At 46.8% G+C, this 144,179-nt stretch overlaps 2 protein-coding genes across 5 annotated transcripts in view; one reads left to right on the top strand and one right to left on the bottom strand.

The window, feature by feature from the left end:
- Window positions 1–2,492: 2,492 nt before the first annotated feature.
- Window positions 2,493–72,608, bottom strand: LOC119393571 (proteoglycan 4). Of its 2 annotated transcripts, none has more exons than XM_049416282.1 (11): window positions 72,298–72,608; window positions 17,685–20,163; window positions 16,780–16,916; window positions 15,938–16,065; window positions 14,311–14,566; window positions 13,320–13,469; window positions 11,965–12,031; window positions 11,309–11,434; window positions 9,510–9,678; window positions 7,118–7,261; window positions 2,493–4,559 (listed from the first exon to the last, which is right to left on the bottom strand). In XM_049416282.1, exons 1-11 carry the CDS (start codon window positions 72,404–72,406, stop codon window positions 4,461–4,463), a joined length of 3,864 nt encoding a protein of 1,287 aa, XP_049272239.1. In that variant the 5' UTR covers window positions 72,407–72,608; the 3' UTR covers window positions 2,493–4,460. The 2 variants fall into 2 exon arrangements, with proteins under 2 accessions (XP_049272239.1, XP_037516604.1); XM_037660676.2 differs by having other exon boundaries at window positions 2,494–4,559; window positions 17,685–20,169.
- Window positions 72,609–114,300: 41,692 nt separating this feature from the next.
- Window positions 114,301–144,179, top strand: part of LOC119393572 (limbic system-associated membrane protein) — a 207,134-nt gene continuing 177,255 nt past the window's right edge. For all 3 annotated transcript variants that reach the window (XM_037660677.2, XM_037660679.2, XM_037660678.2), the window contains exon 1: window positions 114,301–114,793. In XM_037660677.2, coding sequence (XP_037516605.1) covers window positions 114,706–114,793 — 88 coding nt within the window. In that variant the 5' untranslated portion in view covers window positions 114,301–114,705. The remainder of the gene's footprint in view (window positions 114,794–144,179) is intronic.

A 144,179-nucleotide genomic window follows, 5' to 3' on the forward strand; every position in this document is an offset into this window, starting at 1 on the left:
AGGTGAGCCTCTTCTTCAAGTGCGAGATGTGAGCACTCCACGAAAGATCTCTGTCGATAATGACGCCCAAGAATCGGTGACGTCTCGCATACGAAAGCCTCACGTTGTCGATGGAAACGGGATACCAGATCATGGGCTTGCGGGTAAAAGGAACTAAGACGCACTTCTCGGTGGAAATTCTGAGGCCTCGAGCATGGAGGTACATCGACGTTATTCTCGCTGCTTTTTGGAGCCGTGCGCGTACCTGGGGTCGTGTCACTGCTGAAGCCCAGATCAGCATATACAGAGAGGTTAACTGATCGAGGTAGAATTTGGATAAGGCCAATGATCGTGAGGTTAAACAACGTAGGACTGAGAACCTCGCCTTGTGGAACGCCACGAGTGGTGTAATGGTCAACGGTGCGGCCTTCCGCAGTATGCACGAAGAAGATCTCCTCAGTAGGTAGCTCCGAATCCATCGAAACATTTCTCCACCGATTCCAACGTTCGCCAAGGCATCGAGGATGGCATCGTGCGTTACGTTGTCGTATGCACCTTTCACATCGAGGAACATTGCGACCGAGATGCGCTTGAGGTATTTCTGTTGTTGCACAGAGGTTACAAGGTCGATGACATTATCAATAGAAGAGCGGCCTCTTCGAAAACCAGCCATAGCCTCTGGATATATATTGTAGCGCTCTAGGTACCACTCGAGACGTGTCAGAACCATTCTTTCCATTACTTTCCCCACGCAGCTGGACAGCGCAATGGGTCGATATGATGCCAGATCAAGCGGCGACTTTCCAGGTTTGAGGAGCGGTACCAAACGGCTGGACTTCCACCTTTCGGGAACGACGCCATCGTTCCATGACTGGTTGTAGCATTTCAGTAGTTGGTCTCGGCCGCGTCTTCCAAGATGGCATAAAGCAGCGTATGTAATGCCGTCCGGCCCAGGTGACGATGAACGCCTGCAGGTGGCTAGAGCCGCATCTAGTTCCTCGAGTGAGAAGAGCACATTCAGTTCAGAGACGCGCGCTACAGGAGCATCACTAAGAACTTCGTCACTCATGGCGACCACATTTCCCGCAATCTTCACGCAGAAATCTTCCGCAACGTCAACCTGCAGACGGCCTTGATGGAGAGCCAATGTGCTGAATGGATGTTGTTGTTGTGGAGTCGAGCCAAGGCCACGCACCGTCCTCCATATAAGCGACATAGGCTTGCGAGGATCGAGTGATCCACAAAATTTCTTCCGCCGTTGGTCCTCCACCTTGTCCATTCGACGTTGGATTTTCTTTTGTAGACGTCGAGCGTCTCTGAGGTCATGAATCGAATTAGTGCGCCTGTATCTCCTCTCAGCCCGCCTACGAATCGTTCGTAATCGCTCAAGTTCCACATCGAAATCTGTACGTTTTGATACGTACGTAAAGGCGCACTTAACCGCTTCCATCACATTTATAATTACCTCCTCGAGGCCGCACGCGATATCATCGCACGCCTCTTCCACCTTTGTCTGGTGCATTGTCCAATTAACTCTTCTGTAAGTTGATGAGGAGGAAGTTGTAAAACCTGTGACCTTCAAATACGTTGGAATATGGTCACTGCCGTGAGTCTCAATATCAGTGAACCATCGCACTTGTTGAGTGAATCGCCGTGACACCAATGCAAGATCCAATCAACTGCTATATTTCGAACCACGTAAATACGTTGGACTGCCGTCATTCATAACGTTAAGTTCGTGGCGTGAGGCGAATTCAGCAAGTTTCCGGCCTCTGGAATCAATTTTGGTGCTACCCCAAAGCAAGTGATGAGCATTGAAATCACCAATAACAATCCAGGGTCCAGGTGTCGCCATCAAGATGTCATGCAGTCTTTCACCGTCGAACCGACCCGATGGTGAGATGTAGGCGCCGATAAGCGTGAAGGCTACCTTCTTCTGCGCAACGCGGAGGCACACGTACTGATTTCCGTTATGGGGTTGCACCAAATGTTGAATGTAGGTTAAGTCTGTGCGGATATACACAATTACTTTGCTGGGCTCACCACAGGTCGATGAAGTGAAGGCTTCGTAGCCAGAGAGCTTTATCGCTTTTGACAAATTTGGTTCACATATTACTAATACAGGAAACCTGTTGCGGAAAACGTACTGGCGAAAACATGAGATCCGTGATTTAAGTCCTCTGGCATTCCACTGGAAAACTGTCGCGCTACTAAAGTTATAATACCAGTCCTGCCCTTCTAGTAGTGAAATATGATTGAAGACGAACAGTCCAGTTTCATTTTGTTCTGGATACGAGGACGTGCGCTGTGCATCAGCATTAGAAACTGGCGCTTAGATGGCGGGCAGCGTGAATGCCACATAAAATACTGAAAAATTTTTTAGAGTACCGCAAATGTAGGCTGCGATGCGGGCAACATTGGGCGGCAGCAGCCATTTCCCTTCCGGGCCGTCCAGCGCGTTGCTGGCGTGCGTTGTAAAAAAAAGAAACGTCACGCAGTCTTTCAGAGAATCACTTTTATTATCTTATGGGCGTTCGATGACTTCTATCAAACAAATGAAATCAGGACCATGAACTGACACAATTAATACCAAAATATAAAAAAAATACACGAAGCTACCAAACACTGCGGTCTTCGCTGGTGGCGTCAGAGTCCGGTGAGCACTCTTTTAGGAATCCATTCTGTCCTCCGGAGCAGCCTCATACAGGTCGACACAGCGATGAACAAGCATAATCCACTTGGATCCCCTATAAGGCTTTCTTCATTAAGATAGCACAGTATCTGCAAGAACACTTGTAGAATACGTCATTCGCATGCCGGCTCGACAAGTCTGCACAGCACCGTGCTGGCGAGCCTCTCATAAATTACGCGATAGTTAGGACTCATGTTGCTAACCCTAGATGCGTGCCCTAGATCACGGGCTACAGCTAGCGCGTGCGGTTAAATAACCTAAGAAGATATCAATCACGCCCGTATCTCGCATTCCGGAAAAAAAAATAATAGGCTGAGAACCGCACTCACGTACAAGCATGCACGCATATCATCACACTCACACACATAGACCAGCTTTTCTGCATGATCCACGAAAAATGACGCTTGTTGGAAGCCACAATACCGGTCTATAAAAGTCATCTAGAACTGTGCAATGCGTCCGAACGCGCACATATACTCTTACACAGCTGCATTGCAATGCGCACTGTAGCCTGCGCTGCTCAAGTGGCGTGCTCAGGGAAATTTACTATTGAGTTTAACCTCGCACATCTCTCTGTCTCTCTCTTACTGATAAACTCATAATCAGTGTTATTAAGTTTTCTGCTAAGCTTTCAGTTGCGTGACACTCAATACAGCAAAAATCAATCGAACAAAGTGGCACAGTGCACGTAGTGCCAACTTCAGCTTTGGTCTAATGGCAGACCCGCGCAGGGACGAAATGCTAATCACCGGTTTTATTAGCTAAGATTCACTGTCATGCTTGTGAAATCGCTAGTTATTCCACTGCACTAGCCCGCATGAAAAGCTGTTTTATATTTGCAGCTCACTATTGCTGTAACGCCTACGCCAACTGCTACACCCTGCATAGTGCTTTTCCCTAACGCCGAAATAGAGGAACGAAAACGTTACGAGGCGTTGCACATCACACATTGTAAAGTGTTGTTCGTTTATAGATCTGCGCTGCAGCGAACAAGATTGCAGTTGCATCTTGAACTGATAAAAACAGATCACGATGGCAGTGAAAAATAGCCCCACATGTTCAGCCCGACCGGCCATCCCATAACGTCCGCCTCAATTTAAGACTGCGTGTCCAAACCGCAGGGAAATAAATGCACTTCTTGACAATTGCGACTCTTACACCTTTTTGTTCCCGATCTCTGCGCAGCGTTCACTAGCTTTGTCGCTTCACTAGGACTTTATTAAAACCATATGATACTGTTTATGGTACTGCAGGAAGACTCACAATCCGCAGTTTCTTTCACAGTGCCGCGGCGCATGCGCCCTTCCCCTAACGGGAAAGTTGCGCAACACTGTGGTAGCGTCTCCGCACGTCTTTCTATCTCGGAGGCTTTTGTTCTAGTGATACCGATTGTCCCGGATCACCCCTCAGACCTCCGCCCCGCTACCAAAACGGCAGAGGGCAGTACAGGAAGATGAACAAGGCTGATTCCAGCAAAACAACGGGATTCTTGCAGCCACATGTCCCACATATGTGCTCTTCTCGCTGTGCTCATGGACTATGAATACTCAGCAGCACCGATATGTCTGTAGCGATGGCACTGCGTCTCGTCAGTAGGCGAAGCACTTAGGCAATCCCAGGATGTTGCACTGAGTCCCAGCACATTCGTCCAAGGGAGGGCGACGCACATGCACGCACTGTTCTCGTATAGTACATGCTGTCGCTTCACGCGCACATTTGGCTCATGTCGATCCGATGCAGTCCTTCCTTTTCTGCGAGACGCGGTGCACTCGTAAGGGCAGTACTGCGCTCAGGAATACATGGTGTGGTGAGACGCCGTCTTGTAGTATGGCGTGACCTGGCCGTACATCTCTCTCTTCTGGGTCTCGTATTCGTATGGGTTGTGACTCTGCGAAGGTGTGGAAACGTGAGTTAAGAGACAAGACCCACGAGAAGGCTTGAATAAGTAACGACTAGAAAGAAGACGAGAAACACAACTCTGTATACTAATTAAAGGTAAACATTCGGCAGAAGTCTGCCTGGTTGGGCGAAAGAGTAAAGGCAAAAAGAAAAATCTCCAACCAGAAGGTTTATTTTAAAAACCCGACGTTTCGAAGCCTGACCGGCTTCTTCTTCAGGGGTGAGATGGCCCGAGGTGCACGGCGCTTATATGCGCTTTCTTGCCGACAGTTGCCGCAAGCCTTGACAATAGAGGGGGGGGGGGGGGGGGGGCAAGGTCCCCGTGGTGCGGTTGATGTTTTCCGCTGTATTCTGTATGTGCCACGACTCGAGGAGAAGCCGCCGGCGCCAACAGCTTTCCTGTTCCAGGATCACCGCATCGTCAGGACTAATGCGGTGGTCACATTTTTCGCAGTGTTCCGCTACTGCACTCCTTTCGCTGTTCAGCTGACGCAGATCGTTCTTATGCTGCCGCATCCTTTCGCGGAAAGGATACGGCAGCATCCTTTCCGCCCAAGTTGTTTGTTCGCTACGTAGATGATTGCTTCTGCGTGGTGAAATCCGGCGAGGCCAGCAACCTGCTCGCCCGTTTGAACTCCGTGGATCCCCACATTCAGTTCACAGCGGAAATGCAGATCCATTCAACCCTCCCGTTCCTGGATGTGTTGGTGAGAAGACAACGTCAGAACCTCTCTTTCTCTGTCTTCAGGAAGCCAACACACACAGGACGCTACCTCCACTTCAGCTCAAATCACCCCGCCTGCCACAAGTTCTCCGTTGTACAAAGCCTCGTGAAAAGGGCCGAAAGAATCTGCTCGTCTCCACGACGGCAGAAGGAAGAAAAAGGAAAAATAATCCGGGATCTCGGCGACAACGGCTATACAAGGGCGTTCATTCGCAAGGCCTTGCGCAGGAATAAGGGCGGTGGGGGTAGAGAGCCAGCGGCGCCGCCTCAGCGACGACGTGTGCCGATTCCCTACATCGCGGGAACCAGCGAAACATTAGCGCGCATTCTGGGAAAGGCGGGGGTCGGCGTGGCACACAAGCCAACCACCACCATCGGCCGTTTTTTCCCCCTTCCCAAAGACCGCGCGCCGGCGGAAAAAGTTCAGACTGCCCCGCCGCGTACGTCGGGGAAACAAAGAACTTCCGCGAAAGGATGCGGCAGCATAAGAACGATCTGCGTCAGCTGAACAGCGAAAGGAGTGCAGTAGCGGAACACTGCGAAAAATGTGACCACCGCATTAGTCCTGACGATGCGGTGATCCTGGAACAGGAAAGCTGTTGGCGCCGGCGGCTTCTCCTCGAGTCGTGGCACATACAGAATACAGCGGAAAACATCAACCGCACCACGGGGACCTTGCCCCCACTCTATTGTCAAGGCTTGCGGCAACTGTCGGCAAGAAAGCGCATATAAGCGCCGTGCACCTCGGGCCATCTCACCCCTGAAGAAGAAGCCGGTCAGGCTTCGAAACGTCGGGTTTTTAAAATAAACCTTCTGGTTGGAGATTTCTCTTTTTGCCTTAACTCTGTATACTGTCCAAGACCAATACTCCAACAACGTGTACGGCTCTGAACTTCAGTAACACATTCATTATGATTCAAAATTTTCATTGAACTCTGTCCACGCGCGGAGCAACAGCACTTGGAACAAGCGACGGCCATAATCGGCCCTAACAAACTTTCTGCGTGTGCACATAATGAAATTTGCCCCATTGCTCGACTCCTTTCTTCCTGGTCCTGCTTGCATCGGACGGAGGTCTATGCTTCTCACCCAAACTTTCAGTCCTGTTTGTAAGTCTCACTGTTGAAATTTTGCAGTAATGTAATTTTTCATTTGCTTCAGCGTACGGCCGTGAAAAACAGAAAACGTGCACAGAAGAGTAAACACTGAGACAAAATCAATATAAAAAAAATAACACTTCCCCAGTCTCCACACTGTTCGATGAAGGTTTCTTACTGCCATAACTAAGTTGACAGCTAATTTTTTGTTGCTGCATTTTCATGGCTATGTTCACAATAGTGCAGAAAAGCACAGAAATGAATTAAAAGGGTGGGATGCACGTAACCTGGGTGACCTTGTATTTGACTCGGGCCCAGCGACGGTTCATAGTCAGACATGCCGTTGTGGCATGTGCCCACTACATATAGTTATCAGCGCAGATGACGTTCACGCTAGCTTGGACTGTGTTTTGCGTTGGCTGCTGCCAGTACGCGGACAACAGTCTTTAGAACAAGCGACAGCTACAATCGGTTCTAACAGACTTTCCGGGTGTGCCGCCCTTAGCAAAATTTACTCTATTACTCAACTTCTTTCTTCCTGGCTTTGAGTGCATCGGCAGTAGGTGCTCTTCTGGACATCGTCAAATTCCGTCATTTATCAACACTGATTGGCCCAGAGGGGTGCTACGGCCTCTCTGATTGGCTTAAAATGCCGCCGTTATAAAATTCGACAATATGGCGGAATTTGACAGCGTCCAGAATATCACCCAATATCGCATGGCTTACCGGTGGCGGGCCGTACATGGCACCCCTGGAGCGCGGCCTCTGGATGTGGCTGTAGTGGTTTTCCTCTGGCGGGCTCGGACTGCGCACTCGACTGGGAGTGGCGAACACCGGAGGCGTCTTCGGCGGTGCCGAGGCCTCGGGTTGCTGCAAAAGTACAATCACACACTGCATGTAAACAGGCGCATACCAGCGATTTTGCCTACTTACTGTTATAAGGTCTGCTCAGCTCATGCACTTGTCCTCCCATTAATTATCAATGGACTACGTGTCACTCTACGTTAAAGGGGACCGGCAACATGTTTCTGAGCTATCATGGAATGGCTTTACTATCGGACTGTGTTGCCTCACTCATACAATATATATATATATATATATATATATATATATATATATATATATATATATATATATATATATATATATATATATACATATACATATATATATATATATTGTATGAGTGATTGATAAGCGTAGCTATCGCTCAAACCCAGCTCTTCTCTCCTTCAGTCGCCACGAGAGTGCTTGAAGATACATGGAAATTTGTAGGGGGGGGGGGGAGGGGGGAGGCTAGAAAGCCTTCTAGCCTTTTCAGCCCAATAGTTACATCACCACGCATAATAGCCTCACCCGTATCCTCTTCTACTCCTGGTTCAGACGTGCGTGGTGTCGGCAGGTGGCCTAAAAGTCCGCTGAACTGCGGTTCATGAAATTAGTCAATACCTGTCGCGCCCGCTTGCTGCCGCTTGTTGTGTAGTTGATAACGACACTGACGAACAGATACCAAACGGTTTTCAGCTGTTTTTGACACTAAGTTCTACTCTAGCTCCCTGCTGCACGGAGGGCAATAATATTTGGTTCATACGTTACCGTGACCCTTTTCTGTGTTGAAAAGAGCTGCATGGTTTCTTTATTTGGCAGCTAGCTGCTTCCCAGCGGTTAAATGACAGATAATTCAACGTTTAGGTAAGAGCTAGGTAAAAATTAGCGTCGGTGACTGCTACTATGGGAAAAGAGTAGCAAGACGCTTCTAATGCTTTCTGAATCAATTCAGGTAACTGCTGCTGGCACAGCGTTATTATACAATATAGGTTATTTATAATCCTGCTATAACTTTGCGCGTTATCGATACCTCCTGTTTCCTGGATGCAGAAATTTATTTCGCACTCGAAATATCAAGAGCATGCTTCGCGGCACACGTAGCGAGGTCTAAGGAAGGAAGGAAATAACTTTATTCTGAGTCCTGCGAGTTGGTGACGACCAGGAGCCCATGAACACTGGTGGCTTCCTCGGGCAAAATATTTTTGTTATTTTTTTATTGCGATAGCAATCATATGGACAGTCTCGGCTGGATTTTGCCGTCGCCGCCGTCATGCACCGTATATGTATAAGTATGTACATGTATCTAAAAGACCCAAAGAAAAATCATTCAGAAAAATGCTTCCTAAGCGCGGAATCGAACCAGGGACCTCTTGCTCCGCAGCGAGTGGCGCTATCCACTACGCCACGAAACGCAGATCCTCCTAACGGCGAGCGTTATATACGCACCCGTTACCGCTGGACGGACTCAGAGACGGCTGCACTTATAAACGTTTCTTCATTACCAGCGAGATGGCGTTAGGAGCGCGACGGGCGCATTTAAAAGTCGTCGGCGAGCTCGCTCGCTTCTTCTTATACTTGCGCAGGGAGAACCTTGCCCTTCCGCTGTCTGCTCGCGCGGTTTTCTCGTGCTGAGGGGAAGAGGGATGTTTCACGCTTTCACCGTGATGTCCGCGCTCATGTTACGGAGCGTACGAAAGCCACTCGCGCTCAAGGGACGCCGCTAAACGAACAAACAGAAGATGAGCGCGAACTATCAAGTGTCGCAGCTCGACACTCGAAGCACGCTAGTTTCCTTTGCTGCTTGGGCCGCCTTTGCAACAGGAGCGCTGTTCAAACTGAGAGTATCCATTGGCGAGCCTCACTTCGTATAGCATTAATTTCTTGCTATCGCATTCATTGCTTCGCCCTTGCGGCGAAACTGTGACTTTTTTACTGTCAGTGATAAAACAGGAGAAGGTATTTCATTTTATATTTCTCAGACCTCTACGTAACCGTCAGACGCGTAAACGCGTCAAAGGTGCGTAGACGCGTACAATATGTGTTCTAGAACACGATACAATATTTACAAAATTTATCTCATTAATACAAGGGCAGAAAACGTCAATTATAGCGGTTCAACAGCCAACAGCGAAATTGTGCTGTAAGCGAGGAGTCCTGGTAGATCTTTTCATCATTGATCTGTCTGAAGTAGCCGGGCGATAAGGCAAGGCAAAGTAAGCTATTCGAACAACTACCTTTAAAAGAGCCCGCCACATCGATAAGTGAGGAGAACCAAGTGGAAGGTCGTTACCACGTATATGTTGCCCATGGCGTCGGCGATGTGTTGCCAGCGCAGTCTGTCTTCGACGCTGACTCGATAGGCTGGTCCCAGCGTAGATGCCTTGCTGAGATAGCCGAGACTGCCGACCGAGTGAGCCGACATCACTTCCGCCTTGTGTTGCTCGCGCTTCCAGCGACGGCTGCGTATACGACGAGAGACGATAATAAGCATTTACGCGTCGCCCGCGGCATTTCATATCTACCGCTCCCATCGATATACGTTTCGCAATCGCGCTGTTTGAGCTGTGGAACGCTCTTTTCGCGAAAAAAATAAAAAGAAACTTGCTGGCCGCGTTGAGCTGGCACTAGGGCGCGATGCAAGGAAGAGTCGTTACAACGATAAGAAAACACACCGATCAGATGAGAACGCTCGCTGTAATGGCATAGCAGCGGTCGCCCGTTTTTCACACATCATGTGTGACCGCTATTTCGTGGCGATGCCTTTTCTCAAAGCTATAGCGTCTTTTCGCTCTTCGTAATAAGCGGCCAAAGCGAGGGCCCGTCCACGCTATCAACGGTATCAGCTGGCCGTGAGGGTTAGATGAAAAGGACGGTATAGAATCGAAGAGAAAGCATCGCTACAGCATGGCAGCCTTGGTCTATAAAATTCGCGATGCCACGTTGAGAACCAACGAACGTTATCATTAGGCTCGCTTTTTATATCAGTGGCGGTGACTCAATGACTGGGCGTTCTGCTGGCTAAGCATGTAGCCACGGCTTCAATCCCTTCCACGGCGGCCGCGTTACGACCGGGACAGACGGAAAAGCGATCGTCTGTAGATGACGGTTAACCCGAAGCCATTAACTAGCGTCTTCAATGCAACCAATGCGTAAAGCTTTCGACCGTATAACGACGCCTTAGTTAGAGTTACTGTATATGCTACATTTAGGAGCCATTAGAGGTGTGCACGGGCTCCGGGTAGCCCGAAAGCCCGAGCCCGACCCGGCCCGCGGGCCGGGCTCGGGCGGGCCGACGTATTTTCGCCTCGGGCCCGGGCCGGGCTCGGGCTACTTGGAGTTTTATCGGGCCGGGCTCGGGCCCTGCGCAAAGCCCGACTCAAGCCTGAAATATAGAGAATGAGCGGGAATTGTTTTCGAGCACGCATACAGCGCCTTTTCCGCGACCGCCCTTTACCGCTTTTCCTTTCCATTCGCTACTTTAAACAAAAGGGGAGCAGGCAAAGCACTGCCTCTGTTGCACTCCGACAAACAGAGAAGTAACACCACGTGACGGCGCCACGCGACTGTTCGCGTTAGATTTGAGGCCAAATCTTATATGAGTGAAAATACACGCGACAGCGACGAGTGACCCGACGTAGATCGCCTTCGTGCAAGCTTGCATGGGCATACCCAAGGAGGTTTAAAAAAAACTTGGGCACCCCATACACGTGACGGCTTTGGCGAGCGAACTCCATCGTTGCTGGCATGAGGCCGTCTACTTGTAATTTGTAATCTGTGTAATAGAGACCGTTCGTCGTGTGTCGTTTGATCATATTTGATATGCTCAATAAAATGCCAAATTACCGGAAAACGATGTTTTGTTTTCGCGGCGAACTTTCAAAAAGCCGGGCCGGGCCCGGGATTGTGTTTTCGTACGTCGGGCCGGGCCGGGCGGGCTCGCAGCCCTTTGCCGTCGGGCTCGGGCGGCCCTTCGACAAAGTCAGCGGGCCCGGGCCGGACTCGGGCTCGGAAATGCGGCCCGTGCACAGCTCTAGGAGCCATGTCCAGTAACTCTAGGTTCAGTTACACACGTGCGCCGAGCTCGCTTACTTCCAGAGGCACAGGCAGACGAGGGTGAGAACGATGATGATAACCGCCGTGATCGAGGCTCCCAGCGCCACGCCCAGCACCTCTCCGTCGATGTCGCACCTAGAACCAATGTACTTTCCACGGCAGCTGCAAAGTGAATGGATGGAAACAACTTTATTGTTGGAAACAACTTTATTGAACTGCAAAGTGAATGGCGGCACCGTTACAGGTCAGTTTTCGCAACGTGACAAGCCCTGCCAATGAGCTGAGATACGACTAAATTCCTAATTGCACCTGACAGAGATGGCTCAGGATATCAAAGTTTCTGGCTTACTCTAAATTATTGCACGTCCGCTGCACGACTGTGGTTATCCCGTTTCTCAATGAAAATTTTGTGCGCGAGTGCTTGATGTGAACATTGAATCAATCGCATTTTTGTGCCTGCGTGAGGTAAATTTGAAGAGAGATGATGCGTCTGTTCGTGTTTCTTTGGTTTCTTGAGACGTGTCGAAACGGAAAGACTCAACTGAGCGTCGTATCCGAAGTAGTTTTAAGGCGTTATTTGGTGCTTTTTACTTCTAATAATAAAAAAGTGCGTTACTGAGCAAGTAACATCTGGTGTACATATTGCTGTTGCTGTTAACATACATAATGAGTGACGCGGCTGGATTTTGTACCTGCATTCGCGTTGTCCATTGGCAATGCGGCAGTCGCCTCTGTTGTTGCAGTAATCAGGTGCGCAGGCTAAAAGGAGAGAAAAAGAAAGGTACAAGTAATTAATCCTCAGTTTGCTAAACACATTTCATCGCAACATGGATGTTCCGGTGCCATTCTCTGCCGTTAAGGCTTGATTGTTCTTCGAATATTCATGGTCTTCATGCCGACAAACATGATTTTGCAAGTAAAAAGAAGCCTTCGGGACCTTGCCGGAACGTAGATACGCGTAACGTCGATGGGTCACTGATTGTCTTTGGCATCAATTCAATAATTCAATAGTTTTATTTAACCATTGGTTGACACGTTAGTTAAATCTCCACAGTTAGCTCAGATGATCGAGCGACTGCCCTGGAGAGATCCTGGTCCCGGGTTCGAACCCCAGGTCAAGACGAAATTTTCGTCAGCTAGGAAGCTTTACTTTCTTTTTAAACTGTATGCGGTTTTCCTTCGTATCTTCGTGCTACAGAAGTGTGGATGAATTTTTTTTCTCTTTTATGTACTGTATATATTCGCACACAAACGTCAGGGGCGTAACCAGGGGGGCGGGGGGTTGGGGGGTTCAAACCCCCCGAAATTTTTCAATTTTGCTTGCGTATATAGGCACGCACACGTACTAACGCACGCACGAACATACATAAAGTATGGTTGACCCCCCCCCCCCGAAAAAAATTTCTGGCTACGCCCCTGACAAACGTAAAACATAGAGAAGTGATTCAAAATGTACGCCGACGAAGAACGTTTTCGATTAGGTTTCAAAATACAAACTGATAATAATATCTGAGGTTTCACGTGCCAAAAACCATGATATCATTATGACGCGCGCCGTAGTGGAGGGCTCCGGAAATTTCGACCATCAAGTGCTCATTAACGTGCACTGGCATCGCACAGTACACGAGCTTCTAGCGTTTCGCCTCCATCGAAATGCGACGACCGCGGCCGGGATCGAACCCGCAATCTGCGGGTCAGCAGCAAAATACAAACTACACAGATCGCATCTAGTTCCTGCATCGTATCGGCGCGCCTATCCGTTTCGCGGGAAAATCCCAACACTTTCTCCTGAACGCGTTGCGGTGCCCTGACGCAGCCTGTTCCAGATCTCCAAAAACCGCTCGCACACTTGCGCATTCAAAAGAGGCCTCAGCGTATACGTTTTTAGACGTTCTTAAAAGGGGGGGGGGGGGTCTAAATACGGTGCATGTGGCCACCGGTGCAGTGCCAAGCGGGGACCGAAGCACAGCCTTATCTGGCACACATATCAGCTGCCTATACATTCGGCCACGGCAAAGGGAGGCACAGTGTCAAAACTTTCGCTCACCGGTGCAAGTCCTGCCGCTCTTCCACTTGGTGTCCGGGTACTTGTCCGTGTAGCCCGCCTTGCAGGTGCAACGGAACGTGCCGAACACGTTCTCGCAGATGGCGTTTTTCGAGCAGTCGTTGAGAGTCACGTCGTTGCACTCGTTCACGTCTGCGCGCGTGGAAGGAAACGCAAAGACCTCACTGGCGCTATTCATAGCTACATTCGTGGCAAAGAACAATAATGTTCTTTGCAGAGCGGGGACTCTCAGTGATTGAATATGGTAGGTTTGTTGTAAAGGGAGAAGCTGTTTGTATTGTTTGGGCTGCCCTACCGTCAACTATTTGCTATGTGCTAGAGGTTGTGTTTCTCTTTTGAGTGCTGTACAATCCAGCTTGCATTATTTGCAGCCCTTAATTATTAAAGAACCAGAATAAGTGATGACATTGTGCTGCATATCCTTCATTACGAGCACCTTATTCCTGCGAATACCAGTTTGTACTCTCTTTACGGATTTGTTGCATTGACCGCTTGATTCTTCCTCACTCTTTAAAATGTTATATTTCGATTTTCGCTTGCTATCTCATGTTTTTTTGAGTTTGACCATTTATGAAATTCAGGCTAATATCTCTCTTTTTTTGTGACTTTCTCGTCCTCTCGTCTCCTTTCGTCTCGTCTGTCAGGGCGGGTTGCCCGTTTCCCGCCTTCGTAACTCATATCCTTCAATTCCAGCCTCTCAAATCACTTCCATTAATGCCTTATTCTGCGCTCATCCTCCCGTTTTAATGTGTCATATTTCTTTCACGTGTGTTAACCTGAATTTCTCCGCTTTAACCGATGCTATAGGTCGCCCTGTTATAAAGTTCTAGCAGGTCACTTTTAATAGGTAACACAGACCTTCAGTCGTCTGGGTTTCCATAGTATGCGCTACGAGGCGCGTATGTAATATACGAGAGGATGCATGCCGATAGCGTGAGACATGACTGGCGAGTCACGTTCATGGTCTACTCACCGTCTACTGCGAGGCCCGAGTTGAGAAGGCCGTCGACGTAAAGCCTGCTCTCTCCGATGTTCGAGTTTCGACGGTTGATCATGTTGACCACCTCGTGTTGGAGGACGCGCTTTACCGAAGGCACGCGCGTGATGTCATTGTCCTCCAGCTGTACTGTGGCGTTCATCATGACCTTGCTGCCGGCGGACTGGAACCTGTTGACCGTCGCGTCCACAAAGAGCCGCGAGAAGCTGGACTTGCTGAACAGGCTGTGCAGCTGCAGAACAACACAATACATGGAAAGAGCAGAAATTTGAGGAGCCATCTTTGTGATGGTATAGATGACCAGCGAAGTTGTTTAGCACACGGTATACAGTGGTGACGCAGAATTTCGAACCATAGCCGATCGCACACCCGTCCGGAAAGTCCCTTTTGAATTTAACTTATGCAGCATGCGTCTTTTTGCCGCGACATGCGCCGTCTTGTCTGGCTTGCCGCATGCGCTTGACGCTTCGTGCACGATCTTAATTGGGGTTTGCCGCCTGTGTGTTCCCTTCATTTTTGGTGCACAAGTGGTGGCTAGGTGGGTTTGCCCGATTTCTGTAGCACACACCTGCGCTAGTTTTTGCACACAGACAGACCAACGGACAAATATTATTCTCATACATAGCTTTGCCGTAAAACAACGCGGTATTTACACATAAAGTCAACAGAGATGTGTTATCTTAAGCTTTTCTTCGGAAGCTGGAGTTTTTTTTTTTTTCTTCTTTACAGATTTATTTAACACGTGTATTTGATATATACTTCCAACGTAATTCAGGGTTACATCAGGTAGAACAGACTACTTTTGAGTGACTCTGATGCCGTAAAGAGCACTCAGCATTTTACGCTTCAGTCACCATATATACAGGCCTCGCGGGTGTTTCTAATTCGAGGACACACAGAATCTATAGCGTTCCTTCAGATGGTTGAAATGCAGCACGTTTCGTCACATCACGATGACCAGTGCCCGTCTTTAAGAGCTAGTTCTATGAACGTTATTCAGTGGAATATATTATAAAGAGCAGTCTGCCACTGTGAACTTATAGAGACAGTCGTCCTGTATTGCTGTCATATAATTATTGCGTGCTTACATCAAGAAGCATGCCGGCAATTCTATCAAAATTTCGACATTTTAATAGAATCGCTGCACGCAAACTTCCTGCTGAAAGCACGCAATAATGATAGCACAAGATTATAACGCAAAAATTTCAACATTAACACATTTTGTGCATTTGTACAGCCATTGATTTTAGATCAGCACACAGCCTCGTTACATTTTTAACTGTTCTGTCTATTTGTCATTTTCATGTTTTTAACATCTCTGTATATTTTATGCAATTTTGTGTTTGTAGCGATTATTTTAGGCCCTTCTACATCCATGTTACATTTGTTTCATCGTATATCATTCATCATCGCTAACTTAAAAAAATCATAGTCATGGCTCCCTTTGGCACTTTTTGGCCATTGCGCCATTAAAAACCATCGCAACAACAACAAGAACGCCAAACAAAATTCAACATTGCACATTCCGTAAATCTTTTTACTGCAGTGCTTTGATACTGAAGGAACAGATAGGAGAAAAAGGTTGTGTGCCAACTATGCTTACCGCTTGCTTTGCTTCATACTCGAGCAACTGGTAGTCCTCTGACTCCGGATTTCTGTAATTTCTGTTGAATACCAGCTTTTTGTCTCCGAGCCTGTCAAGCTTCAATGTGAGTCCGACGTTGACAACAGCTGCAAATGTTTGTACAAACATCGTCACTGGAAATTCTTTCGTTAAACTCGACGTAAAGCCTGTGAGAAGGCAGCAAAATACCGTCAGTGTGCCGCTGTGCCAAAAGTTTCACAATAAACGATGGATCGAAGCATTGTAGTATCAATCAGTTGACACTACAATGGAGTCAAGTTAAGAAGATTTTTTTTTCTCAATTTGATGGCTTTTATGGTTTTAATCCCAGGAAACATCAGAATGGTTGACTAGGCAAGTTGATGATTCATGATACTTGAAATACGAGCGCGAAACTACACAGGGACACAAGAAGACAGGGACAAGCGCATACTACCAACCCTCAATCGCCCTATCAGTTGAGGGGACCATGTTTTACGAAAGCGGTACATGCCATTTTCTACAAAGTAATGCAGGCTTTGGCAAAGCGGAGCAGTTATTTTTATCGTTTGTGTTCTCATCTCGTATGTTGTTATATATCATTGCTTTCTAACAATTAATAGCATGCTCTTGTCCCTGTCTTCTTGTGCCCCGCTCGTATTTTAGTACCAGCAAACATACGTGGATTTTTAATTTGGCTTGATGCTAGTAAGTGTGGCTAGAAGTTTTTGACTAGTTAGTCTACGTCACGTCATGAGTTTATACGTGAGAAGCTAATCAACACGGTAATCCTCTAATGCTCGGGGAGGCACAAAAAAAAAAAAAAAAGTAATGGCACTAACGACTGCAAGGTCCCCTGGGTATTGTCCTGGTGAAGCCCGGTCTGCAGTGGCAGGAACTAACACCAAGTTCGGCCTTGCACCACTCGTTCAACTGTGAATCGCACGTCGAGTCATCACCCACGATGCAGGTGTCAATTCTGCAAGAAAAAATATTTGTGGATATGATGACTTGTACGTACCTGCCGTTGTTCAAGCAAGGATCTGGTTCGCGTTTCAAGTGCTTGTACTTTAAAATACGTAAGAAACGTTTATTTCTCCTGCTAGCCTTATGTATATTTCGGCACCCATGTTTAAAGCGTTTGATCACCGTCACCTATGAACTGATCACTGAGGTTACAGTTATGAATACCTGGATATACGTGAGATATTAAAAAAAAAATATTTATGCGTTTCAGACTTGGAAGTACTATGAATAGCAAATGAAAATTACTCTAGCTTGTTGTAAGCTTTTTAAAGATTTATTCAGAGTTCACTTGCGTCTTGTAGCTATTTTCGCTTGCATGTGTTATCTGTATCAATATCTTTTTCATTTTGTTTACTCTAAAGGCCCGTTGGGCATTAAATAGGAGGGCGGGTGCTACAATTTAGTACAATGAACACGAAAATTGGATACACAGAAAAAGAATATAGTGGTGCTAATAACACTAGTATAGTCACTCTTGTATGAAGAAGCGTATATGGAATCAGGTGAGAATATGCAAAAAAAAATAAAAGAATAATGTATACAGAAAGTACTCGACCGTTCATCTCAAATTGCGTAAGAGGACGAAGATGGTGCTACGTGTGAAGATAACAACGTACTCTTTGGTTTTTACTGAAAATGGGAGGTTATATGTCAGCTCAGAAAGCACTTCTATTCAAGTGTTAAGGAGATAAAATTTGCGTTGGAAACGACAGACACATACCTCACCAAGGTAGTATTGTGTTTTGGCCGGTAGCCAGGTCTTCTTCGTGCCGGAGACCCCGGTTTCGAGGTGGACTTGCGAGGTGGGCCCGTTGGTTCTTTGGGCCTTGGACGAGACGTACTTGCACCCGGTCTTTGAGGTCCATGGCCGTCCTGCGGTCTTGGAAAGCCATGAGACAACTCCGGAGGAAAACCTATCACTGGCCTCACGTCTTCGATCTCCACCGGTATCACTATCGGTCTTCCTGTGGGTGACTGATTATGCTTTATTGGTGGCCTGGTATGGGTCACCTCCGGCGCGAGCGTCCCTTTCCCGGATAATGTCGTCACGACGTCCGATTCATTTTCCTTGGTCATGTGGGTGTTTGTATGTCCAGTCGTCGTCGTCGTCGAGCGGATACTGGGCTGCAGCGTAGTAGTCGGACCCGTCGACGGCGTGTTCTCCAGCTTCGGAGTTCCGTATATCACCTCCGGCTCTCTCTCTGCATTTGAAGTCTTCGAGCCTTGCGAGGAAGGCGGTGTTTCCAGTTCACCATCGGAAGCTTCAGTCCCCTCAATTTCGTCACTATCGGGCGAGGTGCTTTCTGTGCTCGTTCCCACTTCTACCGACGGCGCAGTTGTCGAGAATGTTGGTCGAATCGTCTGAGACGGAGTCACGACGTTGCTCACGGTGCCGATCGAATGCATGACGGTAATGTCAAAAACCGAAGGCTCAGTGGGTTCCGTAATAATTTCAGGCTCCTCGGCCGTATTGACACTCACTCTGGAGCTGTTGGCTCTGATGGAAGAGTCTAAGAATACAGGAAGCCAACCCGACACCGGTCCTGACGGAACTTTGCCAGATGGTTCCAAATCAGTTTCTGTCCTCGTAGGTCTCACGTCGTGGCCTTCGTCTCCATCGTGTCTCGTCTTCTCAACATGAACGTCGTCGCCGGCACTTGTCGGTGTCACTTCTTCGACCGGAGACGAAGACACTGGCCCCTCGTGAATGAGTACGATGGTGGACTTGCTGTGAGGCAGGTGCTCAGTAGCAGTTGCCATCACTTCTGGTCCGTTGTCACGAACGGTCTCCCTGTGCATGGTCGGCTGCTCGGGTCCGTTATTGATCGGAGGAAACTCGGACAAAGCGGGCGTAGCTTCGTGCTGGTCCGTGTCGTGCGCACCCGGCGGCAGCGGCGGCGGATGTTGGTGGCCGTCGTGGTGTTGGGGCCGCTGTTGCCTGTCAGGGTCGTTGAGTCCCAGGAGCTGACTCACGTCCGATGGCGTTGGGTAGACTGTCGGTGGGTGCGGCAGAGGCACGATGTGTATGTGCTGCTGCGGATGGTGCGGGTGGTTCGGATGGTTTACAGGCGGGAAGTGGAAGTTGGGCGGCGGCGGCCGCGGGATCGTGTCGAAGTGGCCCGGGTGAGGCGGTGGCAGGTGCGGTAGGCTCGGCCTCGGTCGCGGCGGTGCCGAGTGTGGCGGGTGTGGAGGGTGCGGTGGTGGGTGCGGCGGGTGTGGCGGTAGCTGCGGCGGCCGATGCGGGGGCGGCGGGAAGTTGAAATTGGGGGGACCCCGGTTGTTGATCCTCGACGGTGGCTTGTGATGATGATGCTGTTGGGGAGAAGGCGGTGGCAGCGGAGGAGGCGGCAGACGCATTGACGGAGGTCGAGGGAGGTTCATGTCGCCGCCGAGGAGCTGGATGATGCCGCTGAGAATGTTGTCGATGGACGGGTTACCACCACTGCCGTTACTGCCACCCCGAGTCCTTTCGGTGGCGGCGGCCGCGGCAGATGGTGACACGGGCGTCGCCTCACGGCTAAGGCTGTGGTGGACCACGTGTGCCGGTGTGGCGCTGGATGGATGAATGCTGCGCAGGACACGTAGCGAGGCCTCCTCAGTGTCGTCCTGCTGTGGCTCTGTTTCTACAGGTCCCGAAGTAAACGACGGCAGCGTTGTGACTTCGGCCACTCGCAACTCTGTAGCCGATATTACGTTGTTAGTACTCCTAGGAACAATGGGCGCGGTATCTTGTTCGCCTTGGCTGCTTGATTCAGATGAGGAAAGGATAGAGCTGATAATTAGCTCCTGTTCTCCATCGCCGGCTGTCAGTGATGGTGCTGATGGGGGAGCCATGACCATTTGATTGCTTTGACTGAGGTCCTCCGCAGGCTTAGTCGATGACTGTGGATCATCTGCCACAGTTGCCACTACGGATGGCTCATGCGTAACAGTGTGCTGTTCTGAATCATCCGAAGTAAAGTCCGTTTCCTGAGATCCTTCCGTGCGCAGCACCAATGGCAGTTTAGATGTTTCGGAAACTGTGGTGACAGACGATGTATGAACACTTAAGAAAGAACTGGAAAGTTCTAGTGAAGTTGCGTCATTATTTAATAAGGAATTACTCGAAGCGACTGGCCTTAAAAGTTCTGGCACGCTTTCACTTTCTTGACTATGTGTTGATGAAGTTGATGACTGTACGGGAACTGCTTCTACGTCAGCTGTCCCTGAAAAGAGAGTAAAAGGACCAAATTCAGGTTGATTGCTTTATCTTCATGGCATATAGTAAAACGCACACGCACACACACGCCGACACTAAGCAGTGCTGGTTCAGGCTAATATTCGACATTTAGATGACATTTCGTATCCGCTAAACGTTTCTTTTACAGCACGACAATAGCGCAAAATTAAGACAGGGACAGAAGAGTCGAGATAGCACATCCGCTTGCGCTGCCTCGCCTTTTCTGCATATATTCTGCATAATTTTGCACTGTTGCTTTGTTGTTATGTGCCTAAAGGCCCAAGCTTATCTCGTTTACTTTATTCTGTAATGTGAGTTCACATTACAGAACAGCGGCCGACTTTGCAGCTCTGTTCGCAAGATTTGTTGGTTGGTGTGGCGCCCCCGTTTCCATTTAGTCACGCTTGACCAAGAAATTTTACTGTAAACCATTTTTAAGACTCGTTCAGCTACAGCACGTATGCTATTTATATATAGAAGCTCTGTGGTATTTATAAGTTACTGCAAGTCACAAAGAAACAAGTTCCTGGCCACCATAAAGACACGAAGCTTTGCCTGAATCCTCTTCGCAGCCAGGCAAATTGTTTGGCCGAGCACATGTCAAGAATAGCCTGCGCTTATAGTTAAGGCGCTAATGATCGTTTTACTCAAAGCAGCGACTCACCAAAAGCCCTATTGCGGCAACGTTTACACCTTTTACAAGTCCCTACAAGATAAAAGAAAGACGAATGTCCATTTATATATCGACGTCACGCGCTGCTTGCAAACTCTGGGTGAAGCACGCTTACGCGTTTGTAGCACATTTTCCTCTCGACTGGCTGAAACACGCTTGACTCTTTTAGAGGAAGTAATTAGGGCAGCGATTTTTTTTTTCTTTTGCTTTTTTCAAGTTTGAGATGGGTGTCTTAACTGCAGCTCTAAGCGAAGAAAACCGCACCGCCGCGGTGGTCCATAGTGGTTATGGCTCTCGACTGCTGACTCGAAGGTCGCGGGATCGAATCCCGGCCGCGGCGGCTGCAGTTTCGATGGAGGCGAAAACGTTCGAGGCCCGTTTACTTAGAATAGATGTTTATTTCATGAGCAGTACAGATCACGAGGAGTGAGAGAAAAAGCTGCTTTTAGGCAGCTTGACAAAGCTCTCATATATCGATTAGATTTAGGTGCACGTTAAAGAACACCAGGTGGTCGAAATTTCTGGAGCCCTCGACTACGGCGTCTCTCATAATCATATCGTGGTTTTGGGACGTTAAACCCCAGGTATTATTATTAAGCGAAGAAAAGCTTCAATAGAACAAACAACGACATATTAAAATGATAGAGATCGACGAAACAGCAAGTCCGTGGTTTTCCTTGACACTTGACAGACGTCATTATTCTCTCATGACACAACATAACTCATGCAAGACGAGGTAAAAAAGAAAAAAAAAGTAAAGAAGTATGAGTGAAAGCGCTGCACTGCAGCACGTGTAGATGTGTTGATACATCGTCGAAAAGCAAAGCGACGTCGCGAAGAGCAGAAACCACCTGCCCACCTGGATTTCGCTGAAAACGGACATCGCGTACGCGTTTTCGCATGGCCAATGCTTGTCTCAAGCGAGGCGGGCTGCTCTTTTTGTTTTTATTTTTTAACCCGCTGTTTCTTAAACGAGTGTACCCGTTCGCCATCCTTGCTTCAGGCATATGAGAGGGAATCGACACCGCCTATGGAAGCAAAGGGAGGGAGGAGGGGGGGTGATACTGAAATTCGCCCGCGTGTTCGTGCATCTACGTATATGGACACGAATGCGTACTCGTATACGTAGATGCATTTGTGTCCGTATACGACGTGAAAGCGCGCGTCTGAGAGGGAGAGACTCATAAAAGAAGGAACGAGCTCGCCGGCCTACATGGCCCGCCATATACAACGCCACAGATCGTGCGGCGAGCATGGCTGTGCCTTGCGGCACCGATGCCTGCGGCCAGTGTTTCACTCTTGTACCCTTTTTCGGCTGGCCTAGATGTATAATATATGTCGTCGACGCTGCCGTTTCGTATGTTTTGTTTGCTCTCCGATTCCATTGGTAGGGCGCTGGACACAAGAGACGCGAATGGCATATTGCGGCGCGGTATATTATGCGAGTGAGAACGTTTACAGGTTTCATATAGGCATGAAGTTATCGTTAAAATACGCGGAGCTATAGGAAGAAAAAGTTTTGCTATAGGAAGAAAAAGTTGGCTCATCATTCCGCGCGTAAATATCTACCTAGGTACCACTCCGACATGATAATAAGCTCGCCCTCTGTAGCTGCGCGCACGGGCGGTTGTCCTGACTCTCCCCCCCCCCCCCCCCCCCCCCCCCCCCCCCACCAGGGTGTCGGAACGGAACGAAAACCGAAAACGAAAAACGAAAAAAACGATATTTTGGACCGGAACGAAAACGTAACCGAAACTTTATCTATTATTTCGTTCCGGAGTGAAAACAAAATGTTTTCCACCGTTTTTCGGTTCACGAGAAAACTTCGCAATCCGGAGCAACTGAGCTCGTGCAATGTGAGCATATCTCAGGGTACGGTATTAGCGCGTACCTCAGACAGGAATTCCAAAGCAAAAATATGTTGAAATTGTGCGAAAAACGAAAACAGCGGCAAACCAGAGATCTTTATATTAACGCAAGTGGATTTTCGCGCACCTGTCACGCAGGCCAGCGTAGAGAAGGCATTGTCGGCGCTGAAGTTTGTTACAGCGAAAGCTGTTATGAGATCACAACAGCTGATTTTGGCGCCATAGTTGTCCGCCGCCGCCGGTGTCCATGACCGCTATCGCGTGATATAAAAATATAAATAAATGAGAAACAAATTTCTAGGATCGGATGGCATTTCAACACGCGCCCTCTGCGTGGCAGTCGGGTCTTCCACCACAGTGCCACGCTAGTGCTTGTAACTCCTTCGCAAAAATACTCTATACAGGCGTCATGTCGGGCAAGGAATCATGTTAATATATGTAATATAGCGTGGCAGAAGGGTAAAATAACAACCAGTCATCACACAATGCCAATAGCGCAAAGCGTATGTTGTTTAGTGCTTCCCACCAGTGTTGCGAAGTTGCCCCACCAGAAATGGAATGACTCGGGAATCATTCCACATTGTCGTGACCCCGGAATGGAATTGGGAAAACGCTTGGAGGAATGGAATGAGAATGGAATTAAGCGCCTTTTGCACGGAATGAAATGGGAATGGAATTACGTCTTTTTCCTAATATAGAGCACGTTGTCGTCTACGTGCTGTTTTTCAAACTTCTAACATTGGTAAGTCAGAGCCTCGAAATTAACAATAAAGCAGTATTTTTAGAATGGCTTGGCTGATTACAAGCACGGTATATTTATAAGCAACGCGCCTACTAGAAACCGAGGCATAAGTTAGTGCACAAACAAATTCATTATCCCAGCAGATACCGAAGGGAGAAACAAATTATCCCGTTGGTTCCCATTGATACCCCCACACGAAAGTGGCGAATACTCTATGCACAGACTGATCTTTATCTCACGAGCAGTTTAGTACCTGACACACGTAAATACCCTTTGCGACAAGGAAGACATTGCATACCTGCGCACAGGCGAACACAGAAAGTTCTCACCCCATCTATGCTTGCGAGGAGCGCTTGACAAGCATGAGTGCTGACGAGCAGTGCGGCCCAGTGTTCCTTAATCGATACAAAGGCACAAGGTGCCCGAGCGGTGCACTGTTCCAACTATATAATCCCAGCAGGTCTAGAGGGTCTTATTCCCCATTAACCAAATCTTATTTTTCTCCATATTCACAACCGCTCCAGACGCGTGGCAAAACTGTTTGGTCTTCTGGAATACTACTTTTGTCAGCATAAAAATACGCTACGTCGTCATTTTGGCATTAACACATTTAAGCATAAACAATATTAAAACAACATCATTCGTTGAAACATGCTGACCATGCAAATACTATAGGTAGCGGGAGAACTGCCCCTATGGGAATTAGTAGGATGGTTGTACTGCACGAGATATGTAACCAAGCTACTATCCCTCGACCTTGGTAACCTGTTTTGCGTACTTTTGTAGTTCTTATTGCATCAGATGGCATCAGCTTTATGGGGCGTTCATTCTTAACTCAATAAAACTCTAAAAATGCCTTTCTTACGTGGAGGAATTACAATGATGGAATTGAACTGCCCGGCCATTCCCGGAGTGCGAATGGGCTAAGTTTTTTTCATTCCGAGGAATTGAAAGGAATGGAATTGCGGCAAGTTCTAATTCCCCGCAATGGAATTGAAATGCAATGGAGGCGTCCATTCTGCCCCACTGCTTCCCACCCACTGCAAAGTGCTCAGCCATAATTCTTTATCATCATCACTCACAGCGCAAAGTTCACATAATGCCTTACAGATGTGTAGCGTGTATCACGAGACTCCGAAGAATGACGAAAAATGGCATAGTGGGAACTTCTCAACTTCAGAAGAATTGGAATGATTTATGGCGTAGTGGGCACCTTGCATGTGTACTTGTATTATTGCCCCAAGAGACTCTCCAGCGGGCTCTACAAAGTCCGCTCTTCCAGCTTTCGTTGTGACTGTGCTGCGTGTGTCGCGCAGGCCTGGCGATCTCTTTATCATAACAGCGGTCTCGCACATCAGAGAGTACACTCAATGACGCGCTGCTTCTGAGATCGTGCTCACTCCCTTGACAAAAAGCATTGAGCCCACTAAAAAAATTCGTATTTGTCTTTTGAGAAAATAAATACTATGACTTTGAAATTAATACTGGTTTGTGCTAGTTGGTAGAAATTCGTGGTACAGTTACTTCCACTCCTCTGAAGAACGTATTTTACCTTTGTCCCACTTTCCTAAGAGGAGGGCAAGTATCTACATCAACAATCCAATGTTCGTTATGATTACCTTAACTTCAGATTTTTCCATAAAAAACCGTTACGAACCGTTACAGAACATTTTTTTTTTCGTTCCGGTACAGAAACGGAACGGAACTTTTTGCGGTGGAACGAAACTAAAACCGAAACGAAAAACATTTCGTTCCGACACCCTCTCCCCCACCCACTTCGGAAAAATACTGCATCCGCAAACCAGTCGCAAACCAGTCGAAAGGTGCCTGCTGTCTCATTCCGCAGCACTACTGATAGGCGTTCAGCATGAAAATAAATATCCGGGAGCCGTATTCACTAAACAGTCTTACGCTAGTTAATCGTTATGCTGGTCGTACTATTATAATTAAAGTGACCGGCGAATGACAAAAACTATTTAAAATCAGAACGCCTTGTTGCAGTATGTCATGCAAGTTGTAATCTTCGTTAGCGGATACTTTCCAAGCGTGTTGAATATTCTGCCTATGCTCATTTCACGGTTTTAGCGCAAAGTCGAGGAAACTTTGACAGCCTTCGGCTGGTAGCCCAATAATGTCCCGTATCACAGAATGAACATACGATTATTTTTGTATTGTTAAGATACACTGTAGCATTGATTGGCATAGGTAAACAGAAATCATGCTATGATGTAATGTATCCTGAGGAGCTGCTGCCGACCGCAAACACCCAAAAATAATCGAAAGAAAATTTGGAGAAATGCAGGAGAGATCAGAACGACTTCGGCTGTTCACTCGTGCTTAATAAAATTTAACGTTCCCCGTACAGCGTTTCTTGCTCGTTAATGCATTAAGCTGGGCTAGTTGGTAACGCTTCCATATTGTTAGCGAACACGCACAAAGGACGACATGGAAAGAGACAGGACAACCGCTAGTTGTTACCAAAAAAAACAAACAAAAAAAAACGTAGTCTTGGCTGATTGCTAGCCCGGCACGGCTGACTGCTCCCCCATAGTAGAGTGCACGCAGTGCTCCAAATCGTCAACCATACTTCCAAACACACACGATACATCAGCTGTTGTGCGTTGGCAGTTCCCCTCCCCGTCTGTCTGGGGAGACTTGCGTACGGCTCTCCCATAGTACAGTGAATTGTATTCCAAATCGTTCATATTTTGTACCAAACAGATAACAAATTATGCGATGACTAAACCGCAAACTTTAGGGATAGCTTACCGCTGTCCCACAGTATAGTACGTATAGTACTCCAAATCGTCAAACATTTTTTTCTAAACACTTCCAACCGTTTGCGAAGAGGGAAGACCAGTGAAGCTGCGGAAGCGTTCAGACAGCGGTGCGTCGGGCGTGCGTTTGGCTTCACTTGCCCGACCGTCGTCGCTGGCATTGGCTCGACGGCGACGCGTACAGTTACTCTATGGCGTACACTCGCGCTTCTGGGAGCGCCGACGTTCCTCGTACTACTGTTGCCCCTCTTGGGAACATACGACAGGCGTCCGACCCATGGCGCGTTCAAAGAGCAGCTGAACACGCCGCCGATCTGTTACGTCGTGATACAACGGACAAACGCGCTTGGTTGACGAGACGTATGTAATGGAGAAAGACTGTGACGTCTTAATAAAGACGGCTACGTCAACTGCAGCGCGTGTACTATTGCGGACGCGCTCACGTGGCTGCCAATGCGAGCTAGGTCATGTAATGCCCTGCAGGAAGCGCGGTGTAATGCACCTTCCTCCATGGCTGTGACACCCTTTGTCCAGGTGAGCGCCGTATCGGGTATGATTGACGCGGACGCCGCCTCTTCTTAAATATAGATGTGCAAACATGATGACCGACACGCGCGTGAAACTGCAGAAATAAAACTTAACACCATTTCCCGCTAAAGGGGACCATGAGGCGATGCGAAGCCGGAGCACTTGCACGATCGCGTTCCGTTGGCGTTCGTTGGGCATGCTACCGACCTCGCGTCGTGGAACGCGAAGAGGAACGCTACGCGCGTCTTGTCTTCCCTCTAGCCTGGCCGTTAGGCAAGCGGGGAACGCGGTCGACAGGCGTGTGAGAGGGGGGGGCAGCGTAGGAGAGGAGAGATAGGGGGAGGGGACGCACATGCGCTAGTGCTCATCGCGGCGTTGCGCAGGAGAGAATTTCGGCATGTCTAGCCCGCGTTTCAGAGGAAGAGTGGAGAGGGGTATGGGAGAGGGGAAATGGGGAGAGGGGAAGTGGAGATGGGTATGGGAGAGGGTGAGTGGAGAGGGGAAGGGGACAGGAGGAATGGTGAGGGGGAGTGGAGAGGAGGTGTGTGGAGAGGGTATGCGCGTGCGCAGTAAGGGTGGTCACGCCGCACACCACCACCACCACCACCACCACCACCACCGGATTGAACTCCGCCATAAGATACTTCGCATCTAATAAGCTTTAATAGAAACAAGAAGCACCGACATTATATGTCTGCCACGGCGTGCGTCTGCGTGCTCCAGCACAACATGGCGGTTCTGCCGGAGTTGTTGCGTCCCTAAATTTTGTGTACACGAGTGCTCGTTTATCACAGCACTATAGTTTTTTTTTATACATATAGACGGCTTCGCTGTAAAAAAGGAAGAAAGAATAAATTAAACGAGGGACTAGTGAAGGTACTTCATCCAGCTTTTGATGCATCTGTCGCAGAAGTTTTGGCCATCATCATTACGCACAAAAAATGTCAGATTGTTATTTTGGTCGAATGAACCTCTCCACGCTCTCTGACCCGCATAACGAAGTCGCTCATTCTGGCAGGAATGCACATCGAACGATTGCCGGAGACCCGTACGTTACCCTCGACCACGTCAAAACACGAGGAGGAGGAAGAGCAGGGGGAGGCGGACGGTCCTTACTATTGCGCGAGCTTTGTTTCTGCTTGAGCCCAAAAATGCCTGCCGACGAGAGGTGAAGGTCAGGAGCCGTGGCTTCGGAACGCCGCCGCATCCGGCCGCGCGCGAACCTTACGCTCAACTCTGACGCGTACACACGCTCGGTGGCTTATCGTGACTGCGGCGGAACGAATAAACACAGGCCCTCGGCGCGGAGAAGAAGCGAGAGCAGGCGCACCGCACTGACCCACATCCGCGACCCATCATTTGCGCTGAAAGGCCCGGCCGCTTCATTGTTGCTGCCGCGGCGCCTACTTTTTCCTCGGCGGCGTTGCTGCCTGACCTTCGCAGCGACCGCGAAATGGTGCTCGTCCCGTCATGTGCGCGTGGCTGACGGCCGGGATTTTGCGAAGTGAGGATGCGCTCGACGTTCCGGCCCTTGCGAAACGCGTCGTCTGCGAGCGTCGTCGTCGCCGTGTGTACTGCAGTGTTAGACTTGGGTACACGTGGGCAGAAAGACGAGTCTGAACGGCATGGCGCTCGCTCCTCCTCTCCGTTCTAACTCTGTAGTCGACGTGCAAGATCCACTGTACGCAAGCGGTCTTATAGTGGTCACACGTTTGGAGCGCATTTGTGACTTTCCTCAAGACGCTCTTGACCAATCGACTATATATTTGTGCTTGACGGCTGAAAATGCAACCAGCGGAGGCAAAAAACGCGGACTGCAGGGCAGAACACGTACACTGACGACTTGGCTGCATATATTAACGCGATAGCGTTAAAGAGCCCGTATCGCAGAAATTCCGCCGTCGGCGTCGGCACCGTTGGTTGTGAGCGAAAGATCATCATCTTGTCCGTGACCGAAAAATCGAAAAAGCTGCAAATAAAATAAATAATAAAAATATTCGGTCCGAGTGAGAATCGAAACCAGCCCGTCTGCGTGGCAAGCAGATGTTCTACCACACAGCCACGCCTCTACTTGGAGCTGCACTGAAAGGAACTTTCATGCTCCCCAAAAATACGCGTCCTGTATACAGGTGTCACAGTACGAGGTGCACTATCGCAGTAATATTGCGTGGTACAAGCGTACATTGCCATCGGGCGTCACACCATGTCATTATCATAACGACTTGGTGGTTTAAAGACAGCCACCAATTACAGAAGGCACATTACTGCGCGTATTCCTTTAAGACCACGTAGTGGGTGCATCGGAACTTCGAAAAAGTTTCTCGCGTATAATTGCCCCTGGTTTAAAGCATGCTACCCATTACATAAGGCAACACCTTAGTGCGCGCATTCTGTTAAACACTCGTAGTGTTCGAAGTGCGCACTATGGGCAGGATATCCCTATCGCGTTCAACTCTTAAAGGCGAAGCTTAAGCGTCCCCCCAATTTTTTTTTTGTTAATAGTACCAATGAAGAAAATTCTACAAAGCGACATCGTCCCAAGATGAAAACAAATTGACAGTTACTTTAGCTAACGCTAAACTCCCTTTAGTTCACCTTAATTCACATTTGATTTTCGACACCTATCCTCCCCCCCCCCCCCCCCCCGCCTGCGCAGGGTAGCAAACCGGTTACTTGTACCAGATTAACTTCCCGGCCTTTCCTTTTCATCTCTCTCTCTCTCTCTCTATTCATTTGACGTACATTTGTCGGTCTGAATCCATTTGATTCACATTTTATTGACGTTTAATTAACTTTAAGTATGATCCAGAGATTGTCGGTATGCGCAACACGTGATTTTTGGTACCATTTATGTTGACAACGCCGGACGCCACATTTTTTTACTCATGAACCATATGAGGCTTTTTCTCATTGATATTGCACATGCACCCATATGAGGTCTGTCCCACCGCCAAACCCCGGAAAGTGTATAGTAATAACAGAACTATCATCGTAATCGAAATTAGCTAGTTGCCAGAGGATTTTACTATTATCCTACACCGCAGGCGCGATGCACCAGTGCGTTTACCTTTTTATGTCGGCACTGAGGACAGTTTGATCGCTTCTTCTAGAATTCACGTAAATGAGAGCATTTCACTAAATAAACAAATGAATTTCGCGAATAGGCTATCCGCGCAGCCGCCCTCGCCGACTCAGTGTAATTCGTGCAGTGCAGCGAGGGCTACATTGGTTCGTGTCAATCAACCAGCAACAGGCGTCGTTATATATAGAGAATGGAGGAGGGAGCTTCGCCCCCTTTCCGCTACTAAGTCTTCCGCGAAACTCCCAGTCAGTCACCGCCGAACAGACAGCACACCAGAGGTTAAAAGATGCAGGAACCTTTCTTCCAGCATTTTTAGATGTGAACATCATTTCCATAAAGCACGACTGTCTTAGGATGAATGACGAGATATATATGGCAGATCCCTACTGAAACCTTCCGTATGCCATTCCAATAATTCCGTATGTTTCCGTAAGAATCTTACGGAAATATATGGAAAATATATGGAAAATATACGGAAAATATACGGAAAATATACGGAAAACATATGGATTCTGTATGGAAACATATGGAATTATTGGAATGGCGTACGGAACGTTTCAGTAGGGATGACGTCACCCAAAATACACACACGCACACGAGTGATGTCATAGCAGTGCATAACCCAAATAAATATGGTTACAATGTTCGGACAGCGGAACTCAACTCTCCGCGTGCAAGTAAACGCGTGCAAGTAAGCGCGTTTAGACGCTCGGCGCGTTTTCCGCAAAGCTGATGGTTTTTCTCAAGAATCTACTTCGTGCAAACGTTTTTTCACAACGCTGACAAAGTGTCGTCGAGTGACCGTTACTGTATTAGCAATGGCTGGGATAACTGACGCCAATCTATCTCTGCTGTAACATTTTCTGGTTGTCTATGGAGACCAATAGCATCGGCTACATTGCATGGATTTAATGAAATAAGGTACAACGAAGTTAGGCTGAAGATGCGGCAGGACACTTTGTATGAAAAAAAGAAAGACGCGAGACACTTATACTTCTCGCACATGTTTTATATAATCGACGCAGAATAAAACTTCAACGTTGCGTGTTCGAACACTCACTTTGGCTGCGATTTGGACTTTGTTGCATGCTCACACAGTTCTCTGGCTCTTCACATACCGCCGACAAACTTGTGAAGCGAAGACTTATTCCGACCAATAAATAAACGTCCTGGCTGTGTGAATTCGTCGAAACGATGAGCAGTGGATGCACAACACCTTCGATAACATAAATGTGTGTGTTGTAGGGACAGATTGCCACTCTCCCATAGTGTAGAGCCACGGCTCCTCAATTACACACACAAAAAAAGAAAAAAGACAGAAAAGTCGAGCGGCCGTAATGATGGAAATGGTCTCCCCTTTTTTTCTAAACACAGAAAATTGCGTCAACTGTCAACTTGTATCTACCTCGCCTTGTCTAATATGAGGTCGCTATCAACAGATCGTCACTCATTCTGACAAGCCGATGGCACGAACAAAAATTAAGTTTCTATTATTCTTAGATGATGGGATCTTTCGTTTATTTTATTTGTGTGCAAAAAAGGTCCACCTGTCAAAAACAAATAATGATAATAATAATAATAATAATAATAATAATAATAATAATAATCAATCAATCAATCAATCAATCAATGATTTATTTAACGTGCCCAGGAACAACCGTAAGGTCTCTGTGCTGGCGCACGCAAAAAAAACAATAAAAATAAACAATACAATAAAGACAGTTTTCAGAAATAAAAAGAGCAAAAACACGTAGACAAAGAGAAATGAACACAAAAGGGGAGGAGTAAAATAAGACAACACGAGAAATATTGACGGGGCACAAAAAATTAGATTGCATATATACAACTATGTGGAAAGACTGAGAAGGGAAGACTTTGGACATTGTGCCACACTATGTCAAAACAGTGCAAAGCTCGGATAAAAACAATGATTGTGGGCTATGAAAAACGTCAGGATCAAGATAATTAACATTAAAGAGAATTTGTATTCTGTGAACGGTACAGTGTTGGAAGAAGCAGGCGGGTACATGAAACGGTCTGTTCTCTCTGGTTAACTTACGCGGAATTCAAAAATTTACACAATTGAGAAGTACAGGGCAGGATATGATACCGTGGACTAGCTTGTAAAGAAATAAGAGATCACAGCGATTTCGTCGGCAGTGAAGTGATGGCAGTGATAATAATTCAGCAGTATTTGAACGAGATCCAGAGTCATTTTTAGCAAAGCGATGGTTATATATGCTGAGGAATTTTTTCTGGACTCGTTCAATGGTGTTACCGCTGGATTGAGCAATGCCATTCCATATCACGGACGCATACTCAAGTTGCGGAAGACATATTGCCGTGTACAATTTGTGTAGGGCCATGGGAGACCTGAATTCTCGAGATATTCTACAAACACATCCGAGAGAACGAAGGCCCCGCATAGCAGCACGCTTAACGTGAGAATAAAAGTTTAACGCGCTGTCAACAACACCACCAAGATCACTGATTTCATAAACCTTGCATAACGGCACAGAATTGACAGAGTATTGAAATGACACGCTAGATGTTTTGCGAGTGATAGACATGAATTTTGTCTTCGAGGTATTCAGAGGTATTCGAGGTGTTACCGTCGCACCATCGGAAAAAGAGCGCAAGTCTGATTGCAGCAAGCGACAGTCGTTAACTGAATGAATTTCCTTAAAAATCTTGACGTCATCGGCATATCAAGAGGAAAGAAGAATTAAGAATGGCAAAAGAAACATCATTAACGTAAATAATAATAATAATAATAATAATAATAATAATAATAATAATAATAATAATAATAATAATAATAATAATAATAATAATAATAATAATAATAATAAAAGACGAAGTGGGAGTGGGAGGAGGAAGTATGGGACTTTCAGGTGACGGTGACGCAGTACTTGAAAGGTGAGATAAATACGCCCATTCATATTATCATGCCACGATGAAGAATGACACCCCAAACGTGTCTTACGATTCCGCGTTACCGCCGCCTTTGTTTTCTGACCAGTTTTAACTGCGATTGTCTCGTTAATCGATCTACCAGTAACCTCTCTATCGACTTTGATCGACTCGCTGATAAGGAGAGCGCTCAAGCGACTGTGGTCGAAAACCCTCTTAATGCGCTGCAAATCAGCACGACACTATTGTTCATTTCACCGCCTACCTTTTTGTGTGTATGTGTGGTTAATGCATTTCGCCGCTAGTGCCAAACAGTCGTGTGTTTCTATTGGGCTGCTCTTTGTCGGGAGCAAAAAATCTTTCGCCTGCTTGTAAGGCTGTTTCTATTTTCGTGCGTCCTCGTATCGCGAGGCGCTTTGACAGTCACGAACACAATGACCAATATCAGAGTACGGCTCTAGAGACGGTGGCGGAGGAACAAATAATATGGCGACTCCAAGAAGTTGCCGCGCGGCATACGCAACTAACCTCCCGAACGCTATTCGTCCACCGAGGCTCACACAAACGCGAAACATGTATCGACTGAGCATCTTCTCCGCTCAACTGTCCCTCCGAGAAAAAAACAAACAAAAAAAACTGCGCCACTTATGCCGCACTCGCAACGTGCAGTTTCGTAAAAGAAAAGCGGAGCGTTGACACAATGCAGCTCGCCCAGTGAGGAAAGTGTCGTTTATTCCTTGCTCTTTTTTTTTTTTTTGCTTCGTTCTCCTCTCCGCAGTCCAGTATGTCACTTCCCACTTCCGCCATGTTTTGTCGCCAATAGCGCGGACGTCGGGAGCGAGAAAGGCGTTTCGCTTTTCCGCGGCCCCCTTTCTTCGAGCTCTCAAGAAGCGGACGAGATAGAATCTGATGAATCGCCGATTGTCTTCGGTCGAGTGAGAAGAAGAAGAGGACCACGGAGTCTTTTGTCCGCGTGCGCAAGCGCTGTCACTCGCGAGCGGACACTGAGAATGCGCGGACAGTCTCAAAGGAGAGAGCCCCGGCCGATCGTTCGGTCCCGTCCGAGAAGCGATACAAAGCGACCAGGTCATCTGCAAGCGGAGCCCCCCTCTCTCTCGCTCTCTCTCTCTCTTCGGGTCAGTTACGCGGGTGTCCTATGCCAGCTCGGGTAACAGAAAGGGTTCACGCGCGCACTCGTCGGGTGGGCGTGCCATTCTCGTGTGTGACACTCTTACGGATGACGTGACGTTCTGGTTGTGACGTTCTGGACCGACGTATCATCGTCGAAAGGTACTCTCCACGCTGCTTAGTTGCGGGAATGCCCAAGTGAACATAGGCGCTTTAGTTGGCTAGTTCAAGAACGCAGCCAACTTCATGTCAGCTTCAAGAACCCAGCCAGCAAAGGAGCGAGCGAGAAAGAGATAGAGAGAGAGAGAAAGAATGAGAGAAGGATAAATTTAATGTAAGGAGGTTAACCAGGACTCTGCCTTGGCTACTCTGCACTAGGGAAACTGATAAAATGTCAGCAATTAGATATGCACGTGGTCAACGTCGGTGGTATACGGTGGTCATGGCGCTCGATCGAATGTTGACCCACAGGTCGCGGGATCGAATCCCGGCCGCGGCGACCGCATTTCGATGGAGGCAAAGTGCCAGAGGCTCGTGTGCTTAGATTTAGGTGCACGGGAACAAACCCCAGGTGGTCGAAATTCCCGGAGTTCTCAACTACGGCGTCTCTCATAATCATATCGTTGTTTCGGGACGTTAAACCCCGACAGTTATTGTTATTACGGAAGACCTCATGTTCCGATTGTTGCGTTGAGCTCGGCGGACCGACGTGTCATCGTCGAAAGGCTCTTTCCACGCTACTTAGATGCGGGAATGGCCGGGCTAACTTCGGCGCTTTAGTTGGTTAGTTGAAGGACCGAGAGAGAGAGAAAGAGAAAAGGACAAATTAAATGCAAGGATGTTAACCAGGACCGTGCCTCGGCTACCCTGTGCTGGGGAAAGGTAAACAATATCATCAGTTAGATCTGCACGTGCATTGAGGAAGGAAAAAAAAAATTGGAACAATGCCACTACTGCGCAGATGGAAGCCAGCGAAGCTGTGAATGTGGTGGGTCTGGTATAGTGAATGCTGTAATAGCGAATTTATATAATATAATACACATTTATGCTTGCTTCTACGCCAAACTCTGGATTAGTCGAGTTAATTGGTTTGCCGAAAATTGCTGTTCTATCTGCGTTCGCGCGGAATCTACAGCGAACAATATGGTGCGATGCAAATAAACAGTATGGACCGCTGCGCAGAATAGACCCGACGTGTAGCTTTTATATGCCACAGGGACTAACCAGACAAGACGAAACGTGCATTCAACGGCTGAGACTCGACGTTGCGTATACGAAATACTTCAAGCACAAGATCGGGCAGTCGGACTCACCCACGTACACCACATGTAATACTCGAGAAGACTTAAAGCACGTACTCTGCGACTGTTCCCGTTACGACGCCGAACGAGAGATTCTGAAGGCAAAACTTAATTTGCAACGCGGCTAGAGCTTGGAACTGCGGCACCTTCTCGGCCCGTGGCAAGACAGCGGTTGCGCGATGCGCAACACCAAAGCGCTGTTGGTGTTCTTGAGGAACACTCGACTTAACCAAAGTTTGTGAATGAGTCTTTTGTGTATGTGACTGTATGCGTATGTGACTGTACGTACCGTGTGTTTGTATGTGATTCATTGTATATACCATAGTCATCACCCGACACCCGCAGTAGCAAGCCAGGCGAGAAACCAGGCTAACCTCTCTGGGATTTTCATTAAAAGATTATTATCTCTCTCTATCTCTCTGTTGTACGCGTCTTTTGTCCACGGACGCTGTCCGCCAGAACCTAGCCTTATAAAGCTTCGCTTTAGAAGTTAGGAGAGAGCATTAAGTCACGCAGCCAGCCTTGCAAGCGTATGCTTTTTGAAGCCAGTTGTGTAGGCCAAACACGCTACCTCTGAAATGCATCGTGTTGGGCCGAGACTCGTTTTCTTAATAATAATATGCGGGGTTTTACGTGCCAAAACCACGATATGACTGAGGCACGCCTTAGTGGAGGACTCCGGAGACTGACCATCCGGTGTTCTTTAACGTGCACTGAAATCGCACAGTATCCGGGCCTCTATCATTTAGCCTCCGGCGAAATGCGACAGCCGATAGAAGATCGAAGACTGGAATCGAACCCGCGACCTTCTGGTCAGCAGCCGAGCACCGTAACAGCTACACCACCGCGGAGGAAACACTTGTTTTCTTGGCTTCAATATTGTTACGCGACACTCCTTCTTATTTCTTATAATAATTGTTGAGGTTCAGCGACCCAAAACCACGATATGATTATAAGAGAGGCCGTATAGTGGAGGACTCCGGAAATTTCAACCATCTGGAGTTCTTTAACCTGTACCTAAATCTAAGTACACGGTCCTTAGGCATCCTCCACTGAAATTGTGGCCGCTGCGGCTGGGATTCGATCCCGCTACCTTCGGGCCAGCATTCCAGCACCATAACCTCTAGACCACCGTCCGAAGGTCGCGGGATCGAATCCCGGCCGCGGTGGCCGCATTGGCGATGGAGGCGAAAATGCTTGATGCCCGTGTACTTAGATTTAGGTGCACGTTAAAGAACCGCAGGTGGTCGAAATTTCCGGAGCCCTCCACTACGGCGTCCCTCATAATCATATCTTAGTTTTGGGGCGTTAAACCCCAACAATTTACTAGACCACCGTGGCAGGTCTCTTCCTTTTTCTTCCTTCCTGCATGCACACTTGACACCTCAGCCAGGTAAACGAGTTTAAGTCCAAGCAGTCGACTGCTGTTATGCCAAATGCCAAATATTCGATGGTACCGTTCGCATTTATTCATTTGGACATTGCAGATACCAAAAAGAAGGGGGGAAAGAGAGAGGAGCGCGAGTTTTCTTGCTTTTTTCTTGCTTTCCATGGACGAGTGCACAAAGATGATTATGGCCAAATCAAAGCAGGAAAAGAACATACCAACAGCGGGGCTGACGCAGTGAATAATATTGTTTTTCCAGTATTACTTTATACTAATAACGCCGATATGCCATTTTATGAAGCATTGTTATTTATGTGGATGGGGGCTTGCGAACCTTTTGAGCGCTTGCGAAACAGCTGATCCTCTTAAACATCCGGGCCCGTATTCACAGAAACGCCTTACTCTTGAATTGCCCGTGAAGAACTTTTTCAGCCAATCCTGTTGCTCGGCATATCATTACAGCGAAGCCGGCGCCCTTGGTTATTAGTTTGTCAAGAACCCGATGGGAAGGTAATGGATCCGGTGCAAAGGCACGATCAACTATAGACACACTGTTGGTCAACTTCTCATACCGACAGACGACAAAACTACAACATGCTTCAACGCCCGCCTGTACGTGTATACTGTATAGAAAACCCACGGGAATGCTTAGCGCCGCCTTCGTATAACTAACGCGAACTCAATGATGACGTCCTTTCCGGCTCGGAAAGTGGGCCAGCGCAGTGCTAAGCGACATCGCCTCAATGACGGGGCCATTGTGCGCTTTTGTATGCATGGCTTTCACTTAAGCTGAAGTTGCACGCACGAACGAACATGCGAACGGCCGCCCGCACGCAATGCGCTTTGCTTCGCTCGTGGTAATAGCACATTGTTTCGAACGGACCGCGCCCGCCTTTTTTAACGGTTTCGTCCCCTGCTTGCCGTGCGTTTTAGCTTGTTTATAGTGCGCCGCCTAGTAGCAGGTTTACGAAAGGCAAGTGGGAGACGGCTGAATAGCGATACTACGACTTGCATGCTATGCTTCCGATGGGGCAACTAATGGGAAACGTATAGCATACCTGAGCTGTAATTTGAATAGACAAAAGCCCGACAGAGCGCGCTTTTTCGTCGGTCTACAACATTCGGGTTTCGCAATCTCAGTTTCAAGAGTTTCAAGAGAGGTATAATGTTTATTGAGGAGGCGGAGTTGAGCGGTAAGCCCGAGGAAGATTGCTCAATTCGTATAAGTGCCCATGTGGAAAAACTGGGCTGCTGTAAGTACATTCACAGAACTTGGCTGTCGCAGCGCAACATGATAGGGGCTAAAGGAGGGGCGAACATGCTGCGTTTCTGCCGTCGCTCATTGCGACTTCTCAATTATCCTCGTGTACAATAATGCCGTTGAAGGGCCTGTGGAAAACATAGCATCTTTTTTCGTGGATAGTGCGTTTATAACCAATCGGGAGTTTGAAATAGACCCACTGACTCCTAGTTCATAAGGTCTACAACTGACCGAAGGTTCAAAGAAACCCGTGGTTAATACCGATATACGGGCTCGACTTGTTGAATCAAAAGGTCCGCAAGCCCTCATCTACATGAGTAACAATGCTTCATAAAAGGGCACATCGGCGTACTGCGAACGCTCTATATACGATGACGCCTCTGAGTGAGAGACGGGGCCATGGATTCTTGAAGATTGCTGTCCATAGAAACCGCATGAGTGCTAACTACAGCAACCACATAATTACGTCGCGACACCGCTGTGCCTATTCCACACCGCTTGGTGCCATCGATATATTCTGGGCAGAACGACGTTCGGAATCTGTCTGTAACAATGGTCGGTATAATGTAAAAATTCCTTTTACTTGATTCTTTTCTTTTGTAAACATTCATTGGGGCTCATAACAGGTCGATGCTGCTGATAACGTGGGCACTGCAGCGAGCTACGCACTAAAGACGAAGCTTGGAACGTTACATTGTCCCCCGGCCACTTTTTCGCAGTGCCGCGAAATAATTTTTCATCACGAACCCAGCTTCCTTGAACTAAAGGCTACTTGAATACCGCGGTCCCTGCGCAACTTCGCCATTGCCACGTAACTATGGAGATAATGACGTCACCGAGCCCCACGGCGAGCGATTTGGCGTAATATGCAGTCGGGAGGAAGGGAATCACTTGCGGCCGAAACCAGTTCGGGTCGTAATGACGCGTGGTTACGTGCGCGAAATAGGAATACACGCGTATAGTTTGCACGTAATTACAAGGCCCTTGAAGCTGGCGTGTCAATATGGAGTGCTCGCTGCGGCGTTTCTGTAGAAGAGGCAGACGAGCTGGGTGCGTCTCCGGGTGTAGTAATAATACGAAACGAAAGAAGAAGAGAAAATGCGTGTCCGTTCGGTTATAGCTTCCTGGCTACGTATAGCACACGCGTATATATATATATATATACGGACACACGCGAACCACGTTTCGGCTGCTGCGGTGCGTGGCGCCGGCGGACATAACTTATGCATGCACTCGGCCAGACCCAGCGACCGGAGCGAGCCGGTTTCCACGCTGCCACTGCACCGGTTCCTCGCAGACGAGCCACACACACGAAAGTACAACACTAGTGGAGGGAAGACACCGCAGTCGGCCCCTATATTTAGCGGCGCACATCTTCACGGAAGGATTCCTCTTGCAAAGGCGCCCATTCTGTGTCTCCCCCGCGGCTGTGTATGATAGTTTCTCCCGGCTCCATATACTCTGCCTCTGCAGCGATGTGGTTATGAAGACCGAACGAAACCGGCGCCGCCTAACCTTAGGGGCGTTTACCAAACTGGTCGTTCTCGTGGCGCCTATAGATTCCATATATTCTTTAAATATTGTTCACTTCACTTAATGTTTTGAGTTGTGCAGGAGTTTTGTCGTACGTGTATACTCTAATGGCTATACACTGGGGCAACCCATATGATGTGAAATATGACGGAGCTCTTGCGAGGGCTCAGCCAGACATGATCTCCAGCTAAGCATGGGAGCTAGCAATCTATTACAGTGGGTATTTCATTGAGCTTGCACGCTAGGTAGCCTGCTGTACGGTAGCCGTGAGGTAGTTGCATGATCTTATCATAATTTGCTGCTATCCCCACTTTTACGACGAATCTCTCATTGTAACCACGTGTGGTGTAGAACGTGCACTAAAACGCCAGCTCTAAACATCTTTAGCTAAATGAGGACGATGTGTAGTTTATTGAGAGAGCCACTGAGGCGAAATAAGTCTATAGAATCTGGAGTCTAGCGCCTAAAGCCTAAAGTCTAGAGGCGGAATGAAACTGAGAGAGAGCGTGGGACATGTTGATTTCTGGTCACTATTAGGAACTCACATGATATATAGGAGTGTATTACAAGTGACTCCTCTTGACTGGGCTAACGGCTCTGGCGTATGAAATAGTTCGTTGTTTTCAAGCTTTGAAGTAATTCAAATGAAACAAGTGAGATTCTTGTTGGATTTCGAAGTTGTAAGTTTTTTAAGAAACACAAACCGCTCGGTAGTATATTCTAGATGGCTGCTAAGGGAAATAAAACGTTTGCAATTTGAGAATGATCGTATATATTCAATTAAGAGGAAAATTTTATGCAATTAACGGTTCCGCTTTAAAAGTAACGCACTAGAGAAGTTTCAGCGTTGTTAGTCTGTCCGCGACGGCTTTTAAGCTTCCAAGAACCTTTAAAACATTACAGATATGAGTCAACCAAAATTTCAAATTGTTATTGAAAACAAGCAGCTTAATTTTACTGCTTAAACACTAGCGCAGAAATACGGCACATCCCGATGCACTTTTTAACGGTGTCTTGCTACGGTAAAAAAGCATTCAGTACGTGAAACTATTTGTAAATGGATGCGCATTCACTTCTTTCGGAGCAGACAATCTCCAGCGGGAAAAGTAAAACAAAGCGTACGCTTGCGCGATGTATGCACGGTCAGAATGAATCCAGGATGCGTTGTTTACGCCACTGTCCGGAAGCTGTATAAACAGGGGGAAGGTCGAAGGTTCGATTCCCGATGTGAGCGATAACAATTATACGGTGAGAAACGCGAGAAAGAAGGAAAGAAAAAAGAAAAGAGTAAAGCGCTCGTGAACCGAGACGTAAAAACTTATTAATACATAGCTTAGCACAAGCTGCTTCTCACAGACAACACAGCATTTAAGGATTTGAGAAAAAGGTAAATCGAACCAAAGCGAAAGAAAACGGAGCTCCTGAGCCTCTAAGTCCTTGTGTAGGAGAATAGGTGCAGGTATGAATAATAAGTTGCATTCTTGCTTTTTTTTTTCCCCGTTGTTTCCGGCTTCGTCACGCTTCAGAGGTGGATGGGCACGCACTGATGCTGCTGTTGGCTTGGGCCGACTGACCGAGTTCGCAAAAAGAAGGAAAACAGAAGCAAAATATTATCCAGATTGTTGTGGTTTCGTCGACCATATATATACTTGCTGCCAGCTGTGTAAGTAGAAAAAGAAGCGCTTGATTTGTTACCTGCGGAAAGTGTGCATATTTTGGTCAGTATTATATGGGGGACACGTATACCTACGCGCGTGAGAGTTTAGTGATCCGCATCTGAAGAAACAAAACGAGACAAAAACGTCCGCGCAGAGTCTGACATTCAGTTTTTATTCTTATATTCCTACGATCAGGTATTAAAGCGATCGCGTTAAAGAGCTTGTTTCGCAGAAATTTCGGTGTCGGTGTTGGCGTCGGCGGCGGTGGTTGTCAGCGAAAAATCGGCGTTGTCCATGGGCGAAATTCGAGATACGTGCAAATAAATAAATAATGAAAGAATATTCGATCCGAGTGATAATCAAACCTATGCCTTCAGCGTGGCAAGTAAGTGTTTTCTGTAAGTAAGCAGCCCAAGCAGCCAACGCCAGTGCTTGGGCTGCTTCGTAAAGGAACGATATATAGGAATGTCAAGCAGCGAGATGGAGACTCCTTAACGCATGTAATATTGCGTGGAAGAATCGTAGAATCGCACCGTGCATCAAAATGTGTGAATTGCGCAACGAGTGGGTGGTTCAAATGTGCCCACCCATAACAAAGCTTGCAGCGTGGCAGGTGCGTGCGGCAGTTTACGGGCGCGTAGTGGGTACCTTGCCAATTGTCAAAAGGAAGAATTATGGCGTAGTGGGCACTGCGCAGCTGTATTGCTGTAGGCATTCTAGGATAGTTTGAAACGGCCAACGTTACGTGCACAAACGATGCGCACGCGGCCCGATTACGCTATCGCGTCCTACTCTTGAAGGCGAGGCTCAAGCGTCCTACAAGTTTTGCGAATGCGAAGCACGAACTTTGGTATTGTCGCAGATGTCACACGATGTCAGACGAGACGTGCTCGCTAAGGATGACGAAAATATTGAACCAGATGTATGTGATATGTTCGTCGTATCTCTACCAACATGCTAAGTGGAGATAATGGTCTGTATTCCAATTGGCCCTACACGTTAATGTACAAGGGATAGCACGATTTATTGTGCCAATATCTCGTTCTGCCAACTTCTATACAAGCAAACGAAAAAAAAAATACTAACCAGGTAGATAGACACCGAGGAGAGACGCGATGATGCGAAACGCTCATTATGAACGTGAGGCAAAGCGCTGTATAGAAAAGCTGCGAGTGTATTAGCAAGACAGTATTTGCGTGTGACTTCTAGAGAATCGCACACACTAACAGCTAAACATATGCGTATAAATACAGCGGGTCCCAGTCATTGCACAGCTTTTGCTCCTCAAGAACAGTGGTGGAAGCATGCTTATGCTTTCGCGTGCGTCATATCGATGTCCACGCGTGCTCTTAATTAGATTAAATTGGTCCACGCACTTTGAATATATCTGATTGCGGCGTACACTACTGGAATGTGCGCGGGCACCAACGATTACGCTCGAATCTTACAATTACGCTCGAATGAGCTATGTACTTAACCTATTTCGTGGGCTGGATTCACAAAGCTTTCAGTTCGTGTGTGCTATTTATCCCTGGCCAGTCGGCTTAGCTAATGATACGACAGTCATCAGGATTCGCTGAAACTTTATCTTACCAACGATCCTAGTATAATATACGCCCACGTCCTCTATTCGCAATAATCTTTCACCACAGCAAATGACCTATAGTGTATTTGCGAACTGAACGCTTCCTAATAATATTATCGGACGTCGTCGGCAATATTATGACCGACGTCATAATTGACTGAAATTTTCTCTTACGGATAATTGCAGCAGCATAACAATTTTCTTTTTTTTTTTTTAATACAGGCCCAAGATTTCCGCGACCGACGAGTGTGCTGACGAGTATGCTGTAGTGGTTTCAGTGTTACTTGTAACTAATAAAGGATTAATTGTAGATTCGTATTTTGTCTGTTTTATACTGATTTATATTACGTGCGTTGCAGAATAACAGGCATAACGCAAGAATTAGCCGGTAACTCTGTCTTCACTTCCTGCTTGGCTACCTGGATGCATTCATCCACAATTATATATATATATATATATATATATATATATATATATATATATATATATATATATATATATATATATATATATATATATATATAATATATATATATATATATATATATATATATATATATTAAAGGCTATTGGACTGCTCAGTACGCAGCCGGTCGGCCATCATTGTAAGCCAAGCGGAAGCATGAGCGCCCACATCGTGCTTGCTGCGGCCACAGCCACGAGCGCCACGCTCCATTGCCTGCGGCTTCCTTTATTACGTCAATGCAGAATGCAAAGGAAGAAAGCTGTTGCTCGATTGACCGGTAAATGGCGAAGCCGGCGAGTCAATGTGATTTTGGCGGCGTTGCGCTTCACAGGTCAAGAAGGTAGTTCCCACCGCGCGTATTCGTTGTTGGTACAGATGTCGCTTTTGAAGTTGTTTATGACGTCAACGTTTCAAGGATATTCGACAGATTAGGATAAATTGCAGTAAAATCTTTGCAATCGGGTCTCCGGCCCGCTAATGTTTTGTACGGAAAGCAGTACCTGCTTGTTTTGTTATGGCGTATTGATTTAGTCGACAGCAGGCACGCATGCCTGAAAGCGAGTTAGGGAATGAATACTTCAGTCCATGGGCCCAGGCGGCTTCTTCAGCTTTAATCATAACTTTGCATGATAACTTTGCATTGATAAGTATTGATAGAGCTATTACAGGTCATGAGATAGATAGATAGATAGATAGATAGATAGATAGATAGATAGATAGATAGATAGATAGATAGATAGATAGATAGATAGATAGATAGATAGATAGATAGATAGATAGATAGATAGATAGATAGATAGATAGATAGATAGATAGATAGATAGATAGATAGATAGATAGATAGATAGATAGATAGATAGATAGATAGATAGATAGATGGCAGAGAGGTCGGCCTGAGCTAGTACATTCTGGTCTGCCACTCTGCACAGGGGAAAAGGGAAAGGGAGAAAAAGAGTGACGCAATATGGTGATGGGGACAGGAAGAAGTTACGGGTGTTTACACTCACGCTGTATAGGGACAGAATGCAGTAGCACACAGATACAGCGAAAGACGCACATCGGGAACTCTCGAAGAAAGAGGCGGTGGGGGAGAGAAGGTCGGTCGCGAGACCCAGTGAACCGCGCTCCCACTCGCGCGCCCCTCGGAATGCGGCGGAGTGCTCGCTTCCGCATCCGTCTCTCGGCTCCTGCCGTCGTCCTTTGCGCTCTCCTCTCGAAAACCTGGCGTGTATCGGCCACTCAATCGGACGAATTTCCCGGCGCACACACCAGTGATCGCCTCCTTGCGTACCGCCCTTGTGACCAAGTGAGGCAGACGTTGCCTGTAGGGGACCGCGAAATACCCTCCTATTTTCACCATTGACTATTTACAACCGTGACATTGTGATGTCGTTCTCTCCTTGCAGCGTTTCATTTTTTTCTCATCTCTTTTCTCGCTCGCTTCTTGCTCGACAGATTGCTTGAATGCATACAAGAAAAAGAAAACTGGTATACAGTTGTAGTGTAGGAGCGTGACGGCGTTTTCTGGCTGTACGAAGTTACATTATATATTTATTTATTTATTAATACTGTAAGCCGAAGGCTCATACAGGAGTGGGCATACAAAATAGTACTACCAAAGCATCCATTTCAAAGAAGACGGATGAGATCAAGAACGACACAGGACGACACAAGAACGACATGGTCTGAACTCGTCCACCAGAGATGTCAAGATTACTCCTAAAGCTTTACACTACACATCACTTTTCAGAAAAAATTTCAAATGTCACTGAGAAATCGCAGCTGACTGTAAGTAATGACATTAGAACATTATTACCTTTTTTAAAAAAAAGCCGGCAGATCCCACGCATTGTGGGAATCAATGTAATGCGAAGCAGCCAGCAAAGAGCTGCATACATCGTCTTGTATGTCATTGAGGAAAATGCGTGTCATGGTTTTCATGTGAACTCCTATTATTTATGTTTGTCACACAGTAACGTCGCGCAATACCAACATCGGGGTAGATCAGGCTAGCGAAACGGCCGCCAGCGCACCATAAGCGTGGCACGTAAATCATGCTGTACATGACATGTGTGTCGTGACTTTCATATAAACTCGTGTTATTTATGTTCGTCACACAGTCACGTCGGAAGATACCAATTTTTGGTGTATATCAAGCTAGCGAAACGGCCGCCAGCGCCCCATGAGCGTGGCACGTAAGTCATGCTGTACATGACATACGTGTCATGATTTTCATGTTAACTCGTGTTTTTATGTTCGTCACACAGTCATGTCGCGAAATACCGATTTCGGGGTAGATCAAGCTAGCGAAACGGCCGCCAGCGCACCATGAGCGTGGCACGTAAGTAATGCTGTACATGACATGCGTGTCATGATTTTCATGTTAGCTCGTGTGTTATCTATGTTCGTCGCACAGACACGTCACGCAATACCAATTTCGGGGTAGATCAAGCTAACGAAACGGCCGCCAGCGCACCATGAGCGTGGCATGTAAATCATGCTGTACAGACATGCATGTCATGATTTTCATGTTATGACTTGTCATTTATGTTCGTCATACAGTCATGTTACGCCATACCAATTTTGGTGTACATTCGATTAACCAAGCGACCAGGAGAGCACAAAGTCGTAGGCGGCTAGATAGATAGATAGATAGATAGATAGATAGATAGATAGATAGATAGATAGATAGATAGATAGATAGATAGATAGATAGATAGATAGATAGATAGATAGATAGATAGATAGATAGATAGATAGATAGATAGATAGATAGATAGATAGATAGATAGATAGATAGATAGATAGATAGATAGATAGATAGATAGATAGATAGATAGATAGATAGATAGATAGATAGATAGATAGATAGATAGATAGATAGATAGATACGCTCAAAGTCGCAGAAGTTCGCTAAGAAATGCTTCGCATTTAAAATAATGAAATCACTTTGAGATTACTTTAGCAAAAGTTCATCATTTGTGCACCAACTCATGCACTTAGGGCACATATACTTTGAAATCCCGGAGATATTTATTAAACTTCCCCTGCCTAAGGTTTGGCACTCAGGTCGACTTGTCTGTTATTTTTCCTTCCTTTTTATCGGTTAATTTTTATGCAATAATAGAAGCGACATGCTATATTTTAATTAAAAGTGATTGGGGAAGTAATGAGTAATGTTCTTGAAATTACTCGCTTGAAGTAATTTATTATCACATTACTAAATCAGCATCTCACAAAAGTGATTTATTATATTACGCATTGCACCAAAATGTCGTTTAATTGCTGTGATTTCATTACTACCGAGTGTGTCGTCCACTGCTTGTGTAAGGAACCTACCACAAATTTGTGGGTAGAAAGTAGCGACGCCATCTAAACGACGGACCTGTATTGCCAGAACGTTTGATACGTCGCAATGCTTGTTCACCAATTGGCGCATGCGCACCTGTCATTTACGCTCATCGATGTTATAAGTGAACGGTCAGCGGGAAGAAAGCCAGTCAAGGACAATGTTTTTTAGGACATCTATATAGGAGAAGTTTTGCGGGCGTAGATTTTGCATTCTCGGCCATATGTAGTCGACATTTTGCCGATTCGGTACATTCGCGTGGCAAAATATGGACATTTTGCCAGGAACGCTCCTAGACCACCCCTCCCCCTCCCTGGCCCGCCGTTTTCTTGTAATGTTTGCTCTAGCGGCATTTATTGTTCAGTTACTGTTTCTCTGCTCTGCACGAGTCAGTGCAGGTAATTGGTCCGCTATATTTTACTATATTGAATATTCCCATCTTACAACTGTCGTTTCTCGACAGCTGAGGTAACTAGCCCTGCAGTCCTGAATGAATCCTCAGTTCACGTGCTGTGGAAGTATATATCAACTCACCATTTAATCCCCGTGACGTGCGGCAGAGGCGGAAAGGCTTGTCACACAAATACTTTATAAACAAGTCAGCTATTGCTACTTAAATGCGGCGACGTCGGCTCTCGTGTGAGGCAACAAGGAAGACGAATTGGCGACACTGCAATCGTAGACACGACGTGCATGCCGCCAGCGCATTATCAACCGTTCCGTCTTGCCTTCTCCGCTTTCATCCGTTCCACACGACACACTGCTTGCACCAGGGCTTATTACACACAGCCCAAGCCGGACGTAAGCAGTCGAGATTTATCCAATTCGTAGAGATCACGCTCCTCCTCCGCTTGCTTCTTTGTGTCGCTAAAGCTCACTTCGCCTCACGGCACTGAATGAATGGCTGTGCCCTTTGTGCTAGGCTTAGCGTTACGGACGGCGCCCTATAGAGTGAATGCGGATTGGCGTGCCATGAGATAACGAGAGTTCAATTGAAAAATCGCAAAGGCCGCCTGCAATGACTTCGCGTACAGGCTGCCCATAGATTGTAGAACCTTGACCAACTGATGTCAATTGCCTTCTACTGTGTTTTGGCTGTGTATCTCATCTTCCTTTTTTTTTCTCCCCTATGTTGGTCATTCGAACCAATACTCCGGTAGATATGAGCCGACACCGTGGTGTAAATATGCTCAGTTGGCAGATCACTAAAAAAAAAGAGAGGGAGATATAAATGTTCGCGGAAAGGGAAAAGCTAGCAATCCTTACATGCAGGCCATCTCAGCTGCTGTCTGTTGTCGCACGTATAACTAGCAAACCATGACCTCCACGGCAACGACAACAGTTACTACTACCCCTACTACTCTCATCTCTACTTCTGCTGCTGCTGCTGCTGCTGCTGCTACTGCTGCTGCTGCTGCTGCTGCTACTACTACTACTACTACTACTCAAGGGCGTAGCCAAGGGGGGGGGTTGGGGGGTTCAACCCCCCCCCGCGAAATTTTTCAGTTTTGCTTTGCTTGCGTATATATACACGCACACATACAAACGCACGCACGAACATACATAAAGTATGGTTGAACCCCCCCGAAAAAAATTTCTGGCTACGCCCCTGCTACAACAACTACTACTACTACTACTACTACTACTACTACTACTACTACTACTACTACTACTACTACTACTACTACTACTACTACTGCTGCTGCTGCTGCTGCTGCTGCTGCTGCTACTTCTTATTGTACTACTACTACTACTACTACTACTACTACTACTACTACTACTACTACTACTACTACTACTACTACTACTGCTACTACTGCTACTACTACTGGTGACAAGCAGATAATAAGCACAGGCTTGCGCAGGCACAGAAGGGCGAAACTTCTCCGATGGCGCGGCAGCACGCGAGAATCGCGTTTGTCTGGCGCCACTGAACTCCGCGCACGGCCGTGTGTTGTCCTCAGGATATCGCCCTCTTCGTCTCACAAAGCCGCACTATCTCCCTCGTCGAGGCGCTTCAATCTGCGCGTCGCAACGCTCGGCCGCCGGTCGAGCCCTCTCTTCAGGCGCCACGAAGGGGACCCGCCACCACTGTTGTGTGGGATCATACGGTTGTTTCCAAGACTTCGCGGCCGAGCTCACGCGCCGCTGGACTTGAATGCGAGGCGGATCCCCTTGCCCGAAACACACACGCGCGCGCGTGTGTATTCGCATGTGCGCACGGAGACCGTTCTTGGCGTACCCCCGCCTGCATGCCACTGATGTCCTTGCCCCGATGATGGCGCGGCCCTTTGCTGCCACCGCCCCTGCACCCCCCCCCCCCCCCCCCGTATCCACATTTGCTTTTGTTGGGCGATTACCTGTTGCGAACATCCCGCTAGGTTCTAACGGCAGTTTGAAGGACGAATGCGGAAAGAAATGTCCCTTCTTTTGCACCAGTGTCTATCTCTCCATCGGTTGCTGGCTATGCCCGAGTGATTTCACATTTATGTTTCTTCAAAGGAAGGAAGTGATGGATGAAAGGGACGACCGAGCGCGCACAGAGATAAAAGATCAAGCTTGGCGGATATTAGGAGTACATAGTGGTGTAATGAATGACCTTCTAATCAATGTTCTCATTTGTTTCGCACCACCTGAGATCATTAATCACTCACGTTCGTTAGGCTCTAAAGACAGTTTAGTCACCTAAATATAAAGAAAAAGTGGCGTAGATTTAGCTGGGATGATTGTTGCCGCGAATAGCTACCAAAATGTTTGATTTCGAGGGCCACGAGAATTCTGAATTTTCCTTTAAATGCAGCGAACTAAAGAAGATCGTGCCCAAGCGGCAAATATAGCATTGCTTCGTTTTACACCGAGCTTGTCTGGCAGCTTCCCCTAATTGTTCTTTTTGCGAAGTACATTAGACAACAGAACATTATCTGATTCACTGTAATAGATACTCTACCTTGCGCAAGTTTACCTCAGGTACCGTCTTCCGACTTCTTAGATTGGATTTAAGTGCACCAGATGTACTTTCTTTCGGGGCTTTGTCTCTTGGATACAGTGACGGGAGGATTGCCGATGCCCTGCAGGAGTTTCATAAAAGGTCTCAGAGATTTAGGCTACAAAAACCAATCTTTACTCCTGTTTTCCTGCTTTTCCAAATTACTTTGTTATTTTTCATTCAAATTCTCAGCTTCATTGCTTATATTATATTCTGTGATTGTAGTCCTAATTTTTTTATTTCATTTTTACTTCTTTCATTTTAAATAGAAAAAAATTTAAGCTTTACTTATGAATTATATTTTAAAAACTATCCGGTTCTTGGCCAATCTCCAGCGTGGGTGTGTGCCAGAGTTTCTAGGATCTACTCTACTCTACTATTCGTTTTACCTGTACACCTAATGAGAAGGAACCAAGAGCTGCAGCGTCTTTAATGCTTGAGTAGCCGTCCTTTGGATGGCATCCTGTTTGATTACTGCGAGTGGTTACCGAACAACTTCGAGCGGCGTGTAGTGGCGCTTCAGCGTCACGTGAGGCAAGGGTTCGTGGCTCAGTTTCACCAAGCCTTGCGTCCCTTTTATGACTTTCTAAAGGAGTTATTACCGCTATAAATCAGTATGAAAGAAAACAACGCACAAAATACATCCACGAAAACTTAAAAAAAAGAAAGGCGCAGTACACAGCGTTCAACGGTGCCCCTAATTTTCTCGCGCCGCGAGTGATGTCCGGTCGCCACGCCGCCCACGGGATTGCTTCCATTGTGGCACGTTTCAGGGTCTCCATCTGCACGGACACGCAAGTTGCTAATGCTGACCGCGGCGCGCCTTGTGTAAGAGGCGTACACACCGACGACGACGAAGCCTTGATTTATTTTCTCACTCCGCTTTCCTTTTGGCTTCAGGGTCGTTCCCGTATATGCGGCCTTAATTAATGTAAGCTCGTGGCCGACATCATGACACCGACTTGAACTGGTTCGTTACCCTCCATTCCTCCACCTCTTTTCTCCTCAACGAAAGGGTGAACATGCTAGCGCAGTCAACACCCTCGATAATATATATAGTACTCCCTTGCTCGATCATTCGGTTGTCCTTCTTTCTATACCTGTAGTTTTCTTTCGATTATTGTAGCCTGTACAACCCGCGTGTGTTGACTGTTGTGCGAGGCGGAGACTGCACGACTGCGCGTGGAAAAGGTCGTGCACCGTGAGCACAGCAACCGAACGCCCGGCTTCTTCCTACGGAACGCGCGGCCGGGGATTGCGGTTCGCTGATGTGAACAGCGAGGGGCAACCGGAGCTGCTTCGCCAACCCGGAATGTAATTAACGCGGTGCACCTTTGATCCTCCGCTCTTGGCCGGACGATGAAGAGTTCGTAACCATTAAAGCTTTGACTTCGTTAGCTGCTAATTGTACGGTCGGCAACGACCAAGTTTCCATCTTACGTCTTCCGTGATAACGCGATACGGGTTGCTGTTACTCATTATACATCGAGAGAAGGTAAGCTGCATTACAGCCCCGCGGTAATAAGCATAATGAGATAAGCTGAACTTGTTAATGGCACTGGTTGTCGTGTAAGGTTGTTCTTGTTCTTGTGCAGGGCCCCGCGGCCCTACCAGAGGAACACTTTTGTCTTTTGTGTGTAAGTTGGCTTAATAGCATACCACAGCGTGCAGAACCACGCAGTTTTAATCTATGGTTAGCGTCGTCTATCGGAAACACTGGAAGCAACATGTGAAAACGGTTAATATTAGATAGATAGATAGATAGATAGATAGATAGATAGATAGATAGATAGATAGATAGATAGATAGATAGATAGATAGATAGATAGATAGATAGATAGATAGATAGATAGATAGATAGATAGATAGATAGATAGATAGATAGATAGATAGATAGATAGATAGATAGATAGATAGATAGATAGATAGATAGATAGATAGATCAGAAACAGCTAAAATTTCCGCAACTTCATGATGAAGACATTTATAGTCATCGATGCAGCGTGGTGTGACAGTGAGCTCGCATTACAAGCCAATTTTACTGCGCTAGATCGAGCCACCGTCGGTCATTCCTTTTAGTATCATGTCACCGAAAAAGTCCGCGCCCGCTTCGCCCTTGCTAAATTTTCCTTAGTATGCTACACGATCATGACGTCCTGCGAATGAGATGAGGTAACGAGGTTCACGTGGGCGCGCTCTCTCGAGGCCGAGGGTGAGTGGCCGTGCTTTCTTGCCGCCGGAGAGAGTCGACATAATGGCGTGCGTCACGATGGAGGCACAACCAGGTTAGCGACGGCACCTCGACGATTCATTCTCGGCCTGCGCCGTCGTCCTCGTTCCGGCAGCTTTGTCCGACAAGCGACGCCCCGCCGTCATCGCGGGCTCGGTCACACAACCTGCCCCGTCCTGAGTGCCGCACTCCCGTCTCAGATAACTGCGCCATTCGCGAGATGACGTCGCCGGGGCAAGTGCCTCATTCAGCTCTGGAAGGCTGATGCCGTTGACGTGAGCTGGAGGTCCAGCGGTTAGTTCTTGTCGCCATAGGCATGCGCACTGGAGGACCAGGGGCAGAGTGGGGGGCAGGGGGGTGGCGCGTAATCTACCCCATACGGTAACTCAGTTGTGGCCACGCAGGTTTCTGACGATAATGGCGGCTGAAAGGCCCATGATGTTGCATTCCGAGAACTGTTTGCTTGCCATCTTTACTTTAGGAAAACCTGGGTCCAACGGCAGGCCATAGTGAGAAGCAGGACATCGCGTCATTTTCACTTTTTTTTTATCCATTGTGAAGCATGTTGTCCTGTGGACTCGACAAATGGGACTGGGGGGAGGGGTCGCTACAAAACTTGCCCCCCCCCCCCCCCCCATTGGGGAACCCTGCCACGCCTATGCTTGTCGCAATGTAAATCAGGCCAGTGGCGTGGCCAGGAATTTTTTTCGGGGAGGGGGGGGGGGAAGGTCTGAGCTCTAACAAAAGGGGATGGGGGAGAGCTAGGCAGGCGAGGTTTCTTGCGCGTTGTTTTCTATCCAGCTATGAAGTGCTTGCGGTACATTCGTATGGCATAGCAGTGAAGCAAGGGAACTTGAGTCTTCTCCCTCAAGTAGTCGCCTTTTTGTTAGTTTTCTGTGCCCGTAACGTCACTAAGTACGTTGAGTGTTGACGTTGTTGCACGTTTCTTAAATTTGATTCTGTTTCTAGCTGTTTAGTCGAACAGACTGCATGGTTACAGTAAAGTTGCGGTTAGGCAAATACAGAAAGCTGATTCAAACCAAGAGGGTGGCCAAGGGACCAACGTAACATGGCATAAAAGGTTTGGGAAGGGGCGGGGGGGTACATGTTCGTACCTCCCTAAACTGAAGCTAAAACTAAAACCTCACTTACTGTTAACCTCCCTATCTTTACGATATAATTTCTTTCTCAGGCACCTTCTCTTGCGAGAACTGCCCACCCTCCGGGCGGTCGTTGTGGTGTCACCGAGACTATAGCTGGAGTGATTTTTCCCGAGCATTCAGCATTTTAATCCTCCAGTTGGTCCTCAGTAAAACGCCATCATTAGCCCCGAACCTACCAAGCATGTATGATATCGCACCTTCGGCCTCCGATGTGTGTAAGAACTTGAACTCCGAAGCTTGCAGGTGCTTAGGGTATCGAATCGTCGACCTCCGATATATATAGGGACTTAATGCTCGTTTACTGCGACATTGTACACGGTCACCGCAAAGACAAGTCGGTGACTGGCCTTATCTGATTCTAGGTCCTCACTTACAATCTAGAATACAGTTACATAAGTCTTTCTCTTAGCGTCATTCGAACAGTGTTGCTTCTCTAGATCTTTCTACGGTGTCCAGCGAGCCTTCATGCTTGAATAAACGGAGGGAAATTGTGCGGTCCTGCACAGTGGGCCTTTTTGTCACCATCACACAACGCAGGTCACCGACGGCGCTTTTAGATGGCGCCGCGGGCGTGAACGGAGAGACGCGTCTACACTTGCTTGCGAATCACGCTATAACTGAGAGTAAGAACCAAGAGGGAAAAGAAGCCAGGCGTCACCTCACCTCCTCAGGCGACGCTGGTGCGATGATTTCTCTAGACCTTGCAGCCCTTTCCCTCTCTCAACTTTACAGCCACGGCAGCTGCGCACGCGCAGTGGTTAATGGAACGCTTGAAGCTTGAAGCTTATTTGCAGTTTTGGTAATACAGGAGTCATGAATTGTCAGGGTGCCGGAGCGAAAGGCGTGTCTATACGCCTCTGACTATAGCTCCTGGCACCACGTATACAGCAGGCAAGAGAGGGCCACTGGACCAAAAAAAAAACAAAACAGGCGTATGTGTGTGCGTGTGTGTGTGCGCGCATAAATGCCACAGTTACACATGAACTGGTTCAATACAGTATAATGAAATGAAACGTTCATTAGGTTAATCAGCCCTGGAGAAATCTTCCGCCTCTGTGACTCTTCCTCTTAATGGGGCAGTCTCTCAAGACCCGGCTGCGCCTTGTACGACTGCTGGCTTGACGTCTCGAGCTAGCGCGCACGGACGCTCGTGCTGCAACACAAAACTGCGTTGCGTGCTTCTACCGTCATTTCGTGTGACGCGGTATGTTATGCATATCGTCTTCTGGAGCGTTCGTCGCGCCACACCCAGAAAATTCGGGTCAATTCGTTCCAATAAAGAAGATCGCGAGGAATTTTTTGTAAGAAAATTAGTTACGCAAGCTTACAGTAGCTGGGGCGCGTCCTTATTTGGCTGTGCTTTTATTTTTCTCCTCACATTTCCAAAATGACACAAACAACAGAATGAACAAACAGGAGAAGCATGACTCATGTTTGGGCCTTTGTTCGCGCTGCTCATAGCGCACGCTACATAGGAACCAGCCCAAGATCACATGTATAGCCTACATGTCATGCGAAAGAGCGAATACATCGCAGAGTTTCAAGCACGCAGCCCGCAGACATTTTTCTGGCGGTCCGGCCGCTAGCGAAAGGTCTGCGGGACAGTCATGTTCCCATATTTTTTTTTTTCTTAATATGTTCATGAGCTACACAGACGTGATTGGTCTCGAGAATTTTTTTTCGTGAGGCGCCCCATCCGATCACCATGTGTTAAGGCGTGACCGTGAATAAAAACTATATTTTAGAATCCACGTCCCGATTTTGAGGTTTCAGTCATTGGGAGATCAGTATGGATGTGTTTCTTGAAATCTAACGTCAAATACCCTTAAGAAATGACCTGTATATGAGACAATGGGAAAACCGTCTTTCAAATGGCTACGTTAGCGGACATTTTATTAGAACATCCCCCTGCCCCTCGCCATACTTTCACCATTCCGGCCCATCGAGAAGATAAAGTTTCGTTAGTGCGGGCCGCTAGATCAGTTTCAGACCCCTGATATATATATATATATATATATATATATATATATATATATATATATATATATATATATATATATATATATATATATATATATATATATATATATATATATATATATATATATATATATATATATGAGATGCTTTTATATGAGGGCTTGAGATGCTTTTGTGCTGTAGTGGTCGAGGCTTAAGCTGTCACTTTACATACATGCGGAATTTATTAACTGAACAACACCTGCATTTGGCACATGAACGAAAGCGGCTAGACGTTGGAACAAGGCCGAAATCGCAACAGTAACGAGCAGATGCACGCACACTAGAATGGGGGTATATACACAGAGTCATACGGAGGCTCAAAAGCAAGAATGAGTGATGCGTTGAAGCCCAGCCAAGTGTAAGGCTTGCTGTGTACAGCAAGCTTTCAGTGTACAAAGTATGAGAAAAAGAAACGTATATAAATAAATGGTGACTGGTGGGGCGTGCAGTAATGTGGGTCCCTTTGCGGGCCGGCAAAAATCTCTGTTTTCCTAATAAAGAGTCTCTCTCTCTGGGTCTCTTTCACAGCAATGCCATTCGCATCGCATCTGGAACGGCAATGTGTACCAAGCACGCTTCTCCCCAGGAACGCAGCCAATTACCAGTTACTGCAGGTACGCTGTGAGAGATCAGCCATACGATACCATTCTCGTTTGCCCTGCGCCGCGAGCCGTCGTAACGAGTTGCACCAATTACAGCCTCGCGACATTGCGAGAAGTTAACAAGCCATCGTGAGCCTGCAAACTTTCCATGTGTGTGCGCCTTCGTGAGGCCGATTGTGTTACGGCCGCCGCCGACGCCTATCGTGTCAACAGTTCCTCCTTGGCGGCGGCCTTGGGTCATTAGACCGGGCCCGATACACGCAACGCACGATGGAGCAGGAAAGAACCTCTCTCTCTCTCTCTCTCTCTCTCTCTCTCCTTCCACGTTTTCCTTCTCTTTCGTCTTGTTGCGGCACGAATCTGCCGGAATGTCCGCGGACAGCGCTTTTGACCACCCGCTGCGCGTGACCTCGTCTGGTCCTGCGGGCAGAGCGGCCAGCCCTCCTTTCGTGCAGTTTGAGCTCCGCCCCTTTATGATGTTCATCCCTGCCTGGCCAATAATGAGACGAACAAAAAATTATGCGCGACATTCCTGGTCCAAGACGAAAAGTCACATGGTCCCTTATGCATTCACCTAAAACTACACGAAGGCGAAAGCCATCTTCTTCTCAGTCGAGTGTATTGATTTCCCTCCCCGAAAGATTTTTGCACCTTACGAGGTTTTGCACTGCCTCTGGCATAGGAGGCATTAGAAACTTTCTACACCTCACGGGATTTTTGGCGACTCCGGGATCAGCCCACCTTTGACTAATCGACGACGTCATTTGATGACGTCATCATGTGGCATCACTTTATGTGACGTCATAGTGACGTCCTCACACGATGATTTTTGTTTGCATCACTCGTGTTGACGACAACGGTAACTTTTAGCGTTTGGTGAGGCTTGCAAGGCCTTAAAAAAAGACTGCGGAGAAGCATCGCGATTTCAGCACGGACGACTTCCGTCACACGGGTATAGTTTTAACTTCGGTTATGCTTGACCGTGGTTTACAGGATTAACCGCTGTTAACGCGAACGCGGATTTGCCAATGCTACACGCACTCAGTTAGCTCAGTTGAGCAAGCCGACGAAATCACGTGCTGGTAATGCGGTCAGCGAGAAGTTTGGGCGCACCCTCGGCAAGTTTCGTGGTATGAGACAGCACTTACGCTAATTTCCGCGACAGTGTATTGAATCGTTCTACCTTCGACTATACATATTCAGCGTTTGCGACTCTGTGGGGCGACTAGACACGAACAATGTAATAAGCGATTCCCCTCAAGAAACGTGTAGCGACAGGGCTGTACCCTCGCAACGCCAGCTGTGGACGGAATAACCTTTGCTGTTGGCCTTTTCACGGCGAGCCTCTTTTTCCACGAGTTTTGCTTGGCCGACCGACTTCACCGACTGGAGTCGCGTTACCTGAAAATCCTCAAACAACGTGAAGCTGCCGATTGACTTACGCCGGTTCATGGCTGGGGCACTCGCAGCTTGTTCGCCATCTTGTCAGTTCCTCTGCTTATGAGGGTAAACCGTGCTTGCCTAGCTCGGTTTGTGATAACCATGGTTAGGAGACCAACTGGCGGTTACGTCAATCTGGTTACAGGTAGCTACCTGTAACTGTGGTTAACCCTAAGCGTAGTTAGCTTAACCGTAGTTAGCTTAACCGTGGTTAAGGCTGTCCGTGTGACAAGGGTTTCAAGTCTGTGCCGTCGGACTGGGAAAGTTTTCTTTGTCGCTTTCGCGGTGAGCTAGAATATTGATTTGCGTGACAGACCTATAGGGCGACTGCCTTCATTAGTTCAGAGCGACTCTGCCCAATCTCACTGAATGCGTAACACGAATCGGGCTCATCTGGGGCCGAATTCACAAAACTTCTCTTTCGTAAGTGCGTTTTCCCATTGGTCAGCCGGTTCGCCAATGATATGTCCCACATCGCGAGTGGCTGAAATATTCTCTTACGAAAATTCTTGGCGTGAGACGCTTTTGCGAATACGGGCTCAGTGCTCTCATTTCTCTCCTCGTGTAAGAGTGTGACCATCGTCACTAAGGTTAGCGACCAGACGGGGAGGGCCGCATCGGGCGAGTTGCTCCCGCCGGGCGCCCCGCTGAGGAATTTCGCCGTCATGGCCGCGAGCAGCAAGGCGGTGGGCCGGATTATTTCGTCGTCGCATGCAGCCTGCGGACGTCGCGGCGAATAGCCGGAACGACACGCGCGGAATTCGCGATCCTTCCCCACAATCCTCCTCCTCTTTCTTGTCCAATCTTTGTTTATGCAGATGCCGGCGGGCGAGGTGCTACGACCGAACCGAGCCTTCCAGCATGCATGCCAACAGCGCTTGGTATAGACGTAATAATAAGAATAAAAGTTAACCGACGGGAGCCAGCTTATAACGACGTTCTATGGTAATCCCAGCCCCCCTTTCCTCCTCGCCTGCGTCTGGTTTCCTGAACCGAGAAGACCTGGCGGTGCACTTCGAGACAGAGGAGAGTGAAAGTGAGAAAGAAGCGAAAACTATGAGGGAGGAGAGAAACAAAGAAGCGCTGCTCTTGGCGGCACGAATCCGGCTGCCTCGTGCGCAGGTGGGCCGTAGCAGAGGCTTCGATAGCTGGCAACCTTGAGAAGAGTTGAAATCAGAAGCCAAGCTCAAGTGGCGGAACTACGCCCGCTTGACAAAGTCCAAGAAACTGCACAAGTTCCATGGTCTTCCAAGAGCATTTGAATGCACGACCTCATGGTAACTGAGAGGCTGCGCCGTTTCGTTGCTGTTTCGGCAATCAGGCACGGCCGTCATAACATGCTGGGAACGAAATACAAGACCAGTCGACCCACGGTGCTTTGGGGCCACATTAAGGAGGACTGAGCAGCCGAAATGAACCTGCGGCAATACATTGTAGCTTCAACTCGCAGCTATATACTGTGTTCCTTTGGGATCATAAAACTTCATAATTTGATCTTTTTATTTGTGCATTTGATATTGTGCAACGCTAGCAAAATCAGGCCCGTAATTCCAAAGGGCTCTTGCGACATTTATTGTCCACAAAGACTAATTGCGGGCATCCACGATGCTGATCGTATTATTAGCGAATGTGGTTCGAAACTCCCCGGCTACGCTAATGGTTCGAAATCTCCAGACAATACAATAAAATAACGTAGAATTTCAAATGGAAACTCACGCTGGGCAAGTCAGAACGACAAGCCGAAGAGCCAAGCCTTTCGAATTAGGAACGCACGAGAGACGTCAAGCTCTTCGCCACAATGACTCTCATAGGTGCCGACAAGGGTGGAGGCTTGGGCTTGTTGGAAATCCATAACAGTAGGCTTGCAGCGTGATGACACAAAGAAAAGAAAGACGACGACACTCTGCGCTGATTTACAACATAGTGTTAATGTTGCAAAGACTATGTTGCGAGTCAGCTCTGTGTGTTGTCGTGCTCTAAGTACTGTTACTCTCATATGTGCTGTATTCTTTTGGCATCTTAAGATCAATTATGTTCGAATGCTCTGAATTATGGTGACCTGCTTGGTGTCCCCGTGCATACGAAACGCAAGCATACGGAAGTCAGCGCTAAAGGAGAGCGCGAAGGTACCAGCTACGTATACGCTCCATGCTGACGGTGTCGGGACGGCAGCAAACATGCACCTTCGACTGGCGTCAGGTGCGCGGCTCTGCTGACCCAGCTGTCTCACACGTAACCGAAGTGTCCAGTCACTTTCCTCGTACCCCTCGCGCTGCACAGCGTACGCCGCTGCGTTCGCGTCATCCGATGGCGCAAACGTATCCGATTGTGTGCGACGCACCGCTGTTCTTCCGCGTCCCGATGCAACGTGTGACGCAACGCTGGCTCCGCATTGTTTGCTAATGACATCCGCAGTGCTGAGTCACTGCGTCACTGAGATGCACGACACTACTATCTGCCGCGCCCCTCTTCCATTCGATCGGAATCGGTGCGGGGGCGCGTGTTGTGCGTGGGACTTTCGTTCTTCTATAGACACTAAAAAAGTGCTTTAGATGTAAAATTTGCCGCGTGTATTTGCCCCACGATGCTGGCTGATCATCATCCAAAGATAGACAGTGCAGCCTGTCGCCTTCGGTGCGCTGACACTTTAAGGTCAGCGGTGGGGCGAACACATCTGTCGATGCAAACAGACAATATAAACGATAACAGATATACAGTAAATGTAAGTACTTATTATATGCAATAAAGCGATTTGTCGGTAGAAAGAATATGACCGTTAATCGCCAGAGGCCGACTTCCACTGGCGCAGCCAGAGGGTGTTTGGGGGTTCAACCCTCCCCCCCCCCCCCCAAGATTTTTTCATTTTGACACACAAACACACGCACACACACGCACGCACGCACACAAACACACACACTGGGTGTGTCTGTTTTCTTGTCGTCCTTTCGTCAATTCTTGGCAGCGCGAATAGTCGGGAAGACATCTTTATTTTTGAATATATGCACTCGTAATTAAACTGACATTTTCACGGCAACGCGTCCAGTTGCCGAACTTCTTCGTCCGCAAGTATAATGCTACACACTTCTTCTCGCATAAGCATGTCTAGTATGCAAAAAAAAAGATTACACGAGCACGTGGAGTGCCAAACTTTTAGTAAATATCATTCGTGACGTGATGGCATCTCCATAGATGCCATATATCAGAAGACATACGGCATCTGTGGAAAATGAAAATCGTGACCTCATGGAAAATATCCTAGGCCCCGCAAAATTTGTTATCGCCATGTCATTCCGCAGAGATTCGTAGCTATGCACGTAGGCTCGACGCTGCGCATTGTTCCAGTGTGAACGATTAGGCATTGTTGGCTATAAGAAGAAAACAGCCAAAAAGAGAGAGAGAGACCGTTTCCTCGTGCACCGTGGAAAAAAATGTGGTCTTATTTTCTTCGTAAACGATGTCAAATGCGTAAACAGGTTAGGTTAGGTCAGGAGGTGCCGAAAGCTAATTGCGTGGTCTGTTTTGTCAGCGCAGCTGGCGGTATCAAGTAGAATGACGTGGTCGCATAATTACCTAAAAGGAAAATTTGTTACAGTTAACTTCGAGCACGCAGGAATGTTGCATGCCCAATCACGAACACGCAACGCATGTACTACACGGATAAGAGCAAACACGCATTGCACGTTGAATGTGGCCGTACTCGCGGCTTCCGCTTCGAGCGTGTCTGTGCTAGGCGAATTAAATGTTAACGACACAACCTACATCTATATAAGGAGTCAAACTTAAGATGTTGATCTGAGTTCGCAGTATACTAACGTAGTTCGGCGAAAAGATATCACGTAACGGTGATTGTTTCTCGAAAAATAAAACATGGCTACGAACCCGCAACGAAGGCTGCAGCGCGCAGTTGAAGCGCACGAAAAAAAAAGCAATGTTAAAAAAAAAAACATTATTCGCATGGTACAATTCTCGCGTTTTCTCTTTAATTTTTGGTAAAGGTTCTTATTAACAGTGTCAGGAAAACCTTGCTTGTACTGAATTCACACAGTGGTGTCGCTACAATTACTTTACGTGTTGTTTTCCTGTTTTATTATTACTTTTTTGTGGGTCTTGTCACTTCGTATGTCATGTGTCCGATGTAAAACTTCAGCTGATTTTCACGTAATGGTGACGCCACAATCATTTTGCATGCTTTTTTTTGTGTGTGTGCATGTTATCACTTCATGTGTCATGTATCCGAAGTAAAATTTCAAATTTCACTTGATGGCTAGCGAGCGTCCTGTGTGCATCTTTCTTCGTCCCTGTCTTATTCTCGCTGGTAGAATGTATTCAAGTCAAAGCCAACTGGCCCAACTTTCATCATTTAACTGAATTCAGGACGCGGGAAAGACGGTAATCTCTTTTTCTTCTTTTCTGACTGGTCACCAGTTTCATTTTTATTAAGGCGAAAGCCTTAGATGCCTCATCGAACGTGAAAATTGACGGTCGGTGTCGGCGGCGCCAACACGAGTGATGCCATAATTTATTCGATGACGTCGCAGATCGCGAAAATACGTGACGTCATCGTGACATCAATATGGAGTCCCATAACGTGACGTTATGTGGTGATGTCACCACGTGAAATCGTCGCTTGGTCAAAGGGGGGCCGATCACGGAGGCAGTGCAAAACCAGGTGCGGAGCAGAAAGCTTTCTGAGGGGGGCGGAGGAGGATCACTGCATGGACTGAGAAGAACGAAGAAGAAGAATATGGTTTTCGCCTTCAAGTCGTCTTAGGCGAATGCATAAGAGACCCTCTGAGGGGTTTTTTTTTTTCTTCTTTTTTTTTCATTTCGAATGACGGCTCTGACCATCGCCGACTCTCTAAGGTCGTACCTTCTCATGTAGGAAACGGAAGCCGGATTCGTAGTTCACACATATCAAGGGGGACACGGCAGCGACGCTCTCTGACTGGTACGCAGACTGCCTCGGCAAGCAGGTCGCGCAGGAGGAGCGGGACTTCTCTTTTCAAAACACTGAACTTCACCTCGAAACTGAGCGTGTAGGAAGACGCAGCCAGTCGTACTATCAGCGACCTCGATACCGCGGCTTGGCATCGTGCCGAGTTCCAGGTGAGGGGAAGAGACTTGTGATTCAAGCGACACGCCGCGCCTTAGTTCATGGCCGGAAGCAGCCGTGTGACCCCGGGCTCCTCCGCCTCTCTGGTTTCGCGTACGGCGTGGCACGTTTGACTGGAGTGTGTATGTTTGTGCTCACAAATATGCCTTTACGGCGAAGCTGTGTCAGTCTACCCTGTGCCGTTGTCGTCATCGTAGTAGTAGTATGATGTAGTAGTAGTACATAGTAGTAGTACATACATAGCCACATATATGTGGCTATGTATGTTGGTGCGTGCGTTTGTATGCGTGCGTGTTTTATACACATATAAAATCAAAGATTGTCTGTGCCCCCCCCCCCCTCGGCTACTCCAATGATGTCCGCATCTACATGTATGACCTCGCTCGTTTGGTGCTGGGCGAGTTATTTAATGAATCAGTGAATACCTCTCTAGTTCTCTGTCCCAGCGCGCGCGTGCGCATGCGTACATGCTTTCTTGAAACACTTGACGACCGCATTTAACTCACGCGCCGACTGAAGTCTGTAAAGACGCTACGTTACAATAGAGGAACAGATAGCAGGCTTGCTATCCGTTCTTCTATTGTAACGTAGCGTCTCGAGCGAAAAAGAAAGAAAGAAAGAAAGAAAGAAAGAAAGAAAGAAAGAAAGAAAGAAAGAAAGAAAGAAAGAAAGAAAGAAAGAAAGAAAGAAAGAAAGAAAGAAAGAAAGAAAGAAAGAAAGAAAGAAAGAAAGAAAAGATAAGTATGTCAAACTATCTGTAAAGCTGTACAATCGGGGAGCACAGATAGCTGCAACGAAGCGATCCCGAAGAACCATGCATTTGCGAATGATGATTGCCTTCCATACATATCTCTATGGCGGCGTACGCGCTTCAAGGTTGTCGCCGCAAGCGCGCGGACCCAGCAAATGGCATTCCCGAAGTGTCACGACTTGGCTATATCGCTTGCGGCGTCCTTGCGTACATACCGTTTTCAGCGAATGCAATTTTCCATCACGAACATCTCAATGATTGGTAATGGGGCGAAGATAAAGGCACAGCACGCTCTGTCCCTCGTCTTCCCCTTTCTTGGCTCCGTCTTCAAACATTCGCTTCGATGACTCAGTCACGACATCTCGCGATATCGATTCGAGCATGTAGCGCACGCATATACTAGAATGAATTTGGGTACGTATCTGTGTACTGTGATCGCGCAGACCGTAATGTTGAAATCGCCCCGACATATCTCCCCTCCACTTGCACTCGTGGGTTCAGAGACCAGCAAAAACAAAGGGCAGCTCAGAACTTGCGTGTCCTTGCTGCCCGCCTCGCACTCTCGCTCTTACGCGTATACGTGAGAACGTTTGGAGGGCGAGGACGTCGACCTGCGATTCGTCGCACACGCCGGCGTAAACAGTCATAAGAGTGAAGAGGGAAGGAAGACCGTAAGGAAGACAACAATGACAACGAACGCGGAACGCCCAAGCCTTATATATACTGATTCGCTGAGGAAAGGAAAGGAGGGAAGCCATGCCCTCTTCGCAGCCGTGCAACGCGGCGAAAGCTACGCGTCCCGACAGCTCACCGTGAACGAAAAGGTGGCTGTGGTGTCTTAGAGAAGGAAGGGCTTTAAAACCATTGCGCATCGTTGTCCATTTGATGACCGTTCCATTCAGACAGCGTCGCGTACGGGAAGGTTTAGAGCCGAACATTGGCGAGACTTGTGTTTCGTTTCCGATTGGCTGAGGGTAACTGCAGCTTTCGTCACACTGCACGGAGGCTGCTGAGGCAGGAAGCCTCACACGACGAGTTGGGTGTGTGCAGGCGAGGAGGTTTAGGTGAGTAAGAAAGGCGGAGAGGGTGGGAGATGGTGTTCGAGGAAGAGGAACCTGGCGGCGCGGCTAACCTCGACGTCATGCGTCGGCACGACTTCGCATCCGGAGGAAGAGGCGAGGCGTCTGCCGCGGTGTTGTCTTTGCTCGCCGGTCACGACGTCGCGAAACGGGCGTGCCGCGCTTGACATTGGTGCAGCGCGCCTAGCTTCGCGTGTAGCACTGTGCACAGCGTGTTTGAAACAAGGTGCGCCGGCCGCGGATCGAAGTGGTCGGACGATGTGTACAGACAAGAGGGCGGGTGCGAGAGGGTTCGCTTCCGCTCGGTCCATGCAAGCCCTGCACGACGTTGTTTGGATGCGTGCTTCTTCGTCCAGGGCTAAATAAATACCTGAGTCACGACGCTACACGCGAGCCAATGAGGTCAACGTCGTGTGGACAGTTGCTACCTGATTCAAGGCAGAGACTCGGCACCGTGACATGCCACCGAGATGTGCATCGCTCCTTATTTGTCCATTTTGTTATCATATAACTTCTTTCCTAAAAGAAGGAACGACACTGCTAGGAAACTAATCCGCGACCTCCAATATTGCTGAAGCGTATACCCACTGCCCAACATGCTTCCACGTTGTCTGCGCATATTGCAGGGATAATAGGATACTGAACCAGTTTATCTGAGACTTAAAATTCTGAAGGCTTTATTCGCTGTAATAATTGTTCAGGTTTCATTTAAACCAGTAAACTTGCGCCGACTTTGTTTTTTGTTAGATTAACACGACATGGTTGAGGCGCCCAGTTGTAACTCGCAACTAACTCCCTTTATGTCACTACACGGTTGTTTCAGGAAGCCTGTTGATCCCCTCTTTTGTGTGCCACTGCATCCCACTGCGCTTACGCATTCACCAACAAAGGCATTTTTTTCTCATCCCACTTAGTCTTCAGAGTGACATCATCCCTACGCCTCCTTAGACACGTAATGTGACACTCCTTTAGTGACTGTCCGCTGGTTCCGCTAATGTGACGTCACGTCCTGGCGCCGTTATAGCTTGCTAGTAAAGCCAGTAAAGCAGACACATGCAGAGTGCCACACTCTAAGGAAAAAAAAAAAAGGAGTCCTTTCACTCTTTCTTGTGAGTCCTGCCTTGCCAAGTATACGACACGTGAACTCTCTTTGTAGATCACTGTACTCTCTTCTGAGAGTCGTGCGACCCAAAAGTGAGTTAACGAGTCTCTTTGAAGAGAGTCATATACGTGGCAAGTCAGGACTGACCGAAAATAGTAAGACATACTGCTTTTTTTTTTCTCTCTTTCTCTTGAGAGTGCAGGTGGGTGACCCACTATACAGCAACGGTTTCTCATGATGCGCCCGCCTCCGAATACAAACCACGACGATTTCCTATCGGTCCTCGCTTCCTTCCCCGCTTGCCTCGGATCTCAGGGTGCGCCTTTGCCGCGTCCCGCTGACGAAACCTCTCCGTGTATTGGAGCGTCCGAGAAAGATCTCATAGCCCCCCGCCAGCGAGCCCATCTCCATATTCCGTGCGCGCAGCCGAGCGCGACTTCTGCGCTTGCGACCGCGGATAGCAACCTCAAACCTCCCTTGCGGTTGTGCCTCGAGGGGTGCCGACTGGGGGAGTGAAGCGGATTGCCTGCTCACGCCTGCTCCCCTGTCATACCGCAGAAGCGGTCAAGCGAAAGAAGGCGGAGTTCCGTGCTCTTCGTTCTCTTCCTTTCAGCCGGCGCGTATGGACCTATTGCGTAAGCATGCGCATATTTTCCCCCCAGAAAAATACATACACTGGTGTGTTCACCGTTGCGAACGGGAATCATATACGCGGACCTCTTATCGCATCATTCCTACACCCCTTCTCACCACTGTCGTGTGTTGAGCGAACGAAATATCTTTGCACTCGCTTCCTTTTGCTCTGTGTATACCTCAAGTTAGCCCCTAATCCAAGCTTTAGCAAACACTAGGAAACAAAATGCGGCAAATACTGGTCGTGAGAACTCTCGCTTGTTTGCCTGCATGTATCAGGGCGGGAAATCGACGTTGTGACAACGTGTTTGCTCACGGGCGAAAATGCAATGAGCTGGGTATTCAGCTGACCTCACTCCGCGAGAGCTAAATTTTTCTTAAGATCAACTTTCCAATTGGCAAGCGGCGAATAAAACAATAACCGATATTCTTCATGCATCCATGGATGTGCTTTCTTGCGAGAAGTTTAAGTCAGTTTTTATCTAAAACACAATACTTACGACTGGCTAGCCTCCACGGTGAGAACGAGGTCGTGGGTTCGATTCTAGGCAGTAGCGGCCGCATTTCGATGGCAGCGAAATGCGAAACTGCTCGTGTGCTTAGTAGTGATGCAGAACTATCGATGGTACTATCGATACTATCGATAGCTGAGTCACTATCGAACTATCGATGGTAAAAGATACTATCGATAGTGCTATCGATAGTTTAAAATCAACAGTGCGAAATCATTGCAGAATAAATTTGGTTCCCCGCGCGCGTGGTATACATGGTGGAGCCGCAGGAGCAGGCTGAAGGGCAAGAAAGTTGACATGCTTGCGTTCTTCACCAGAGTGCTTCGCTGACTCATGGTCATAAAGACAAACTATTCAGTTGTAGCGGAAATGAAGCCGTTACATGGGGTGGAACTGCGCGGCTTCAGTTTTATATTGCATTTGATGATTGCAAAATAAAAAATTATTAAGAACTAAGTTTGTTAATTGTAAGATGTAACTGGTTGCTTTTAAATATTAATTTATTGATGGACATATGCCGCCATTTTCACTGCGCAAATAATTTCTCTCGATAAAAATTTCCTCATAAATTAAGCGAAGCTGATAGTAGGCTATCGCAAATATTTCGGCAATTTGGCCACCCAGCAACAGCATCGTTATTCGCACCAATATGGATAGTTTGTCACGTGGTTGTGACGGTGAAGAATGCTGCAGCAAGACTGGGAAATACGAAGCTCTTTTTTTTGGTCGAACTTGTGCCCAGAAAATCAAAACTCAGAATACAAGCGATACACGCTGCGCACTGATTGCGGCGAGAACAGTCGCCGGCCGTCGAGTAATCCGACAATCGGTGGAACGCTTCGTCCTTTGTACATCAGTCATCAAACCTTCCAGTGTTATTGCTATTGCTCGCGTAAGCTCTCGAATAAACTTGAATATTCGCGTCCGGCGCGTAACCTTAAATTGTCAAACAATCGCGAAACTTCTAAAACATTGCGGCGCGGTCTGCGTCAAACGCAGCTAACAGTCTGTGGGTGAAACCCGAATACATCAAAACAAAGCAATAAAGACGCGTGGCAGTATTATCGCTACTAATATTACCAATGGTACTACCGATTCGACTATCGATAGTTTATCGATAGTAGTACTATCGATAGTTTGTTTACACTATCGATAGTTTCAAAGAAACTATCGATACTATCGATAGTCAATTTACCGATAGTTCTGCATCACTAGTGCTTAGACTTCGCTGCACGTTGAGGAAGCACAGATGGACAAAATGAATCCGCTTTCAGGTAGCCGATACGGCAAGCTCAAGTACTTTCTTATATATTCTATCATATCACGTCTTCACATTGTTGTGGTACATGCAGTAGACGACTGCCCATCAGACGAGGATACGAGGTGTGCCCTTCAGACTGCTTTAGGAGAACTAGCCAACACCACCCCAGCCTCGTCTCCCCAGCATTGAACTAAAGATCCTGGGACCCCAGCCTCGCGCATCAGCAGTGTACAGGGCTACGAATCTGTGCTTCTTGAGATACCACCTGTGACAAACTGAACGATGGATAAACGTGTGTGCCTACGTACTGAGGACTCTTGGTTGATCATTTCCCTTTCTTAATTGCAGGGTAAGAAACTGGGTTCATCCTTGTTAACCTCCTTGCCTTTCGTTTATCACCCTCTCCCTCTACGCGTCACCCTCTCCCTCTACGAAGTAGTGCCCGTAGGGTTGCCAGCCAACCAGCGAGAGTCTGGCGGTTGCGCAAGACGGACAAGGGGGGGAAGTGCATCCGGTGAGGCGCGCGAACGCGTCACGCCAAGCGTGAACGGGACGCACATCGATGTTTCCCCTTGCGGCCCCTCATCGGTGACGGTCGCGGGTCATCGCTCAGCGTCGACGTAACCCGGCGCGTAACGACACACGGCGCTTCTTCCTCCCTGCATCTTATCTCTTCCTCTCGACGCATACGGCCGTCTTGTCCCGTTTCAACCGGTCTCCGCGGTGAGAGAACCAGTAATGTTGCAGTTAACTGTTTAACTGGCAGTTCCCTTACGATGGGAGAGAGTACGCCTTCTCCCCTTCTCACTTCGCTTCAAAGAAATGGTTGGACAGCAGACACGATAAGTGTAAAAACAGCAACGCAATTCGCGAAATTCTTAACAAGAACATCATCGCAATAGCTGCATGGACTTCGCTTTTTTTTTTTTTAAGGCGAAAGCCTTAGACGCCTTATGAAATGCGAAAAGTGGCCGTCGGCGACAACGACAACACGGCAACACGGGTGATACGAAAAATAATCTTATGATGACCGCACCGTATGACGTTATCATGACGTCACTATGATGCAACATAACGCGACGTCGCATGATGTCGTCATCACGTGACATCATCACTTGGTCAAAGGTGGGCCGTTCTTGGAGGCACTGCAAAACCTCGTGAGGTGCCGAAAGCTTCCAAGGCCTCTGATCCCAGAGGCAGTGCAAAACCTCGTTGGGGGTAGAAGCATATTCGGGGGGGGGGGGGGGGGCAATCATTAGATTTGACTGAGAAGAAAAAGTTGACTTTGGCCTTCGAGACGTCTCAGGCAGTTGCATAAGAGACCGTGGGACTTCTTTTTTTTTTCTGCTTCCGGTTTCCGCATCTCAACACGAATGTCCTGGACCTGACAATGCCAGGCGTAAATAATCGCACTTGTATAGAAGGGTTGTTGTGTGTCCGTATGCATCCATGCTTATCTATACTATAGGCACCAAGTTTCGTTGCGGTGCTCTTATCCTTTCGATTTATCCGGAAGCGGCTAATGAGAGGGAAAGCGGTCCTATCATAGTCGCAGATGAGTGAGAGGTTCCCATCACCTCATGTTTACGGGTGCACGCGTGCAGCGTGGAGATTCAGCTGAGACGTGTTCTACTCCAACTGAGACCAACAATGGCAAACGGGATGCAGATCATGTTAAACGTGTGCGTGCATATTGATGGAAGCGGCCTGGAGACGTGGAATTGCGTGTATATAAGGGTATATGATAAACGTTAGGACTTATAGCAGCTACGTTACTTTTTATGTCACTTTTGTTTTTATACAACACAAAAAATGACAAAGAAATCTCGCTCCTGATAAGTGAATTGAGGAGTGAGTGTTAAAACACCAGTAGGCGTGACCTAAGACAAACATGTATACGCACAATGCAAATTCGGCGTCAAAAGTTTAGGGACCGCTAGGTCTGAGAAAACTTTGATTTTACCAGCAATTTGTGACTGTATTCGGTCTAAATGCGCAGTACATGTCGTTAGCGCGTTTTAGAACAGGCCGGAGATCTACGTTCAAGGCTGCCTGCCGAAGCAGTGGGAGTACTAAGTTTTTTCTTGTGTCTCGTGGTCCTTAAACGTTTAATGGTGGCTTTACATAGTAACCCGGGATTTATTATAGCGCTTTGCGGACAGCGCCTGTGTGAGTCGTACGAGAATACCCCCGTTGTGGTCATGTCTACTCTCACTAAAACACTTACTTTAAATTAAACGAGCACATTACTTTTCCTCACTTGCTATTATAGCTGCCATTGTTTTGTTGCAACTACCGGAATTGCGTAGACGTCTAGCTAGGCTTGTCAATGGCATTTGGACAAGTGCGTTCGAAGATACCAGAACGTAATTATTTAGTCTCTGTTTTCCATCTCTCAGATGGGCATTCAGGTACCAGTAGCATTTGCTATTTATTAATCCTGTAGCACGACAGCACGGTGTGGTGTGCTCCTTTTCTGTGTCCGTGTTTTTTTGCGCTGCCTTTAATGATGATACTATAAATAAGAAGTATAAAGAACCTGTCCACCTGTAAGTTTTCAACCTCGACACGCCCCATAGATGCTAGTTGTATTGTATTTACCAAAATGTATAGTATCACAATATAAACTCTGAAATAAGAAGAAAAAAAAACATCTTAACGGCATTTATACATGAGTGAATTTTCCGGGACTGCACAGTTAAGGAAAGCGTCAAGTCTGTTTTGCACGATGTTAATATTGTGAATAACAACGGAGCCCGACCTTCAACTTTTAAAACAATCATGATTAGGTGGATTAATATGTCAGAAATATATCTCTGTGTATTGGGGTGTTTACTTCCTCTACATTGCCAAGGTTATGTACGAAGGTTATTACTAAGGTCATAGCAAATTACCTAAAGCAACATATAATTATGAAACATGAAACAGTTAATTTTTACCTAAGGTATAAATGTATTACTTGTAGCGCAGGTCACTTGAAAATGGCGGAATTTTATTACTGTGCACCACTTTCTCACGGTCGTTCTTAACTCGCACTCCATTTATAACCACAATTATGGAACGAAGTCATCCAAGAAACTAGAAAGGCAGCCGCCTATGTATTTGATTTATATTTCTGTGCATTCTGAGTCTCTAAAGAGTTCGATCGCTTCCAGTTAATGTTAAAGTTGGGTTCGTATTCACAAATTATTCTTGCGCGTGAAATATTCGTAAGAGTGATATGACAGTCAACTCTCAGATTAGATATTTCACTGGAGAAGGTTACCTGCAAGTGACAAATAACGCTTACGAACAAAAGAAAAAATAAAACGCGAATATGTACCGTTCCTTTTACACATAAATATGTGACAAGTTATTTGCAGGGTCATAGAAACATCTTATCATTAATCATATTTTAATATTTTTCATATTTTATTATCATATCATTATTCATATTTTTTTATCATTTTTCGCTGCAGCATCTTCACGACAAAAGCGTATCATTCTCTTGCGCCCACGACTACGTGTTAATGCTTTATATTCACACCACTTACTTTATAACGTCTTGGCGATGCGGTATACATGGGGGCTACCGATGCAGTCGTAATATTTACGTTCTTCCGCAATGGCAAAATAAATTAAGAAAGACGCTTAGTATGCGTCACAAACGCCCGCTTTTTGGTGAGAAGGACGCTTACGGTCAAGGGCAAAATAAATGTGTAAGCGCGAGCTTTCCTCGGTGAAGGTAACTTATCCGACTGCCCGTCCTTGAGGTAGCGACGGCGTCTAAAGGAATTGCTGTTTTGCTTAAGTGACCTTTTCTTTTTATATTCTTGGCCGTCGACCACCACAACAACTCGCACGTACCTTGGTCATGGGGTGAAGTTCACGTTTTCACTTCACTTCAAGACAGTGAGCGAAAAAAAAAAGAAAGAAAGAAGAAGACGGAAAGCGCGTTGATATATTTGAACAAATATGAGCTGTACTTCACATTCCACATGGCAACTGCGGCTCAAGTTTGACTTGGTGATTCGTGTCCTGTAGCGGCAGTACTTAGTGAAGCTTTCTGCTTTAGCTGGCAGAGTTTCGTAACTTCACATTAACAGCTCCCATTGGCGACTTTTCGATCGATTGAACGAAAGGCTGTTTCCGCTGATACCGGGTAGCTTGAGGACCTTAAAGGATTGGCTACATAACTTTGATTGCAAGAGCACCGTTGCCACTTGCTCTGTTCTGTTTCGTTTCTTTTGATCTTTGCATCCGGTCGCCTCGGTGGTTTATGAAAGGTGTAGTTATCCGCTTTAAGCATGATACTGTAAGCATGATACCTTTAATGGCACATGCTTCTAGCGTGATCGAAATAGCCACTTAGCACTGAAGGCAAAACTAGTTTCTTTGCGATTGCATAACATCAACGCTAAGGTGATGGCAACGTGTGTTTTATCTCAGTATAAGGTATATATTGGATAGCGCAACCTAGTGGACTAGAAGAAATTGGAACGCACCGAACAACATTGTTCGAAAGAGATGCATTGCAATACATTCGAATGCCTCTTGAAGTGCTCTAATTACTTACATTACAGGTAAATATTTGGCTCCCTGGCAGTTTCATTCTATTAAACATGGTTTTGTTAAACAAGAGTTTGAAGCGAATCACTTCGACTACTTCGTTTCTCTTCGCTACGCAGCAGTCCTGACATCTCCTGCTGTCGAGGCACCGATGACGCAAGCTTCCGCGCTAGCATCGCTTGCGTTACCAAAACAGCCGCCGAGTTGATGCACGAACTCATCACGCACGGCGTGACACCGACGAATTACCGACCGGGACACGGAGGACATCGGCGTCGTGACGCCCTTGCGGCAGGAAACGACCAGCGGTCAGCGTCGGCCGTTTGGCGCGACTCACGTCTACATTCCCAGAGGCGGCCCACAAGGGGGACGGGCCACGGCAGCACGGCTGCTCGGAAGCTAGCGGCGGAAACCTGCTCACCTGGACTCCCAGCGCTAGCGGCATCGGCGCTGGCTCCGTAGACGACGACCAGGTGCCACGCCACGGCCAGCGCGGCGATGCACCCGCCGGCGAACGACGTAATCCTCATGGTAACGCACTGCGGTCCTGCACCACACGGCTCGAACCAAGGGGCGGCAACGAACGCCTCAGGCTTGGCGGCGGTGTCTCGGCGGCCTCCATGGGACCCGACGACGGCAGGGCGAGCCGAACTCGCGAGGCATTATCGTCCTTTGGTTCTCGCTTCTTGGGCTTCCCGCGGCGGCGGCGTCGGTCCTCGCGGCCCCGCCGGCCAAGACGGAAGAGAGCGAGGAGGTTTGGAGGGGGGGGGGGGACGTAAGGGCGGAGGACCTGACCGTATAGCGTTTGCGACGGTCGGCCCCTTCTGACGCTACGGCATTCCAAACAGGTTTTGCTCCCGAAGAAGAGGAGGGGACGATCCAACGGCGGGCTGCCGTTTCTTTCCACGGCGATCACCTTCTTTCTTTCGGAGGATGGGAGGATAAAGTGAGAGAGGGGCGGGAGAACATATATGCTCAATTTCCGATCACGAAGTTATTTGGTAAAACTGTCTCGATGTGTGCGCAGGATATCGATGCTCCTTAACGTGCATCAGATGCCACGCGCGCGCGCGCACACACACACACACACACACACACACACACACACACACACACACACACACACACACACACACACACACACACACACACACACACACACACACACACACACACACACACACACACACACACACACGCACGCACGCACACACACACACACACACACACACACACACTTCTTTTATTCAAGAAAATAACCTTATCCCAAAAATTTCACGCGTGTGAAGTCAAGCCTGTCACGCGAATTTCGTGTGCTGACATCTGTTATGCCATTCAGCCGCAGAGTGGCAATTTTCAGAGCTCTAAAGCCTGACAAATATGAACAGAAGCTGCATCCGAACCCACTTTGTTGGCCGTCAGCGCTAACCTTTTTTATTGCTTTTGATAGCAAACTTAAACAACAAGGCCGGACTCTTTTGAAGAACAAGGACTGCCGAACACCTCGTTGTGTTCTGCTCATTTCAGCAGCGGCGTCGACAGCACTGCTTCTTCTCCACATCGGCCAGAATCAAACACAGTGCACGTGACTTGCTCCTTGAAACAACCAGCGCACAGACAGCGTCCAGGCTACCTGAGAAACAGGACTGCATACGCGAAGACCTCGCCTGACGTCGAGCGTGTAGGCACCGAACCCTGCTCCTGCACCCAGACGGCTGTTAATCCGATCGGCAGGGTAGGCCGACGGCCCTCGCCGGCGCGCAGCGGGCGATCTCCATTTTTCTTTCGTTATTGCTCGTCTTCGGGGAGAAATTCCCCTTCGGCCACCGCTTCCACCCCTTTGGCTGGTGCATTGACGAGCCACTTACGCGTGGAGAGAAGGGCCCCGCTGCCGGCCTTGCCCACCGAGCTCCTCCTCGCAGCCCGGCGGCACGTCGCCGACGAGAAGCGATGCGAACTTGCCGTGCGTGGCCGACGCACCTGCCGGTCGATTCATTCCGCCCATGAACGAGGGGTCGCCAGGGGTTCAAGGGCTTGCTTAGCACACCCGGTGTGGTGCGCGAGTATGGAAACAAACGGTGCGGTGGAGGCGAGAAAGCGGACAGAGACAGAACTGTGAATCACGCATCATTGAGACGAAATTGTTCGCTTATTATTATTATTATTATTATTATTATTATTATTATTATTATTATTATTATTATTATTATTATTATTATTATTATTATTATTATTATTATTATTATTATTATTATTGGATACACAAACGCGCAAGGACACAGAGGAAAGGAAGCAAGGAGGAAAGAGAAAACGAAAGAGGAAAGCAAACAAATAACACAGACAGGGAAAGAAATAGGTAGAAACACGGAAAAATGTCTATAGTTCGCTAAAACCGAGTCGCAGTAAAGCTTAACAATAACCGTTGAAATTTGATCTATGGGCCGAATGCATCTCGCTATTTACACGTGAGTCATCTTACAGATTAGTATTCCGATTAAGCAAAGCTATTTCGCTGCTCACTAAGCGACAACATTCTGTAAAGCTTGGGTACACATGCGGGCGCATGTTGAAGCTGCGCGATTAGGTGCCAGGAATGACGCTACTGTGATGGATAAACGAAAAAGCAATATGTTGAGAGGATGAGTAAGAGGCTGTAGCCTGGCAACTTTTGGTAAGAGCAACCAGGAGACCAATGGAAGAATTGGCATGGTGTTTTTTATTTATTTTTCTGTTCGCATAATTTTAAAGAGTAATGGATTACGACATCATCAATTAGGTCATAGGCATCGGTTGTGAAGAGAAAAATGGCCTTTTTCCGCATCTAGAGGACACAAAATGTGAACAGTCTCATTTTCATGTGATACTCATTGCAGCTCGGTAGTCGACCCGAAGAGCTAGCGCCTCACTGACCGCCACGGCGTCACCATGACTTCGGTGAAGCTCTGTCTTCACTACGGCTCCCAGCTCCGTGCACACAATTGGTGTCAAAGCCGTGGGATGAAGAGATCCCAAGGATGGCCAGTTGGGTCATTTCCGCAAGGGAAAGGTGTCATGGTGTCAATGACACCGCCAGGCGAAAGGGTTAAAGGACGTTCAGCTTTAAGGCATCGGGTGCACTTGTCACAGCAAAGTGAACTTGCAAGACAGCGCTCACGTCTGCTAAATCTGCGCGTTTCAGTTTGCACAAAGTGAAAGGATGCGACAAGGATGGGCGAAACACACACACACACACACACACCACACAAACACACACACACACACACAAACACACACACACACACACACACACACACACCACACACACGCACACACACACACACACACACACACACACACACACACACACACACACAACACACACAGTTTTTCGGCAGAGAGTGTGAGTATTAAGACCATCGCGTTACTGCAGGAACCCGCAAGGGGCAGTCAGATAGACATCAGGTCAACCGGAACAAATATTCGTTCAATGGGTCATTTCTACACTTCAGTTGAAACCTATAAATGCCCCTATGATTTCCTTGTCTGTTGCAAAAATAATTAAAGAAAAATAATTTGCTTATAAACCGAGTAACCCGAACACAGTTTAAAAACTGCAGTTTGCATTACTTATTCAAATAAACAAATATTACCATGTCGGGTGCGCTATCCTAAGGGCGCACAATCCAAAAAGTATAATGACAGACAGGGCTGGGCAGTATCGAGACACAAGAATATCGCGATGGTATCTTAGATATCGTTTTTTTTTTCATTTTAGATATGTTTTCGTGTGTCTGTATTTCTGTATCGAGATACACTTGAGAAATGCATTTGCATCTCACAAGTGAAATACTTGCACGAGATATCGATTATATCACAATACTATGAAGAATACGGTTGTCTCGGTACATCTTTCTTTTTTTTTTTTTGTCGAGAACGAGCTGACCTATTTCCATGGGGGAAAGGAAGACTTTTTTGTACTAACCTAAGCAGAGGCGCACCGCCAGTCGGCGACACATGGGAGGCAGCAAAGAGTTCCCCAGAATCCCCACACGAACGGCATGGCCCAAGCCCCCCGACGCCGCGGGGGCTGTAGAGTCACGTCGGCGATTCGCGCTGTCGCTCAACGGCGGCGCCACTCCGCTAAGTTTTTTTTTTTTTTTTTTTTTTCAGGCAGCCAGACATTTCGCGAGTTCGCCAGTCTTGTATTGAGGCCGAACCGAGGCTTTCTAAGAAACAGCCTATAGTAGAAACCACTGTTGCTTATGTACAGTTAACACAACAACCTTCTCAGCAAACCAGATCTTGTGTGTAAAACGTATTCTTTCTTTTTTTTAGTTCACGGGTGTTCGTTAGTGATTCGAGCGATATGCCGACTTGAAAGTTTCAATGCACTTCAACATTATTCGCAATAATGCACTGCACTTAATGTCTTTGCGGAGCATGAGCATCCCAGAAATTAAAAAAAAAAGTCACAGTTTCGCCGCAAGGGCGAAGCAATGAATGCGATAGCAAGAAATTATTGCTATACAAAGTGAGGCTCGCCAATGGATACTCTCAGTTTGAACAGCGCTTCTGTTGCAAAGGCGGCCGAAGCAGCGAAGGAAACTAGCGTGCTTCAAGTGTCGAGCTGTGACACTTGATAGTTCGCGCTCGTCTTCTGTTTGTTCGTTTAGCGGCGTCCCTTGAGCTCGAGTGACTTTCCTACGCTCCGTAACATGAGCGCGGACATCACGGTGACAGCTTGAAACATTCCTCTTCCCATCACCACGAGAAAACCGCGCGAGCAGACAGCGGAAAGGCAAGGTTCTCCCTGCGCAAATATAAGAAGCGAGCGAGCTCGCCGACGACTTTTAAATGCGCCCGTCGAGCTCCTAGTGCCATCTCGCTGGTAATGAAGAAACGCTTATTATCGCCTGCCGTCTCTGAGTCCGTCCAGCGGTAAAGGGTGTGTATATAACGCTCGCCGTTAGCTACGTGAAGGATCTGCGTTTCGTGGCGTAGTGGATAGCGCCACTCGCTGCGGAGCAAGAGGTCCCTGGTTCGATTCTGCGCTTCGGAAGCATTTTGGGGGCGTAGTTCCTCTTAGTCTAACCTTGTCACGTCTCCGTTGTCCGGCGTAAACGGCAGATGGCACTGTCTCATAGAAGTACATAAAGCCCCTATACTTTAGAAGTACATACATACTGCAGTTGAGGGACGATATTCTAGATGGCGCTGTACACAATCCGTGTCGTCATCACCATTTCTCGTCTCATTTCCTAGATGACGTTGGTGCAATATGGCGCTTGTGTGAATCGACACTAGATGGCGCTAGAAGTGCCGCTGCGCTCCGATTGGCTGCTGCGCAGCCTGCGCGGGGATGCGCGAGGAGCGAGCGCCTCTCTCGTTCTCCTGGATCGTTGCCGTACGAGTCGGATTGTTGGTGGAGCATGAACGATGCGCAGCGGCGGGCGCTCGCTTGGCGGCAGCTCAGCGGATCCCGAGACGGTGCGCGCCAAGGACGCCGCTGCGAAACGGGCTCAACGAGAAGCCGATCCCGAGACCATGATTGCTTCAGGAGCTTCGCCCAAGCTCTTCATCATTCACCCGTAGATATGCTGTAATTTTTTTCTGAATTATTTTTCTTTTGGGCTTTTAAATATATATATATATATATATATATATATATATATATATATATATATATATATATATATATATATATACTCATACATATACGGTGCATGACGGCGGCGACGGCGACGGCAAAATCCAGCCGAGACTGTCCATATAATTGCTATCGCAATAAAAGAAGTTTTCCGGTATCTGTATCCTTGTAACTGTATTCCTGCATCTGTATTCCGGGATACTTTTTTCGTCTTTTTGCGAATGTATCTTCGAAATATGTCGTTCAGTCAAAGACAAATTTATCTCCTTATCTGTATTTTAGTCTTGCAACACATGTATTGCGATATCTGTATTCCGAAATACTTTTCCGAGCATATCTGCCCAGCCCTGATGAGAGATAGTGCAATAAAGACCTGGTCACGTACAGTACATCACATGAGTCACGATCATGAGTCACGTACAGTACATCACAATTACGACACTGTCGTTCAGGCTGGGGCTAAAAAACCTGTGCCCCTCCTTCATCAGGCTATATCGTACTTCCACGTTTTTCAAGTTTTCCCTTCGTTGGCGCTTAGCTTCGGCCTCTCTTGCGCGAACATCGCGGTTGTCTCGGCGACAACATGCCCGTTCTCGCGTCAGCTCACGCTCACGTCGGGAGGCTTCTTCGTCGAGAGAACGAGAATTCGCCATTCTGAAAGCGCAAACTCCTGAACACTGACACTGACACGCTCTTTAATACACCACTGAGCCTCACCCTCACCCCATCTTGGCGCGTTTCTCGAAGGTTCGCAGTAAGACTTTGGTCTGGGCGAGTTGGTTCATAGCGATGGGAAGGCACAGCGCAACTGAGACAATGGACAAGAACACGCAACACAAACGAGCGCAAAGGTTCGCCCCTCCTCGGAGCCTCGACATCCTCCGCCCTCGCCTCTCCTAACACGGCGCAGCCCCCCCCCCCCCCCTTCCTACCGAGCCTCACTCTCGCCACACTTCGAGGCCACGTGATCACCGCTACGCCAACGGACGGAGAAGCCTCGACTAAGCACATGCAGCTTTGCTGTTAAAAATTAAGGCAGCCTCGCGTCAGCTCTCGCTGTTGGCCGCGAGATCGACCTATAGGTGGCAGCACCGTCGCCGCGCTGGTGTGGAGAGGTGGTCGGAGGCGCGTATACAAATGCACACAGCGGCGCTTCGTTCTGAGCAGTTTCAGCAGATTGTCGGCGAATAAAATGCGTTGATTGCTGCTTTCTGGTAATATATACACTCCTCATTGTTGGATCGATGCACGAAGATCATCCCGCGTTCCTATTACTAGTGAGAGAAGCTCCATCTGCCGACGAAAGGGATGCTCGCCCTGGATGACAGTCTGCGCTTACGCACTATATGACGTTTTTTGTAGTTTTTCTGTACGTGTTTAGCTTGTCTTCTGTGTAGTACGCACTGCTGTAGCACGACTGAACTACTTAAGTGTTTACTTCTTGTTCATTTGTACACCAGCCCATATTCATGTGCAATGAGTTCGATAGCACTGTTCATCCGAATACGCATATATACGCAGGTAAGAGTTTAGCACAGATCTCTCATAGATTGATTACGTGCACGACAATGATGTAACAAAGGTCCGATTATTTTATGGAACTAGTGTCTTTTTTTTTAAAACTAATAATGTCCGCTGCCTTTCATCAATTTATAACAACTCCACACAAACGCCCAACATAATGTAAAAATAAAGGATGAGGTTTTACGTGAAATTATACGACATAAATGTAAGGCACGCCGTCGGGATTGATTTTGAACATCATGGGTACTTCGAAACGTACCTAAATCTAAGCACACGGGTCGTTCTGCATAAATTTCGCCCCAAGTTAAAATTACGCGTGGCAACTCCGTTTTAACACTGCCGTATGTGTCATTCCACTGTCTGTGTTTTCTTTTCGTATTTTTTAGGGACAGTTTGAGCACCGAAGTCTCAGACTTCACTTGATAGAAATATTTCGCTGTAGCGGGACCACGACCGTAGAATAAAAGGACATCTTAAGCACAACTACAGCTCATTATGAACTACAGTGCCGCAGTTATACACCTAACAACGCGAAAGTGCATGAGCCTCGTTTCTGTTTACCACCGAGTCGATGAAACGCTGCATTCACATACTATTTAATGTTCCTCATGTTTGGGACTATGCCAAGCGCACTTTAGGGTGTGCTTGAACCAGAGAGCGGCGCCAACACTAAAATGATTCTGGTGGACGAAGGGTACGACACCAATACAAAGCCCTCTCGAAAGTCGCACTCACTGATCTTATTACAATGCGCATGCAGCCGAACAAACTCATTTGCTTCTGTACACCATGTCATGTATACGTACCAGCAGTTAAACTCGCGCTAACATAACAGAACAAACCGCTATTTGCAGGGGCGTAGCCAGAAATTTTTTTCGGGGGGGGGGGGGGGTTAACCATACTTTATATATGTTCGTGCGTGCGTTTGTATGTGTGCGTGTATATATACGCAAGCAAAATTGAAAAATTTCGGCGGGGGGTTGAACCCGCCCAACCCCCCCCCCCCCCTTGGCTACGCCACTGGCCCTATGAGAACGTGCAGGACGTACGCGCACATGCAAACACGACGTGGCTAGCAGACGACGCAGGGGGCAATCCACACTAGGCGCGCTTCAGCCAGTAGCCGCCAGGCGGCGACTCCGTTCGATTTCGCGGCCAATTGGCCGCGAGATCGACCTATAGGTGGCAGCGGCGTCGCCGCGTTAGTGTGGAGAGGCGGTCGGAGGCGCGTATACAAATGCACACAGCGGCGCTTCGTTGTGAACAGTTTCAGCAGATCGTCGGCGAATAAAATGCGTTGATTGCTGCTTTCTGGTAATATATACACTCCTCATTGTTGGATCGATGCACGAAGATCATCCCGCGTTCCTATTACTAGTGAGAGAAGCTCAATCTGCCGACGAAAGGGATGCTCGCCTTGGATGACAGTCTGCGCTTACGCACTATATGACGTTTTTTGTAGTTTTTCTGTACGTGTTTAGCTTGTCTTCTGTGTAGTACGCACTGCTGTAGCACGACTGAACTACTTAAGTGTTTACTTCTTGTTCATTTGTACACCAGCCCATATTCATGTGCAATGAGTTCGATAGCACTGTTCACGCGAATACGCATACACAGGTAAGAGTTGAGCACAGAGCTTTCATCGATTGATTACGTGCACGACAGTGATGCAAGAAAGGTCCGGTTATTTTATGGAATAAGTGTCTTTTTTTTTTTCAAAATAATAATGTCCGCTGCCTTCCATCAATTTATAACAACTCCCCACACAAACGCTCAAGATAATGTGAAAAAAAAAGGATGAGGTTTTGCGTGAAATTATACGACATAAGTGTAAGGCACGCCGTCGGGCTAAGCACACAGGTGGTTCTGCATAAATTTCCCTCCAAGTTAAAATTGCGCGCGGCAACTCCGTTTTATCACTGCCGTGTCATTCCATTGTCTGTTTTTTTTTTTTTTTTGGGACAGCTTGAGTACCGAAGTCTCAGGCTTCACTCGATCGAAATATTTCGCTTTAGCGGGACCACGACCGTAAAATAAAAGGACATTTTAAGCGCAGCTAAAGCTCATCATGAACTACAGTGCCGCAATTACACACCTAACAACAACGCGAAAGTGCATGAGCCTCGTTTTTGTTTACCACCGAGTCGCTAAAACGCTGCATTCACACACAATTTAATGCTCATCATGTTTGGGATTATGCCAAGCGCACTTTACGATGTGCTTGAGCCAGAAAGCGGCATCAACGCTGAAATGATTCCGGCGAACGAAGGATACGACACCAATACACAGCCCTCTCGAAATTCGCGCTCACGGATCTTATTACAATGCGCATGCGCCGAGCAAGCCCATTTGCTTCTGTACACCATGTTAGGTATACGTAGGAGCAGTTAAAATCGCGCTAACACAACCGAACAAACCGCCCTTTGAGAACGTGCAGGACGTACGCGCACATGCAAACACGGCGTGGCTAGCAGACGACGCAGGGAGCAATCCATACTAGGCGCGCTTCAGCCAGTAGCCGCCAGGCGGCGACTCCGCTCGATGTCGCGGCCAATAGGGGTGCCAAGCATGAAGGAAGCGTGGAGCTGGGCTGCCTTCTTTGTTTCTCTATTTTTCTCTCTTTCTTCCTCTGTTTATTTCTTTTTCGCTTATCTCTCTGTTTTTTCTATACCCTTTTTTGTCTCTGTTTATTTCTATTTATTTTTTTTCTCTCTCTATGTATTTCTTTGTCTTTCTCGCTCTTTCTATCTTTATCTTTCTTGCGCTTCTTTCTCTCTCTCTCTCTCTCTCTATTTCTTGCTTCCTCTTTCTTTCCATCCCTTTCTCCCTCTCTTTATTTCTTCCTCCCTCTTAATTTCCCTTTTTGCCTTTCTTTCTTTCTTTCTTTCTTTCTTCCTATGGTGTGCTTGTTTCTTTAATTTCCTCTCTTTCTGTCTTTCTCTCTCTTTCTCTTTTTTTCCCTTTCTTCCTCTCTATTTCTCTTTCTGTGCTATGCTTTACTCTCTCCCGCTCCTTTCCTCCTCCTCACCCTCTCTTCCCTTTCTCGCCACCTTGCTATACTGTACTACACAAGGCTATGTTATGCTCTGCTAGCGTGCCTGGATAACTGCGTTGTTAGCAGTGTTGCGGATTGCCCCTCCGAAATTGGAATGTCTCCGGAATCATTCCACATTTTCGCGACCCCGGAATGGAATGGGGACAACGCTTGGAGGAATGGAATGGGAATGGAATTAAGCGCCTTTTGCACGGAATGGAATGGGAATTGAAGTACGTCCTTTTCCGTTTTCGTCGCGCTGTTTTTCAAACTTCAAACATTAGTAAGTCAGAGCCTCGAATTTAACAATAAAGCACTATTTTTAAAATGGCTTGGCCGATTACAAGCACGGTACTTTTATAAGCAATGCGCCTACTACAATTCTGTTCTTATATAGACTGTGTTGCTTCGAAGTTTGTCTCTATTCTTCGCGTAACCGCGATTCTATGTGGTTGGTATCCGTCGTGCGGAACTATGGCGGCAGCATACCCCCTCTCCCCACCCTTCACTTCTTTGGTTTTGCTTCTGTCGCTGAAAAGCGCTTCTCTAAGCTGTGATGCGTATTGACGCTGGCGCGATGATTGTGTCCACTGCAAGTTTTCGTATACCAACTTGCGCGCCGTCTCACCTCATGCTGTGCATACTGTGAACAGTGCATTCAAGCAGAATGATTGGAAACTAGCGGTAACTTTTTCTACTATCGCTAATTGTGTGCAAAACAAACATACCAAATATAAATTTTCTCAGTCTTTTTATGATAGCGCACCTTAGCTTCGAGATATGGTTATCATGAAGGTTAGATGCACAGGATACTGTCCTCACTGCGTACCTACCAAGTCACCTTTGAATCGCTCCAACAGTTTTTTAGTTATGACTGTTGGCGCAAGATGCATATTTTGGCACCTTTTTTATTTTTATAAATCTTGCTTTTAAAATTTTTTCGTAATTTCATTATTTTAAAGCTTAAATTTACATAAGCCCTACAAGCCAAAGCCATAATTATAACTTTTGGACCAAAACTGTCAAAAATTTTCTCGAAGGTGGTGACCTACCTTAACTCGATAAAACTATCAAGATGCCTTTTCTACGTTGAGGAATTACAGGAATGGAATTGAACTGTCCGGACATTCCCGGAGTGGGAATGGGCTAAGTTTCTTCATTCCGAGGAATTGAAAGGAATGGAATCGCGGCACGTTCTAATTCCCCGGGATGGAATTGCAATAGAATGGAGACGCCCATTCCACAACACTAGTTGTTAGTACGCTCGCCTTCGGATCGTGGGTACGCTGGTTCGAATCCCGCCTCGCCAAGAAATGTTTTGCGCCAAGAATTTCTCTTTTTCTTTCTTTCTCTCTCTCTCTGTACTCGTTCTCTCACCCATCAGAATTACTGCATACCGCGCCAGAGAAACTGGCGTACGTTATTAGGGAGCGAAGCAGACGATGAAGAAGACGACTGAGAGGAAGAAGAGAACGAAGAGAGCGCGCACCGATTCATGATGATGATAGTTTCTGTTCGCTCTACCCGGCGCTACGAAAAGCTTGAAGGGAGAGAGAGAATAAACATCTTTATTTTGTTTTCATTCAGGCATCGTCTTTGGGGTGGTCTCCCCATTCCAGGAAACCATAGGCTTTCGCCGCGTCGACAGCCCTCGCTTGAAGATCTCCGCTCTTAAAATGAGATAAGATACACTGGAAACATGTGGGAAGCGTTATACATGAGTGAAGTGCAATAGTGTAATCACAGAGATGTTTGCGTCACTGTCCAGGAATTCGTTATGGCGTCAAAGTCATTGCCAACGTAAATGTGTTCCTGTAGTAAACTGCACACATCCCACATTAAACTTGTCGTTTCGGAAGTAGGCCAGTAGAATTCATAATTCGTTATTTATTAAGCTTTCCCACGCAAGGCAAACTAGCGAATGCTGGTAACAACAATCCAGGTGACCATAGGCGTGCGCAGGGTTTCCCATCAGGGGGGGGGGGGGGGGGGGCAAAGGTTTATCGCTGCGCTCCCCCACCCTACTAAGTCAATAGATGGGGTAGATTTCGCCCCCCCCCCCCTCTTGGGTGACTAGGAGGGTCAATGTACGGGGCAGATTTTGCGCTATTCCCTTCTTAGGTGATTAGGGGGGGGCCTCCCCCCCCCTTGTGCGCACGCCTATGCAGGTGACCATATCCGTTCCAGGCAAGAAATGATTGTGCAAACAACACGTGCAAACAGGAAGGCACACTTACGATCTGTCCTACTGCACTCAGTCACAATTACTGGTGGTGGATCACAATTAGGGAAATCAAACAGACGATGCTCGCACACAAACACGTGCATCAATTGGCAAGCGTCGCTACAAGTATACACGAATATGTGGGAACGCTCGTGGCGCCGCCTCAGATTGACTGGTATGCTACTACATGTTAACTCATGATTTTTGCCTTAAGCGTGCCAGGGAAGGCTGCTTTAGAAATGCAGTATAGGAAAGCTGTGTTTAGAAAAGTGGTTGACGATCTCGAGTAATACGCACTCTATCACGAGAGATCGGCAAGCTATCCATCAAATGATTCGCTGTCTCAACGAGCTCTTTAACGTTATCGCGTTAAACGTTTGACGATTTAGAATACAACATGCAAGGGGAAGCTTTATTGTACATGTAACTTGTACATAAACAAACAAAACAAGCAAAAAAGTCAGTTTCGCCGCAAGGGCGAAGCAATGAATGCGATAGCAAGAAAAGCGGCCCGCGATAGACGCCCTGCTACGCTGCAGAAACATCTGCCCCCCGCCAACAACTACCGCGCGAGCAGACAGCGGAAGGGCTAGGTTCTTCCTGCACAAATATTAGAAGAAGCGAGCGAGCTGGCCGACGACCTTTAAATACGCCGTTTGCGCTCCTCGCGCCATCTCGCAGGTTATGAAAAAACGCTTATGAGCGCCTGCTGTCTCTGAGTCCTGCCAGCGGTAAAGGGTGTGTATATAACGCTCGCCGTTAGCTACCTGACGGATCTGCGCTTTGTGGTGTAGTGGTTAGCGCCGCGCGTTGCGGAGCAAGAGGTCGCTGGTTCGATTCCGCGCTTTGGAAGCATTTTTATGAATTATTTTTCTTTGGGACTCTTATATATATATATATATATATATATATATATATATATATATATATATATATATATATATACGGTGCATGACGGCGGAGGCAGAAACCAGCCGAGACTGTCCATATAATTGCTATCGCAATAGAACAGTATATGCATTTCACAGATGAACACTAAATAATTTATCTCAGCATTTCTGAATGCCCACAAATTAAAGAAACAATAAACTGAACCATATTGTTCACGTTTTGGAGGTTACCACACGCGCGTGCATACTAGAGTGGGAGCCCTGTTAATACGGGACTACTGGACAGTGACGTTCCATCCTATGCCGAAAAATTCCCATTTCGAGACATGAAAATTCCCTATTTTGGGATTTTTCCCCTGCATACTTCGAAAAAAATCTCGGCATATTTCCCTGCACTGTAATAGTAATGCGCGCGAAGTGCGAACACACACAGACGCACACAAACATATATAATAGATGTGTGTGACATGTTTACGACTGTTCAAATCATCGCTAGTGCCTGCGTTCCAGTGTTGCGGAGTTTTCACTCCGAAATTGGAATGACTCCGGAATCATTCCATATTTTCGCGACCCCGGAATGGAATGAGAATGGAATGGGGACAACGCTTGGAGGAACCACGGAATGGGAATGGAATTAAGCGCCTTTTGCACGGAATGGAATGGGAATGGAATTACATGTTTTTCCGAAAATAGAGCACGTTTTCGTCTACGTGCTGTTTTTCAAACTTCAAACATTAGTAAGTCAGAGCCTCGATTTTAACAATAAAGCAGTATTTTTAAAATGGCTTGGCTGATTACAAGCACGGTACATTTATAAGCAACGCGCCTACTACAAACCGAGGCATAAGTCAGTGTACAAACAAATGCATTATCCCAGCAGATACTGACGGGAGAAACAAATTATCCCTACGCGTTGGTTTCCATTGATACCCCCACACAAAAATGTCGAATACTCTATGCAGAGCCTGATCTTTATCTCACGAGCAGTTTAGTACCTGACACACGTAAATAACCTTTGCGACAAGGAAGACATTGCATACCTGCGCACAGGCGAACACAGAAAGTTCTCCTCACCCTATCCATGCTTGCGAGGCGCGCTTGACAAGCGTGAGTGCTGACGAGCAGTGCGGCCCAGTGTTCCGTACTCGATGCAAAGGCACAAGATGCCCGAGCGGTGCACTGTTCCAACTAATACCAGCAGATCTAGAGGGTTTTGTTCGCCATTAACCAAATCTGGGTTTTATTCATATTCACGACAGCTCCAGACGCGTGGCAAAACTACTTAGTCTTCTTGAATACTACTTTTGTCAGCATAAAAATACGATATGTCGTCATTTCAGCATTAACACATTTAAGCTTAAACAATGTTAAAACATCACCATTCGTTCAAACATGCTGATCATGCAAATAAGTAGGTAGCGGGAGAACTGCCCATAAGGGAATTAGTAGGGTGGTTGCACTGCACGAGATGTGTCACCAGGCTACTATCCCTCGACCTTGCTAACGTGTTTTGCTTACTTTTGCAGTTCTGATGACATCAGCTTTATGCGGCGTTCATTCTTAACTCGATAAAACTATCAAGATGCCTTTCCTACGTTGAGGAATTACAGGAATGGAACTGAACTGCCCGGCCATTCCCGGAGTGGGAATTGGCTAAGTTTTTTTCATTCCGAGGAATTGAAAGGAATGGAATTGGAATGGAATGGAGGCGCCCATTGCGCAACACTGCTGCGTTCCTGCACAGCACTAAAGCATGGCCTTGGTAACCTCATACGTGGGTTTTAAGTCGAGCACGCGGAGTGAACGAGAAATCGCTGCGTGTAATTATCGGAAACAAATTTTAAGGGTTCTGCCTTTGCGTGCTGCTTGCGCCAGAACCGATTGCAGAAGTTGATGAAGCAGCGCACAAGACGTATAAGCTCACCCACATTAAATGACACGCGCACACCCAGCGCTTGTGTTTGCCTTATTTGTATATGTGCGTGATCGTGTCTTTTTTGCGCTGCTTCATCAATATCATGGCTCACCAACGAGCCCATTATTGTTAAGCGATTGCGAAAGCCGAAAGCGCACTGTATCTGCTATGTTTGCGTCATATTATGCGATATCACCATGCAATGTCGCAAAAATTCCCTGTATCCTTCCCGATCAAAATGACAGCTGAAAATTCCCCGCACGGAACTTCGCTGCTACTGGTAACTTCAGCTCTCCCTTCCTTACTTTACAGTGCTGTTTAGAAAAAGTTTATTTACACTATGTACATATACTAGAACCCGATGACATTTCGTTAATCAGAGTTACATACACATCGGTACAGTGTTGTGCCACGTCAAACATCACTATCGTGTAATCAGGGCTGGGCAAAGATACTTTGAAATTGTATCGCGATACGATACAAGATACTCCGGCAAGAAGTATTGGAGATACAGATACAAGATACTGCCGCAATAATTGTATCCGATAAGATACTTGCCAATTGTATCTTAAGATACTTCGATACATTCGCAAATTTGTTATTATTGATCCCCATAATGTAGTAGCGAACGCGTATGCACAAAAAGGTTTGCTTGAAATTATCTTTAATGTGACCAATTTTGTTTCACTTTAATTAAATATCTGTTAGCATCTCAAAAGTTTCGTGCTTCTTGCTCAAAGTGCATTAGTTTATTTCCGACAGAACTTATTGGGGATTGTTTCGGCTGCTTAACAGGACAGCCGTTCACTGCCAGCGGCTCTTGCTTGTTATTTTTGTAAGTGATGAGATCGCTGCTCAGCTTGCGGACCAGCTAGCCGGTCGCCATCTAATCACAAGAACTTCAATAAGAAGCCTTCGCTCGATGGTGCAAATACCGGTGTGGAGCTTTACTTCGTCTGTAAAAGCCCGTTTACGCAATATCGAATCACCGGTGTACAGCAGTGACAACACTGCCAGCGACATTTTTCGTGACGCACTGTGTATACGTATAGAGCTCATAAAACTGCAATGACTTTTCATGTTCTACTTATCAGCTGGCGTAAAACGCTCGTTATCATATACTGACTCACGTGCAATCTTTTAACAATTTCTCTTCAACGAGAGAACATGTGCACCCCAGAAATGCCTATTGTATTATCACGTAGTGGTGACGATGAAGAAGGCGGCAGTCGCTCTGGTAGAAACGAAACTGCTCATTGGGCAAACTTGTACCCAGAAAACTAAGTAACTCAATGTACAAGCAAAGGAACGCTGTACAGCTGCCAGCTAGCGGCAATAGATGTCGTTGGCCTTCGGTATGATCATCGGCGGAACGTGCGGTCACACCAGCGATCGAACCTTCCAGCGTTACCGCTCGTGCTCGTGTAAACTCCTGAATGAACTACAGTGCTTGCGTCCTGCGCATAATTTTAATCATAATTGTTGCGATTTTGCATAAAAAAACACGATATGGTTATGATGGACGCCGTAGCGGAGGGCCACCTGGGGTTGTTAACGACCACCTGGGGGTTTTCGGCCACCTGCGGTTTTCGACCACTTGGGGCTCTTTGACGTGCACCTGAATCTAAGTACACGGGCCTCGAGCATTTCGCCGCCATCAAAATGTGGTCGCCGCGGCTGGGATTCGCGCGTAATCTTAACAGGGCAATCTGCAACAACCGCGAAGATTCCGAAATATCGCAGTGCGGCTTGAGCCGAGCATCCTGATAATTTTTTTTTGTGTTTTAAACCCGATCACACCAAAATAAAGAATTAAGAGCGCGTATCAGATAGTTACACAAATCGTCGCAGCACACCGCTGTTATTCACGCTATTGCCACCTATAGCTCCGATTAGCTGGCGATTAGTAATAGTTAAAAAACAAATTAGGGAGGCCTAAATAAAGGAAGACAAATATATGTAAATAAAATAGATAATCCGTTCTGTAGCAAACATTCATAGTGAAGAAGTATTGAAACACGATACAGGCGGCACCCCTTAACAGTTATGTCAAGTAAGCATGAAGTATCGCCAACTTACTTGTTAATGTAAAACAATAAAAAGATTTAGTGCCCATGAAATATTGACTGAAACGGCTTGTTGGGACGCTCATGAGAAAAACAGGTCATTTGGTATCGCAATGTTTCTCGAATCGCTTTCCTAACAACTTTAAGTTGGCACCTAATTATTTCCATAATTATAATGCAAGCTCACTTTCGCTGTTTACTAAGCAGTAAGCAGGATGTTTGGTACTGTATACTCAGTGCGCGCCCACATAATTACATATTTGCTTTCAAAATCGCCCGGCAGAACAGTAAACTCAAGTGAAATATAAATGCGTAAACAGTAGCAGAAATAAAGCAGACAGTTTAATAAAGTAAGAATAACGCAGAGAGCTTATTTTGGCAAAGCACGTTACAAGAGGCATATTGCTGTGACGAGACCGCAAAAAAAAACAGTTCAGAGCCCTAGGTAATGTACGGGACGCAAAAGAGGGACAACTAAGAAAGCACTTGTGCTGACAATCAAATTACGATTTCAAAAGCTCTTTGAATAAAGATAGCACGGACATAAAAATAATAACCGTTAGGGTTTAGCGTCCCGAAGCCACGGTACGATTATGAGAAACGCCACACTGGAGGGCTCCAGAAATTTCAACCACCTGGAGTTCTTTAACGTGCACCTAAATCGAAGTACACGGGCCTCAAGTATTTTCGCCTCCATCGAAAATGCGACCGCCGCGCGCCGGGATTCGATCGACAGCAGGAAGAAAAAGATAGGGAACACGAACACACATCTTCTGGTAGTTAAACGCTTCATCTATTCGATCTAGCATCGCCACAAGTGGTGCTATAGTTAGGATCTTATTTGCACATAAGTCAGTCGCATGTAAGTCGAACTTACATCCACAATATCCTTCAAATCGGTGAAGTGTGAAAGCCACGAGACGCAAAGCAACCCTATGCTTCAGATTTCGTAACGAAGCACTACGCAGGGGAGCGGCATCAGAATTTACGCGATAATCACTCCACAGGAAAAAATCACTCCACAGGAAAAAAAGAAAAAAATCGAGAAAAGGCACGTGAGCTAAGCATAGACGTTCGCGCGCTTGTTCTGTCGAGACTAAGCGAGCGCTGTCATGTTGCTCTGCACAGAAGGGACGCGCACACGTCATCGCCTACCCTCACTGGTGGCATCTGGCGGAAAAATAAAATTATGTCAATGCGCTTAGCTTTATTCAGGCGGTTTATAGGCACAAGTACCAGCTTGAGAAGCGGAGTTGAGCCAGCGATTATTGTTTCGTACGGTGGTGTTTCTATAGGAGTTTCTTGTATCTTAAGATACACGATACATTATTGAATGTATCGGAAATACAGATACAGATACACGTTTTGCGAGACGTATTGCGATACAGACACAAGATACCCAAAGAGTATCTAAGATAGTATCTAAGATACATGTATCTTCGATACTGCCCAGCACTGCGTGTAATGAACGCATCAGTACCATAGGGAAAGAAAAAAAAGTTAAGAGTGGACACTCCCATAGACCCCAGCGGCCCAATCGACCCTAGCGCACCTGGTGGTTGGTGAGAGCAAGTGGCCTGCGCTTCCTGTTTCGGTTTCACTGGCGCGAATTTTGAATTACTGTGCGTGACCACGTTTCGCTATGTCGAAAGTTGCTTATTTCTTCGCCCAAATGGCAAAGCTATTGTTTGTCGTTTTCAATTTACGATTCCCTATTTTGTATAGTTCAATGATTCGTGCGAATTGATGTCGTGACATAATTCTTTTTGATTAAGTTATAACAAAAGAGATGCAGGAAATCATAATTCACTACGGCTTCATTTATCGCGCTCGTGTTTTCTATTAGAACAAGCGCTCAATCTACATATCAATCAAAGACACAGAGTATTCACAATGTTTTTATTACAAGGCAAGGTAGAGGCTGAGCATATAAAAGCACACAATGAGAACAGCACCGCACAGAAATGCAAGATAGACAAGAAATGCCTCTCGGCTTACAAATAAATTGTAACAAATACAGAGAGAACACAGACAACGCACACATCGCTATAGTTGGCAGAAGCTGGTGAAGTATGACACACTGGGCCGTAAGGATCTCTGGCAAAAACACAGCGCACAAAGTTGAAGAAAGAAGAAGTGAAATACACATAACAATGAAGTCGCGAGTCGCGACTGCGTTTCACCGAAATACTGCACTGAAAAAAACGAGCGTACAGAAATCACGCGACACAATATACCAGAAAAGCCAGGATTTATTCGTGGTCCGAGGCTTCGGGAAACGCACCGTTATGGTGCACCGTGAAGCATGCAAGGACCAGCGAACGCTCCTCAATATTTCGCACCGAGCTCAGCGCACAGACGCTCGCATCGGTGGCAGACGCAGCACGCGTCGCCTCGGCTTGACGCATACGTTGCACAGTGTTCACGTCTAGCTGCCGCATAGAGCCGCAAACTGATTTTTAGCGAACCTCGCCGTCCTTACAACCTTCAGAAAAAGGTTAAAACTGCGCGAATAAGACACCAGGCAAGAAACAGAAACACGCACACACACGAAGAGCAACGTGTGTGTGTGTGTGTGTGTGCGGGTTTCTATGTTACTTGGTGTCTTATTTGCACAGTTGTCACCTCTTTCTGAATAAATGACCCAACTAGCCCAACAACAACGTCATTCTACAAGCTTTGCTTGCAAACGTGCCTCACCTGTTGTCACACACACGAAAACACCGACGCAGCCGACGTGGACGAAACCTTCCCGCTGTCATGCATGGGTTTGTCGCTTTGAGATGGTGTTTATGACAGTACGGCTCAATAAAAATAACCAAGTAAGGTGTGCTGAGTAAATTGTTTTAGGGGTGAAGCTCCTTAAGGCGGCACCCGTTCGTCCCTCGTAGTCGTAGTCGTAGTGCGTAACCATTCTTACGCTTTGACCTCCAAGGTGGTGCCGGTGGGAGATTTTTCCTGTGCGTTGTTGAACAATAAAAAATTCGCAGCGTGCGCGTTAACTAAAAGCCGAATTCTTCGGTCTCTCATTCCCCATTAGCAGCCATTGGCATGTTCCAGTAGGAAACGTTAGTAGAAGTAGAAGTGTAAGTGTTAGCTAAAAGCCGACTTCTTCTGTCTCTCATTCCCATTAGCAGCCATTGTTTACCTCCAAGGTAGTGCCTGGTGAGATTTCTCCTTTGCTTGATTAAACAATAAAAATTTTGTTCAAAACGCCGTTGATTGATGAAATAAACCAACGAAAGACGCCAGATGTTTTAAGCAAAACGAAAGAACGCCAGATGTTTCTAAAGCAAAATGAAAAGACGCCAGCTGCTTAACGAAAGACGCCAGATGTTTTCTAAAGCAATGGTTTTCTAAACAATGAAAATTCACAGCGTAATTAAAGTGAGCTGCAAGTCGTCATAACTCATCGAACCTTTAGTATAAACGCGGCCGATCTCACGTCGGTGATGATGTACTGGGCAGAATTCACGGAAGATTCACGGTTTACCGATGAACCTCCGCAGCTTCGCCCACTCATCATCATTCACTCCGTGGATATGCTGTGATTTTTTTTTTATGTATAAAGAACCTGCCAACTTTGGGCGTATAATTATTATTTTGTAAAAACAATTCTGTTGGATTGATGACAACTTTTTCTTTTTTCGCGCTTGCGTCCTCTGGCGTTTGGTGAGAGCACTAGTTCGTTACGTAGTCCTGACGTACTTTCTGAGGCCAGATTTCGCGGAGTGTCCTCTCTTAACGTCTTTCTTTCTCTATGTCAGTACTGTAATGTACATAACAGACGTGACATGGAGCACAAAGGAAAATAAAGCAGTTACAAACAATTTATGAAATGATACAATGGATACTATTCGCGTGAGTAAGCAAAAGAACTTGCACACGGTTTCAAATAACCTCCGCAGCCGCCCAAACCACAGCCATAGTTTCTACGAAAATACATCTTTAAAGTTTGTATAAGTGAGAAGCGTAAGGAAATTATTTCAAACGATTTTCACATCGACACATGTCTTTTAAACGAGCATGCCTCTCTGATACAATCAAACTCGGAAAAGTAAACATTTCGTATCCGTATTCCTACTCTCCGTCTCACAGCTCGCGCCTGCGATGCAGCACTACCTACGTCGCAGTGGTCTAGTGGTTATGGCGGTTATGGTGCCCTCCGCTGACCCGAAGGTCGCGGGATGGAATCTCGGCCGCAGCGGCCGCATTTCGACGGAGGCGGAATGCTAGAAGCTCTTAAATTTATCTGTAGTACCTTAAGTAACCCCAGGTGGTCGAGATTTCCGGAGCCCTCGAGACTACGGCGTCCCCCATAATCATATCGTAGTTTTGATATTAAAACCCCAATAATTATTATAGCAGTTGTACATCATGGATTTCAGCATGCTTTTTAAGATACACGACACTGCCATCGCGAAGAACTGAAAGGGAATAATGTGATGTCATATCGCCCGATACTGTAGCAAGAACATTCGTGATATAGCGATTTTATTATTAGTTGGCGAGAAGGATCTAATGTTAAAAAGTAACCACGAGATCTTTCGTAGTCTGCCACAAACGTAGGCCAAATATCCCAGGAGAGGTCACTATCAAAAAACACACGAAGGCATTTTATAGAATTAACATATTCAACGGGAGTACACTTACATGAGACGTAAGCACGAGAATACAGAAGTAGGAGTAAATTTGACACCATTGATTTCAATGGAGTTTTAACGAAAATTAGTTTTATTTTTATAATTAATCAACAAACAATTACTTCTAAACCAAGTTGCAGCATCAAGGACATTGTCTTGGAGTAGTGTAACGCTTTAGGATAGGTTACTGTTTTCTTAACAGAGCTGATACAACAACAACAACTACTACTACTACTAATACTAACAATAATAATAGTAGGACTACTACTAGTACTATTGTTTTGTTACGTACAACGCCCCCTGCTACAAAGACTGGTGCCATTATTACATCACTTGAATTATGTGCTGTCAAACTACAGTTACTGTATATGCTATATACAGTAACTAGAGTTACTGTCTAAAGGTAGCATATACAGTAACTCTTCGTCAAACTAGAGTTTAGTATCAGAGTTGCGCATCTGTCTTCCAAAAGCCACTAGCAACCACGCATTCCGAAGAAGCTGACGCTTGGGCCAATTTTTGTATTTTTCAAAGCCGCCGCTCAGCTAACTGAATTAACTCTAGTTATCGACAGCCAATGTTTATCGCCGGTCTTCGACACGCCAGACATCTTAATCGGTGACACGGTAGGCATGTCGCCTGCAAAAATGGAGTGCGACTTCACCGCATAGCAGTGGTGGCTAGCCAGACCTATGCGCAACTCTGCTACCTAAAGGTAGCATATACAGTAACTCTACGTCAAACTAGAAACTAAAAGCGAACGCCATCTGATAAGTACGACACGAACCATTAAATTTTAAGAGCGATTCTTACATAGTTCTGCAGAATATTTAGGAATTGCCATTTTTTGAAAAATCCACGCTGGTTCTCAGTTGTTAACATTTAATTTTTTTTATCGCCGTTCTACGCCCTACATTTTCGTTTCCGTTGTTGAGATGTAAATCAACGGTGCCTATCCTGAACGAAGCTGTTAATATAATAGCATCTTCGACTGGTCGTTTTCGAGTGCTCCGCATCCGCAGGCGCTGAAAAAAGTATGTAAAATAGCAACGAACCATTGCTACTAAGATTATCGAGTCAAATTATGATCAGACTGAACATGACTTGCGTACCTGCTTGTTCTCTTTGAAAAGGTTTAAAGCTGATGAATTCAACAGTTTCAAACACAGTCAGAGCGCTCTCAAACGACCAGTCGAAGGTGCTATGAGGCACCAGTTACGCTAGAGTTATATATGCTACCTTTCGGTAGCAGAGTGGCGCATAGGTCCGGCTAGAAACCACAGCTATGCGGTGAAGTCGCACTTCGTTTTTGCAGGCGACATGCCTACCGTATCGCCGATTAACCTGTCTGGCGTGTCGAAGACCGGCGATAAACATTGGCTGTCGATGGCTAGTGTTAATTCAGTTCGCTGCAGCGGAGGCGTCGAGAAATAAAAAAATTGGCCCAAGCGGCAACTTCTCCGCAATGCATGGTTGCTAGCGGCGTTGGAAGACAGATGCGCAACTCTGCTACCCAAAGGTAGCATATACAGTAACTCTAGCGTAACTAAGAGTCACTGTATATGCTACATTTAAGTCACTGTATATGCTACCTTTAGGTAGCAGAGTAGCGCATAGGTCTGGCTAGCAACCATAGCTATGCGGTGAAGTCGCACTCCATTTTTGCAGGCGACATGCCTACCGCGTCGCCGATAAACATGTCTCGCGTGTCGAAGGCCGGCGAGAAACATTGGCTGTCGATGACTAGTGTTAATTGAGTGAGCTGCAGCGGCGGCGTCGAGAAATACAAAAATTGGCCCGAGCGTCAGCTTCTCCGCAATGCATGGTTGCTAGCGGCGTTGGAAAACAGATGCGCAACTCTGCTACTCAACTTAGAGTTACTGTATAGTTACGCTAGAGTTACTGTATATGCTACCTTTAGGTAGCAGAGTTGCGCATCTGTCTTCCAACGCCGCTAGCAACCATGCATTGCGGAGAAGTTGCCGCTTGGGCCAATTTTTTTATTTTTCGACGCCGCCGCTGCAGCGAACTGAATTAACACTAACCATCGACAGCCAATGTTTATCGCCGGTCTTCGACACGCCAGACAAGTTAATCGGCGTCATGGTAGGCATGTTGCTTGCAAAAACGAAGTGCGACTTTACTGCATGGCTGTGGTTGCTGGCCGGACCTATGCGCAACTCTGCTACCTAAAGGTAGCATATACAGTGACTCTAAGTTACGCGAGCTGCGAGCGTCATGCAGCGGGCAATTCCTGACATACGCCATCGCCGTCGCGTTTGGCCTCCAAGACGTACAATTTATTGTTGTAAATCTCGGAGGCTGAGTATTGCCTTATTCTTTGGCGCGATGCTCACCAGATGGCAGAAATGTGCTTATATTCGCTGTACCTGGTTCATTCAGGTAGCGAGGAAAGCAGGGTGTCGGAACGAAATGTTTTTCGTTTCGGTTTTAGTTTCATTCCACCGCAAAAAGTTCCGTTCCGTTTCTGTTCCGGAACGAAAAAAAAAATGTTCCGTAGCGGTTCGTAACGGTTTTTTAATGGAAAAATTTGAAGTTAAGGCAATCATAACGAACATTGGATTTTTGATGTAGTTACTTGCCCTGCTCTTAGGAAAGTGGGACAAGGGTAAAATACGTTCTTCAGAGGAGCGGAAGTAACTGTACAACGAATTTCTACCAACTAGCACAAACCAGTATTAATTTTAAAGTCATAGTATTCATTTTCTCAAAAGACAAATACGAATTTTTTAGGGGGCTCAATGCTTTGTGTCAAGTAAGTGAGCACGATCTCAGAAGCAGCACGTCATTGAGTGTACTCACTGATGTGCGAGGCCACTGTTCTGATAAAGAGATCGCCAGGCCTGCGCGACAACGCAGCACAGTCACAACGAAAGCCGGAAGAGCGGACTTTTTAGAGCCCGCTGGAGAGTCTCTTGGGGCAATAATACAAGTACACATGCAAGGTACCCACTACGCCATAAATCATCCCAATTCTTCTGAAGTAGAGAAGTTCCCACTATGCCATTTTTCGTCATTCTTCGGAGTCTCGTGGTACACGCTACACATCTGTAAGGCATTATGTGCATTTTGCGCTGTGACTGATGATGATAAAGAATTATGGCTGAGCACTGCAGTGGGTGGGAAGCAGTGTGGCGGAATGGGCGCCTCCATTCTATTTCAGTTCCATTGCGGGGAATTAAGCTTGCCGCAATTCGATTCCTTTAAATTCCTCGGAATGAAAAAACTTAGCCCATTCGCACTCCGGGAATGGCCGGGCAGTTCAATTCCATCAATGTAATTCTTCCACGTAAGAAAGGCATCTTGATAGTTTTATAAGTTAAGAATGAACGCCCCATAAAGCTGATGTCATCAGGTGCATTAAAAACTGCAAGAGTACGCAAAACAGGTTACCAAGGTCGAGGGATAGTAGCTTGGTTACATATCTCGTGCAGTACAACCACCCTACTATTCCCATAGGGGCAGCTCTACCGCTACCTATAGTATTTGCATGGTCAGCATGTTTGAACGAATGGTGGTGTTTTAATATTGCTTATGCCTAAATCTGTCACGGCTAAAATGACGACGTAGCTTATTTTTATGCTGACAAAAGTAGTATTCAAGAAGACTAAGCAGTTTTGCCACGCGTCTGGAGCGGTTGTGAATATGGAGAAAAATAAGATTTGGTTAATGAGGAATAAGACCCTCTAGATCTGCTGGTATTAATTGGAACAGTGCACCGCTCGGGCACCTTGTGTCTTTGTATCGAATACGGAACACTGGGCCGCACTGCTCGTCAGCACTCACGCTTGTGAAGCGCTCCTCGCAAGCATAGAAGCACTAGCGTGGCACTGTGGTAGAAGACCCGACTGCCACGCAGAGGGCACGAGTTGAAATGCCATTCGATCCTATAAATTTGTTTCTCGTTTATTTTTTTATATCACGCGATAGCGGTCACGGACACCAGCGGCGGTGGACAACTATGGCGCCAAAATCAGCTGTTGTGATTGCATAACAGCTTTCACTGTAACAAACTTCAGCGCCGACAATGCCCTCTCTACGATGGCCTGCGTGACAGGCGCGCAAAAATCCACTTGCGTTAATATAAACATCTCTGGTTGCCACTGTTTTCGTTTTTCGCACAATTTCAACATATCTTTGCTTCGAAATTCCTGCCTGAGGTACGCGCTAATACCGTACCCTGAGATATGCTCACATTGCACGAGCTCAGTTGCTCCGGATTGCGAAGTTTTCTCGTGAACCGAAAAACGATTGAAAAAAGTTTCGTTTTCACTCCGGAACGAAATAATAGATAAAGTTTCGGTTACGTTTTCGTTCCAGTCCAAAATATCGTTTTTTTCGTTTTTCGTTTTTGGTTTTCGTTCCTTTCCGACACCCTGGAGGAAAGTAATTTGTCGGGTAACAGTACTTTGCCGCAATACACAAATAACACGGGGCTTTGTAGCAAAGCGTAAAAGTTCGGCGAAATGACAATAATTTGCAAAACTCGATTAGAAATCATGATCATTTTAAGCACGCATGTCAGAAAGTTGCAATCAAACATAGGTTACAAGCGAAAATCACATTTTAGGTTAAAACTGTCATGCCGCGGCCTTCAGATAGGAAGTGACAAGGGAAAGGGGAGGGGTGGGGGTTGACGTCGTGCCGGGGGCCGCATACTACTGCCCTGAGGGCCGCAGGTTGTCGACCCCTGCCCTAGAGCATGCGACTTGTATTGCGGTGAATTATACCAAAAATCAATATATCGTATTTGCTCAATTTCAGCGCGAACCCGATTGTAACGTAATTTTACACTAGGAAAAAAAAACAACTTGATGCCGATTTAACTTTTGCCCCCGATATAGGTTGCAGAAAACTAAATGCTGACTCGTAAGACACTGACAAAAGTGCAGGAAGCATTACTGGAGTTACAAGTCACGTGGATCTGTTAACTGACGTATTCGATGCTGTATCCGTATCTATGACTTCTAAAAAAATAAGAAAAAAAAAACAATTCATGGAGGTGCACCATTTGAATACTTCGCGGGCGTCGCCACTGCCATTTCTTTATTCTTTTTTTTTCAGTGTCCCCAGAGAAGCAAATGCAGGGTTTATGCAATGTTCTCCAACTGTTTCTGAGTCCTGTGTGTTCGCGGCCCTGTCAGAGTTCACTGCCGCGACTTCAAAAGAAAATTCACATCAGAGAGAGCTCTGAAGGCCTTCCACTGCGCTTCCTAAACTTCCCGGTGTTCCTATTTTGATTGAAAATGGCGTGTTCACGCGTTTTTAATTAAGGAAACATGTACTCGATGCAATGTAAGAGCACCCTCTGCAGCTTGCTTCACTGTACAACAGACGTGCTTCATCGCATTACAATATGTATGCTTTGCCGCAATACAATACTGCATTGCGGCGAAGCTTATTAATATTTGCGAATATGCAAAGTATATGAGTTTGCATTTAGTGTTTGTTGTTAGCTCTTAGTAAAAGGAGACACATGGAAAGTTAAAAAAAAAAGAGTCCTACATATAATTATAAATGAATTAGATCGGCTGAACTCGCGTCACTCTTGTATTGCGACGCAACCCACATTGATATGTTCATGAAATTTAGATTCTGCTGGCATCTTGATGAGGGTTATCTGGTTCATCTTGAGAACTTAAGATGAAATAGCGCTTGTTCCGCGATTGTTGTTCCTTTGCGTCCTTGATTTAGAAGCGCTGTTTCGTCCTCAGATGCAGGTTTTGCGAGAAAACAACAGTCGAAACGTGAAACGGTATAAAGGTCGTTCTTATAGTTGCAATTCGTTTTATTTATAAGTCGTCTTTCCACCCGACGGCATTGGCTCGCACGCAGCTACGTGTCTGTAACGGAAATCGAAGGCTATAGCAGAATCGGATAAGAGAAATCGAATGGGAATACAAACCTATTCGATTCGGAACACAATACTCACAAAATACGGCCCCGCTCTTAAAGTAAGTATGGCCTCCTGCGACCATTTTGGCTGTTTTTGTTGTTGTTGGTAATCGGTGCCACTTATAATTATAATTAACTCTTTTAGACTTAGAGTGCTGTCGTGCTATGACAATAGAGAAGCTAGCACTTTAACAGATCGCCTTCCGATTTCACACTCCATCGATTCCTAATCAAAATTCCAACCACCTTGAGTTTCACCATATGGACTAATTGGTTCATATGTTCGCGAGTACTACCACCACGGAAGTGCCGATCGACCGCTCTGCTCCCGGAGGAACTAAGCAACGCCACACCAAGCGCTACCTAAATAATCACGCTATAACGAACATACTCAGAAGAAGAAGAAGAAGAAGAAGAAAACTTTTTACTCGTTTCCGGCAGATTGCTGGGCTGGGCTCCCACATAGGAGCTAACGGAGACACCGTGTCTCCTGGCAGCTTCCTCGGCCTGCTGGATCGCCCAGAGTTGCTTGTCCAGGCCCGAACTGAGCAGCGTAGTCCGCCAACGCTCCCGAAGGCCTTCATTGGAGGTCGCGACCCTAGTATTGCTTATTAATGCTGGACATGCCCATAGGATGTGATCAAGCGTGGCTCTGATGTTACAATACTGGCATAGATTAGTTGGGTATAATAACATACACGAACCCCGTTGTCATGCACCACATATATCCTGAATTATACCCAACTAATCTACTCTTTCAAGAAAGCAATTTTTTAGAGCGCACAGCCTTATTTTCTGCACAGTGTCTCTTTCTTCTGTTCCCGTTCCTTTTCTTTTTGGAAACTTTTTGGGGAGTACCCTTTTTTGCTCATCAGGGTGGTCGAGTGGCAAAGACATGCTACTCCAGGTGCTGGGTGATGATGGTGAGGATATACGTACACACACACACACACACACACACACACACACACACACACACACACACACACACACACACACACACACACACACACACACACACACACACACACACGCACGTATATATATATATATATATATATATATATATATATACATATATATATATATATATATATATATTGTGTGTGTGCGTGCGTGCGTGCGCGCGCGTGTGTGTGTGTGTGTGTGTGTGTGTGTGTGTGTGTGTGTGTGTGTGTGTGTGTGTGTGTGTGTGTGTGTGTGTGTGTGTGTGTGTGATCAGGAGAGTGGACTAGTGTGTGTGTAGGCAGTTCTTAAAGCGATGCTCGGAAGCGGTTGCACACCTAATTTCCGGCTGGCTGTGAGTACTGTCTACACAATAACCCTGACCAGCCCCTTATTATAACCACATGTAAGCGAGGTGCTTTGCTTAAGGCAACGAAGACGCCGGGGAAGCCTAATGAGAACATCTTATAACACGTGATGAGACAGAGGGAAAAAGGGAATGCTCAGTGATTATCTGCAAGGCTCCTCATTATGCCAGGATCACTAAAGTTCTGCACTGCAGCTCTGCAGCTGTAAGATGCCTTTACGTTAGTGGTTAAGTTTAATGCTACCATGCATCACAACAGTTAAGGTTAGTCCGAATTAACTTAACGCAGGGGCAGTTTTTTTTAATATTTTAGCCAGGTACCTTAGCAACGCGAGAACTATTATGTGCGTGATCGCAAGATTCCCGCTTCCGTGCAGCGTTATTGTGCTACCTCTAGATGAGGTTTACATTCACGAAGGCATTCTCATTTTCTCGTCGGAATCGCTGCGACATCTACATGCGACGTTCTCGGGACCGAAACAACCAGTGCACACGTGGTGTGCGTTTGCGCTCGTTAATTCAACCAGCGACACCCGCTCCGGATAGTAATAAGCAAACTATACTCGTGGCTGCTTTCAGAAGCAAAGATTATGGGAAAATGAACGTTTCCGTTGATGACGAAGAAGCCATTTCTAAGCGCACTTAAGTTCGTCAGGTCTCTACTACGCCTTGTAGACTTTACAGTACTGCTCTCTCTCTCTCTCTCCTTCATCGGTTCTTTCCCTCTTTTCATCCGCTTATAGCTATCGCATAGTCCAGGGTAGCAAACCGCACATGTGTCTGTTTCGTTACCTTTTAACTCTCCCTTTCATACATATGTGTAGGGAACTATACAACTGCTTAATATTTTATTCACTAGTATTGGCAGTTGACCTTTTGTCCCGACACGTGCTTGCGAATGATGCTTGGGTAAAAGTTGTAGCCTGTTAGCTTTAAAAGTCACGGAAGGTCCTCTAAAGTTCGTCTAATGCAGTTCCCCCCCCCCCTCCCCGCGCCTCACCACTCCCTCACATCTCCTCCCTTCAATGCCTGAAAATTTTATGAGAAAGCTTTAGTCCTTGCTTCGTTTTCTCCATTTTTCTTTGAACATCTCGCCGAAAGGATCTAAGAGAACTTCAATAACATCGGAAAATGGCTTTCGTTGATCTTAGAGAGGCACCGTTAAACGGTGTGCGTGTGAGCAGAAAACGCTAGACTGTTTAAAATCAAATTGACAGCGCATGTACCCGGAAGGACCTGTCTTGAAATGGCAGTGAAAAGGCTCCAGCGTAAAAATTTAAGGGGCGGTGGCGTTGGATGGGGACGGTGCTTCTTCGTGAAACAAATCAAATTTGTGTACAACGTGGCGCTGTAAAGAGAATTTCCTGACGTCGACGGAGTGACTTGGTTGATCTCCTTTCGCTGTAAGTCCGCGCCCGTGGTTACGCGACCATTTCTTTTTCCACAAGAGAGAGAAGAAATAGTAGAGAAGGAAAGGCAGGGAGGTTAACCAGTATAGGACAACCGGTTTGCTACCCTACACATGGGGACAGGGTGGGGGAGATTTAAAGATGATTCTATGAGTGCTGTGTCATGTGCTATCTTTTTCCACAAGAGAAGCGCATATACTTTAGCTAGCTTATTATTCAGATGCTCGTTAACACTATATACTTCCAGGAAGTGGCCACGGAAAGGGTTAGGGCGCAGCTGTTTTTTCTATAAAGCCATTGCAGTTAATGCAAAAGTGCACTAAAGCGCGAATGAATTGACGTGGTCATGAAGTCGAGGAACAATATGCGGAATGTTCGAAAGTTGAAAAATTATAACGCTGAACAGTTGGAGACAGCCACATCTCCGGTTGCCTTTACTTAGCGCACGTAGCTGGAACTGATGGGCTGATAGAGTTAAGCTAGGTTAGGTTAGTAATCGTGTGTGCGGAACACGGGGCTTAGTTTGTACGCACCATCAAGGGGGGCTGAGTTAGCACCTATTTTCGAGATGGTTTTCGTTGTCGCGCTTTTTCCCCATAATCCAAATTCGAGGTGATGTCACTTGATCATAATTGGTACTGGGATGGCCCGGGATGTGTTAACGCTGCAGAATTTATTACGCGGTGTCTGATTTCAAGAATTTTCGCAATTCATGTATAGTAGATGAAGGTACTTAGGACTGCGCAGTGTGCGTAGCGTATACACTACTTTCCGTGCCAGAATGAAACAGAATTCGATTACTGTTGCACTCACAATGCTTAAAAGAACATTCGAGTGGGTTTGCATGCACGAAACGTACACGGTAGTCGCTTAGTGGATCAGATGTCGCGCTTATAAACTCGAGGATGCGGGTTCGATTCCTAGCCACGGTGGACGCATTGTGATGCCGGCAAACTGCAAATACACACAAGTACATATTAGATTTAGGCGCTTGCTGAAGGACCCAGGTTGGCCAAAATTAAACCGTATAGGACCCCAGTACGGCAAGCCTTATAGTTATCTCGTGATTTTGGCGGCAAAGGCGCAGAATTTATCATCATCATCATCATCATCATAATCATCATCATCATCATTATTATTATTATTATTATTATTATTATTATTATTATTATTATTATTATTATTATTATTATTATTATTATTATTATTATTATTATTACAATGAAACCTCAGTGATACAAATCTCACGGGACCACCGAAAATATTCGTATCATCCAAAATTCGTATCACCAGAAAGCATGAAAAATTATCATGCGACAAAAAAAAAAAAAGCTAGCGTACATTTTCATTTATTGTTTTTCAGGGCCGCAGCAACGTCAGGAAGAACTCTGAATGATTGTCAGTTAAGTTTTCAGATGTCGGCAATCATACCAGCACTCGTAAATATAGGGCCCGTAAGCGCGTCTTTGATTAATAAACCAGGTACATTGTGGCTCGCGACAGAGGTAGCCCCGTCCGAATTCTAGCATGCTTTTTCGCACAACACAGGAGTACTGCGGCGAGAGTGACGGAAGAAGTGCTTTGACGGGATAGATAAAGGCCGCAAAATTTCAGAACCACGGTCCTGTGTTATGATTTTGTTATCGCGGAGGTGTTGGGGATGTTTTTGGGAGATTTACGGCGGTTCCCGCACAAATGCGACCTCAACGGTCGCGCATGTTGACGTTGTGAGGCCTGATTCCTTGGTCAAGACCGTCCTCGCCTTCTTTCGGTCCTCGTCCACCTTTCATACGATGTCTGGTGCACGAGGCAGGCACGTGTTCACACAGCACAACGACAGGAGCCCGCGTCGGTGCGTTAGAAAAAAAAAAAGCAGTGCGCCAATGCCCTCTGTAATGTAAACGCGAACGCACACGGAGGCACATTAGAGCCTCAAAGATTGGTGCACACAATCTCGGAGGCCGTGACGCGTCTTTGAAGGTTTATTCTGACCGCAAGAGAAGTATTTTTCTTACAACGTGATTCTGACGATTTGGCGATGCCCGCGCTTGCGTTCCCGCGCGCGCACGTGCTTGGTGCGTCTTCCGCGACAGCGCGGACACAGCACCTCTTCGTACCTGGGCGGTATGGTACATCCGTATCAAACGTCGCGGGGTAAAAATTGGTTCGCAACAACCATACTCCATTACACTGCAGGCCAATGGGCCTTGGCCGGGACCAAAGAAAAATTCGTACCACCCCGAAATTCGTATGAGCTGTGATCGTATCCCCGAGGTTTCACTGTATTATTATTATTATTATTATTATTATTATTATTATTATTATTATTATTATTATTATTATTATTATTATTATTATTATTATTATAAAACCCAATGTTGATGATCAAGTCGATCAGTTTACGGAGCTTATCTTGACCAGCATGCGCAAGTTCATTCCCCAGTATACAGCTCATCATTGTAAATATCCCTCCTGGTTCTCATCAGAACTTATAAGTGCACTGAAACATAAAGATCGTGCACACAGGAAGTATAAACGTTCTGCATCAACTCATTTGAAGAAAGAATTCTGTCGTTTTCGCACTCTTTGTAAACGCCTTTATAAACGGGATCACAGTCTATATATTTCATTTTTAGAAAAAAGCGCGTCTGACAGGCCGGCTGAGTTTTGGAAGTATGTGCGCAAACGGTCGAGCAAAAGTGGCGAGTCCTTCAGGATACTGGACCCAAATGGAGTAGAAGTTCAAGCCGTTGATGACTGTTTTGCCACGCATTTTTCATCTGTCTATAAGCCTCCAGCCTCTGTAGCTAGTAACGGTCGACAGGTTAAGGCAGTTGGCACAGCTGATGCTGTGTCGCTAGATGAAGATTCCATTTCAGAATGCATTAAGCGCTTGAAACCATCCTTTTCAGCTGGCCCAGATGGCATCCCCTCTGCCATACTAAAAGCCTATGGCAGTATACTTGTACCAGTATTGACTACCATATTTAATAAGTGTCTGCATGCTTCAACGTTTCCTAGCATGTGGAAAACTGCTCGTGTTTTCCCAGTGTTTAAGTCTGGCTGTAAAAGTGACGTCTCGAACTACCGCCCTATTTCCCTTCTTTGTGCCGCATCCAAAATCTTTGAGCTTGCTCTTCACAAAATATTGTCTTTTGATGTAAAAAATTCATTGATTGTGAATCAGCATGGGTTTCTCGCTGGCCGCTCAACTGTCACCAATCTTGCCAGTTTCATGATGCAAATCTCCACGCCTATTTCGCAGAGAGGACAGGTTGACGCTATTTACTGTGACCTTAGCAAAGCTTTTGATGTTGTCAGCCATTCGCTGCTTGTGGATAAACTTGCACACTTTGATGTTGATTCTTCAATTGTGAATCTCCTCCATAGCTATCTTCTTGATAGATTATGTTACGTTGCCGTTAATGGTCAAACGTCCTCTTTGTATAAAGCTACTAGTGGGGTTCCTCAAGGGTCGGTACTGGGCCCACTCCTCTTTTTAATTTAGGTTAATGATGTTTCTTCTGTCATTCGGAATTCTTCTTTCCTTTTGTATGCCGATGACATAAAGATATTTAAGGAAATTCATTCAGTTATCGATTGTCGCTTGCTGCAATCTGATTTGTGTTCTTTTTCTGAATGGTGCAGGAGCAATAACCTCTCCCTAAATATTTCAAAAACCAAGGTAATGAGTTTCACTCGAAAAACATCTAGTGTGCCATTTTTATATTCTGTCAATTCTGTGTCGTTGTGTAAGGTATGTGAGATCAATGATCTAGGCGTTCTTTTTGATAGCACCTTACACTTTTCTGCTCACGCTAAGCGTGTTGCTTTGCGAGGTCTTCGCACCCTAGGCTGTGTTTGCAGAATGTCTAGAGAATTCCGTTCTCCTGTGCCCTTCCGAAAATTGTACACCGCGCTATGTCTTCCTCAACTAGAGTATGCATCTGTGATCTGGAATGGCATTCCTAATTCCAGCAGCAACGCCATTGAGCGAGTCCAGAAAAAATTCCTAAGCATTTACGACCATTGTTTCGCTAGAAATGACTCTGGATCTCGTTCTAACGCTGCTGGATTATTATCATGGCCATCACTTTGCTGCCGACGAAATCGCGCTGATCTGTTATTTCTTTACAAGCTTGTGCATGGTATCATATCCTGCCCTGTACTGCTCAACTGTCTTAATTTCCGAATTCCACGTAAGCTGACCAGAGAGAATAGACCTTTTCATGTAACCACCTGCCTCTGTGAACATTCAACCATTGGCAGGATACAACGTCTTTACAATGCTTACTTTTTGGAGCTCGATGTTTTTCACAGCTCCCACTCGTTGTTCTGCTCCGAGCTTTGCACTGTACTTACATAGCCTCGTACACTGTTGATATTTTTTTTCTGCCTGCGCATAGTTGTATATGTGCAATTTTATAACGTTTTTTATCCCTGATATTTTATTATGAATGTTTCCCTTGTTTTTTTTTTTGTGCGCCAGTACAAAGACCTTACGGTTGTTCCTGGGCACATTAAATAAACGTTTGATTGAATATTATTATTAATATGTCTTCCGCAACTTGAGTATGCGTCCGTGATATGGAATGGCATCAATCCAGCGGTAACACCATTGAACGAGTCCAGAAAAAATTCCTCAGCATATATAACCATCGCTTTGCTAAAAATGACTCTGGATCTCGTTCAAATAGTGCTGAATCATTATCACAACCATCACTTCACTGCCGACGAAATCGTTCTGATCTCTTATTTCTATACAAGCTAGTCCACGGTATCATATCCTGCCCTGTGCTTCTCAATTGTATTAATTTTCGAATTCCGCGTAAGTTAACCAGAGAGAACAGACCGTTTCATGTACCCGCCTGCTTCTTCCAACACTCTACCGTTCACAGAATACAAAGTCTTTATAATATTAATTTTCTTGATCTTGACGTTTTTCATAGTCCACAATCACTGTTTTTATCCGAGCTTTACACTGTTTTGACATAGTATGGCACAATGTACAAAGTCTTCCCTTCTCCGTCTTTCCGCATAGTTGTATATGTGCAATCTAATTTTTTATTCCCCTTCAATATTTCTCATATTGTCTTATTTTTCTCCTCCCCTTTTGTGTTCATTTCTGTTTGTCTACGTGTTTTTGCTCTTTTTATTTCTGAAGACTGTCTGTATTGTATTGTTTATTTTTATTGATTTTTTTGCGTGCGCCAGCACAAAGACCTCGCGGTTGTTCCTGGGCACGTTAAATAAATGATTGATTATTATTATTATTATTATTATTATTATTATTATTATTATTATTATTATTATTATTATTATTATTATTATTATTATTATTGTTGTTGTTGTTGTTGTTGTTGTTGTTGTTGTTGTTGTTGTTGTTGTTATTATACATTCATTCTGTAAATATTGCAGTTAGGTTATTCTGCCAATTTCAGGACTCTCGTTATATTTTTATCCTGTACTCCAGCGCTTCTAACTCTCGTTGCTCTTTCTTCATGAGCCCATTAGTTTCGAATTATCCTGATTCGCGTAAAAATATACTAGCACGCAGGACAGTACCAATATACATTTCTAGATTTTTCACGTTTCTGCGGCGCCTGAGATAACAACGACAGTGCGATAAGTCACACGGAAAAAGAAATAAATCTCGAATGTTCTCGTACTTCTTCACGACCGTGGACTGTGCGAGGTCAGCGGCATTTACAGATTATCCCGTTGCGTCCGATAATGCAATAAGCCGCTCTTCTCTGTACCTACTTGAGAATCACAGATTCTGTTGAGCAGCAAAGAACCAGACCTGAGCACTGACCGGACGACGAAGGTACACGTCGGCCTCTACAATACAAGATTAGCGGAAAAGAGAAAAAAAAGAACGAAGCAGAACCGGCAGGCGGTGAAAGAATAATAGGCCTGGCAAGGAGGTATGAGCACGAAGCCTTTCACAAGAGGGATATATACATACATATATACACATACACACACACACACACACACACACATATATATATATATATATATATATATATATATAGTAAAGGAGATGATTTTAAGGGCTCGTTTATCTTTGTTAGACACAATATTAATGAGAACTAACAGACAATAATGCCAAGGAAAGTATAGGGGGTGTTATCTGTGGTATTTAGAATATAAATGTGAAGAAAGTAAAGTGGACGAAAAGATGACTTGCCGCCGGCAGGGACCGAACCTGCGACCTTCTAATAACGCGTCCGATGCTCTACCACTGAGCTACGGCGGCGGTCATCCTCCCGTCCACTTTGTGGGGTATATATGTTGATTTAAACCTAGGAGTGTTAGTCAGCGCCAATCGCAGCCATGGCGGCGAGTGTGGAACACTCTTTTTTTTTTATCTGTTGGCGTCACGTAGCACGTGATCTTTTTGCTAGCTGGCAGCTGACCAATAATCCCTCGCATACTACCTGAAGGCATTAAGTCTGCCAGGACGAGACCCTCGCTATGAATGAAGGAAAGGAGATGATTTTAAGGGCTCGTTTATCTTTGTTAGAAACAATATTAATGAGAACTAACAGACAATAACGCCAAGGAAAGTATAGGGGGTGTTATCTGTAGTATTTAGAGAATATAAATGTGCAAGATATATATATATATATATATATATATATATATATATATATATATATATATATATATATATATATATATATATATATATATATATATATATATATATATATATATATATATATATATATGGTCTCAAGGTCTGCTGCAACGCTGGCAGCCGCGTGTTTACGCCACCGTTGAGGAACACATCTCAAGGTCGTCCTCGGGATCTTGGCTTGGTGGTGAAGCGCTCGCGAAGGAATAATAAGGATGATTGCAAACGAGCCCCGGCTCTGAAGGACGCATTCCAATTAAACGCGCCTCTCCTCATGCCGTCTCACCCGCATATCGAGGAACGAGGGCACACGATACCTGCGCAGCGCGCGCGCGTTTCGATGTTTCGCAACTGAGACACGCTCTTCGCACGTGCCTACGCGCTCCGCAATCCCGCGCGCGGCGGATCAATTGGTGATCTATGTATTCGCCGTATTGCAACGGAAACCGATAGCGGCCTTAGCACGCAGGAAGCACCGTTCTATCGTTGCGCAGATTCGATTTGTAGACCGGTATAGGTTTGTTTTCTCGTAGCCAATGGTAAGTTAATTGGCTTTCCGGAGAGTAATAGAATCGCGTGGAAAGCGGTTAGCAGTGGTGATGACAAAGGGGGCTGCGCTGACAGGCATTGATGGATGGTTTTCTTCGTCCTTGACATGAACGAAATACATGACAATAAAGCGAGACCCTGGAGGACAACGAGGTGGATGCTGTCGACAACGGCTGATGCCGCATTAAGCTCCATTTCTTTTAAACTATACCGACGACTAAAGCGCCCGTCTTCGGGCCCCGAAAGCAACTGCTGTTCAAAGAGGTGCCGAATGACATGCTGAACTAGTTTGCCGTGGGTTGCTATGTCTCAAAAGCCACTCACTCAGCACGCGTGTGCGTGAAAGTCCCCTATCGAGGGAACAAACGTAGTCTTCTCCGCTTAGCTGCAGTGTGATTAGGGACGGGACGCATGCGTAAAATACTTCTACGCCGACTGCACTACGTGAAGTGAACGCTAGCTCGTATGGAACCGAAACTGTTGACGCAACACGGACCGTCGTAATTTATTCGTAATTTACGCAACGTCGGTACGTAAGCTCTCGTACGCAAACGCAGCATAACTTCCTGCACTCCGTTAGGCTCAGCACTGTGCGAAGACTCCACAACGCACTTGTCCAAGCACAATAAGTAAGGATGCCACAAACCGGTTTCTGAAGCCATTGAATTTCTGCTTTCCTCACCTGACTTGTCCCAGAAGCTTAGGATCTAACATTTGCGCCGCTGAGCTTGAAGCGACCGCGTGTCGGTGGATGAAAAACGAATAAGAAATAACAACAATAAGGACAAAGAGATGTAATGTCCTCTAATTACAGCGTGCGTCGAGCTTATTCATGTCGTTGCTTCGACATGTAAAACCACGTATTCATTTTGTGCGCGTGTGTTTTCCAACAGTTCACTGATCTTTGCAGGCATTCTGAAGTCACGTGTAATAAGGGAAAGGTACACACGTCCCCAGGGGCGTAGCCAAGAGGGGGGGGGGGTTTCAACCCCTCCCCCCCCCCGAAGAAATTTTTCAATTTTGCTTGCGCATATATACACGCGCACATACAAACGCACGCACGAACATACATAAAGTATGGTTGAACCCCACCCGAAAAAAATTTCTGGCTACGCCCCTGCACGTCCCACCTTGATTGCACCTTCCTCCCTCTTCTTTCTTTCTTTTCAACCCTTAATACATTTCCTCCGGAGTAGGGTAGCAAACCAAAAGCGTGTCTGGTTGACTTCCATTCCTCCTCCATCTCATCCTGAAGGATTATTTTCGCGCTGTGACGGCACAGGCACGCAACAAGGAAGTATCGCGTCCTCTACTTGCTGCAGCAGTTGTCTACTTGTGTCGCCTACTTGCTGCAGGGAGCATTCGCTTTTCGCCTTCACTAACCACATATTTCTCTTCAACCGAAGTGGGGTCATGTGATCGTGCTCAAGTGCGCAATCGCGTGATGCCTATAGGGTGTGCTATTTCACCATTCTAACATCAATCTGTGAAGTATTTCACCAGAAACTATGAATCAGCAACGCTATTACGTAGTAAAGCTATCAGCTTGGCTATATGAGATGTCTCACTTGAGGTCTATATAAACTAATTGCAATGGCTCTCTGGTTTCAGAGCGGTATCAGAAACAAGATTTGTTTGAGATTGTTTTAGGAAGACGAAACACACCATTGTATCACCATTATCTGGTGATACAATGGTGACGATACAATTATATGATAATACAATGGTGGCGTTGAGGTGCGTTGCACCTCAAAGCACCAAGTCGGGATGTTCGCGCCGTGCATTGATAGATATTTGCCCTGACCTGACTCTCTATTACGATGCAAATATTTTTCGCCGTTTCTCTCTCCGCGTGGGCGTGGGCCTGCGTGTTAACTAAATTACTTCCTGTTTACCGTTGTGCCCGAAAGGTCTCTGTGCATAGTCACCAGCGCAAGTGCTCCGCGACAACTGCAATGGACATTCCGACGCACACACGTGCCGTCGGGCAGCAACGCTTCGTTATTGACGCCGACTATAGAAATGCTGCCTTTCTTTTTTTTTTTTTTTGAGCTCCGCTCAGTCGATGTGCGCGGTGCCATAAAATGAATAGCAGCAGAATGGCTGATATTTATTAGGCGGACATTTCGCTCCCTTTAACACACTTCTTAAGTTACGCCAAAAAATATATGGGCAGTGTTCGAAACACTGTATTTTCTTTTTTTTTTTGTTCTTTCTATGTTGTACTTATCTTGGATAGGAGGTAAAAAATAATCTGACTACATGATTTTGCTTCTTCATGCACATTGCTTGCAATACATGTGAAAATAAATAAATAAGTAAATAAATTAATGTAAATTGTTTAAATTGAGAAGCACAGAAGCTATTTACTTACTGCTCGTGTATTTCACCTTAAATGCGGAATTATATATACTTATTACCCAAGGACGACCTGTTCAACATATGATATGTAATATGTCACTAAGCAGTTTCCAGCATGACTCTCTTCTGTTTAATGCGCCGTCCAATATTTCAGTTTTCGCTGATTGTCCTTAGATGCATCCTCCTGCCAGTGAAGTCAAAAGTCATCCTCCTGCCAGGGAAGTCGAACAGTGATTTTTTCTTACTGAATTTTCAGCGTGCACTCCACAAGGAACACGGCATCTCTTTTGCAATTATTCTTGCTACTTGTTAGCTGTGATGGTCTACAAAAGATCGTGTGGTTTGTTGTGGTAACTAAAAATATAATAAGCTTAATAAAAAGGCAGTAATAATCTGATGTTGAGAGAATAACGTGAAAGACTTGCCTACTTGGGTCAGTGCACTAAGCTTTGCGATTGAGCAATGTTTCGCGATATTTTAGCTTCTGTCATCCCTCAATGCATATAGAACAATATTTTTTTTCCTATAGACTTTGAAATAATGAAGCTACAACTTGGACTATTTACTTATCCGGTTTAGGGAGGCTCAATCCCCACCATAGACCATAACATGCTTACTCATATGCATTACGAACGGCGCACCACCACGAAAGCCTTCCAATAAAGAACTCGAGTGGCGTTGTCATGAAATGAGCCCATCCATCATGTCTTAGCAAGGGAGAGAAAAAAAAAGAAGCTACTGACAGTCTCGAACGTGACAACATATGTATGCTTCCGGTGTTCATAATAAGCACAATTATCGTGTCGCCCCTCAGTGCCATTTCGAATTGAACATTTGCTTTGAAAACAGCCTCCTCGTGTCCAATTTGGAGCGCGGCTTCCCCACCAGACGCTCTGTCACCACATCCATCATTTTTCGCTCGCACTTTGTATTTCAGAATCGTCACGTAAAAATGTAGTTTAATGAAAACAAAGTGGTCAGAAAGTAAGTAATGATAAGAGGAAGAACAGACCATGGAAAAATATATCTCTTATGGGGTGGGGTACGATTGGGGGGGGGAGAAATTTGTGTATTAATAATAATAATAATAATAATAATAATAATAATAATAATAATAATAATATAATAATAATAATAATAATAATAATAATAATAATAATATTATTATTAGTAGTAGTAGCAGTAGTAGTAGTAGTAGTAGTAGTATGTGATTCGTATGCGCAAGCCCACAAGGACACAGATGATATAGGGAGGGAGCATGTTTGCAACTTCCACCTATGGGGGCACGAAACCGGCCTACTCTTTCGGGAGGGAGGTATAAATATGGGAAAGGAAGATAACTCGTTAATGTATTCAGTTGGGCTAGTTGTTAGTGACTTAATGAATGCTAGCGAACATGCACTATATACTAGTGGTTGTCATGTGTCGTTCTGTGTAGTCTGTAGTGTGTGTTCGCTAGTATTCCGGATTCATGAACTAAAGATGGTAGGAAAGAAATAGTAAAGACAATAGGAAATAAACAAGCGACGGAGCCTCGGGCAGAAATTCCGTACTAGCAAGTGGCAAACAAACAGAGCCATATGTTTCCACTGCATGCTGCACAGCTTTAATCTGGTGTTCCAGTTTGAACCGCGGCACGCTTCCGCCAGAGCGCGGGCTTTCGCGTGACCCAATTAGCCGCAGACACGAACGTGAGAGGACGGAGGGTAGGGCCAGGCCACCTAGGCACGGTACCACACCTCCAACCTGCCGACGCAGGCACCTCGTCGTTGGCACTGCGGTGGTAGCACACTCAGTAGAGAACGTGTTGTCTCCGCTTGACACAGGGTTCATTCATCACCGCACTCTAGCTCTAGGAGAGACGGAACATCAGTCATCTCGAATCACGCCATTCCCCGGAAAGCTGTAGCAAGCGAGCGAGCGAACGACGAAAGAGCATCCGGACTCGGGAACGCCGCTTCATCGCTCGGAACAGCCACCACCGGGACCACGTAACTGTCTTTTCCAGCCCGCACCGGCCAGCAAGAGAGCAACAACGCGGCGTTTCCCACTTGACTCAGCACATGCCCTGCCCCACAGTCATGCCCTGCCGCGAGTCGCGGCGAGCAACGAAAATAGTTTCATCCGCAAGCGCCTTCTGCCGCGCATCCCGCGCGCGCGCTCTCTCGCGATCGCGTAGCGAGCACGACTTTTTTTTTCCTCGCGCGCGTGTGCGGCGCGGCTCGCCATTGGTCGCCGCGGGAGGCTCGCGCTGTGACGTAACTGGCGCGCGCGCGCGCGGAAGCTTTTTCGCGCGGCGGCGGCAGCGGCACTGACGGCGAGTCGCGAGTTGGTGCCTGTGGTATCTACGGCGCGGCTGGTTGTGCCTGGGCTCCTCTCCTCTCCGTGTATTCTCGGATCGGACGTTTCGGCTCGCGCACCACCCATACGACCGTCCCGCGTGCGCGAACGACGCTGTCCAGGCATACTTCTGCCTTAGGCTGCTGGACCTATTGTTTCTTGCTTCGCAATTTCTAGCGCCTCGGGACGTGCAACGCAGGCTTTTTCTGCGGATTGCCCTGTTTTTTGCTAGCGGAGTGCAGTTGTCGAATTGCGATTTGCCGCCGGCAAGCTCGCTCCTCGCGAGCGTTTGGGAACAGCTTGAGACGCCGAGTGCTTAGTTAGGTTCTTGCACATTTGTTTGCTGACTTGCTTCACGCTCGACTCTCTCAGCGACGATGCGACGCGTGGGAAATTGTGTGTGCTACGGTTCGACGGTGGCCTTCCTTCTCCTTGGGATCTTACTTGGAGACTCATCAGTTCAAGGTGAGTGACCGCATTTGCGTCAAATTGAGCTAGCACGAGTGTCGTCTTATGGCTATCATAAATTTTGGAATTCTTTTTCCGTAACTTCGTTATGGTTTCTGTGCTACGTAAGATAAGTAGATGCTTTAGAGCGATGAAGGCGAAGGGCGTGCCTCAATGCCTTGCTTTAATGATTCGCTCATGATTTCTCTTTAACTTTAACTGATAACATACATTCCTCGTTTTTTACGTGCTACTTGCTCTTACTGACCGTGCAAAGACTACGCTACTTCTCTTAGCTCATCGCACGGGAAAATGGGAGCTCTCTTATGTATATCTACTTCGTCCGTAGCGGTGTAGGTCATTCTCGCGGCTGACCCTATTTGAAGTCATTGAGTCGAACCAATACTTGGCTGTCCTCGCACCACCTTCCATGATCTTTCGAGTGCCACCGGCTTTCTCTGAGAGTAAAGTATAAGTCTCAACTCGGTACACAATGCCACGGCAGCTCTAAGCATTCCCGCCACGCTCCTCAGCTTGCGGTGAAGAGTGCTTAGTGTGCACTCCGAAAGCGCCTGCCCCGAACGGGCCAACCCGCTTTACGCCCCCTTCAAGAGCCTCCAGTTGCTGTTTCCAGCGTGGGGCCCCGACTTTCTTTTCGTTGTAGCTGCGCAGGCGGCAGCGGCGGCTCTTCAATTCGATTCCGTCAGTGAACTACTTCGCCTTTTTCTCAATCCGATCAGCAAACTGCGTTGAGCGGATCCAATCTTCACGAGGCCTTGCGCAGAGCCGGTGCTTTCTTTCGCCCTTCCAAAGGCTGCCGCAAGAAAGCGCCTGGGAAAGGGTGTTGCCGGCGTCTGTTGTGCGCTTTTCGAGCTGCACTGAAATCCTCTTCATAAGGACGGACTCGGCCGGTCGGGCGTTGCCATCTCGCGTGTTTGCTCAGCCGCATCCTCTCTCGCGGCGACGCGGCGGCGATGGCCGTTACATTCGTTGCTTCCCAACGCCGCATGCAATATACGCAGTGACTGCATTTTCCAACAGTCCATTTCATTTCCCATGCCATTCGCCCTTCATGACTGACTCGGATGTCGTCATCGCTCGAATCATGGGCTCGGATCAGCAAGCGGCGTGTTATAATGCAGAAATGAAAACGGCACTGGCTACTCGACACCAGTTCAGCGTCGAGTAGATCGTGCCTCAGAGAGGACAGACAGTTTTAGTTTGTACAAAACGTGCAAATGACTGGGCTACAGAACTGTGTTACTGTCGCCTTGTATGTTTTTCACGCAAGAATTTCCTCTGTGACCGTAAAAGGAGTAGCAGTCGTCGACGGCTAGTCGCTATTCAATTGTATCTAAATGAAAAACTATACTTGTACGTTGTGTTCCTTAGGGGCGACATGCATATTGCTTAGTCTTTTTTTTTTTAGACTCGTAGTTGTGATTCTGAGAAGTACGTATATACTGTATTTTTTTCTCTCTCGCTCTGTGTGTGTGTGTGTGTGTGTGTGTGTGTGTGTGTGTGTGTGTGTGTGTGTGTGTGTGTGTGTGTGTGTGTGTGTGTGTGTGTGTGTGTGTTTGAACAGCAGTAATACATTGCTTACATCAAGCTCATTTCATTCGAAGAGAAAAGAAAGGCAGGGAGGTCAACCAGGTTGCACCCGGTTTGCTACCCTACATAGTGGAGGAAAAGCGTAGAGAAAGGAAGCAGGAAAGAGAGCCTAGTCCATCCTAGACAACTGCAGACGAGCCGCACTCTGAGGCATTTCGCAGTTTGAGACATTCTGGGCATGCGCGGTGGAAGCTCATATGCTTGCGAACGTGTTAGCATCCTTGTTCAAATTTTTCTTGTTTCATTCGGTCACGATAGCACACACGCAAGCGGTCGCTGAATGTTCGCACGCATTAATGAATTCCACGCGCGATTATACTGCCCGATGGTTAGAAAACTCGCACGGTTGACTAGCTGACGCCCGGCAGAACCTGTAACGAATGGGCGATGAAACGGAAACGAGCATACAAATATATATTCGCACTGTTTATTACCTCGAGCAAGGACTTAAAAGAGGCGGCAAGCGTCAATCATTAGTACCGAACTTTCTCGCAATTAATTACTGTCGCGGCAGAAAAAGGGGGTGCGCGTTGCGGCGGAAGTAATGACTTTTCAGAGCTCAATAATCGCTCGGCGAGAACGCGAAAAGTGGCGTTGGGAGAAAATAGGCTCGGCTGGCGTCGACGCGACGATTTTCACTCCGTAAATTGAAACATCAAACTCGCGTCGCATGCGTGGGTGCCGATAGGAGGACAAGATTAATGCCGCTGAATATCGTGACAGAGAATTCGGCTTATCAAACAGCGGGACGCCCAAACTGATTGGAAAGAGATAACGTTAAAGAGAACGTACCTCAATACACCGTGGTTCTTCTGTGTGTACTGATTAATATTAATGCATTTCTTAAACCGTTATATCACCGAAGGACCAGCGAGTTACTTGGAAATCTTTTCGAGATCCTTGTGACCTGCTTTACAAATTAACGAAAGAGGTATTGACGCAGAAGAACACCTTCATTGAATAACACTGCTCGACTAGAAATACATCGCTCTCAGGGAGTCAAAAAAAAAAAAAAAAGACGAAAATTAAGGAACAAGGAATACAGGCGTACCAATATATGTTGTTTCTAAGTGAGATTTCTTTACAAGCAAACTGTGCAAACAAGCCTGGGTAGATATTGGGTAAACCTTTGGGTGAGCACTACCTGCCAACTTTAGTGACGTTACCATAACTGACATTTGAGTTGGTTTGTAGGAGTTTGTTCTTGAACAAGTAGCGCTCTTGAGGTAGGATTTGTATACGGGCACAACACTCTCCTAAACTTAATCGTTGTGTCTCTTACAAAAAAAAAGAAAAGACGGTAGCAAAAAGTGTTTTCATGCTTTCTGTCGGGGATATGACAGCAGCATAAACTGCAAATACTACACGCATGTGCAAATTGTCTTTTCTTTTCTCTTGTAATATTGTTTCCGTTTGACGGCACGTGAGGTACCTGATCAGCAAAAAATATTCGGCGTTGCTTCGGGCGTAGCAATAACAAGTGTTTGTTGACGCTGCACGAAGACAAGTTAAACCACGAAATGTCGCTCTGCAGACAGACTTGGAAGAAGAAACAAGGGCGAGCTTACGAAGGAGCTCCGCAGAGCCTGCAACTGTTTTCGTGGTTGCTCTTTCGTAGTTGCACCGCACTGTTGCGCCGTGTTTTCGTTCAAACATACTATTTTCGTTTTTTTTTTTTCTTCCGGGAACCAAATTCCAACGCATGATGAATTCGGGTTGCTGAGAGTTTACCCGCAGCGTCGTTGGAGAAGCAAAGTTGATGGATTGCACTTTTCTACATCTGGACGTGGCGAAAGCGGCACTCGGGTGTTCGTTACTTTTTTTTTTCTGTGTTTACGTATCGCAAGGTATTGTCGGAGGGAAGAAAATTTTCTCCAGGCCGAATGAAGGACGAACGCTTTTTTTTTTTTTTGTCATTTCACGTTGTTGTGGCCGGGCAGGGAATTGCTGGAAGCTGCACTCTATAAGGTCGCGTAAAAATGAAATAAATATGCCTGAAAAAACAACACAGTTAAAGTGAACTAAAACGCAAGATTGATTCGTCGGGCTCTGTGGGACTGTCTGCGTTCCTTAGCGACGCGGAATGGCAAGCCGACGTGTGGAACGTCTGAAGTATTTTTAGCATTGAGAGGCAACTTGAGTTGTGCAGATTTACTGCGGAAGATTGCTTTCCTTACAAAACTCTGAGCGTGTTTCCAAACAAATTCTTCATTAAAAATGCCACAAGAAGCAACAAGGTGAAGATTAAGAGTAAGCGCCCGTACGTAGTATCTTTGGGTTGTCTCGACTGTGTTAAGAAAACGCTTACTGAACCATTATATACGGAGCTAATATAGTCTTGTTTCTGCATGTACACTATCAATATAATTTGGAAACGTAACTCTGTTTCTGTTTTCGGCAGTTGGAATTGTGCAGACTATTTCTTTTTTATCTGAGTTACACAAACCACATATATTCAGCCCTTACAAAATGTATGTGGACAGCCTATAGACTGTCTAAACCCATTTTTAGACAGTCTATAGGCTGTCTACATACATTTTTGTAAAGGAGGTGTCATGTTGAAATATTGTTTCTGTAGATCAAAACAGCGGAATTTAGCGAAACACTGGCAACAACTACTTCACTCGCACTAAGATACGGTTCCAGCAAAGGCGAAAATGCACTCGATGACACGCGTGCATTCAGGAAAGTCGCAGCTGTTCCAGCTTCATTTTCACGTCGTTTATTGTCGCGGCTTGGGCCGTGTACGCGGCGAAAAGCGACGTGTGCTCGTGCCGCGTGAAAAATCTAAGCACGGTATTCTTTGAACACCTGTGCACCACATGGCGACCTAGCTATCAACGAAACAGTGTCTGTGGGTTGAGGCGCAATGTCGGGCAATGAGTTCGCCGGCAGCAAAGCTCCAGTATGCACGAGCCGAATGCAGCTGCGAGCTTTATTTCGCGTGAAAAAGTGAGGTCTGACGCGGAAACTCGTGGATGATGAAACGCAGATTCGCTAACGCGTAATGGGGTATACGTAACTGCGTACAGCCGATGTATTGTGCTTCCGCATAGCACTCGGTTCCTATGACACATGATTGCAATTAAAAAAAGGGAGAAGTTATTGAGTTACGCAACATACACGATTGCTTATTTCATGCTGCACTTGCAGTTAGTGTGTAACGCATAATACGGTGTAGGACGCAAGGTTTACGACTACCAGCTCGCGTATTACACTACAACGAAAGAAAGAAAAAAGAGGAATCAGCTGCCGACCTGACCCAGTTCGGCGGCACTTCCCGCCTAAATTTTTCCTTTCCGAAGGCGTCATCATTGCGACGGATATAAGGCTCTTGAAAGCAACGAGAGGACACCCGTTTTTACTCGCCTTTATCGCGAACCTGCGCAGTGTCACGGCGCGAGCGTGAAAACACGGCGCTGTTTATTCGCTGACCCGGTGACGCTGCAACACCACAAACACGCGGCCCACTCCCACGCCCGACAATGAAAAAAGATGAAAAAAAAAGCGCCCACGTAATCGTCGCGACCCGGTATACACAGCCTCGCTCACTCCCTGAAAAAAGAACCCGTAAACTTGCGACTGTCGCGTCATTTCACGGTGTGTGTGTAGTGGGGGGGGGGGGGGGGGGGGGTGCAGGCAGGCGAGCCGCGTCTGGAGGCTGGCTGCAAGGTAAACACTGGCCCATCTCCTTGAAAAACGCGATATGGGCGCCCCTGCAGCACGCTAGAAAAGTGCTGTGGCGTCTACGGGGTGCGCTTGCAGTCCCGCAGAAACTGGAAGCCGCAGCTTTCTCGAAGAGCACCGAGGCAGTGAGACGAGTCGCGGGCGGTTTTTATCGCCGTGACGTGCGCTCGAAGCCATGCTTGTCCAAGCGCCGCTGCGTGCTGATGCGTGTGCCTTTTCCTCCCGTCGTATCTGGTCCCGTCTCGCTCTGCTCCTTCCAAAAACTGTTGTCTTCTCATCGCCTCGGCAAGTCTCGTAGCACCAGCGACGCCCCGACTGCCTGCCGGCGTGCCTACGTGCATAGCCTCCTCCTCAGCAGTTCTTTCGTGGACACGTTAGTACATAACGACGCTCGCGCACCGCTGAGATGGCTCGTCGTTCCTTTCTCTCCGGGCTTATCTGTCGGCTTCTGGCGAACTTTGCGCCCCCTCGTCTACGTGCTTTCGGAACGCGGCAGTGGCAACTTTTCCTTCCTCGTCTTTTGCTCGGCCCCCGCTGTACGCCTCTGCGTGTGACGCCACACAGGAGCGACGGCGTTACGAAATATTGCGTGGCCCCAGAATCAATGCGCAGCGCCAGGCCAAACAAGGGTGGCGCAACGCGAGGTCGGGGCTACGCGTGTTGTCCTATATGTCGAACTGCACTGTTTACGGATATCTATGATCTAAAACACACCAGCCCACTTGTAGCAGCATTGCTACCTGTTGGCTTTTTGACCAGGGCATGCGAAATGGAATAGTTGTGTAAATCTGTGCGCTTCTCTGTTTGTTTGTTTGTTTGTTTGTTTGTTTGTTTGTTTTTCAAAAGTTTGCTTGGCACGCTGTCGTGAATGTTGATAGTGTTATGAATATTGATGTTTGGCGAAGCCGCGGTTACTACGGTTTTCTTCACTTCTTCCGACGTCTTTAAAAAGTGAACTTGTTCAGAAACGTCGACGAGAATTCGACCTAGCCAACGCCGTGACTAACAAGCCTCACTTACTGCCGGTACTATTGTTCGGCTTTTCCTCGAGAAAAACAATGCCCGGGGTCGTCTTTCTCGTTATTCACGCGTCGCCCGTTTCTTTGTGAGGATTCTCCAATTGCGATTTTCAGGATGAATCACGAGCATTCCAGCAAACGTTCTGCGATTTACTTTTTTTTTAATCCGTCGACATCACTGCAGTTCCTAGCCAAAGGGACGAAATACGAGACAGGAGCAAGAGAGAAAAACATGTTTACTTCGTTTCACAAAATATGCGACACTGCCTCTCCGTGGCAGTGATTGCATCCCGTAGAGGGCACCGACCGACCTGGATTCTATCTACAACCTCGCGACGGTCGCTGACACACTGCGACGTTCGCTGTCAAGGACGAAAGAAGGTGCAACCCCCGTAGCTTAGGCCAGCTGCCTGCTTCACGCCGCCTCCGGGAACCACCGTGGGCTGTTTGCCTGTGCGAGAACGCGGCCAACAGACACCCATTGCTACATTTCTGTTTTCCTAGTTCGCGTTCCCTTTTATTTCTCTTTTTTTTTTTCGTCCCGGTGTCTTCTTTACGAGCGAGTGTTTACTGATAGGAGGTGTAATGGAGGCACATTTACGAAACAACTTCCTCTCCTCCTGTGGGCAGAGATGTCTTTCATTTCACCTCTCCCTCTCTCATATTCTCGGCCGCAGTCCACGATATCGCTGTATAGAGCCGACATTTCCGGCGTTGTTGCCGAAGTCGTTTGCGAACGTGCCTACTGCCGTGCGTGTGTGCTTGCGCCGGCAAAATCGGCGTTGGGCCGGATTACGACCCCAAGAAGTGCACCTCGTTATTATTTTAGCAAAAATTTTTTTGTTGCTCCGCAGTTATAGGCAGGGAAATGTATTCGTCATAACGGACACTAAAGCTGCCTGCTTTTGCGCAGTCGAGCCTCGTCCGCGCTTCGAGCGTACCGCGATACAACAAAGTTCAGTGTCCCAAATGTTGTGTATAAAGGCTAGAGTGTGAACCACTAAAAAAAAAAAACATTAAAGAAGGATTGACCCTATGTATCTTGCTGGAGATAGTGGTGCTGTGAAGTTCGCCTAAAAAAAAGGACAGCTCTAACGCTTCATGTAAGGCTGAGTAAAATTACTGAGAACACCTAGACTTATACGAACAAACGAGCTCGTGGTTCTCCTGATCAATTCCATACTACATCCTCACCGCTTCTGCGTCATTAGTGGAACGCCTGGAAGCCACGCTATAACGTAAAGTAGCTCGAACAATCGACCTTTGTTCTTGCCAAGGAGTTCTGGGAAAATGACCCCCTCTTCCCGACTCATTGTTCAAACAAAGGAAAGGAGAAGAAGACAGGTGGAGAGAAGGGGCGTCTGTTTTTTGCTCGTGGTCAACCGGCAGCCGACGCTTGCAGTGACCGCCGTGTGAACGAGAAAGGCCTCATCTCGCCACGACTGGCCCCTTTGTCCGTTCTTTCCCGTGTTCGTTAAGATTTTGCATGGTCGAGAACTACTGACATAACGAACTATATCTTACGTTATCCTTGTCCAAGTCGAGCACGATTCGGTCTTTGCAATGGTTTGGCACGGTATCGCGTTCTTCGATGGTCTGCTCGCACTTGTGAGATCGGTATCCGTTGTCTCTGGGACTTCACGCTATCTATCGCTCAATTCATGAATGGCACCTGCTCGTGAGACTCAACGCATTTTACAGGCTACTTACGCAGGCCTAGTAGAGGCCCCTCTGTAATGAGGGCCTTGACACTGACCTAGATGAGTGTCAAGAGCGTGGGATATCAGTGAGCCTGCATGCGTTGTTGAGTAACAGCCCGGTGGTATGAAGGCCTCGGTTCAGAGCTCGACTGAGGTATTTCGAACACTTGAAAATGATAAGAACGTACTATGCTCGCTTCTTGCCATCCTTTCTTTCTGTGTATATTTTCGTAGCTTTTCTTTCTTTCTTTTTACTTTAATCAGCGCAAAGGAACGGGAATATGTGCAATAATTTGCTCCAGCCTTTCTATATGACTTTGTTGGAGGACACTCTTTATAGGGTGTTTATAAAGTTGACAATATACGTTACGCCACGGGATATCTTCACGTAGCCATTCAGGAGGTCACAACTGTGTGCCGCGGTGTTGGCGGAGGTAGGCTGTGTATGTTGTCTCACCTACGGTGCTCAATTTACGTACATTAATTTATTTATTTATTTACAGGATACCTGCATTGAATCAAAGGCGTTATCGCAGGGGAGACATCTGTAGGATCATATGTTACATGTTTTATAGTGAGAAGCAACAAAAAATACATTAAACGAGGTTAACATAAAGATAAACAAGGTGAAAGGACAATAGGTCAGCATGTTCAAAGGTAACAGAAAGTTGAAACAAAAACTAGCACAATTATACATTATTGTAAACACAATCGGAAATAAAAATTACGATTAGCATTCTCGTCTCAACAGCAACGACGACGAAATAATAATAATAATAATAATAATAATAATAATAATAATAATAATAATAATAATAATAATAATAATAATAATAATAATAATAATAATGCGTATAGCAGCTCGTGTTGACCACCAACCATAGGCGTGCGCAGAGTTCCCTATCAGGGGGGGCGAAGGTTCGTCGCAGCGCCCCCCCCCCCACCCTACTAAGTCAATGTATGGGGCAGATTTTGCGCCCCCCCCTCTTAGGTGATTAGGGGGGGGGCGGTCGCCCCCCCCCTACCCCCCTGTGCGCACGCCTATGCCACCAACGCAAGCTTTCTTTTTTTTTTAGAGTCGTAGGAAGGTGGGCTGCGTTGAAAGCCGACTGTTACAACACCCCGAAATCCTTGCTTACAACAATACTCTTTTCCTCAGCAAAATTAGTGGTAGACAACTACAACTACGGCTATCCGTCCCGTGAATGAACGAGCCTTCTTATTCATCTTATAAATGTTGTTTGGAACGCGTTAGTGATAGCAACTGAGAGTCTTGTCTTGACTTCATACTTACCAGGATACCACGCACACAGGGCAGCTGTTTCAAGACTTGAGTGGAAGCGGAATAGTAAACTAAATTTTTTTGTCCTGTTTATAATGTGCGAAAGAAAAAAAGAAAGTTGATATAAGGAAAAGCTCTGTTGCGTGGTTTATTGACAGGGCTTGGGTTCCTGCATTGCGTCCACCGCTTAATGTGTATCTACTTCGCCGGGCACTCGATCACTTCCGTCCTCGTTTTTTTCTCAGTTTTTTTTTATCACACCCTTCGCCACACCCTCCGAAGGGTTGTTTGCTTAGGCGCTCCCCGTGCTTGAAACTTACCAGAGCTCCGGGAGCATCTCCTCGACAATCTCTTCGTTTGATTTTCTGTTTTTGTAATTTTTCTTTTCACTCTAAGCTTGCAAAGCCCCTTTGCAACATATAACCCGGCCGATAAATAACGACTCATTTTATTCCGCATCGTAGCGTAACCACTACGAGCCAGGATAACGGTTTCCCTTGGCGTTTCGTTCATCTTGGGGATAATTTATGCATGCTTTCCTTCATAACGTGGCAACGAACTTCCGTGAAATGTAGGCCATTCGGATGTGGACCGACGTATTCGTGCTTCTTCTGCGCATTACGCTGTGCTGCGCTGCGCTTTTTTTTTTTTCAGTTAACCAGCAAACATTTGTGATGTCCATTACTTAGCGACCATATAAGGATATTAAAAATTGTTTTAAAATTCTCCTTCATTGCTAGCATTTAGGAGAATATTTTTGTAGCCTGTGCCATGTTCTCTTCCTCGCTGAACAATTCCTCGCACTTGCTTAGGGAAAAAAAAAACAGATAACAAACAAACATGGCCTTCGAATAAACCTTGAGTAAAAATATATGCCACGAGATTAGCGTGACTTGTTGTTTGCACGAAACCTTCTTCGCTGTGTATTATCCCTAGAATTATCCCTTACTTAGGTTGCTCACAAAACAGCCATGCCAGCGAGAAGGCTTTCTGTGTAAGGCAAGGCGGTCTTGTATTCCGAGCGTTTGTCTACTGCAAGTGTAAGAAGCTGTTGCAGGAACCGGAAGCAGCTATGTTTCTGGCATTTTCTGTTCCGACATATGAAACGACGCGTTCATGCACTTTGCATATGCACGCAGGATATAGGAGCATGAGAGGGTAACAAACAACTATATATCGGTGAAGGCCAGTGGCCCGTGACAAAGCCTATGTGATATCATCGTTATTAACAAGATCACAAATTAAGCTTGGAACACAAGGTGTATTAAACTGACGAAAGGTCCGGGTAATTTATGAGGTCTTCGTCTTGCACTGAACATAAGAAGGCTTGTGACGGCGGCTTTTGATTAAAACCAACACTCTAAATAAATCATTTACAGACTCGGAAGTGTTTAAGGAAGGAACGGGAGAGAAAGAGGGGAAAGGCATAGATGTTAACCAGTCTAGAAAAACTGATATGCTATCCTACACTGGGGTAAGTTAGGAGAGTTTGGAAGTGTTTGAAAAGTCATCGGGTAAACCTGGTATGCTGTAGTAGAGCGAACATCTTGAAAACATCCCGGTCTCTATCTCTCACTTTATTGAAAACAGAATGTGGCGTCATTGAGGAAGTTGACGTGCAACCAGGAATGCGGCGGCACCGCTCATCCGGGTTTTCGATTACACTTAGCAAGCCCTATAGCTCAGTACTTTGCAATGTGTGGCGGAAACAACACGAACGAATACACGTGAGTCAGCTCTTAAGTAAGCTTCGCACGGCATTTCCTTTTCTGGTGTAGTACTCAATTCAGCATTCGTCGTCTCAATGCCACATCCGCCTCGTTTCCACCCGTCTTTGCAAGTATATCGAATCGTCTACGCCCACGTCCAGAGAGGAAGGTGAACAGCCTTCTTCGCTGCTATCGTTCTGAGTAATTTACTTGACTGTTCAAGGTTTCTTTCTCTCTTCTACACTTGCGCAATTTGGAATCCTAGAAGCCAGGGGCGTAGCCAGAAATTTTTTTCGGGGGGGGTTCAACCATACTTTATGTATGTTCGTGCGTGCGTTTGTATGTGTGCGTGCCTATACACGCATGCAAAACTGAAAAATTTCGGGGGGGGGTTTGAACCCCCCCCAACCCCCCCCTTGGCTACGCCCCTGCTAGAAGCATGAGTCCCGCACGCCGACTAGGTCGAGTTCGTGTACACGCCTGCCCCATCGTTTCCCCTCCTCCACCCCCCCACTTCCCCTCTTCTCTCTACTTGCGAACCCCGCAGCTGTCTCATTGCCGGTAGCTATGTAATACATTGCGGTGCTCGGCCATCCGAACTATAGATGCCTTTCGGCAACCCTCGCCGAAGTCGCCTTGTAGCGGCTGTTCGCAATTGATTGGACGCACATGCCGAGAGAGCAGCGCCCCCAATTTCCTCCCTGCCTTGTCGTCCGACGTTGCCCGTTTTCCGGACAAGCGCCCAACAAGCGAACTGAGCAGAGAAGTTAGGCAGCGCAACGTGGATGGGGCCAGTCTGTGCGTCGCCGTTTTCCAGCAGTACCGATTTGTACGCCCGGTTGCGCGCTGTAGTTCAGACTCGGAAGCCGAGGGCTTCTTCCCAAAATGCGAACTTTATTTCTCTCTCCTCCTCTAGGACTTTAAGGGAGGGAGAAAGGGAGGAACAATACTGACACGGAACTCGTTTTGGGGCGCGAACGAAGCCGGCTATCGTATAGTTCTTCGTTCGCCGAAAAGCTGCGCATTGTTCTTTCTGTTATGTGTTCCTTTTTTCGATATCCTCACGCGATATCGCCTTTGTTCACGGTAAAGAACCCGCGGAAGTTGCGGCAGTCGGCGATACGTCAAAAGTTTTTTGCTCTCTTGTCTCAAGGAAGCGAAGAAGAAAGAAGCGATAGGGACTTCAGATGTAAACAATGTTCCCTTTCTTCGAGAGTATACGTTTGCCAAAAGAGATCTTCCCTCCAGAGCTTGAGTATAGGAACAGTAACATCAGAGATTGTCAAACAAACTCACACCATAATAACACCTGCTATATAGCGAAAAAAAAAAAAAAAACAAGCTCACTGTATATGCCAAGAAAAAAACACGCCCAGGTTGCAAACAAGCGCGAATGCTAACTTTATATGCTAATGATTGATTCTGGGGTTCGATGTGCCAAATTCATGCATGAAATGGTTATGAGGCACGCCATAGTGGGGAATTCCGAAATAATTTAGACAACCGTTGTTTTTTACTGTGCCCCTAAGTACACTAACATTGTTTTTTTTTTGTTTTGCATTTCTTTATCGAAATGCGGCCTCCATGGCTTCGAATCGAGCCTGCGTTCCCGAGCTTAGGAGCACAACCCCAGCTGTGCCGCCATGATGCGTCAGCCGTACCTAATGTAGTGGCTGTGAAGGAGAAAATTCTGTTCGCGAGAAAACATAATTGATTCTAATTGCCCTTAGCACTGCATATGCGCTCGAGCGAGCCAAACAAGCGTCGGTATATGTCCTTGGCGCTGTCATGAAAGAAAGGAGAGGGGGAAAAATAAATTACTCATTTTTCACGTCTTTCAGATGACTTCATTTGACTTCGACACAGGAGTAAGCTTTTATTCTCTTTTTCTTTCGAAATAAGACGGAATCTGACTTTGTCGCGTGGTTTCCGGATGTTACACCTGCTCCACCGCAGTGGTTACTCAACGTTCTAGGAATTATGAAGTGACTCATGCTTCCAGTATGCCTTACACGACCAGCCAACGTGCACGCGTCGATGTTATTTCCTGTTTTCACTTCCCTCTCCCACTTCTCTTCTTGTGTGCACAGCCCATACACTCACATTTTTTCTTTATCATGCCTTTACTGACTGTAGACTACATTTGACGTATCAAGCGGAGGTTTCAAAATGCGTCAGCGACAGCCAACTCATTGTACGCTGCGAGATACTTTTAACTTTTCTTCTAAGCAAGTTCATTTCCTTGTGAAGTAGAATAGAGAACATGAAACATATGTACAAGACGTTTTTTCAACTTCGTACAATCTCACGTTGACAAAAATCAAGAGAAAACTAAAACAACCAGAACGTTATAGCTGTAGTCTATGTTTGGTCTGCATAGATCAAGCGTAAAGTATTTCTGTGCGCCGGCCAACCTTACCGTACATTTTTTTTCAAATATTAGGCTCAGCCGTCATTTTGTTTGGATGGCAATGTTGCGTGTGTTAGTTCGTTTACGTCCGTAATGCCTTCGCGAAGCTGTCTTGTTTTCCATTCCAGCTTTTGTTAAATTTGAATTAAACTTCACGTATGGCCACTGTCCGTTAGATGTGTTTACCCGTCAACTGTAAGTGTTGGAACACAAGCTAAGCGCATGAAACCATGTACGATACCAGGGGCGTAGCCAGGCCCCACCACCTCCCCCGAAATTTTCCAGTTTTGCTTGCGTATATATATATGCACACATACAAACGCACGCACGAACATACATAAAGTATGGTTGAACCCCCCACCCCCGAAAAATATTTCTGGCTACGCCCCTGTACTATACGTCTAGGAGGTGAACATTTCGCGCCCCGCTCGATACGGCCGACAAATCAATATGCTGAGCTGACTACCTGTATTTAAGCGTATACAAGAGGGCCTCAATTCACCCCGAGTAATAGTGAAGCTTTTTGAAAGCGACTAGAGCGTCACAACAGTAGGCGTTCTCCGAGCGAATCCATCTACAGGGGGTGGTGTCGGCGCAGTGTTTGTGTTTGTGAAAGGCGCCTTCGTTATCGCCTGCCTACTGGGTCTTCGGTGTTGAAGCTTTCAGTAGCAGTAGGAAGCACTTGAAGTGTCATTGACCTTGTATGTCCGCTATACGTTCTAACTTCTCACATATGGCTGCGGATCGCGTTCTCCTCCTTGACGCTGCCTGCTCGAAAGCGTCTGTCTTATGGTCCAAGGAATATAAAAAGAAAGTTACATCTCGTGGGTACTGCGACGTATTGTTTCAAATATATAAATAGCACAGGGTAAAGAAAGCTACGGTATGTGTATACAGGCCTGTATAGTTTCATGGGAAGAACTTATCGCAATTTCTCTCGAAATGTACACGTAACGAAAATGGTTATAAAAAAATTGTTCTGTGTATATTGTTTAGGAAAAAGACTCAGAACGAGCAATGCCCGCTCTCGGGCCAACGCCCAACGAAGAATTTGGGTGTGGCAATGGTGGGATTACAGATCACGATGGGCGCAGAATAGAAAAGTGCGCTGACCGAGGGGATAATTAGAGACCGTTACGTATTTAAATATTACACTGGACATCTAGTCCAATTTTACTTATTCGACGCATTTAGATTGAATAAACGAGACAGCTGCACGCGCATACACTGTGAAAGGGAGTTCATTTATTCGTTTATGTACCGTTGTGCCTCATAGTATCCCACCTCAAGAAAAAATATGAAGGAGCAAAAAAAAAAAAAGAAAAAAAGGGAAAACATGGAGCGGTATGGTTTCATGTTTTCACCACCGAAACATCTGAAAGCACACATATGGACACCTTTAACAAATGTTTAAGGTTTCCACCCGAAGCACGCTTATCAGTTTCAACTCATGCCCAGTGTGTCACGTAACTCAATGATCAGTATCTCGGCTTAAATATGCTAATTAAACGGCCAAACAATATTTACGCCCTAGTTGGGATGTAGTGTGCCTATATGAAGCAACACATTGAACGGCTTTGACTCATCGACGAAGATTAAAGAATGGCCTCGAAAAACGTTAAGTGACAGTATCATATCCCATTGTCCGCATTCAGTAAACCAGCCTGGTCGTATACCACGCGCCGCCTATCACCCATCGTTACGACGGCCTCCAAAAGGAACGATTGCCTGGGCTACAACCCGCAGGACTCGGCTCCACGTGGTGTCCTTCGGAAGGGATAGTGGAGGAGCGGACTCGGCGGTAAATACGTAAAAAGACGGGAGAAGAGGCAGGGTGCAGATAGGACGCGAAGGGAAAAAAAAGAAGGGTTGGCACTGACAAAGCCTACTCTGTAAAAATCGACTTCCGACGGCCGTGTATAACAACCAAGGACATTTGTTTTTGTTTTGCTCGCTGTATCCACGCGGGCCGCACACGCTTCGGAACCGCAACCGTCAACAGAACCCGGCCAGCCGCGTCGACAGCGTCGAAAGCTCGTCGCTGTGGTGACCGCGCGAAACGCTTCCGCGACACAATAAGCGGCGGCCTATGCATAGTAGGGACGCGAAACGGTGGTGTGTGTGTGTCCGGGTGCCTCGCCCAGTCGCCGACGCAGCAGTACTACTAGCAGTACGACGGCCAGGCGCATGCAGCGGCCGATCGATGTCTGGTGGCGCCGCTCTGGCGACCCCGGGTTCTGTCCTCGGGACGACCGTCGCCTCTTCGTCTGGGGCCCGGGTCCACTCTCTCCCGAACTCACCGCCGCTTCCACGCGAGCCCTGGGGCCCCACTTTTTCCCTCTTTCCGACCCTCACCCCTTAGGACCACTTTTTCCTGCATCGGGGCCGCACCCGCGTCATTGGGACGCGCAGTTGGGCGCCCCACTCTTTAGTGATCCCGTAGGAACAGCGAACGCGCTGCTGCTCTATAGTACGAGGAGCATCACAACAAAAGAAAACAAATAACGCCGTCTAAAGATGGCGCTTTCTTTTTGCGTATTTGCGGAATGCGCGCTTCCTGTAGGCAGCGCAGAAAGAGAGAGAGAGAGAAAGAAAAAACACTTAGAGAAGAAAGGCCTTTTGGATGCGCGCGTTATGGACACGCTAATGGAGGAAGGGGGGCCGCGGTGTTCCACTTCTACATTTCTTGTGGGTTCCTGCATTGTGGGCACTTCCTGATGTTCGAGTTGGATGTCGGTCGATTTCGCCAAGGCCTCGGAAGTGTACGGTAAACGCGAAAGCTCTCTTGTATGTGGAGCAAGAAGCCATGTTAGACATGAATCGCAGTGCCCGTGTCAGAGAAATCGTTCGACAAAGGCACGTTAAGCAAGAGGCTAATGAAAGGAACACAAGTCTGTTAAATGGGCCGTCGTGTGTACGTGCCTAATAGGAACACTTTCGCCAGAGGTATCAGGGTAGTTTAAATTCCTAGTCCAGTTACTCGAATTAGAAAGCTTAACCTTGACCCTGAGCCGACGAAGCGTGAACAGCACAGATATTCGCAAAGGTGTCAAACGCTGCGTACTGGAATTAAAATACCAAAGGTTTATTATTAGGCAGGTTATCAGCTTTCGTCCGTAACACGAGTTACACGATAGACACTATGAATTGCTACATTAAAACGATGACTACAACAACCTTGACCTTCCATGTGTCCTGATATTGCGTCCGACTGACGGTGCAGTACGTCACAGTAATGTATATGTATCAATGCGCCCGAGTACTCTTACGCTGTGCTCCCACCCGAGACGTGTACGACCTTCGCTCTATCGCCAGGGGCGCGTGGTTGTGCAAACACTAAGACTAAAAGCACGTAGTACAGGGTAACGATGGCGTAGCAGCGCAAAAGGACAAAGGTCTCGGAGACAATACGCGGAGCACTTCGATGTGGTGCGTGTACGCATCGCAGTACGTATACTATGGGCGCCGCCACGCGAGCGCCATACAGTGCTGGCACACGCCGCCGCTTTCGTCACCGAAGGAGCAAAAGATAAATGGATCGCGGAAGGCTTTTCTGGAGCGCACTGCTGAAGCGGCATGGGCGGTGTCGTCGTCGCAAGAAGGGGGCACGAACACACTGCTCCAGCGACAGTGAAGACGACGGCTCGGTTTCTTTCTTTCTTTCTTTCTTTCTTTCTTTCTTTCTTTCTTTCTTTCTTTCTTTCTTTCTTTCTTTCTTTCTTTCTTTCTTTCTTTCTTTCTTTCTTTCTTTCTTTCTTTCTTTCTTTCTTTCTTGTCTGCTTCCGTCCGTCATGTTTTCTTTTCTTCCGACCCTTTGTGGTCTCGCCGCTTCGGGCGCACCACGCCGCCACTGCCGCGCTGACGTTTAACCTTAACCCAAATTGGAGCCGTCCTGCGGATGTAGATGCAACCCTTCGCTGCCGCAGTGGCCGCTGTCGCGGCGCCCAAAACCGGAGCCGTCGCGCTGAGACGCTCTTTTCTCCATGACGACCCAGTGCCGTCCGCGCATCGGACGCGATTTTCTCTTTATTTCCTCTGAGTTGCTTCTCCAGCACGGGGTGCTTTTAGATGTCGTCAAGCGGTACACGCGAATGTCCCTCGTCTCTCTTTAATCTTGGCTGCTCCGCTTTTTTTTTCTTATGTATTTTGTTTTTAGATTGAAGTGGGCCTGCTGTCCGTTTAGCGGGTCGGATAGCCGTGCGGACTGGTCGAAGACTGCGCGATGGCCTTGCGTTAAATGTCAGCCCGTTTCTTATTTGTTCGCCCGACTGTTTGCGCCGTACTCCTATCAATGTCGCGTCGCTTCGGGTCGCTCTACTCGTTTGTTCTCCGGTAAAACGACGGCAGAATATATTGGCACAGTCATATCAACACATCATTAGCAGTGCATTTAATGTAGTCAACTTAAGATAATGTCCACTTCAATCCTGGCAGCACGACTTAGCAAGCGTAACAGTTCGCTGGCTTGATTTGTTTGATAACGTATCTGACCTTGGGCCGTGCACACTTTTGCATTACCTTCGAAGTCAGCACAAGCATGTTCCTGATATTTGTTCTACATAATTTGAATACTCAAATCCGTGACGTGCGAATAACGTATACGATCGGGAACACGGAGCCTTCTGGGAATGCCAAGTATTGGTGTACATATGTGAAGGCAGTCATTACACGCACTCTTTCGATTAAATTTTTCTTAAACTTCACACACTCGCGATTTCTATTTCAATGAAAAATTTTCCCCAGGCATAATGTTTTATAAGTCTTATACACACGTTGTAGGGACGGTGATGTGCGTTCTTTCAAGAAGCCTTTTATGCCTGCACACGAAGTTAAACTCATTCACTTGCACCAAGGTGAATTTGGCACTCTCGAGTAAACAAAGGAGCTCTCTCTTTAGGCATTTCTTGGAAACTTGAATTAATGACCTCGAGGGCCATGAAATTGTTTCCGAAATTGAGCAGTAAATTTTCTTAGTAATATAGTTCCATTCCTGCCTGCGAGTCGCGGTGATGTTCCGAGCTGCGTAATGCAGTCGTTACACCCTGCATGCTTCTTCGTCATCAGTCAACTTGCCGCCTCTTTCACTCGAACGAAGTCTTCATTGAGTATCTTCACCCAGCATAGACTTCACTCGACAGGGCAACCCTCTGGTCGAGGGGCATCAGGGCAGCAATCGCCCTTTTTCGGGGCAATCGTTCTGCCGACGACCGCGCCTCTCGACGCCCCTCTTCGTACAACGCCACATCGCCCGTTTTACTGATGAAGGACTTCACCGGACGTGAGTGAGACGTCGCCTAATTTGCGGCCGCCGCCTTCGTGGCATCGTGTCGGGGAAACCCGGCGTGGGTCGACCGGGTCTTTCGTGTCCCATCCATTTTCACGTGCGTTCCCCGGCCTCAAGAGTTTCAACGCTGCCCGTGATCACCTCCAACTCGCACATCTGCAGTAGCATGCGTCTTTCTCTCGGCGCTCTAGTCTCGTGTGTTGCAGCGAAGTAGTATCTAGATCTGTGGGGAGACTAGGGGGGGGGGGGGGGGGGGGGCAGGAGCGAGTTTCACGTCAATCGGTAGAACTGTAGGTCCACGACCAATGTCGCGCCTCAAGATGGCGGCGTTGGATCTAGGACGCACTCTCCCTTTTCAAAACGCTGCCAGGGGGGGTGGGGGGGTGGGGGTCATCGAGTACGGGCCTTTACACAAAATGGGCTTAGGGGCGATGGGACTGGGGGCTCGGGAAGAAATAAGAAAAGACAGGCGGGATTCGTGGTTTACACTGACAGCCGACCGACGCGCCCGCTTGGGGTTTCGCTTCCTAACACAGTCGCCGGTGTTCTATTTATAGCTCGCGCCCGTCGTCCCATCCGGGCCCCGAGTCTACGAGATGAGCTGACTCTGAAGCGCGTGGCTTTCCTGCATAAGCGAGCGGACGTGGAGGCCACAGTCGAGGGTGCCCACCGAGAAAAACAGGACCGTTTCACAGTTTCATTCGAGTAGTTAGGGCTACGCTTTCGATTGACGAAGCAGCGAAATAACGAAGCATTTTCTCGAAGACTTAAAGCAGAGTGACAAATTTAATCTTTGATGGCATTACTGTGTAATCCAGGGTGTCGGTTCGTATTAGAATTTAGAAATGTGATGAATCACCATTGTAAGATCACTTCACGTAGCAGTGATAACTCAAACTATAGTCCAAAGAAAAGACGTCATGTTTTCGGAAAGCGCGCAGAAAGACTGTGCGAGGTTCCTCTATATGGTCACGTACGTAGTAGCATCCAGGCTGAGTCACTGGTTGTAATAAGTTCCGAAGAGCTGAACATCCACTCGAAACTGCACCCACCGTGGTGGTCTAGTGGTTATGATGTTCGGCTGCTGACCCCATAGGTCGGCAAACTCACTCATGAGTCGACTCCCTCAGATTCATTCCCTCAGATCGCGCCGTGTGTCTGAGTCTGGGTGAGTCCAGGTGACTAATATTTTGGTGAGTTTGAGTCCGAGTCCGGTTGTGAAAAATTTTAGTTAGCCTGAGTCCGAGTGAGTGCGGTTGAGGAAAATTTTGTCGAGTCTTTGAGTCCGAGTAAGCCCTAAGCGCCAGACATGTTTCTTGAGTTAGTCTGAGTGAGCTCCACATTTTTTGTCAACCTATGGCTCACCCAAAGGTCGCGGAATCGAATCCCGGCCGTGGTGGCCGCATTTCGATGGAAGCAAAATGCTAGATGCTAGTGTACTTAGATTTAGGTGCCCGTTAAAGGACTCCAGGTGGTCGAATCTTCCGGAGCCCCCATTACGATGTCGTGGTTTTGAGACGTAGAATCCCAGCAATTATTATTATTATTATTATTATTATTATTATTATTATTATTATTATTATTATTATTATTATTATTATTATTATTATACGAAACCTCTGTGCGGCTAGAGATACATAGGCGATATATCAGAAAGTTTTCGGAGGGGGAGGGGGGTAATAAGCGAGGTTATTATTGTCAACTAAACGTCCATGAAATATTGCTGAGAGTTTCATGCAAGCGCACGTCAAGGCGCTGTTGTTCCTGCTTATCAATCTCATTTACCCTCAGTGAGTCAACTCTCAACTGGAACATTGGAACACGAAATTCAACTTGCGACACTGTGCCCAGCAGTTTGTAGCACACAAACCGAGCCGCCGCAGTAGGTCGATGACCTGCAAGAGTACCAAGACAGTGAAGAGACGTTCGACGCGTGACAGCACGGGAGTGGTGGGCGTATGTATCTCGTTATCTTTATTATCTTTCACGTGGAACGTTGGAAGCGTATTTGAGCGTGTGTACACGCATGTTGAGCCGATAACGCAGCGCCGCAAGCTTCTCCGACGTTCTTTTGGAACGATGGACGGCACTTACGCCTTATCAAGATAGGTATTTACACGGCCCTAGGTTATCAGGGCACGCACGGATTTTCTTACTCCTGCGCGTGATTAATCGGGTAATTGAAGAAGCAGATGCAAAACAAAGAGGCAAAAAGTACTGGGAGAATAATGGCTCGGGCTTGAAAAAAGATCGTGTGAGTGACGGTGCATATGGGTTTGTTGCGTTCACCGCTTTCTTGATCGTATTTATCTTTCTATTACTGCTTATTGTAAAACGATGTCCAAGAAGCATAAAGATGTGACTATGTTTTCAATTATGTAGAGACACTCCAAGGGAGATGCCTACGTCCGGAGACAATGGCTGCGCGAGAAAAAGTGCTGAGAAGTGCCGTATACCCGGGAATGCACGGGCCAGAGTATAAGAGGGTTTAATTATGTATAGAAAGCTTCACGGGTCGCAGTTCGCAGCTCTTCAAGTACGGGGAAGGCTTGCACATTTTTCTTGAACCAATGTTTTCCGTAAAGGGCACTCATGAGATTAAAAATTCTGCATATATATTCTTTCTTTCTTTCTTTCTTTCTTTCTTTCTTTCTTTCTTTCTTTCTTTCTTTCTTTCTTTCTTTCTTTCTTTCTTTCTTTCTTTCTTTCTTTCTTTCTTTCTTTCTTTCTTTCTTTCTTTCTTTCTTTCTTTCTTTCTTTTTCTTTCTTTATTTCTTCCTTTCTTTCTTTCTTAGTAAGTGCAATTAGGCTCAAGGGGGCAAAAATATCACACTTGTGAGACTGGCACAGCAAGCTCCATTTAGCAAACCATTTTTCTTTCAAGGAACACGAAAGCGGAAGAAATGGATAAAACAAAAGTTGATATTCTAACCCTGTCTCCTCTGGTAAAAGTTCACTTCGCTGTTGTTCTTGAATAATAATAAAAAAAGACAGCTATGTATAAAATGCTTAGCTATGCATGAAAAAAAAAAAAGAGTACACAGGAAAGAAATATAAATTATTCAGGAATTCAGGCGAGCATGGTTTATGTTAGAGGGTATAATTTTACTTCGAACCACCTTCTGTTATGACGTACGACAAAGTGGGGTGCGCGTAAACGTATGGAACTTAGGTTCTTTTCTCCCAGCTGTGCGCGAAGAGGCGCGATATGTGGGAAATAGAATTCACTAAACTCCTAAGTGAAAGGGGCATAATCTGAACGGTGGCATCCCCGTATTTAAATTTTGCCCTTGCGGATCAAGAAAAACATCCTGTGTTCTTCACTATAATCGAAATCCTGTTTTCCCTCTCTCTCTTCTTGCTTCGTTCCTGGAACTAGCTCTTCGCTACGTTGCCTTCTTGTTTGACCTCGGCGCCTATAAAACGTCTTCTAAATCACTTTCGCGTAAATCCAGGGGCTATTTTCTGTCCAATGTGTCATCATTTCCCAGCGGCGGTGTCTTATAACACGCTGCAGGCGAGCATTCTTTTTGTGACTTATTTCCTCGCCCGCACTTATATTTACGTACGACCCACTGTGCTCGCTCAAAAACTTTTTTTTGTCTCTATATAGTGTCCTCCTTGGTGGGACAATAAAAGTCAGAGTCCGGGAAGATTTATTGTTACGGCGTCGCCGGGGCTCTCAGCGGTTTTGAAGTGCAAGAAAACAACGCTGGCGTGCCGCGGAGGAACTGCGCTTTAAGTGCCAAGTTGGCCACGCGAGCCCGGAGAAAAGAATCGGTGTCCCAGCTGAGACAAGAAGCTCGCGGTTCGTTATTTCTTGTAGCGGAAGCCGCGGGCTAAAAGACGGCTTCAACATACGTGGAATAAACAAAAGGTGTGCGGGGCAAATTAGCCTATCGCTGATGTGGCAGCGGAAACGAGGTTGACGCGTGCCTTCGGGTATTTTAAGCGCTCCCCCAGCCGTAAGAAGAAGCGCCTCAGCCCCGCGCACTACTATATAGGCAAGGTGCGCTGCTAGAGAGCTCCCGCTGAGAAAGGCACAGCTGTCACACTGAAAATAGCCGCTCGGAGCAAGCACGCGGCCTGTGAACCGTTTAAAGCTACAGTGTTAAGTGCACGTGCAGGCGCTTTGCATAAGACGCGCAGCGAAGACGTAAACCCGGTTTGCATGATATGCCCGCGTTGTAACAGAACGTAGTCACCACTGCTTCAGTTTTGGAAAGTGCAGTAGTGGCAGGCGGTGTGAATGATTTTGACTGCATTTTGGTGGGCTCGGCTTTAAGTAAGTAATATTTTTTCCCCGTGACGCCAACCGTGTGGTGCATGGCATAATACAGTGGTGTTCCGTGATGACACCTTTGTTTTCAAGGCTTGAAATGTAAACTGCATGTATCAGAAGTAAGGATAATAATAATTCTTCACGTTTTACGACCCAAAACCACGATGTGATTATGGGAGACTCTTTAGTGGAGGGCTACGGAAGTTTCGACCACCTGGTGTCCTTCCTAAGTTTATTAAGCACACGGTCCTCTAGCATTTTGCCTCGATCGAAATGCAGCTGCCGATGCCGAGATTCGATTCCACGACCTTCGGCTCACCAGTTAGGCATCGTGACCCTAAGACCACTGCGGCGGGTCAGAAACAACTTGGGATCGGAGAAAGTCTCGGTGACGTTTCTTCTGAGTCTTGTGTCATTAGTTGAGCCGATCTGTCCATGTTACGCATTCTTCGTTGCCGAGGTAGTTGCGCCCTCTGGATGAGCATGTGAAGGAGGAATAAAAGGGATTGGGGGGGGGGGGGGGGGAGGAGATAGAGCAGGGGTGTCGGCTTAGTATACGAAACACGCAAGATGTTTGTGCGCCAATACACGCCGGCCAAAGACCGCAGACAGGGAAAGCCAGCGTTTCCGGCAGACGGCTTGAGCTGGGACCACTGCGACTTAGTGGCGAGAAGACACAGGGCCCAAGCTTTGTCTTCGACATCCGCCTTCCCTCGCACTTTACCTTCTCTCGACGCTCTGGCCCGAAGCTATACAGCTGTGACAAAATAAAAAGAGAGCTAGACAGAGAGAGAGAGCGCGCAAAAAAAGGGGGGGGGGATTCTCAGGAGAAGAGGAAATCTGACACCTGATAGGAATCTGCTCGAGAATGCCAGCAAAGAGACGGATAACAAATCTGTTTGGCAAGTCTCGTGTAATGCCAGCCAAGCCGCAAACGGTATGTCTCAGGCTCGCACATATGACGTCCCCCTTTCTGGCAGGCTATTCAGAAGTTGAGCGAGAGGACATGAAAGAGACTTGGAGGCTGGCAGTTGGTCGGTATATACACAAAGAGCAAGTGATAGAGAAGAGATTTATATGACTATCCACCACGGGAGCAAAACAGAGCGGGGACGCGCGCGCACGTCTCGAGTAGGGGTTGATGATCGTGTTAGGGGCGCGGTGCGATTGTGTCTAGCTCCCCTGTAACCGCCACCAGATGACATCACGCACACCTTTTCGTTCCTTCCTCTTATTCTCGAAAAAGTGGCGCGGCGCCGACTGAGGAGCCAGTGGTTTTTCTTGGGCTTCTTTCGAGGGAATTTGCTAAAAAAAGACGAGATCTTATCTCACCCTTCGCCCTCCGTTCTCCTCTCTTCCGTTTCGAGACTGGGCCGGGGGTCGACGGCCAGTGGATGCGCTCGGGCGTGGGGTTTCCGTGAACAGGGTTCAACGGGCGCATACTACCCGGGTGACACGCGTGAGAAGTCGGGCTAAAAAGCGCTTGGGACTTGGTTACTCGAAAAGTGGCCTCTCTTTCTGACGCGCATAGTTTAACATTTGAGCAGGCAAGGGTTCATTCTGCGACCTAATCCATGCTCCGAGCCAATTTCCTCGTTGAATCCAGAATTCCTACTGTACTATGCAGTAGGCGTCAAAGCATATTCTGGGGCCACGCTCCGTGAAACCATGCATGCCAATTCGCGCATAGTCAGTTTGGGATTATAGCCTATGATGCTTTGTCGAACCGCGTTGGTCGCGTATGTGTTAGCGTTGGCCTGCGAGTGGAAATTTATGTCGTGGAAATATTAAATGTGTGTATTGCAGATCGCTCGCTCCATAAACCTTTTACACCGGCAGTATGTAGCAAGGCGACTTCTGGAATATGGTTACCGCATGAAATGGAAAACATTCTCGCGCGTCCGTGCGTAACACGTAGTTACCTACACCTAGTCGGCTTCTACAAAGCTGATTTGTCATATAGTTACCGCGTATAAGCGTTGTATGCGGTAAATAGTCACGCTTAGATCAGTTTTGTTTTCAAGCTCCTTTGCTTCAGAAGTATGCACATTTATTTCAATCAGTTTCTTTCACGGACACATAAGAGGAGATGAAATAGCCAGTCTGTCAAAGTGTATGAACGGCTTGACAGCACTGACCTGCTGAGTGGCATTCTGGCTGTAGCAAATCAATTTCAAGCGTTGGTATAGACGGCACAAATGTCCAGATCTAAGTTCTAGGCTATGTGTACCAAGTTAGGTGAGCTTTCCATTTTTTTTTTTACTTTTTTACAGGCTCCAGCTTTCAATACTCTTCCATATGGGAGTACGCGCAGCGTCTTCGCTCTTCTTTTTATTTTTTAATCTGTTAATGATATATTGTAATGTAGACAATTACCGACCATTTCTATGCATTCATGTTATTATGCCTACTCAATCGTAAATTATGTAGGCGTGACGGGCTTAGTAACGCAGTCATACTGATATTAACCTCGTGCCCCGACGCACATTCGAGACCACTATGGCGTACTACCGAGTCCCACGAGCATGCGCAGCACAGCTGAACGCGAAGATGATGATATACGATAAGCCTTACTTCGGCTTTGATAAGCCGCAACGATAAGGGTCCGTAATAAGGCTCGCGCGTTACGCACGCTCCTTGACCCCCGACGCTTTAATTACGAGCACCGACGAAGAGACGTTGGGCGGCGCCTCACGGGACCAGCGGCGACGACGTCGTTGTGTAAGGTGGCAACCTTGCATGATATTAGCTCAACGGAGCCCGACGGACACGCGTGACGTTAGCGTAAACAATAAACAATGGCGGTACTAATTAACGCTTTTCCGGTGCGTCGACGCCTGCAACTATAGCGACCCCCGCGCAGCCCTTTAGCTTGTTAGTTCGTTCTTTTTTTCTTTTTTTTTCTTTTACGGCTCGACGAGTTATGGTTGTTTTTGCGCATCAACGCGACGTGCCTAGCGCCCCGCGGCCGGGCTATGTACATATGGCGCTGTCATCGCTTCGTTCAGCGTTAATCCCAAAGACGAATGAATCGCTTACGTTGCGTGCTCATCGTTGCTTTTAATGGCTTGTCCATTTATTACAGGTCTGTCACTGGGATTAAATTACATATCACATACATTATCACCATTTTTTGTTTGTTTGTTTGTTTTAGTCGATCAAGAAAGCACCGCGAAGGAAACGTTCTCTTTTTAAACTTTCTCGCACGACTGGTCGCTGGACGCGCTGTTCGTGCCCTAGTTATGAATATAAAATAAGGAAACGCGTCGCTTGACTCACGTTTCGTTCTGTTTATGCTAAGGTATGTTGTTATAAGCAGTATACATTCTGTGTGTTGTCTGTAAAATCTCGCTTGCGCAACGTCAGCATGAATGTTTGCTGGCATCACGTGCAAAGCCACCTGTGCTGTTTACAATCGCGCAGCGCCGAGTGTTTGCTCAAGTGTCTACGCGCACTTTGTGGGCTTGCCAGCCCGCTATTTCTGGCATCGAAATATAGGCCGCATTTTCTTGTTGCCTACATTTTTATTCCCCTGAGCCTGTGGGTGCGTCCCAAGAAACTTGCAATACCAAAATAAACACAACTGGAGTGTAGTGAACTGTAACCGTTCGCTACACTTCACTGACTCAGTGCACCGATCGACTCCATGCAGCATCCCCTTTTCCTTGACGACCACAATAAACCCTCTGTATTGAAGGAATGCGTTTGTTTTCCTGAAATCCGCCAGCCGACTAAGATAAATATTGATCTTTGAGTGACTGCGTGCGCTGGTAGCTTCTATAACCTCGGCTGCGAAACAGTAACGGAAACCGCGGTTAAAAGCTGTCGTATTCGGCATGCACAGGAACAACGCACTCAAATATATTTGGAAAGCCTACAAGAGCTCGACAACATCGCCTTTCTAGGACTCATTACAACTATAATAACAGAGCACATACCACTGTACTCTTCGTATGGCTATGGCGATTTAGACGCATCCTCAATACGTATGAAAAACCTGCTTCTGTTCGTAAATGCTTGCGCTTGCTGGGTGCTTTTCCGAGGCTCTATTGACAATGCTGCGCGCTGCCGACGTAACACATTGTTCTTGAACATGCGCGTGAAATAAATCTGTGCCGCCATTTTCGCCTTCAGCATTGTGGGCAGTAGACGGAGGAAGGTTTCGTGCTAATGGTGTATACAGGGAATACATATAGAAGACACCCACATAGCACAACACAATGTCATGCGCATGCGCAGGGTATTTTTATCTTTGATGGATTATACACACACAAAACTGAGTTTCCCAATGGCAAGTTTGGGCACTGAATGTGTAAGCACTTTGCCCATATCTTTTCCCGATAAAGAATTGTCATTTTTGAATTGCGATAGTGTGATATTTAATGGGCGGCTGGGCTTGTTTCTATAATGCGTCAAAGGCAAAAACACCATATCAACGCCCACGGAATTTTCGTTACGGTACGTGGGCGTCCATAATGTATAAATGTGTGCCTCGGTTTAAATAAATGATTTGCTGAAAGTTTGTTCGAGCACGTGTCGCGTCCTCCTTTATCCTTGTCTCGTTCCGGTGCTTCAAAATTTTGTTAATGTGCTTTACCGATAACGTCGAACGTCTACCCTGGTGTACACGCGAAGCTGGAGCTGACCGTTCGATTTCCACCCCACCACGGGAACAAAGGCGAAGGCCATAACAGGCGCAGCTGATACAAAACGGTGATAGCGCTTGTACATCAGAAACAGAAACTATAGACAAGTGACCCGAAGCTGCTTTCCTCGGTTCATTCGCCGGCTCACCTGTACTGAGTGTATATATCAACCTGAGTTCCTGTAAACCCCGTGTGTGTGGGCCTCGGGTCTCACGGCAGCCGCGCTCCACGCGCCCAGTCAGCGATATCACATTTACAACGATCCATCGGCCACGCCAAACGAGACGCGTATCGACGCAGCGCAAGGACGCGGTGGTGGCAATCTACATCACTCGCCAGTGTCGCAACACCGAACAGTCATCAGTCGCACAGCACAGAAGTACGCCGCTACCGCATAGCTCGCAGCAGGTGCGATAGAGGCTACACACGCGGACGTACACCGTACAGCAGTGCGCGGGCCTGCGATGCATTGCTGTGTAGCTCTTGCTTTTGGGAAGGTCGTGGCTGTGTAACGCTACAGGGTGGGCTGGGTTAAGGTTGTTTGCGCAACCATCGATCAAGGCACGGTAGTTTGAGTCAGCGGGGCAGTTGCTGCGTTCCGCAAAACGAAGCACTCCCGGCCGCCGTGTAGAAATGGTTCCGTTCTTGGCACATACGGGTCACTAGGCCATTGATCAAACCTCGCTCTCTTTCTCCTTTTCCCTCGTTCCTCTCAGAGAAAGAAAGAAAAGAGGTATGGTCATAGTCTGTATAGCACACCTAGCACACCGCGCCTTTGTACACGCGGCGTTGGGAATCCATTCGAAGCGCGCGAAACTCGCTTGATCGCACGCCATCGCAAGGGCTGGCGCTTCCAAGCGTGCCGGCTGGCGTGCGCGTTTATTATTAATTTTCGGCACGCTGTCTTCGCGAGGCCTCGGAGCTGATTTAGCGAAACGTTTGGAACGATATGGGCCTCCTTGTCCTTCTTTTTCTGTACACGATTCTCGAGAACGCCTTCTTCGGTCGGTCGTGTCTGATGCTTACGAACGTTTACAATGCTGCGCTACCTGCAAGCGAAGACGAGCATAGAAGTAAACAGGTAAAGCTATGGCATTGTGGAGAGCATCGTGAAGTTTCTAACGCACGATTCGGCTGTTTCGCGCGTGCTCTATTTGTCACATTGATTTGGAAACAGACGAATCGATTCTACGGTTTTATTTAGCTTCGAGCGACCTAATTTTGAATGGAGGCTGCTTCTGACTTGCGTTGTCCTTGAACAGGAGTCGACAAGACAACAGACGAGCACGAATGCAACCACGAGAGACGACAGTACATGGTAGTTCAGCAAAATGTCAGTGGTCGTAGCATTAGTGAGCTTTTACTACGACACCAGAAGCCTGTTTCTTGCACGCTCCTAGTTCGTGTACCTTCTGCTGTTTGTCCCAGTGCGCGCATGCCCGCTCACGTGCGTGTGCACCAAAGATGGTTCATTTAATTTTTTGCTTTCCAGTCTGCTTCGGCACATTGAGCGCATTCTTCCACACTTTCTTTCTTCTCTCGGACCGCCGCCATACTGCATATAATTCTTCGCGCGTTATGATGTAGCAGTTTGTCTTTCACAATGCAACTGCGTCACATGCGTTTCCTTTCCATTGTGCATCTGAGTTATGGGTGCCTTTAGAAAGCAGTAAACGAAGCGCGCTTGTTGGTCCACATTCCGGTTTCGTCCCTCGTGTATCGCTTCGATTTGATTCTTGGCCTCATATTTATAGCTCCTTGTTCAATCTTCTTC

This window comes from Rhipicephalus sanguineus, chromosome 5, assembly GCF_013339695.2.
Source record: "Rhipicephalus sanguineus isolate Rsan-2018 chromosome 5, BIME_Rsan_1.4, whole genome shotgun sequence".
Lineage (NCBI taxonomy): Eukaryota > Metazoa > Arthropoda > Arachnida > Ixodida > Ixodidae > Rhipicephalus > Rhipicephalus sanguineus.

Coding starts and splice junctions, on each gene's coding strand:
- LOC119393571 (XM_037660676.2), bottom strand. CDS start 72,406: ATGAGGATTACGTCGTTCGCCGGCGGGTGCATCGCCGCGCTGGCCGTG. Junction 16,066..16,779: donor ACCCAGGGGACCTTGCAGTC/GTTAGTGCCATT, acceptor AAACATTTGCAG/CTGTTGTCAACGTCGGACTC. Junction 9,679..11,308: donor GTCTGCCTGTGCCTCTGGAA/GTAAGCGAGCTC, acceptor TCGTATACGCAG/CCGTCGCTGGAAGCGCGAGC.